The sequence below is a fragment of the Fundulus heteroclitus genome, chromosome 21, assembly GCF_011125445.2.
Source record: "Fundulus heteroclitus isolate FHET01 chromosome 21, MU-UCD_Fhet_4.1, whole genome shotgun sequence".
NCBI lineage: Eukaryota > Metazoa > Chordata > Actinopteri > Cyprinodontiformes > Fundulidae > Fundulus > Fundulus heteroclitus.
In genome coordinates, this window is record NC_046381.1 from 6439723 (window position 1) to 6570679 (window position 130957).

Here is a 130957-nt window from a genome sequence, read left to right on the forward strand (position 1 = left end):
CATAGAAATATAAAAAAAAAATCCCAGTAATATAAAAGTAGCACCTTAGACCCAGCTTATATAGTTTATCTGTAAGTTGATATTGGGGTGAGTTACACTTTAAATTCATCATTCTGCATCACTTCTCTTTTTTTTTTTTTTCTGGGTTGTTTTAATGTGTTGTGGGAATCACAACATCTAGTGGCAGGATGCTGTTACTACACAGTTTAAAAAGGCAACATTTGCTACAGGAGGCCCAGTTTTAGCCACTTTGTACACTATACAATATATGCCTCTATTTCATGACATGCCACAATATGCCTTTTTTTTTTTTTTTTGGCTCTTGAGGACCGGATATTTTGCCTTGATGGGCCAGATTTGGCCCACGGGCCTAGAGTTTAACATATGCGTCGAGCTAATAACAGCAAACTTAGCTTATTTAGACTGGGAGCTTGGTGCCAGGCTTGTAATACGGTGGGGGAAAACCTGCCTTTAACACGGTCAGAAGTCGGGATTGCAATGTGGCGACGGCCAGGAAAGCTGTTTTTGTTTGTACATCGTTAAACGCTGTAATTTACAAATGCAAAGGCAACTTTTAATTTGTTCGGTTCAGAATTCAAGCCGCTCCATATGGCAAGGATTTTAGATGAAAGTTAGCATGTTTTCATCACAGAGTACTGTTGATGCAAGGAGCTGTTATATCGGATCCGAAATTCAGCCTTAAAACATTTCTCCGATTATTATTTTTTTTTTTTTTCCGTGTGGGAAGTTCCAGTTCCACAGGCCTCCTTAACCAGCTAATATGTAGATGACCTCTAACGGTGGTTCTGGAGACTTGGTGACTCCGGCAGGTTCCTCTTGACCAACTGGATGTACTTAAGGCCTCATCCAGCCTGGTTTGTCACAACTCCTCTTGTTAAACATTTTCACTTTGCTCGGATTGCAGACATGGGTGCTTGGAGGCAAAAGGGTGTTTCTTTTTCCTGACTTGTGAAGATCAATGCGTTTCAGCCTCACCTGAACGTTGCTGTGTTTTCCCCATTTTGATGAATGGAAAGGAGAAACGGGCCTCATCACGTTTCATTTATACCACAGAGAAACAAAGTAATGGATTGCTCATTAAAGTTTTAGGGAGACTCGGTTAAAATACTATTGCAGTTGTTTTTGATGGATTTTTTTTTTTTGTTTGTTTTAACAGTTATTCCTTAACATGATATTTACCCAGCATCCTTTATAAATAAAGGTTACATTTTTTTCAATTAAGTAGCAATCTTATTGCTATTTCAATAAAACAATACATTTTGAGGGTTTTTGCAAAATTTTAGTAGGGCTGCCAATAACTATGATGGGTAATTATTGCTTAAGTTTTCCATGCTTTTGAACTAGTGAGTCTCTTCTTCTTAAGATTTTTTTTTTTTTTTTTCTTTTCTTTTAGTGAACCAAAGTGCTGTGAAACCCGGATGGATTTAATAAACAGTGGCAGAGTTGGCTTTTTAATGGCAGGAAAACAAGGTATGAGCTGAAACATCTGCAGTGATTCAGTCATGTGGATTTCCAGGCTCTGCTTTTATTTTCCTAATCTGTCTCACTTTCAGATTACCCTCTGTCTCTTTACTTCTATATCTCTCCAAACGATGGCCTGAAGAACTATGATTCAAACTCTGATTTTCTAGCATTTAAAGAACTGTCAGAGATCAAACCAGCTGTCCAGGAGGCCCAAGTTACAGTGGGTGCCAGCGCGTTGACCCACAAGCTCCAGACGACGTCTGTAATCCCACAGCCTCCTCGGCTGGATAATCAGGGGTCTGTACTTCGTTGTTTTAGCCTCTCATTCAGCCGGATACTGTGAAAGTCCCAGCTGCTGGTGTTGACAGTAAAACTGTGTCCCGGAGCCAGTTGTCCTGCATTTGTTGCCCTCGCTGAGGTGCCGACTGAGATGCTGCCCGCATGTTTCCTGCTCAGACTGAAGCCACCGATACCTGTGCTCTCCTCGTTTGTTGAGAGACTCGGACACATCACAGGTTAGGGAAATCATCCTTGTTTTGGGTTTTTGTTTGTTTCAAAGACACACACACTGATTCCGCTGTTTCTCTAGATGTGATGGTACCAGACTTTGGCCTCCAGTGGGCACCATTACCCAAGCTTGTGATGAAAGGGTCTGCAAGTGCAAGCAGCCAGTCCCATTCATTAGACAAACGGGAGATCTTTACGGTGGTATGCACATGCTCTCAGCTTTAATATCCTCACTGAAGAGGGTTTTTTTTGGCAATTAAAATTCCTATTGAATCCATGCTGACTGAGAACTGATGCTTGTCTGTCCAGCTCCTGGCTGACGGCGGGGTCCACGCTTATTTTCTCCCTGAATCTGCCTGGAATGTTCCCACCCAGAGGGCAGCTTTGATGGACAGCGTTCCCTTCACCCATCCGGCTCACGTCCCCGCCGTGCTGGAGCTGCTGCGTCACCAGTGTGCCGTTAACACCCTGCTGAGCAGCTGCTCGGATCCGCACAGCACCAGCCCAGGTGGGAGGATGGCCATGTTGTAGATTTATACCCGATATGGGGGGAGTGACGTTGTAAAGAAGGCTTACAGTGCTCTTTTTGTTTCTCTGCTTTATTTTTTTTTATCAATTCCCACCAGCTTCTGTTTGTGACCTGTACTTTGAAGTCCGTCCGGAGTCCTCAACCAGCCTTTCTGTGACCTTCCATCAACCCTGTGCTGACTCGCTGGCTGTTTGTGAGCATTTCAGGAACCATCTGGGGAAAAAAGCCAGCACACTTAGACGTTCAGTTGATTGATTCTTCACTTGTTAGTTTAAAAAAAAAAAAAAAAAAAAAAAAAAAGTATCTAAAGTATCTTTAAGATCAATATAGTTGCAAAAATAGTGTGAAAAATATTTGACTTTTATACCTTATCCCAAATCTTCTGGTTTTTGCAGGGTCCATATTTAATCTGTCCTGTTTAATAATTTCTATCATAAATTCATAGATGCCTGTATTTCTAGTGTAAATGCAAAGGAACAGTTATAGACGACTTTAAATTGATTTATTCAATTAAGCATTTTTCTTTTGCCTTTGTCTGTTATTACTGTACATTTAGTCTAAGGCCGTTTTATATTAGTGAGATATGAATTGTAATTGTTTGAATGAAAATGCTACTAAGATACTACAGGTTTAAAATGACTGACTTCTGACATTTAGAAATGAAAGGTTTACCGGTAGACAGGGTTTATGCATATTTCTCACATTTACAGATAAGTATAGAAAAACAAACTACACTAAGACATTAAACTGCACTAAATGATTTTGCATTGTAGGGTTAAGTAACTAAGTTCAAACTCTGTGACAAAAAAAAATAGCCTTTTTGTCACTTGTGGGGAAAATCTGTTTCTACAATGGTAATGAGCAAGAAGTGGTTGTGTGTGTGTGTTTTAGTAAACTGTTCAGATTTGTCTTAAACATACATAACAAACTGGCCTCACTTGAGTCAACTTACCCACTAGTCGATGGAAAGCTTTTTGCATCTCAAAACAATCCAATCCCACAGATTCCCCGCAAATAAAAGATGCAGTCCAATCTTGATAGCTGAATATATCTGCCAGGCCAATTTTTTTATATTTTTATTTTTTTTTAACTGGAAAAAGTAGTTCTAAGCCCTGGTGTTTTATAAGCTACTATGAGTAAACCACACAGGCAACGTCTTGTACTGTGGCAATTTTAGTCTTTAATCTTGGGTTCTTCTTATATTTACAAGGCTGATAAACATAAAAAATGCCTGTAAACACATTCCTTTCAGCTCTTGGGTTTGGTCAAAATGACTTGGTCATGGTCTCAACTAACAAACCCTTTTTCTTTGAATCTATTGAAATGAGTTCTGGTAAAGGGTGGAATAATGTAGTATTTTGGTATTTGACTGAAATGAAGTTCAAATGTCACAATGGTGACATGTATACACTGTTCTTGGAAGATTTTATTCCATGTATGTATGTGTATGTACAGTTAGCATAAATAACTTTAGCTGCAACCTTGATGTGAATTTTCTAGATTGTAAATCCTCCAACGCCTGCCAGCATTTCCAGGCCTAGCATGCTCGGTGGTAGATGGTGGTTGGGATTTTGATTGCATAGAACAAAGCAGCTTTGTGGTCTCCAGTTAGCCTTCCTGTCGCTGTTGAAGCTTGATCTCACTGCAATGTGTCTGCCGTTGCTTCCATGAGCGTTGTGCTGTTGTTGTGCTAACAATCTGACACAGCTTACAGAAAGGTGTCGGAGTGCAGTTTCAATAAGCACAACGTCAGGATGGAGGTTTTGACTTGGTCTCCAATGTCCCCAGATCTCAATCCAAACTCTGAGACGTAACGCACAGACAAGTCCGATGCTTGGAGGCCGACCTTGAAACTCGCAGGGCTGCTAACAACTATGTGTGGAATCCATGCATCGAAATGCCGGACTTGTTTTGGCCCCAACACACTATTAGATGTAGCGGCCATAATATTATGCCTGAGTGGTGCATCTCCAAAGAAGGTTTATGCAAGACTTGTATCCAATCCAGGAATGACACCAGTATTGAGTCCAAGACCAATGCTGTACTGGGTTTGTTTAATGTACACCAAAAGGTTGGTGGATTGAAAACTTTTTCAGACCAACATATATTGGTGCTGATGTGAAATTGGAGTTTTTTTTGCTTTGTTTTTTAAGATGACAAAAGTGCAGTTTAGTGGCAGCGTAGCCTAGCAGTCGGCTACAAACTTCTGTTTGTCCATACCAAGGTTGTTAAAGTAGTTCACTGCGAGTGAAACACGCGCTACATCTATGCCCTATAAGGGAACGTTATGACACCAATGGAAGTTGGGTTCAAATATGGACTCGTGCCTGCTTTTCTGTCAACAGTGCTAGTCGACGTGTCCAATCCCCGCTGCATCACCTGCAAATTGTTTGGAGCAGGGATGCCCGATCCAACACTGGACAAATATATCTCCACGGTAATGACGAGGTTAGTTTTGCACACCTTTTTTTTTTTGTAGAAAATAATCAATGTGCTCATTTGAAACATTGTTTTTAGTTTGATTTTGTTTTAACCCCCCCCCTTATCTCAGTTGTATGTCCATTCCTGCGACCATGAAGGCTTTGTACAGCAGGCTCGAGGAAATCACCGCCGCTCCGCTTTCCGCCAGCCACACCGCCGCCACAGAAGCTGAAAATGACCACTTAAGTCCTGTGATGGACGCCGATGGCCAGTTGCCTGCAGCCTCCCAAAGCGAAGCCACGCCAGAGCACAGCCATGTTCCTGGTTCAGCTTGCAGTGCCGTATCTGTGGCTCCATCTGAGCTTAGCCCCGAAATAAACGCCAGCGTGCTCCACAGCCCCTACCCAGGCGATCCTGTGGGCGTAATGGCAAACTGTCAGAGCTGATCCGAACACAAAAAAAAAAAAAAAAAGGTTTTAGCAGCTCTTTGCGTCACAGGTTATTGGACTTTTATTAAGAAACTGAGCACTGGGTAATAATTTGAGGTGCCGATGGTTGAATCTGTCTCACTGTGCATTCCAGTTTGGCAGAGATGGCTGCCTGTAAAGGTTTTTGAGGTCTGGGATTTGACCTCAAAAGGACACGAGCCCAGTTGCTGCCATGTGAGCCAATAAGACACGGTTTAAGAGTTTAGAATGGCTTGTACGAGCAAATGGATGTGACACTTTTAGCTTTTGGGGGGAAAAAAAATAAAATTGCAGAATAAAGAAACTGGTTTGGTTTAAGCACTTTTGAGGAAATAAAACTGGAAGAAATCACTTGAAGACAATCTTTCTTTCTATGGACTCCTGCAAGGACAAATGCAAAAATAGGATAAATGTCACTAGTCTGTGCATTAGAAGCAGGAATATTTAGAGTACTGCATGCAAAGCAGTATTTGCAATCTGTGTTTTTAAATTCTTTTTTTTTTTATGTATTCAGAATATTTGATCCAACTGTCAGCAACAGACAACTGTCTTTACGCGGTGCCTTTACTTCTGCATATCCAATGACCCGTATGACTGCTATTCATAGGAGCTTCCCAACATGTGGGGTTAGAATCGCTCTCTTCTTTCAGAGGAACTGTGTCCTTGAAATATTTGAGAGATTATGTGTGCTTTATTCTGAACGGCTGAGGGGGAAGAGAGAGAGAGAGAAAAAAAAAAAGTTCATGAAAGGAGCACATGGTGAATATGGTTTTAAAAGACTTTGTTCAGGTTCTGGCCAGACGTTTAGACTCATCGTGGACACAAATCTCCTGTTTGAGGATTTAATGGGTTTTATTTGAACAGTCCTGGTAGGCTTACGGAACAATTTACATGTTTTCAAACAAGAATTTAGGGCTATGATTTGACTTCTATTTCAAACTAGAAGTAAATTAAACATACAGGCCTGAATGCTTTTCCCCTTCACTTAGGTTTGGTCAAATTTTCCTTAGCAAGTGGAGGAAAAAGGGCACACACAATAAACATCTACCATAATTCAGTCTGGCTATTTGACTGCTCTTCAAGAAGGAAATGGAAGAATTCATTCAATTGGGCTGGTTTACCAGCATGGACCTCCGTTTTTATTTTATTTCTTCTTTACATGGCTCATCGCTTTTGATCATCGTTGAGTTTGATGCCCTTCCAGAAGCCTGTTATGTTAGTTCTGATGCATATTTGGGATTCTTGTTCAGGTGGTACATGAACTTTTCACACATGTGAAAGTTTTAACCATCGTGCTTGGGAGGTGCTCCTTCGTTATTCCAACCACTTTATGGAACACTAGCAGCAAAACGACACATGGTTTGTCCATGAAGGCTGCAAATTTCAGTCAAGCGATAATTTATTGACTTTGAAGACGGAGCTTCTTACTTGTTTCACAGCCTCTGAGTCTGGGTTTATATTTAAAATCTGCCTTTCTGTGAAGACTGGCTCTAGTTGTTCTTGAATAACCCACCAGCTTCTTTTCATCTGAGGTTGACCGTTTGGATCAGATGGTTGAAACTTGGATAAAAAAACCTTTTTATATTTCTTTACAGTGGACTGAAATGGAAGCCACCCCTTTTCCAACCCAACATTAGATGTCTATCTAATATCAAGCCCGGCGGTGGCAGCATGGTGATCTGTTTTGCTGCCAGTGTCACTCTTTATAGTGAAAGTCACACGTGTCCATGCATGGATCAAGGATGAACCAAGTTAGGGCTGCACACATGGATGACCCAAATGCCAAAGAGTTTTGTGGTTAGCTGAGAATTTGCTTTGTTTTTTTATTTGTTTTTACCCTGCATTAGGAGAAATGTGACTTCACCATGACAGAAAAATGAGAAAAATCAAGGAGTACCTCCAAAATGTCTTAACTTCACTTCAAATGAACTAGAATGGGAAAGATTGATCAGGCTGATGGGTCTCCTTTTACAATTCTTAAATTCTTATGAGGTCTTAATGCTAACAAGCACAAAAGTAACATTGCATTTATTCTTTTTAGATGAATAATAAACGTTTTTTTATGAAAATATGTTTTAAATATCTACTTTTAGGGCACAGCAGCGCTGACCGGTCACAATATTTAGTATTTTCAGGTAGTGCTAATTAAATGTGGTCGAGAATCATAAAATAAACACTGAAAAAACTCTTGAATCCAAATTGGACGTTTTGACAGTAAACTTAACACTGATAGCCTGTTCTTATGGCGTTCATGTTGCACACAACAGAGGTGGGCAAGTTTAGCTTTAACTGGACATGGAAACAAGCTGAAAACTTAGACTTTTACAACTTTATTGTCATTTTGTATGTACAGAGTGCATACAGAACGAAATTTTGTTGGATACAGCTTATGACAGTGTAATGAGATTGCAGTTGGAATAACATAACATTGCAATAAAAAGTGCAGCAGTGATCAGAATGTAACAATGCAGGGAAAAAAAACAGTGTGCAGAAGAATGTTCCACCATGTTTATGGTGCAAAAATAATGGTGCAAATGGCATTATGAAAAAGTTTGGTGCAGTGCAAAATAACATGGTGCAAAAGTACAGTAAATGTTCGGCTGTGTACTATTTGAGTGGGTTATAAAAGTTCGGCAACACCGAAATGTTTAGATTTTATGTTTTTCCTTTATCCTCGTGACGTCCCTTCAGCCATGACGCCCTGGGCAGAGAGCCTGTCCCTCCTATCAACAACTTTAACTAACTAATCCGGTGTGTGTGTGTATATATATATATATATATATATATATATATATATATATATATATATATATATATACACACACACACAAAATATACAACTCTGATCATTTTAGTATTTCAGTCCCATTTTTGGAAAAAATAAATAAATAAAATCCACCCTCCTTTCTTGGTCTGCGGTCTCTTTAAATCCAGAAACCCTCAGACGGGATCTGCGCGTCCTCACAAAGCCTGTCTGGACTCTCCACTCATCCTGATAAACAGCTGCTTACCATTTCAGGGGGAACTTCTCAGAAAGAAGGGGAAAAAAACGAGGTTTTCTTTGGACCTCCTCTTGAAACGGGACTTTTGTCTGTGGACGGTCGGATTTGGAGTCCTGCAACGCTGCAAAACGCACCAAATCTGGACTCTTGACTTTTTTTTTTTTTTTTTTTTTTTGCGTAATGCTCAGCCGTCCTCGGTTCAACATCTGGATTAACTATTGGAAGTCGGGTCTGACGGCGCTGTGCTCTTCACCAAACTTCAGCATTAAAGCAGAACTGCCTCCTTCTTCCTCTTCTTCTTTGTGTTTTACTGTGGAGTTCAGCCTGACAACCCGAGTGCCTGCGCGTAGATTATGTATTCTTTAAAATGGGTGCGAACAATGGAAAACAGTATGGAAGCGAGGGTAAGTGGAGCAGTAACTTTCTGAGCACGCTTTACGCTGTTGGCATGAAAATCCCGTTATGTGCGCGTTTGTCTCGCAGGGAAACTAAAAATAGGAAAACCAGGCAGGGTTAGGGTTGAGCTGGAGCTTTTTTTTTTCTTTCTCTGCAAACGTTTTTATTTTATGTTTGTTTGTTTGTCTTTCAAAGGACTTTTTCAACCTCTCATTACATGCAACATGTTTAAAGTTTTCCCTAAAAAAAAAAAAAAAAAAAAAAAAAACTCCACAAAGTGACATCATCTGGTCACATCTCCTTTATTTTTAAACCTAAAACGTGTTGAAATATAAATGCAAGCCCCCTATTATCCCATATTAAACACTCCTAACCTAATCTTATCGTCATCTGGCCCCAGCTAAGATGGCTTTGCTCCTTCATAAAGTGAAAACTTAAAGATCAGCTCTTTCTGGACGCCGGCTGGGAAATCTTGAGTTCAAATTCAGTGTCACCTCGCACATAATTACCTGCCTTGGCCGGGAAACAAACTCATCTGTCAACTCAGCTGCTGGAATTTACGGCCCTTAGAAGAAGCCATTTCTGGCCGGCCAAGTGAAGGTAGAGATGAGGACATGAGCGTTTTGGTTTAGTGGGCATTTTCTTATCTTGACAAGAGCCAGTTTCTTAGATTCCACCCCCCCCCCCCCCCACAATCTCAGGACTTGGAAGCCATTTTGTGCATAATACTCAGGCCATATGGACCCTCTGTGTTCATGTGTCAGGAAATAAATGTGACCAGGTGCTAAAATTAATCTAAAGCTGAATTAAATCTAACTTGCAGGTATTGGTGAAAAACTCAAAGGCAAACCACAGAGGTGATTCAGGGCCATCTTGTGCAGCAATAACTTGAAATTTAGTTTTATTATGTCCTTATCGGCCATGGTTATGGAGGATATTTGGTGCACTTTTCTTTACACTTCTTCAATGTTTGCATGATGCAACTTTGACCAAGCTGTATCTGTCAGAGGGCTATATTTTATTTGAAAAAAATGTATTTTAAGGAGCTCAGGGGCATTTGGGTGGCTGGAAAACAAGCCTGAACCATCACCCTTCCACCCCCGTGTTTCACAGTTGGGATGAATATTCCATATTGCTATATTACCCGTCAAGATAGGTGTCTTCTTTAACCTTTCCAACAAAAAGAGAAACGTGTTCATCTTTTTCCTATTTCTGCTTTCACAAACCTTTCCCAGTAACCGTGCTAAGCCCGAATCACCACCCATCCTCCACTGTGTTTTTGCTGCGCTTGGTTTTTGTGGCCAAACATCCCTACGTCTTAAGACACGTTGCTCCAGAACTGCTGAAGCGTCGCCGGCTGGAGACCGTTCTGCCGTATTCATTTTAGAGAGAATAGACCTTCTGCGCCAGGCTGAAGGCCATGTTACTACAAAAGAAGACCTAATCATGAACTTTTCCACCTCTATGTTGGACAGTGGGTGTTAGTTTGTGCTGTGATTAGTTTTCTCCAACCATGACATGTTGCATTATGGTTAAATATCTCTAGTCAGTGCTGAGGTTTCCAACTTGCCGTAGTGTTGGGACCCTCCTGTGAATCAAGTCCATTTGGTTACCAGCACCTACCTGCTGCTTTCCCCCTAAAGTCCTCTGAAGGTCTGAAGGTGCCATGGGTGGAGTTAGGACTTTTCTGTGACTTTTTTCAGCCCATTTATTTAATAGATTGTGACATTATTGGATCTTAAGTTTGTTTAGTAGTTTTGACGTCAGAGGATACCTGCAGCTGATTATTTCAGTAACGGTGATGTGCGGTCCTTCAGAAAACAGAGCTCTCATCGGAAATGTAAACAAAATGAGCCGTTTTTCCTCAGGGTTATGCAGTTAAATCATCCATTGTCTATATCCGATTATCCGTGCATGGTTGAGGGGGAGAGGTGGATGGGGGGACTAGTGCATATTTCCAGCAGTTGTTGCCCATCACAAAGCAACAACTGCTTTGGAGAGACCAATTAACCTATCAGTCATGTTTTTGGACGATGGGGGGAAGCCGGAGTACCCGGAGAGAACCCATGCATGCACAGGGAGAACATGCAGAAAGACTCCAGGCTGGGATTTGAACTCGGGATCTTCTTGCTGAATCCACAATTTAAATCAGCTTTCGAGAGAGAAACAATAATGCATGAATTCTCTGTTGTCAAAGATTCATTAAACTTTCTGCAGTCTGCAGAAATGCAGCATAAGCTGCACTAAACTTTGTTTTTAACACGTTCATATAATCTGTTAAACCTCCTACCGCCGGGCGTTTACATCTCTACCATGAGGTTTTAGTAATCCTGGAATATCAGCGGCGTTGGACGGCCTGTATCATCTTTGCTCCTATAAATAATGTTTGGACAACATTTTGGGCGTAGCATATTAAAGTTGCAGTCCGGCTCGGCCAAATGCATTATTTCTGGCCCCAGAGCGGAGATGTTTGTATAAATAACATTCCGATGAGCTCTTATCCAAAGTCAATAAGTGCAGAGAAAAGGCTAAACCCCGTGTTTTGAAGAAAATGAAACATGTGTTCCTGCTCTATGGTGGAATTTCTGCTGTTAAGCTGCACCAGCAGCTGCTCTAATTGAGTTGGAGTTGCTCTTTCAGCTCCGGAGAAGCAACTCTGCTGGGAAATCAGATTAAAAACAAACCTTTGCATGCATTAAACAGCAAGCAAACAGATTTGCAAACTGAAACTAAGCTGTTTGTTTAACTAAAAAGAAGAATTTATTCTTATATTTGCTCTTGAATAAAGATATAAGCACCGTTTATCATTAGGAAAAGTGTGAGTTTTAATACTGAATAGTAGACCCTTTCAGTTATTAGAGATGTACCAATCAGGCCTTTCTGGGACATTATATGTTATTTATTTTTAGATCTGATCTGCCAATTCCAATTGTTTTAGGACTATAACAAATGCCTCTACTTTATGAGAGCGTTTAGCTTTGAATCAAACAACACATAATTAGGGGATTACAAAACCCTCCTCCTTTATCCACCAAAGCATATCGTCCTAATCTTTATCTGCTTTTCATTAAACTCAAAAGTGCATCAAAGTACTTGCTGTTAACGCGTTAACGCAACAAAAATGGCGGGGGTTCTTGGTTTGATATGCTTAATGAAGTTTAAGTCCATTTTTTTACTATCTGATGTGCCAGTGACCAATCAAAGTGCAGCTCCAGCAGTTTAGATGGAGATCCAGATGTGGTGTTGTGGTACGAGCCAACCTACTAAGAAAGATGGAGCAAGTTGAAAAGATATTTCTCCAGACTCTTTCAGATTTAGTGTTAAATCCACCTCATCCTTACTGAAGAGCAGGGGTGGTATGATCAATTCAGCTCAAGAAATGAGGCATTACACGGTGCACAAGAAAAACAAATGTTTTGGATGTTTTTATTATTTGTCATTTGGGATAATTCAGTCCAGATTTAATCTCCGTAAGTACCGCTCTAAGGTGTTTCTTAAAAAAAAGTAGGTCTAAATTTGTCTTTTTTTATGTTTACAGAAATGTATGTTTTGCAAATCCCAAACTGTGCTTTAATACATCTTTAGAAATAGCCAAGCTATGATTGATGTGTCAGATATTATTACATTTTTAACTACAAGTGGGAAAATGCCGTCCAAATTGAAGAAGCAGTGAAATAACCTTGGCTAAATTCAGCAAAGTGTCTGCAGACTAACAATAGTAAAGCATCCGTTATTTGTCTTTTCATAAAAAGAATAATGGTTCAACATTCGACCTTGTGCTAAGAGGATGCTTTAAAGAATATGTAATCAGTGCAAAATATTCACTTCAGGTTTGACCAAGATTTTGAACTTTAAATGAGACGTTTCAAAAATAACTAACTAACTACTCTTGGGACGGTTCACCGTTGTTCCATGTCTTCTCAAATCGTATATGATGGTTCTCATTGTGGTTCCAAGGAGTCCCAAAGCCTAAGAAATGGCTTTCTAAACCTTTCCAGACTGACTATAACTTTCTTATTTCTTAACAAGGGACAGCAAGTACATTTCTATATAAAGCCCAGTTGGTTTTGATTGCTTTTTCCCTTAATACATGACATTCATGTTTATTTCCCCAGGTTATATTTGTCTGATGTAATAATCTGTTTGATAATCTGAAGCTTTTCAGCGTAATAAAAAGCGAAACCAGTACCTTTTCACAACACTGTGTGCTGATGCTGTTGTGTCAGCCTGTCCATGCATGCATGCGTGGTAATGCTGTTACATGGATATGTCTCCCCAATATGTCTGATTTTTTTGTTTTAACATTTTAGCACGAGCGGTGAACAGAAAAGCTGACAACACATTTTTGACATAAAAGCTCACAAATACAATCAATATACAAATGCTGGGGGGTTTAGAAGTAAATGGCATTGTTTTTTTTAAAGGGGACACATTCTTTTTAATGCCTTCCTTATCACAATGAAATCATTCTGTTGTGGTCTAATATGTGGAAGTGGTGGCCTAGTGGATAGGGATCTGGGCGTTTGGGTCGTGGAGAGGGCACAAAGGTTGCTGGTTTGAAACTCTGTCAACCTGGAGCCATGAGCAAAATCCTTGACCACAGATTGCTCCGTTAAATTCAAATTTTATGCACTCCTAGAGATTCAAGTACACAACAAAATGTATTTCAGGGCAAAATAAGTTGGGGGGGGGGGGGGGGCTGCATGAAATGTCCCCTTTAAGACATGGTTAGGTCCAGAGAAAGCAATACATCATCCATTGTTCTTAATTGGTATTAAATCAATAGAGGGGATCATCTAGGGATGCCCTGATACCAGTTTTTTCCAGACCGAGTACTTCTGTTTAGATATTTGCCAATTCCAAGTACCGGCACTGGGTGCTTAATAAATTGGGACATATAGATCACAAATAACTTATATAATAATATAATTTACCACTGAAAACGACTGATCATCAAAGGCGATGACTTGGGTAAAAGCTTCAGGTACGTTTCTGGAGTACTTGTTGCAATCTTGGTTGCGCTCCAGCAGACTGTTTGAGTTCTGTGTCACGTGTGGTCTTGAAATGCTTGATCTCATTTTTTTGTGCTGAAGGGCGCCATTTTTGCCCCTCTTCACAGCACAAAGCATTAGATTGGTATCGGTTCAGAGTATCGGGTTGCTATTACAAGAATGAGTACGAGTACTTGACACTGGTAATGGGGTATCGGGCCGCTACTATCTGCTGCTAAAGTAAAAAAAAAAAATCGTAATCTATCGAGGAGCCGCAATAAAAGTTATTTTAGCAAAACCTTTTGATACAAATACAATCGTGTGTGGAAAAGATGATTCTGCCGCTTTGAATTATCCCCCAGTTGTCCTTAATGTTCAAACTGTGAGACATCGTTTTGAAACGCCATCCCTGATAAATATGTTCGCTCATATTGTTTGAAATAAATCTTACATGTTCAGTGTCATTAAATCTGCATGTTTGATCACTGATTTTAATATACAGGCTCTAAAAAGTACATATACCCCAGATAATTTATGATTAAATGTCCCTTTGTGAGTTGCCGTCAACCACGTTTAGCATAATTGACTGGATATTTTAACCAGTGTTCTTGGCAGCATTAGTTGTCTGTTTGTAATTTTCTTAGCATGTGCCCAGCTTTTAAGCAAAGTCCAGTCCCTCACCATGATACTGCCGCCGACGTGCTTTACAGTTGGTGCTGTAAAGTGTTTAAAAGCCTCGCCACGACTCCTCTGAACTCTCTTCCTCTCGCCGTGGCCAAATGGCTCAACCTCTGCCTCGTCTGACCGTGAAACGTTTCCGCTCCGGGATTTTACAGCTTTGATTAATTTGCGTGATTTATTGTGGCGTAGCTGTCGCTTTAAAGTCCGAAAGGGCGGCGCTTCTGATTTACAAGAGCAGAATTCTGCAGGGCATCGGTCCACATCTGTTTTCAAGTCTGCCTCCACAATTAATTACACACCGGTTACAAGTATGCAGCAAACCATCCAGCAGCATACATGCAACAGCTTGTTTTCATTTTTTTATTTTTTATTTTTTTTACCCAAAAAGCGACAAAAACAAACCAAAAAAAGAAACAAAACGAAATGAAATCTTCCCAAAACTCTGCCTGAAGTGTTTTTGGTTTGTTTTCAGACCTAGGTGCTTGCATGTTCTTATGGATATCTGTGGCCTTCCTCCAAATGTCATTCATGCTGTATTAGTCTGAAGATGCTTTTTACACTCTTCTGCAGCTTTCATAGTTACCTCTTGTTTTAGGAAGAGTTGATTTTATGGAAGTGGCGGTTCTTCACGCGTCTCCGGCTGGCTGGAAGCTGGAAGTCCACAACGGCACGCTTTAACATCCCGACAAACGGATGAACCGCTCTCCAAAGCAGCCCACGGTCATCCTGTCTTTCCTCCGCGGCAGAGGCCCGCTTTCAAAGCAATATCTCGGGGAAATTTACTACTGCCATAGTCAATATAAAGAAATTTAACCCCTCCATCTAATAAAGGAAGCGTAGCTCATAAAGAAAGACGTAGGAATTCGTGTAAACTCAGCGAAACGGCTTTGATGTGGCCGTTTTGAGAAGAGGCCGTGACCTGGGGAGAATGCTGCGGAAGAGCTGCCGTCATTTTTTAAATGCTTTTGTCTTCCTCTGGAGCCTTTCCTCAGTCGTCCTGTGTGGAAATGATGACTGGGGAGAGGTTTCATTGGACCTAATTCCTCCTCCGAATGTAAAAAAAGAGAAAACCCGGATACTTAGTCAAACAGAGCAGCCCGGACTTTGTGAATGTGCCAAGACGAGATATTTATCCCCAGCTGAGGAACACGAACATCATAAAGCAGAGACTGATGGGCTTTTTGTTTCCTTGCACTTCATACGTCCTAGCCAGACTAGGTTTGTCATGAAAGTTAAGTTATCACTGACGGACTTGAAAGGTGGGGTTTCTTAAGGGAGAGAAGTATTTTCTGGGGCTGCCGGGGTGTAATTTTCTGCGGATTAGCGATGCATAAATCTGGAAAAAAAGTCCATTTGTCACGTCGGCTGTCCAGGTAAAGCACTTTCATTTGTCATTTGCGCAGGTAAAGGGAGCTCAAGCATCTCCTCGGACATAAGCTCGAGCACAGATCACACACCAACTAAAGCTCTGAAGAATGTGGCTACCACTGAAGGTAAGGCATCTGGTGCTCATTAACCAAACTGCCCTCCCTTTTTTTTTTTTTTTTCCTCCTCTTCGTCTCTCCTCCTCCTGCGCTGCCTTTTTTGGGACAGAAACCCGGTGCGTTCCCTGGTTTCAGCTCCCATCAGAACCGAGAAAATATTTTTGAAGATGGGGGGAACAAACACACGCAGTCCCGGCTTCTCATAGCGAAAGAATGCTTATCTAAACTGGGGTTGGTGTCAGGCTCGGAGTTCGGCCCAGTGGGGAGGGAAGTGCACGCATGCAGGAGAGTTTTTTTTTTTTTATTGTGGAGATGGAGACAGTCTAGAGAGTAAATATGAGGTAGAGGAGTTTTTACTTCACTCGTTTAGCTCTCCGGCTCCCCCTTGTCTGCACATTATCTTGTTTTTGTTTACCCCGACGACCTGCCGGCCCACAGGTTTTCTGTGGAGAACTTTTTGTCAAGCATCCACCAGTTCTTCTGTCTTTACTGAAGAATATATGTAAAAAAAAAAATTGGTCGTAATGTTCACTGGAAAGGTTCAAAAACACTGATTCAGTCTGTGAATCAGTTAGAAAAAAGTTTGTCAAAAGGCATTTGTTATTACATAGTAACAGCACATTTACATTGTGTTGGAAAAGTATTAAACCCCCATAAACATTAGGATATTTCGTCATGTTACAAACCGCAGACTTGACACTTTTCTTTTAAAATGCTTTACAAAAAATAAAAAAAGAAGCATCCAACCACAGCATGATACTGCCAACACCATGTTTCACAAGTGGTCGGATGCGTTGAGGGTGATGTGCAGTTTCATGCCCGATATTAATGGAGGAATTTCACTTAATGAAATCTTTGAGCGTATGTTTTTGAATCTGAGGGCAAGATCCTTCATTTTTTCCATCAAGATGTGAAATGTTTTGCTCTCTCAAAATTGCTCTCGCTCTCAAAATGTATCGCTTGCTGACAATTAGGCCAAAATTTGGTTCTGCTGTCAGATTTGATGCCCCTTGCACACAATAGCTGCTGCTCCGGCTCTCGTGTTTCCTCTTTTTGAAGGTAGGCACTGATGCCAAAGTCCCACTGTCAATGGGCAAAGTTATCACTCCCTTTGAAGTGAGTAAAGAAATTCTCCGGCCAGAAACATCCCTGCTGAAAGTGCTGATTTTTATCTCTGCACGGGAAGAACAAGCGTGAGGGGCTCGATTCAAACAAAAGCAGTGGCATGCATTTGAAAAATGGGCTTTAAATCCGAGCATTGAAACATACTTTTGAGGGGAAGCAGAGCATAGTTGTAATCAAGCTATGAGAGAGAGAGAGAGAGAGAGAGAGAGAGAGAGAGAGAGAGAGAGAGAGAGAGAGAGAGAGAGAGAGAGAGAGAGAGAGAGAGAGAAAAAAATAAGGAACCCTGCATTTAAACTGAATGCAGGAGCAATGCATGCTCTTCTTTTGTGGAAGCTAAATTCTTTTACACATTTTATTTAGCAGCAGCATTTTATTTAAGGCACTGAATACAAATGCTGGCGACACTTCTGTTTTTTTTTTTTTTTTTTTTTGCTTGTATCACAAGCGCATCTGCATGTCGCAGTATAAGACAAAAACATGGCTGGTTCCTTCACGGCGCTCGCATACTGTTGCCGCTCTGCTACATCAAACGCTGAGGAAGGATTGCCGTGAAATGCTCTTTGTTTTTCAGCTTTCATTCAATTTGTATCAGTGAATTTTCTCACTCAGCAATAAGGTGGCTAAGACGAGAACGCTTAACATTCTCCAGACTCTGCAGTTGAATTCGGTAGAAGATGATAATGTATCCATCTTTAACCCCCAAAAATTAAAGATGTCTTGGTAATGAACCGCACAGATAGTTTGCTAAAACGTCTCAAATAGTTCAAGTGTCCAGGTGTCTGTTTCTCTGGTGAGCAATTCCTTTTTGTAATAATAATAATAATAATAATGATAATGATAATAAATGATAATAAACCTGGAGACTGACAGTAAGTTTTACGAAGCGGCGGCGATTTTGACCTGCGTTAGATTTAATTTGGTATCAGGGTGGGCGCACTCTCACTGTTAGTGTTATCCCGTTGTCACGAGCGGAGCAGATGGACCCGGTATTCAGGCCAGACAAGCAGATGAGCTTTAGAGGAGTTTATTAAAAGGCAGTCTGGTAAGACATGGACATACAGGCTTAGTGGTCAGAGTACAATCCAAGGTCGGTACACCAGTAGAGCAGAATAAACAAGCAGGGATCCAAAAACAGAAACTGGTCAGGTAATACAAGCAGGCAGTCAGAACAGGGAAGGAAAAATCAGGTACAGGGTTCAGGCTGGCTCAGAAATCCGGAGGCTAATTGGGTCAGGTCAACAGGCAAACCAACAGAACAGGGAATGCTGGACTAGACTCACCAAAAGGTTAAAAAGACAATGATCTGGCAGAGTGCAGGAGACAGAGGCAGGTATAAATAGGGGAGTGAGCAGGTGAATTGAGTTGAAACTAATTACAGGGAAACAGGTGGAACTAATCAGAGGCAGGGAAGTGACTGACAGAGAACCGCACTGATAGGTTGGTGACTGCTGACAGGGGAGTGACAAACTGATTGGGTGAAAACAGGGAGGTGAGCTGGCAGGTGAACAGAACTAACCTTAAAGCTTGCAGAACCCTGACTGATAATATAAAACAAAGAACAAAAGCAAACCACAACAAGAATCGGTAACACTTTATTTGAAGGAGTGTACATAAGACTGACATTACACTGTCATAAACATGACATAACACCTATTATGAACATAAATTACTCTTTATGAATGTTTAGGACAGTTGTCATTAATTATCATTCGGTAAATTATGCCACTATTAAAGCAAAGTTGACATTGTTTAAAATGTCTTTGTTATGACAAGCCCTTAACTTAACAAAACCCCAAGTCAAGACCTTAACTTAACCAAATCCAAAATCATGCCCTTAATTGAACCTAATCCCAAACCAAACCAAACCCTAAATTTATCCTAATCCCAAATCAAGCCCTAAATTTAACCTTGTCTCTTAAACTTAAACTGTTATGACAACTTGACATTAACAGAGACAAGGTTAAGTTTAGGGCTTGATTTGGGATTAGGATAAATTTAGGGTTTGGTTTGGTTTGGGATTAGGTTCAATTAAGGGCATGATTTTGGATTTGGTTAAGTTAAGGTCTTGACTTGGGGTTTTGTTAAGGGCTTGTCATAACAAAGACATTTTAAACAATGTCAACTTTGCTTTAATAGTGTCATAATTTACCGAATGACAATTAATGACAACCGTCCTAAACATTCATAAAGAGTAATTTATGTTCATAATAGGTGTTATGTCATGTTTATGACAGTGTAATGTCAGTCTTATGTACACCCCTTCAAATAAAGTGTAACCCAAAACTCAAACTATTCCATAAACCAAAACTAAGACACAACCTAAACCTAAGACAGAATCGGTAAAATAGAAAGAAGTACAAAAATAAACCAATAACCAAACTCCAATCATGACACCCGTGTGCTCATAGCTGTTTGGCTGTCGCTGATAATTTGGTTTTTAATAAACCTGGTAATATCCCGGGTTTGTGAGACGCTCAAAAGTGAGAGCATAGTCGATAATTATTGACTGGACCATTCTGACACGCGAAGATGATTTGATTTAAACTAGGGCTGGGTGATAAATCGATTTAATCGATTAATTCGAATTTACAATTCTTTAACATTTCATTTTTGGAAAATCTGGATTTTATTTTGCCAATACACTCATTGGGTTTCCATGAACAGCATGTAATGCTGTATATATGTTTAGGCAAATATATTGTCAAAATATTGTTAAGTGGAAATTTTTTTTTTTACCATAATACGAGGTACTTCATTTACTTATTTACTTTTTTTTAACTTAGTTTGAAGTTCACAAGTGCAGTGAAGCCTGTTCTTAGCTCAATGTGTAATACCACTAGCAGCAAATGTTTTGTTATATTTTCATTGTTTTTTAATGACACGGCTGCCATCTTGTTTTACAAGCATGTTTCACAGCTTGTTTTTAGTTGCACCTTTCAATCCAGGTCAACTCCCTGACGAAATGCTTGACATAAAAAGCAAGGTTTTAAAATAATTTCTTTAATTTCCTTTTATGAAACAAAAGGGAGGAAACAATCGATTAATCGCATTTGGTATGATAAAATCGGAGATTTATTTTTGAATCCATATCGCCCAGCCCTAATTTAAACAATCCCATTTGAATCCCACCTGTGTGTTTAGGGACTTTGTTCTGGGAAGTTCTGTTGCCGCAGGTTTAGCTCCATCCAAATATTCCAGTCAACTGTGACCAGCCGGCCTGTTCCTGCTGAAGCGTCCACGCTGCATGACGCTGCCTCCACCATCTCCATCACAGTGGTGTTGGAGTAACGGCAGCAGAAATTCCCCGCTGCGGCACAATAAAGGCATTATTATTTGTAGAATTGTAGAAAATTTGGAACATTTATCATTTTTTGTAGTCTATCACACTAAAGTTTGCGTTTCCAACTTAAAAAAAGGCGAAAAGGTTCATTTTTTCCATTTGGGGAGAGTGAATTTCTCAGTCACTGATCAGTTTTGATTGAAAGCCTCATCAAACTGTCTTGTTGTTTCTGATGCTGTCCCTTCCAGCTGAGCGGTGACTCATCGCCTGCTTTGCTCACTCAGGCACATAAAGAGCGCGCTAACCCGGCTGCTGTCTCTGCGTTGTCATCGCCGACCTTAAATCTGCTCTGGCACGGCGAGCGTAATATTCCTGTGGTTTGGCGCTGCCCACACAAAAACAAATGGCAGCCAGAGCCCGTGTTTATGGCCGTCGCTCGGCTGGAAGATTCAAGGTGCTTCTCAGGAGGGGGGGGGGGGGGCAAAAAGATGGAGGGTCGAAGAGAAAGAAAATGTCCGGCCGACTCACAACACATCGCCTCTTCTTTTAGTTTCACTCTAGACGTGAGAAGCTAATTCAGCAGTTTGCCCTTTTACATTTAGAGTGAGAAGAAGCAGATTATTGCTGCAGGTTTTAACTTTGCTGGAAGCGCTGACTCATTCGGATCTGTCCACCTATAAAGGAGCTTCTGGAAATAAACCCGGGGAGTTGTATAATTGCTCCAAATATGTCTACTGCGAGCACAACCTGCGCCGATACGAAGCGGGCGAGGAACAGACCATAGACGACCGCCGCGTCCAAACCATAATTCCCAACTCTGTTTTGACTGAAATTGATATTTTTTTTCTCTCCACGCTAAGTGGGAGTAATTACATGGTCTACAACCGCCACGGCCACATTCAAATCCCCCCTCCTTAGAAAGACGCGCGCCCACGGAGCGTGCGCGTGCACAAGCGCACACAGGCCGGCGCAGAACCGCGTTCAGATACGCGCTTGCAGTGGCGGATCAAACAGCCCTGGCCCACACAGTCCTGTGGTCCACTAAACTAATCAGGAAGCAGTCTGGGCTTTTTCCCCCCCACCACACACTGGGAGTATTCATGCCATCCCAGAGCTGCACTACGGCCCGCTGCCGCGCTGATTCAGTTCGCTTTTATATCTCGGAGCAAACGTCACAATAACAGCGAGAGATTTTCTGCTGCCCATGCGTTTAACTCAACTGGAACCACACATATCACTTGTTAGAAAACAACGGGCAGTTCTAAAACGTTCTGCGAAAGCAAACGTATCAGTAATCCAAAAAAGAGTTGTGACTGTTTTAGTTTTTAGTTTTTTCTCTTACCCCAACTTGTGCTGCTTTAAAGCCACAAGTTGTTGTATCTTGGCCATTAATCACTGGCTGGTTTCCCAGTCATTTTAAATAACAGGGCTGGACGATATAGAAAAACAGCATATCGATAAAATAGAAATCATATTCATCGATATCGATAATTATCAACAGATTCAAAACATTGATTGTAAGTGCAGCCCTGGCCATTTTATGCTGTTGCTTAGCAACCTATTTTGAATTACAGAACACGCAAACACTGAGTTCAAACTAAACTCTTTATTCAACCAACTTTTAACCAAAACTGCTAGTAGTTAAAATAGAAAAAAATAGAACACCTGCTCTCTGAACTCTTTGAAGGAGGCAAACCTTGGTTCCTGGGTCTGTGTTCTGATTGGTTGGGAGGATGTTGTGACTGTAATATTAACCCTACGTGATAGGCTAGAATGCAGAGGAAGGAAAACTGTTATTCTATTGAACTTTTTATTGACCCTTTTTTCTATCATCGATATACGTATATATCGATCGATATATATTGTTATTGAATTATCGTTCAGCCCTAGTAAATAACACAATTTCAAAGTTATGAACATGTTTACATCATACTGTTTCAGCTGTTTAAAACCTATTTTATGGCAAAACTGAGAGAGGTCAGAATCGTCTCTGTTAGTATAATGCAGCAAATAGCCCTCCCTTCAGCCATCTGTTGCTGCACGCCGCCAGTCAGCAAGGCAAGGCAAGGCAAGGCAAATTTGTTAGTATAGCACATTTCAGTACAGAGACAATGAAAAGTGCTTTACGTGATTAAAATATAGGAAAATAAAACAGAATTAAAGCAAGTAGGAATAAAATGTAGAAACAAAATAGAACATGGGAGAATAGAAACTAAAGGCAAATATTAAAACAGTTGGACTACAAAGTTGAATTAATGATGTTTCAGTAGAACAGTTTAACTAGAACAGTCGAAGGCAATCCTAAACAAATATGTTTTTAATCTTGATTTAAAAGAACTCAGGCTTTCCGCACTTTTACAGTTTTCTGGACGTTTGTTCCAGATAAGTGGAGCATAGGAACTAAATACTTCTTCTCCTGTGTTTAAGTATGTTACATTTTATGATGCTCAAAGAAAAGTGCCACTTTCATTAAAGATAACACCGTTTTCTGTGTTTGTCTACACCGGATTCACTGGAGCTGCATTGAAATGTGATAGTAGAAGCATCAACAAGTCATATCAAAACAGACATGCTAACGGTAGCCCAGCGCTTGAAGCCGTAGCTGTATGTGTCATTTCAGATACATCTTTAGAAACACATAATATAGCTGTGTGTGTTTTTGGTGAGGGCTATCAGAACATGCTGACCTTGCTTAGTCCATAGCAACGTTTAAATGGACTTAAGTAATCGGAAGAAAGGGCGCTCTGAATAGAAAAGGGCCACTTTCATTAAAGATAACACCGTTTTCTGTGTTTGTCTACACCGGATTCACTGGAACTGCATTGAAATGTGGTAGTAGAAGCATCAACAAGTCATATCAAAACAGACAACATACATGCTAACGTTAGCCCAGCGCTTGAAGCCGTAGCTGTATGTGTCATTTCAGATACATCTTTAGAAACACATGATATAGCTGTGTGTGTTTTTGGTGAGGGCTGACCTTGCTTAGTCCATAGCTACGTTTAAATGGACTTAGGTAATTGGAACAAAGGGCCGCTCTGAATAGAAAAGTGTCATGTAAACACAGCAAACGGAATATTGTGATTGGATTAAACTCAGTAGGAGAGAAATTGTATTCTGATTGAGACGGGTGGTCATCGGTAAGCAACGCTGGCTGTGCTCCCGATGCAACCTTTCTATTAGAAACATGAAAAGAGCTCAAAGTCATTATTTATTCAGTAACGTTTCAACCGTAATTACAACCTGGTGCAAGTCCATCCTGGGCGCTCGGAAGACAAACAATTTTGTCTATTTTGCTTTTTTTTTTTTTGCTCAGCAGAGATGGAAATACTTCTTCTTCTTCTTTGTTTTGTTTTTAAGGGAAATTTGATAACTGCGTATGTCAGAGTAGTTCTATTCTGAATAAAGCCAGGTGCAGATAAACGCACCATAGGATCAGATTAATTAACTGTGTGCCCAAAAATAAATGATACAATCCGATTTCTTTTGTTTTCTTAATCTGAATACATTTCAATCCGATCGTGAAATTTCGTGCATGTAAACATAGCTACTGTTGGAGCAGTATTTCTTCCCGAAAAAGCTCTGGTTGAGCTAAAAAAAAAAAAAAAAAAAAAAAAAAGGGATAATGCAAAGCCTGGAAAGAGGGATATAATCAGACATGTAACATACTCCATCTAATACTGATCAAATGTAGTGTGATATTTTTGCTACTGAGATGTCACGAATATCTTAAATGACTAATCAGGGTTGGGGGAAAAATACCAAATTAGGACATCCTTATCAATAATGTGTCTAGACCAGAGGAATCAGTAGATTAGTTTATTTATGGCATATTATTTAGGATATACTTTTCTTATGTTTTAATGTAAGCTTTTGATTTATCACCACAAAACCATGCTAATTTAGCTTTGGGTTATCAACTGACAAAATGGTATACCAGTTCATGTCTACTTTCCAACAAGCTGTCATTTTGGACTCAAAAGTTAATTCCTTGGATCGGCTTTGCAGCTCTCGTAGAGACGTATCCGTTCTCTACCAGATCTTCACTGACGTTTTAAGTATTTTATGATTTTTGTGTGGTGAGGGCAAGCTGAAAGCGGGACTTGTGGTGTTCTGTTTTTTAAAGTTTTATCTAATTACCAAGTGAAATACCAGTCTGGTATTAACACCGTGAAGCCACAAGAAATCCTAGAAGTTCAAATTCAGTTTCTACCATCTTTAATATATCAGTTATTTTCCTTGCCGTTAAAAGATAGCATTTGTAGCCAGTTTGTCAAGGATTCAAACCAGAGAGGCTGTCAAAGAGAGCATCACTTTTCTTCTTTTTTTTGTTCAAAATAAAATATTCCTTAACTACAATTTGAAAGATTTGAAGAAAGATTTCCTGAAGACGCAACAAAAACCACAGTGCTGAAGTATCCGCCTGCACTGAAATCAGCCGGCTAATGAAAACCAGGGCCCTGCCTGCCGTCTTTCACCAATCCTGCACTCATTCCCAGAAATTCAACATGAGGAAGTTGCACTCACTCTCCTGCTGAAAACAAACTGAGCCAGGCGGTGAGCTGCGCATTTCTGCTTTCAGTTATCGTTTAGGCAAGTTTGCGGTGGCCTGACCCAGTTTAGTTTCTCATTAGCTGCAGACCCAGCGAGCAGAGTCCCGCACAGTAAATCCTTCCTTTTGGATAAAACTGAGTATCTCTCAGCAGGGGTTACGCTCAGACCTCGTCTGGGCCTCCGGGATTTGTCCAACTTAGGGTACCTGAGGAATGTGGCCCGGACAGAGCGGGAGCCCCACAGGATGTTGTGTGCTGGGACATTTGTGGGCGGTTTTGTGTCAGCTGGAGCTTTTGTCCGGGTTTTAAACGCTGATGTAGCACAGACCTGGTCGGGGTGTTGGGCACGTCGGGGCAGCAGGGCTTTGAGGTCAGTTCCTTGAACCGTTTATAGTGACACCAGGAAGGTGGGAAGTGGAGGGAACAATGAACATGCCGGCTTCCTCTCTGGGAACCAAGGACCAAAGAAACAGAGATAACAGCGACAAGGGAAAGCCACTATACATCCCCAATGGGTCTACTCAGTGAACATGCACAGACTTATGTGATAAAATCCCCATAGGGTCAAAAGATATATATATATATATATATATATATATATATATATATATATATATATATATATATATATATATATATATACACTTTTGACCCTATGGTCAAATATAAATATATATATATATATATATATATATATATATATATATATATATATATATATATATATATATATATATATATATGGTCAAATATATATATATATATATATATATATATATATATATATATATATATATATATATATATATATATATATATATATACTTTTGACCGTATGGGGATTTTATCTAATTCCCACAAGGTCAAAATTTAAATTGTTAGTTAAAATTGTTATTTTTTTATTTTATTTTTTTTAATGGGCCTGATGTTTTAAACATTGTCCATTCATGTTCAGTATCCTTGAGGTCAGGTGTCCAGAACTTTAATTTTAACCAGGCTTATGCATTCAAAAACCAGTTCGGATTTGGTTCAGGATCCCAAGCTTCAGCTTTCTAGCTGCTAATTTGTAATTAAGTTCAAAGTCTTCTTTCTTTGTCAGTCCATTGCCTTTATGCATTGCAGAAGCATCGCTGACAGCGAAAGCATGATGATGCCACCACCGTGCTTGACACTGGCTAAAATTTATATCCAGGACAAATCTGACAAATTTATTGGGCATTTTCTCTAGTTTTTCCCACAGATTCAAAAATATTTGGTTAAATGTTGCTGAGCAAGTTGGAACTCAAATTTTTGGTAGAGAAGGCTTTACAAAACTCCAGTGTGAGTCTGACTTTTTAATTCCAAAACCAGTTTTGGACTATGATTTAAGAATATTGGAACACCCTTTTTTTTTTAAGTTCAAATGATACATTTGTTTTGAATGGTAGGTAACAGTCCAGGACATAGTAAGACTTACTATATTAAATATTACTATTATTACTGACTTGAGGCTGGGACAAACTTGAACCCCGTAAAACACCACTGACCAAAGTGAATTTAACATTGCCACTGTTTGTAAAGGTGCTGACCAGAAAAGAAAGACCCTTCTCCAAAATCAAGCACCAATGACGACTTACATCAAGCACCAACCATTTTCACCCCTGAAAATTCAAAAATTACATTCAAATGCTTAGAATTGAAAACGCGTTACATTTGTCAATGCGTCTTGATCTGCCACACAAAAACAAAACTGATGCCACTTTAATCCGGCGCCACGGATAGAAACTCATTTGTATCATATGAGTCTAACTCAAATGTGAGAGTCCAATGTTTACAACATCTTTATGTATTATCATAAAGCCTGTTGGTCATGTTCAGTGTCCTGCTTGTCACTTCAGTGTTCTGGCACGTTTTTGAGGCTGGAAGCAGCAGGAAGTCAACAAACTCAATCACCTCGTTGTCAATAAACTCCAACCATGAACTCAGCTTCTATGCCGGTTCTGTTCTGCTTTGGGCTCTAGGGGGTTTTCTCCCAGCAATTAACAAGTAGCCAGACCATTGCAAGCTGCTCAATAAAGTCCTAATTGAGAAAACTCCTCCAAAACACTCACCATTCATTGACAATAAAGCGGCCGTCCCGGGTTCGAGTCCCAACCCGTGGACCTTTGCCAGCATGTCTTCCCCCTCTCTTTCAACCTCATTTCCTGTCAGCCTACTGACAACTAAAGGCCAGCAGTGGCAAAATAATAAATAAATAAAAAAAAGGACTCAGATGTTACACAGATTTACTCAGATCTACCTTTGTTGCCCTTATTCTACGTGACACCAAATTTAACCGAGAGTGGACGCAGGGCCGGCCCAAGACTCCATGGGGCCCTAAGCAAAATTTTATTTTGGGGCCCACTATTTCGGTCGTTATATAAGGCCAACCCCGAGAAGCAATTCAATCAAAGGTAAAGCTAGACAAATACAAACATGTTAGTATGATTTAATTTACTGTTAAAAAGTAAACTTCTCTTGTTTTTAACTAGCTAATTTGCCATTAACGGCTTGGCTACACAAATCTCTTGTATTAACATTAGCCTACAACGCAAGCCAAGATTCAAACATACCTTTATGTCAACATTTTTTCTCCTCTTCCTCTTTTTTATTTTTCCTTCAGACCTCTGTTGAAATTGTGTTTTTGCACTATATCTTTAATTTTTACACGGACAAAATAAAAAAAATACTTTTTTTGATTGCTCTTGGGGGCCCCCTAGTGGCCTTGGGGCCCTGACCCAGTGCTTAGTTCGCTTATGCGGCTCTGAGTGGGTTTGAGTTATAGGAGCTACAAATAAATCTTTTCTCTTATTTCCACAAATGGCAAAAAGACTTAAATTTCGCTAAATGTTCTGAAACTCTTGAAAGCCACTGAAAACATTGTTGCATAAGCAATAATTTCTACTCTGATAGGGGCACCAACTTCCTGCAGGAACCATACGTGTGGGTCAGAGGTTTATGTACGCCTTTGCCGGTTATGTTCATGTTGTGGTTTTAAAGCATCGCCCCACCCTTCTGTGTGACAACAGCAGAATTAAATGCACTGTAAAAACGGAACTAAAAGTAACTACAATTTTCTTGAAATGAGTGCATTTATCCTTGATTAGAGCAGGTAAATAAGATGATCTGCCAACGGAATAAGATTTATGCACTTAAAATAGGAACAACCCATCTCCATCATCTTATTTCAAGTGCAGTATATCTAATTATCTTATTATAGGGGTCAAAATACTCATTCTATTGGCAGATAATCTTATTTACCTGCTCAAATGAAGGACAAATGCACTAATTTCAAGAAATTATTACTTATTTTTAGTTCTGTTCTTGCAGTGTGAAATGTAATGTAATGCTCTTCTGGCTTTTTGGTTCCGGTGTGCAACCCAAAGATTTTCAGTGGCCCCCGTGTGGTGCCGCCCTAGTTTCCTCTAATTATGAAGGAACACTGTGAATAAAAACAAAAAACATCTACAAATCATCCAAACTGGCATTAATAGAGTTTCTCATGATCAGTGAGGGGTTTCTGGTCTGTTAAAAATAACATAAAAATCCCATAAATATTATAAGTGACAGGCTCATGCTTCAGTGTGAAGTGTGTGTGAAAATAAAGCCTCCTCATACCCCCACGGTGATGTGCTAAAGGTCAGAAATGCAGTCTAAACATCCCTGCTATGAAAACTCCCATCTTACCACATGTTGCATTTCTCCGACCTTCCAGGAGCAGCAGATCCGTCACACTTTATCCAGAAACTGCCCTGGCGAACCGACGCACTGTTTACCGGTGTTTGCGCAGCCAGATATATAGTGTTTCACTGTTGACTTTTGCTGCGCCAACACTGAAATACTCCTTTTCGGAGACATGTTTACACGCGTGTCATCGGCACCGGGACATTTTTCCTGTATTTTTTTTCTTTTTTTTTTGTTTTACTCTGCAGAGAAGATTTGAGTTGTTTTCTTTAACCGGAGTTGGCCTGCTGCTCCACCAGATCTCTGTTATGTTTGCATCCAAACAGAGAGGCTTGTTTAAATGTGGATGCCTCTGCTTTTTTATGGGGGGGGGGGGGTGTTTGAACTTCTCACCTCATTGGACAAATACTAACATGGGTTACTTTGAATTTATTTTATATATATATATATATATATATATATATATATATATATATATATATATATATATATATATATATATATATATACTTTTGACCCTATGGGGATTTTATCTAATCCCCACAAGGTAAAAATTTAAATTGTTAATTGAAATTGTAATTTTTTTAATGGGCCTGATGTTTTAATATATATATATATATATATATATATATATATATATATATATATATATATATATATATACTTAGAAATGGTTAATTTATTTGCCCCTTCAGGGAATTTCTCTTGACAAGACGCCGACGTTGCCCACAAGGTCAAAATTGAAATTGTTAATTGAAATTGTAATTTTTTTAATGGGCCTGATGTTTTAATATATATATATATATATATATATATATATATATATATATATATATATATATATATATATATATATATATACTTAGAAATGGTTAATTTATTTGCCCCTTCAGGGAATTTCTCTTGACAAGACGCCGACGTTGCCTCGTAAACGTAAAGGTTTCGCCTTTGGGGACTTGTTCCATGCAGAGAACGTAGAGAAAAACATTCGCAGCAGCTCTCCTCACGTTTTCTCCATCGTCCTCACTCCTTCTTTCTTTCGTGTGCAGAGACAGGAAATCGAAGCAAAAAAAAAAAAGAAGAAGCTCAGAACAAGAGCGAGGGGTGGGGGTGAAGAAAAGAAAAACAATTGCAAGCAGATTTCCAAAAAAACTAAAAAAAAAAAAGAAAGTGGGAAGGAGAGGGACACCGGCACAGAGAGCAGATCTTTCTGTCTCATAACTCTTCGCTGATTACTGCTCAGTCTTCCCATCGTCTCTTTTGGACAGGGAGGGAGTGCTGGCCCGTGTGTTTCCATTTTATTTTATTTTCTGACGTTGCTCGAGGTCTCTACCGGAGCACGCCTGACAGGCTTTGGCAGAGACACCACCTGGCGTTGCTTCCTGTAAGATTCTGGCGCGGGTCGCTGTGTTTTTGATGTAATCCACCTGGGTCTCTGGGACTTTTAAGTGGCAGGGTGACCACAGTTATGGACCAGCTGAACCAACACATCAGACTCTCCTCGGCTCATTTTTTTTTTTTTTTTTGCGGTGCGTGTCATTACGTAAGCTTGGAAGTGTCAGCCGTGGTCGCAGTGGCAACGGCACAAAAATGAGAAAGAGTTTTTACGATTCCAAAGGGAGTGTTGGATGGTTTTGTGTTTCGCATAGTGACAAGTTAAGGAATAAACACGGACACATGAATATTGTTACAATACCAGATTGGTCTTTCAATAGAAAGGACACAGTTTGATACACAACTCAAATGCTTGGGTTGTCATACATGGTGCATAATGCTCTAATCCAGAAGAGGACACAGACAGTTTTAAAGCTTTTTGTTAAATTATGCTATATAAAGCAACCCACACCAAACTAATGCAAGCATGGCTAATTATAAGGACACGTTTGGGACAAAAGACCCAGCTGTGTTCTGTAACAAATTGTTCTTTATTTCGCTAGAAACCCTGTAATATGCTTCATACTTTGTACTCTTGTTCGAATTTTTGACCTCACACTTTTTCTTGCCTGCCCGCAAATTTTCTTTGCTCACTTTCTTTGAGAAAAACAACCTAAAAACTACCTGATGACAGCTTGAGCAAATAAGGCTTTTTGACGGTCAGAAATTTTAGTCACGTCTGTTGGTAGAAGTACGGCAACAGAGCGAGGCCACGAAGTTAAGGTCTGTTCTTAATCCTGTTAGTTGTTACTTCTCTCATTATTTATATATACAAGAAACCATGGTAACTCCAAACTCTATTAGATATAGTGGTGCATTCTCCTGGTACGGGTGTAGAAATACATCGATCCACATTTATATGTCTATTAAATGTTGAACGATCCAATCACATCAATGCAAAGTGAAATTATGGATCCATATTGTCATTTTTTGAGATAAACCTTTATTTTGTAAATCACAAGGGATGAGACTAAATATAACAAGTAGTCATATATACAGTATATATATATATATATATATATATATATATATATATATATATATATATATATATATATATATATATACATATACACACACACACACAAAAGCAGAAGAGCAAAGAGCAAACCTGTTTAATCTAAAGTTAGCTGTAAAGAAACATCAAGAGTAGCAGATCAGAGTAAACACAGTTGCAATTGTATGTATTATATATTATATTATATGTATTAAAAAAAATGCTGTTTTTGATTTAAATGCCTGTTTAGAAATAAAATGGTCCAATAATTTTTGTGTGTGTGTGTGTGTGTGTGTGTGTGGTGGTGGGGGGGGGGGGGGGGGGGGGTTAGTGAGTTAATATTAATGTAATCTATAGTGTCAGACGGGCAGATGATATTGCATCATATCGATCGGAAATCGTAACAGACTTTGCGATATTGGCGAATGTCGTATCGTCTTCCACACAAATCAATCTGACATGGTGTTGTGAAATAGCTGGTGATTCACACCCCTATTTGCTCAGAGCCCTCTCCCTTCTCATGCCCGTTTACATACCGTAAAAAAAAATAATTCACCAGTACATCTGTTTAGAAGTGAAAAGTGTGTATGTGATACATTGTAGGCAGTGCCATTGAATAGCTATTAATGTATTTTTAGAACCCGGTACAGACCCAGTAGGTTGTATTATTATCTAAGATGTATATCCCAAGAACTAATAGAGGTTGTGTTTTCTTTTTGCTAGGATTCAAGTTTCATCACTATGTGTGCGCTTATTTATTGAGACGTGTGCCATTCTTCTCAAATATCTTTTTAAGAACTCTAAAGTTTCAGCTACAGATGTCATGTTTGTGCCAGATTTTGTGAAGAGCTGACTATAGCTTGTCAAATAGGACTGGACTGCCTACAGGTGTACAGGCAAAACAGCTCACAAGTATAGGGTACGGTTGCATAAAGGGCCAGTATAAGATGAGAAAGCACTCAGAGAAACACAAATCTGTTGTAAAGGAGTTCCAGGATTAGATACAGAGCTAAAACGAGGACCACAATAACCCTCGTTTAAAGTGAATCCTCTTTGTCAGAAGTTTAGAACCACAAAAGTTCGGCCTTTCCCCCCTCCCCCATTTTCTGTTGCTTTAAAACCACGTAAGATCACAGCATTTGTTCCTCATCATCACCAAATCAAACATTCGGGCCCCCACACCCCCCTTTTTTTTTTCCATTCCTGCTTGGTGAGGAGTTTCTTCTGGGTGCCATATGTAGCCACATTTCCATCCTTCATCATTCAACACCACTTTCACTCTTCGCTCCAAACCTCGTCACGCAACTCGGGCCGACATGAATGAACTGCACAGAGAGCCACGTCGCGATCCTTCGCTCCCATTAACTTCGTCAAGCCTCATGTTTGGCATCCCATTTGAACAAACTTTCAGGAGGGACATGATTTCTCCAAAAACCAGCTCATTTCTTTTTTTTTTCTCTTTTTTTTTTTGGTATGATGCAAAATGACTTGCTTCTTCCATATGTGTCCTGGAAACGTGTGGTGGACAGGCAGGATTTATGAAGAAGGGGCGAAAGCAGAGTATGGAGACTTTTAAAGAACTCAAGTAGTTGGAAACAAGTTGTACTGTGGAAACAAAAAAAAAAAATGCGGTTTCTGCAAATCTGCTTGGGCGCAGCATGTTGAGACTGTGAGAATAGCCGCTGCCTCGAAGTAAAATAGCAATAGGGGGGGGCTTTGCAGTGAGAAAGAGTCTTATTTCCTGTCCAAGTGTGCACATTGTGAAGGAACCGGCGAGTCCTATTGTTTTCCAGGTCGGGCCGGTGACGTCAGCTCTTCCTGCGGCGCTGATAGCCGAGCCGCCACACCGTACACTAATATCTGCTTCCATGTATTCAATAAAACCCGAGACCGACCCAGATGTTTTTCGTCCCCGCTGTTTTCTCTCAGATGTTTGGTTTTAAACAAAACTGCAGCACGGGACCGTCCAGCGCCGATGAACCGATTGTGCGTTCGGCTTTGTTACGCTCCAACGCCTGTTGCTTTCTGCTCTCTGACCCTTTGTGGTTTCTCGCTTTGGCCTCGATCTCGAGCATCCCTGATTCCTTCGCATTCCTAGCCTCGGAGGACCTCAGGAGGGCCTTGCAGAGCCCGGAGCATGTCACGGGGGCTAACGGCACTGAGGTAATAGATAGGTCCCTTCTGCCAGATGCAACAGTAATGATCCCTGTAGCTCCAGACGGGGTCTTAGCAGAGCCTTGAAGCGCTGAAAGATCCTGAGTACAATCCCCCCCGGCTTTGGTTTATGACCAACGTCTGCACTGACCCTGCCTGTGCACTTGTCTCCGTCTCTGCTAAAGTCTGCAGGCTCCTCCGCCAATTCATCTCCCCTCTTGCCCATTCTCTCCCTAAAAAGGCCTTAGCCCCATGCCTCATAGCTGCTTTTTATGCTCCTTTTTTTAAAAATATTTAGTTTTTTTTTATCATTAAAACCGCATCGCTCAGAACATCTGAGGCCTCTTGGCTCTTTAGCGATTCCACTGATTGATTTACATTAAGCGTCGAGTAGGAAAGCACCATCCAGATGCGGCCCAGGAGCAGGGCTAAGTCGACGTTAATGAGATCCTGCTGCGGCACTGCCGTGCGTCGGCACAGATCGAGCATTAGCGGCGAATGACTTCAGTCAAGTATGCCTTGCTGTGGCTGTGTATGCATTCAGAGCGCATGAGATTTTCTTTCACTTCACCAGAGCTCCGTTGTTCTGCATCCAGGGTAAAGACCAGATGTTCCACTGTTCTCCTCTGATTTCCGAGACCAAGCTGAGTCGTCCACCAGCTGCACTTGCAAAAAAAGAAGAAAAAAAAAAATGAAAAGAGTTCAACAGCTGCATGGTATTTGTTTGGATAATGATACGCAGATATAAAACATGACACTCGTGGTTAACTCGTTCAGAGACTGTTTTGCAGCAACTGGAAGTTTGAAGAAAGTTTATCCTTTGATGCTGAAGAATTTGGAGCGAATGCTTAATTTGCTGGATTTACGTCTTTTATTCTTGATCATTTTTCCGTTTCTCGAGATGAGAAATCGGAAAATGTTTTTTTTTTTAGGATTTTGCAACCTTAACAACACATGTTTTTTGTGTAGATTTTGATTAAGAAAATATAATCTTACATTGTCTTGTAAAAATACTCATGAATCTTAATCCTTTCTACATTTGGTCATCTTAATTCCACAACTTCAATGTGTTTTATAAGGATTTATTTAATAAACAAAGGCTAAGTAACGCTCAACTATGACCATGAAGCAGGAGGAACATTATTTTTTTCAAGTTTTTTTCAAAGTTTGTAGCTGTGGCTGTAGGTTTATGACTGGAAGGCTGTCAGTTTAAACCAGCAGCAGCTAATGGCTTGGTAATAAAAGGAAGTTTGAGGTGGATTTATTGGTGAACTGGAGGTCATATGTTCACCAACACCCTTACACTAAAAAGTAATTAGCTGCCTTTTATCCTCAGGCTGCCCTGAGTCCTTCACAGGAAGAAACTGTGAAATGAACAATAATTACACAAATCTAACACTAAAACAGTTCATGGTACCCAATAAATAAGTACAGATAATGCAACTAAACGAATCCAAAGTCAATCAAAAGATGAAATAGCATCAAACGTAACGCTTTAAAGCACTGCCCTCCCAATGACTTTGGTTTTCTCTGAGAGCGTGTTGCCCCGCCCAGCTGAGAGACAAACCAGGGGGAAGTGAAGACTTGCTCCTCTTAAAGACATTTAAAAAAAATAATATAACCTCAAGAGTAACTGGGAGACCTAACAGTCATGTTTTTGGACCTGGAGAGAACCCAGGTGTGCACAGGAAGAACATGCAAACTCAATGCAAAGAGACCCCAGGTCAAGGCAACAGTGCCACCTTGCAGCCCCCCTCAATATCAATACTTGAGAAAATATTTTAGATGTGGAAACATTTCTAATACAGTGGGAGCCAAGCAAACACAATGGCATGGATGATTTTAGAAGTGGTGCTGACAACCTTTTTTTTTTTTTTACCACTGCTAGAAGTCAACCCTCATGTTTAAATGTCAGGTTTAAACATGAAATATGCAACTTTTCCACTTTCCACCCTCAATGTATAATGCCACATATACTGTGTTGTACAAGTCAGCTGCAAAATAAATAAATCCATTAGAGGGAAAAACATCGAAGACAAGAAAACTGAGCTGAACAGGTTGAATAAGTGTATGCATCATTAAACTAATAATTTGTTGAGCCACATTTTCATTTAATTTCAGCGTTCAATCACTCTCTGGTCTTCCTGTGTGGTCTGTTACTTTTTTATTTGTTATCGTTGTATTTGTGTTTCCATTGCGCCAGCGAGTGAGACGTAAAAGGGATTTGTAAATTATAAACTGACATTTTATAAATTATAAAATGGAACCTTTTCATTATAAACGAAAGGTACCAGCAACCAGAACAGCATTAAGAGTCCCAGACCTGGAGCATCCAAGCAACAGGGAAGCCAACTTTACTCATCTGATGTATCTCAGAGTGGGTTGGTTGTATTAGCGTCCCTGGAAATCTACAAAAAGCTGAAACCCTCCTTTTATCGGCCGCACATGTGATCACACCAACTGGATGTCACTCTTTAGTCAGCTGCAGAGGTTTGGCCCGCGCAAATCCGCCGCATTACTTCACCTTGGACCAGAACAACAAAGCCATGCCTCATTTATCAAAAGCTAATGACCCGATGTCGGTTTGATCCGATGTTTTTCTTTAATCTATTTTTAATATTGTTGATTGAAATTAGACCTGCTTCTAATTTCTGTTAACCTTAAAAACTATCAGAATTCCCCCCCCCAATTTCGACAGTGTTTCTTTTTCCGCAGCCTGTGCCTCTTGGTCATGACTTCACAAACGTGGTGCAATAATAATAATAATAATAATAATGAAAAAAAAAACCTATTCGCATTTTGAAATGACATACAAAAGCCACCATGTCATAAATGTCAGGTTATAACTGAACAGCTGTGAGAAATTCACAATGGAGGAATGTTTTATCATGACCCAAAGCTATCAATCTCTTCTGAATGAAGCTCAAACAATTATTTGTTGTTATAAATGTGGATTCGCCAAAAAAAGCTAAAGTGCCTCAGGAAAATTGAACAGACCACCCATAAGAGAGGGGATGCATTACACTGAAACTAGTTTAAGCTTTGCTGCAAATTTCCAATTTCCAGTCCTTGTTTTCACCTGAATTTGGATGCAAGTCAGGGTGCAACAGCACGGGAATGGTTTTCTTTTTAGCACAGCCTTGAATCAGGCGACATGCTCCCGAGTCTGGGGATGTCATCAGAGCAGAGAGCCAGGAGGCCGACTCAGACTCCGGTCTGGAATAGAGATCTGCAGGACGGCTGGGAGGGCGGAGCCGCCGCCCAGCTGTCAGACCCGGCTCACGGATCACCGTGACGGGCATAATGGGGCACATTTCTCATATATGCCATACAGTCAGTGTGTAAACAGCTGACTGCTGGTCCAAATTCATACATTTATCTGAACAGTATCGCTGTAATACAGCAGATAAGATGAGCGCCTGGTCACTTAGGGGCTCTTTGCTTATTTGCCTTTTTGTTACAGTTAGATGTCTCAGATCGAGAAAACCAGAGTGAATGCATAAAGCTGTTTTTAAATGATGATTTCATCCCAGTTTTATTCATTTTCACGTAAAAGGATAGTCAGACACAATGTGGATCTTGGATGAATGTGGGAGTGTTAAATTACCTTTTCACAGCTTATTGCATTACCACCATAAGCTTCAATATATTCTAATGGGAATTTGTAGTGCAAAAGATAAGGATGATTTTGCCCATTTTTTTAGTAGTGGTCACAACAGTTTAAATTCAGTCAGCTTGGACGGTGAGCATCTCTGAGCATCAGTTTTCAACTCTTGCCACAGATTCTAAACTATATAGATGTGCACTTTGTGTCATTTAAAGACACATAAATGCTTTAATCTAAACCCTTTAATTGTAGTTCTACGTGTGTGTTTGAGGTCATGTCCCACTGGAAGGTGAACCTCTGGCTCTTCAACCCTTTTTCCGCCTCTAACATGTTTTCTTCAAGGACTGCTCTGTATTTAGCTCCGTCTATCGACTTCTCTGTTTCTGGTGTCACATTAACACTTACAGAGTTGAATATAACTCTGGTTCTGATCAAATTTGCTCCCACTCCAAATTAGTGTAAAACGTACTCTAATCTTACTCATATTAGTGTCAAAATCAACAATGAAATTAGTTCAATTATTTAACACTGTTTTGTTCAACAACTGGCTGCTCTAAGAGCTAAAACAGAGGGTGTTGATTGGAGTTTGCGTCCCATCCGTAGTTATCTGATTGGGTCTACTCTTTTTCCGTTGACCTTGTTAGTCCCGTCTTTGAAATCAGCGGCTTTCCAGACTGATATGCCGTGTTAATGGCTTAAGTCAGTCTGGCTAGCCAGGCTAGTGCATCTAGTGGTAGCATCATGCTAGTAAGATGTAATCTTCAAGTCCATAGCTGTATCCAGATGCAAAGAGCATTGAGCGTGTTGGGGCATCGTGTTATTGGAGTGGCATCGTTATAATGGCCTTCTTACTAAGGAACATTTTCCACATTTCTAGCAATTTTGTCATCTAATAGGTTGTGGACAGGTTTGGAGCATGATTGCACTCCATAGCTATATGGAGGAAGCATTAATTGACTGAAAATGTATGTTTGGACCCCACAAGTGAGTTCCTTTTCTTTATTTTTTTCTTGGATCAGAAAGCTTTTATGACATTGGTTTGGACGTCGCTTGTTTTTATCTTCCACCTCCTACAATGAAACACATTTTCCCAACACTGACGTAACATATTCTTATTTCTTCAAAGTTGCCATTAGAATCTTTTTCTGTCGTTACTCCGCAAATCCTTTCTGAAGATGGGTTTCTAGAGAAAAATAATAATTCCAGCGTACGCTCGTCATCTCATCCTGTGATTATCTCATGCAACAAGAAGATTAATCACCTCACTCTTGCTGCCAAAACGCCTGGAAACTGAAGGTTGGACATCTGTAAGTGACATCACGTTTATGACCTGTTGAAATGATGGCTGTTAGTGATGAATATCAAGATGCACGAGAGGAGTTTGGTCAGTGCTCCAGCTTAGTAGAAACAAATCTAGGGGGTCAGGTTGGACGCTTAGCCCCGACAAAGGCTTCTGTCGTCTCATGGCACAGTGATGGGATCCTTCCTGCTGCGTCTATGGGCAACCGGTGCATATCTTCCAGGCTGGGAAGACCTCATCCTTTACACAGGGCTGACCACACATCGGCAGCTCCAGCAGCGGAGGTTTGAAGCCGCTCGGTTTGTCTGATGAAGAGACCCTGGGAGCGCTCCAGCAAACGCCTAGCAGATAAATGTGACATGTGTTTCCCTTCAGACATCCCAAAACATGATAATGCAATCCACGGAAACTCTACGTCATTAAAGATAACCGCTACTGGTGTGATTTGCTTGTTTAACCTCGTTTCCCACCAGCAATGTGAAAGTGGGTTGTTTCCAACGCAGAAAGTGTGAAGACTTAATTTCATCATCTTAAAACAGGGGAGCTTCCTCTTGGCTGTCCTTTAAAGGGACACCATGTATTTTTAGTTTATTTTAAAGGTATAGAAATGTTATCAATTGTCACAATTGATGATGTGATGTTAATGAATGAATAATTGACTTTATTGTCAATGTACCAAACAGTATAATGAAATTAGGGGTACCTCTGCTATAATGTCCAGTAGATCAGTAAAAGCGAGTAAAAGGACTACATCACATGCTGTACTGTATACAAAAGTTACTGTAAAAGGAGTACCAGGCATACACCGATTGATCAGTAATCATGTAAAATGGGATCCGAAAACAAATAATAGAAAAAAATAAAATCAAGTGATTTTTATGTATGGCCTTCCTTGTCATACCGACCACTTAAAATACTTTACACTAGAAAGTAAAATCTGTTTATTAGCTTTACATCACATGCGATGGGGACATGTTAATGTTTGTTAAGGAGCCTTGCTGCAGTGAGAAAGAAAGTGTAATTGAACCATGGCGTTTTTGATTTAATAGATCTGAAACGCCTCCAAGAAGGTAGCAGTTCAAACAGATGGTGAGCGGGGCTAAGATGTTGTTGGTTCTGGACAGAGTACGGCTGTTAGCAATGTCTGTAACGGAGGAGGGAAAACAGCTAGTGATGCTTTCAGCAGTCTTTGGGATTCTCTGGGGAGCTGTTTTGTCAGCAGCAGAACATCAAGTGTCCCAGAAACTTGTGTAATATGTTAAAATAATCTCAATAGTGGTTCTTTAAAAGGACCCCAGCAGCTCATCACCACTCAGGATGCTTCTTCTAAGGATCCTCAGGCAGTGTCGGCGATGCTGGGCCTTTGTGATCACTGTATAACTTTTTATACCAGGTGATATTGTTACTGGGGTGAATTCCCAAGAGTTTAAATAACCTAACTCTCTCCACATACTGTCCATTGATGTAAAGGTGTGGAAGGTTTGTGCTGTCTTTTCTAACATCTATTAAAATGCATTTTGGTTTTTCTGGTGTTCAGTAAGAGACACCCAGTCAGATTCATCTCCTTTGAGAAATGGGTCCCATTCATCTGCAAGCTTAGTAATATGATTTCCTGTACATGCTGGAAAACAGTTGTGAGAGTATAATGAGTAAAGGAGGGGCTCAGCACACAGCCCTGTGGGACGCCAGTGTTGAGACCGCTGAGGGGGGAGAAGTGGGAGCGGATCCTGACAGATTGAGGTTAATCTATCAGAAAGTTCTTTAGCCATCTGCAGATGGTTGAGGGTAGTCCCAGCAGTTGTTTGGTTAGGAGGTCAGGGAGGGCAGTATTGAAAGGGGATCTGAAATCCGCAAACAACATCCTGACATGAATATTTCTACATTCCAGATGGTTTAGAGCTATGTGAAGAGTGATTGAGATAGCATCTTATATAGCTCAGTTGCATCTGAATGCAATTTGGTTCAGGTCAAACAAGGAAGCAAGGCTTAATTTGATGTGTTTTAGCACTAGTTTTCCTGTCACTTCATGTCCAGTGGGGCGAGGATCATTGGTCTGGAGCCAGCTATAGTGTTTTTGGATGATCTTTTGGGATCAGGAATTATGACTGTTGATTTGAGACAAAAAGAGTCTGTGGACAGGAAATAGATTAAAGATGATGGTAAAGATTACGTAGAGTTCATGAGTCCCTGAGTACCTTTCTATGTACTCCATTGGGGGGCTGTAGCCTTCCTAGGGTTCACTGCCCTGAGCACCTTTATGTTGTTGGAGTGTGATCACTGGTGTATTAATTCAATTCAGTTCAATTTTATTTACATAGCACCAATTCACAACACATTCCATCTCAAGGCACTTTACAAAGTCAATTAAATTCAACCAAAGACAGATTGGTTCAAAACTTTTCTCCCTGAGGAAACCCAGTGGATTGCATTGAGTCAATGTATTGCAGCATCCGTTCCTCATTAAAGAGTGTGCACTTAGGAATAGTGACATGTTATTTTTCTTAAAGCAGGCATAAACATTGGTAAGCTCCTCAGCCACTGACATACTCTGTTGTGATCGCTGAGGTAAACCTGTTTCCTGTATGGTTGTTGAGATGATGTAATTCCTGTCACACCTGCCTTGGGTCATTGTCTTCACAATGGATCTTAGTTTTTTGGTTGACAGACCTGGCATTTGAGGGGAAAAAGGCTTGGAATTGGTGGGTTTGTCCTGGTTCCGCCTCAGCTTGATATTTAGGCCTGCCCTGCAGCCCGGCTGGTGCCTGCGTCCATCGAACCAGTCAGAGTGTGACCCGCAAGGACCCGGCTGCTCTGAAAATATCATGTGGAATGTTGTGGGTCTGGAGAAAGGCATTGCTGATTTTTCTATTTAGAGCTAATCTTATATTTATTAAGTCCATGCGGTTGTGTGCCAACGCTGCCTGATACTGACGAGTCAGCAGAAATGACCACAAAAACACACAGAACCATACTCACAAATATATACGCGTTTAGGAGAGCCACCCGCCACTGTGCTGTGGCACACCACCATTTTTTATTCATGTGTTATTTGTGGCCTGGATGAGTTTGGATTTGTTAAGAGAAAAGTCCTGATGGTGTAGCTATTGGAAAGGTCTCCGCAAACACAAGCTGTGGCCATAATGCAAAGATTATTTAATATTTGTTATCCAGGGCCTCAAGAAATAACTTAATTAAAACCTAGTTGACATCATGAAGCAGGCTAAAAGATTCCCCTAAAAAAGCAACATGTCAAACCTGGAGCTAGAGGAAATCCAAGAACAGATAAGAAAGCAACATAACTGACATCTTTCTGCCTGTAAAGGATCCCAAAGCTATTTCTTAGGCTTTTATGACTCCAGTGAACCACAATGACCGTGATTATCCAAAAAAAGAAAAAAAACAAAACAGTGTTGGACCTTATCAGGAGTGGTTGGCCTACCAAAATGACACATCAGTGAGTCATCCAGGAGGTCACATAGGAACCCAAAAATAACATCTAAACCCACTGCACGCCTCACTTGCCTCACTTAAGGTCAGGGGTCAGGATTTAACAAGAGGAAGGCCGCTCGGCAAAAATGGCAAAGACAACAGCTGACCTGTCTCACATTTGCTCCATGGTCCCAAAAGAACTCCGGAAACAATTTCTGCAGACTAATGAGACAAAAGTGTATCTTTCTGGAAAGATATTGGTCCTTTTACATCTTACATACAACTAAAACAGCGTTTCAGAAAAAGAAAAAAAATCAAAAGTCAAAACATTGTGGTGGCAGTGTGATGGTCTGGTCTCTCTTGCTTGAATAATTCAGTTTTTGCTTTTACGGAAGTAAAGCTCATACTGTGTGAAGGATTTTTGTCTTCTGTCATATTTTTTTCATTACAGGTAATTTGAGGGCATATGTAATCAAGTGGAGTCATCATTTTTTTGTTCAGTTTTCACAAATGAAACAAACTGTTAAATTATCTAGATCTTTAGGGAATTATAAGAGGGTGACGGACACAGGCAAGTAAAAAAAAACAGAAACTGGACTCCTCCATCTCTAGATTTCTTTGGAAAGATAAACCCCCTCGTATTAGGTTAAAAATGCGCCAGAAGACTAAAGATGAGGACTAGATCTGCCAAAACCTTACCACTGCTTCTTAGTAAATAGACTACAATACAATTTGAAGGAACTGTGATTATCTCATTTAATAGACTAAATGTACAACATGGTATTGACGAAAGATAAATTCTTGGAATATCAACAAATCTATAATAAAAAATGAATTTAGGCTCATTAAAAGGTGGTTTATAAATGCCATCAAATGTATTGGAGTTCCTTGATCTAAAACCCCCTAAATTGTCTAAATTATACAGGACACTGTCTAAACTAGATGATTCAATATTTCTTTCTATTGTTAAATGGGAGCTGGATTTATCAGTCAGCTTTGATCAAAACCCCTGGTCTCAGATATGTTAAAATAACTAGAAACACAAATTTGCAACTAATACAATACAAAATCCTTCACAGAGTACACTATACCGGTCAAAGATAATTCAGGATGGGTTTTGCACAATCTAATATCTGTTCACAGGGCACAGGCAATAATCCTGCCAATTATATTCATGCACTGTGGTTATGTACGCCTGTTCAGAGGCTCTGGGGCCAGATATGTGAAGACTTGTCAACGTGTCTGAAATGTAATATTTCACCTTCCCCCTCAGTTTGCTTGCTGGGTAAATTGGATGATAGTACTTTAGGAAAAAAAAAAAAAAACAGTCTGCATGGCTTTTACTGCCCTGTGCGTCGCCAAGAAAACTATCCTCATGGATTAGAAGAGTAAAAATATTCTGATTATTAATCAGTATAGAGATCTTTTGTTGGATCATATTAGCCTTGAGACAGCATCTGCATCCAGTTCAGATCGATCTCTCTTGGCTCCTTTGAGTGGCTCCATCATTTAGTGGGGGTGGAGGTCCATTGTACGTATTTATCCTGTTAGGCTGATGTGTGGGGGGTGATGGGGGGGGGGGTGTCCCTGGGTCTTGGGTGTCTGGTAGGTCTGGCACTGGGGCCTACGGGAAGCTCCAGGGTGGTCGGTTGACTCCCGGTGCTTGTCTCTGGCCTCGGACCCCGCTGATTGCTCCCTCTTTTTCCTCTCCTCCATCTTTGACTTTGTCATTTTTTTCTCTTCCTTTTCTTTCTCTTTTACCTTCTCGTTTCTGTGTACTTGAAATAATCCCAAAATAATATCTAATAAAGGCCTTTGCATACATATCAAGCAGAGCACTATAGCGAAAGCAGTAACGTCCCAATTGTGAAAGTAAATCTGTTCGGGTCTCGTTGGCATGAAGACAGCAATTCTTAACGCTACATTGCCAGATAGGACGTGTGAAAAAACAACAGAAACAAAAACAGCAGTATCGTTTCATTTCAGTCATCTTTTTAAATATTTTAAATAATCTAAGGGGGTTTCTTAGCGATAAGTCGACAGTCTTCTGTTTTCTACCTGAGCGATGTCCGTTTAAATTGTTTTCTGTCAGATAAAAATGAGACATGAAGATATATTTTTGTGTGGTTTCCAGGCAGCGTTTTTTTTGGCATTAAGGTTAACGTGTATTTTCTTGTACTCCTGTAGGGACATTAATTGGTAAAAGACATGGCTAGCACTAATCAGAGACTTTCACTGCAGCTGTAAAGGACAATGGAGGAGATGAGATTGTCGAGGTTTATCATTTAGGCTTCCAAGGCCCAAATCATTTTTACCACTTCTTCTCCGCTAAAAGTCATTCTGCAGTAAATAAAACTGAGACTTTCCTTGGAACCAAAGTCCAGAGCCTTCACCGGTACTTAGATAAAATATTTGGAACTATTCGCCAATTGTGGATGCTTTTCTCGAGGTCGACAAATTTTGACCTTTAATTCCTAAACCATGAGTCCACAAAACATGAGTCCCAAGTGATTGACTGCAAGATTTGGCTCCATCCATAACCAGGGCGAGCGGAGGCATTTGCGTCCTGCAATAAGCGGAAGGATAATTGTCCAGTTTGAATCCTGCAGATTGCTACTCTGGGTCCTTGAGCAAGACCCTTAGCCCCCAAATACTCCCCAGGCAATGCACACTAGCAGCTCACCGCTCCCTAAAAAGAAACAGGGTAAAGGCCGAGGGCACATTTAACTGGAATGCACAAAGTTGCAATGACAAGTATATGTTTTTTTTTTTATTTTTATAACTCTAATTTCATGGTTCTGCCTTCTGGCAGTTGCATTTGGTTACTGAAAGTCTTGAAGCCTTTTATTAATCATTTATGAAAGTAAACACACAGTAAAGCACAAACAGGTTTGGTTGCAGCGACTATTCCTCTTGCCTGTGGGTTCTTCGCACCTCGTCTCTACAGAGATAAACTCTGACCATTTGGGTTGGTCAGATGTTTTTCATTTGGCTCTGAAAAATGGGTTGTAAATTGAACTTTTGTAACTCAAATGTTTTGTCGCCTCTTGCACCATTAAGACGTTTGAAACCAGACTACCTCTGTTTTTTTTCAACTTTTGAACACATTTACTCGATGCTTAGATGGAAGATTGTGTCTTTCAATGTGATTCATATAAATCTTTTTCTGGTAGATGCTTTGTACGTGTTCATTTGTTTAAATACAGCATGAGACATGGTCTGCTTTTGATAAAATTGACTTTATGCATTACTCCAGGTGGATTTTACATGTTACTAAATCCACTAGAATTGCAAGATAAAGTAATTTGGCATGTAAATGGTCCAGATTTAATAAACTATCCTGATATCTTTATTGGTCGATGTTGTATATTATCATCATCACGTGGTTATCGATGCTTTCTTGTTCCTCATGTCTAATGTATGTACATTAAAATAGCTCATACGGCTAAGCTTACACTGACTGGTCAGTCTTTGGAAAACCAGTTTATCTGAAAGAAAAAAAAAAGTATAATGTCTAAAGCTTTTTTGCAAAAAGATTTGAATCCTGGTGTCCCACGTTTAGGAGTATTCCATGTCTCCATCAGTTAGTCCAGAGTTTAAAGATTGGTAAAGCAACACTGGGCCTGTTAGAGGCTCCAACAGACTCTGGTGAAGATTAACCTTCCAGCAGGATATCAACTCCAGACATGAAGCCTAAGCGTACTCCAGTGTTCAGAGGGCCCGGTCAAAAATCCTAATAAGAAACAAGGGCAAGACCTGAAAATCTCAAGATGTGTACATCTGGTAGAGACACGGCCTAAAGACTGCAGCTGTGACAGCAGAGTAATAAGGTTATACAAAATATTGATGGGTTGACTGAATGTCATTGCACATTTTTTGTTTCTATGAACGTCCCTTTTCCCCCTTCATAGCTATTCACTAGTTTAGTACCACATAAAATCTACTATATATCTATATTTCTTTTCACTTTCAACAGGAGTAGAAAATATGTAGCATGTGTGAAGGTAATTTGGGCTTTCCGAAACACCAGAATAAATCTGATTCCAAATACCCCCCCCCCATCACCACCACCACCCTAATGACCAAAACTCTGAACCCTAAATTGCCAATCGGTATTTTGTATCAATGGACGAAAACAGTAGGTTGTGAAGGTGATTGTCATGGAAAGGCCTTTTGAGCCTTCAATGTTCTTCTCTAAGTGATGTCTATATATTCTCTGCCTTTTTTTTTTTCTTGTCAGGTTTGGAGAGCAGCACCAGAACACTAAGCACCCCAAGCCCAGGTCTGATCTTGCCGTCCAAGTCCTCCTCCCTCTCCTCACCCGCCCTTTCAAGCAATGGCCACGAAACGAACTCCTCGTCCTCCTCCTCTGCCCACACTGAAACGGTGGCCGTGATTCACCCGCAGCCCGGCGTCCACACTCGCTCCAGGCAGTCCAAAACCCACCACTACGCCCCCATCAACCTGCTCCCCGACCACACCCTCCTGCAGATCTTCTCCCACCTCCCGACCAACCAGCTCTGCCGATGTGCGCGCGTGTGCCGCCGCTGGTACAACCTGGCGTGGGACCCCCGGCTGTGGAGCACCATCCGGCTCACGGGGGAGCTGCTGCACGCCGACCGCGCCATCCGGGTCCTGACCCACAGGCTGTGCCAGGACACGCCCAACGTGTGCCTGACTTTGGAGACGGTGGTGGTCAATGGCTGCAAGAGGCTCACCGACCGCGGGCTGCACATTCTGGCCCAGTGTTGCCCGGAGTTGCGACGCCTGGAGGTTGCCGGATGTTATAACATCTCGAACGATGCTGTGTTTGAGGTGGTGTCCCGCTGCCCCAGCCTGGAACACCTGGACCTCTCAGGTGAGAAGAACACCAGGGGACATAGAAATCATGGGGGTTTGGTCATTTTGCCCCTTTACCGCTACTACCATAAAGTTTCATTCTTGGTTGTTTCATACCTAACTTTTTTGTTTATTGAACATATGTAAAATTGTGCCAGTTCTGGGACTGTTTCCCTCTCACTTTGTAAAAGTGATCTCTAATCATTAAGGGAAATGTGGAATTATGTGACACAGATATAAATCTTTTGGCAGGAGGGCACATGTAGTCATTTAAGTTTGATCAGCATGTCAAGAGAAAAATCAGAAGACCCCTGTATGTCTCAAGGTTAGAATTTAGTGCAACTAAAGATTACACTGCAAAAAGGGAACTGAAAGGAAGTAAAATCTTCTTGAAATTAGCGTATTTGTCCTTGATTTGATCAAGTAAACAAGATTATCTGCCAATGGAATAAGATATTTGCTCTTAAAATAGGAACAACTCATCTCCATCATCTTATTGAAAGGTCAGTATATCTAATTATCTTATTATAGGGGTTAAAAGTACTAATTCGATTGGCAAATAATCTCATATACCTGCTCAAATCAAAAACAAATGCAGTCATTTCAAGACAGTTTTACTCATTTTAGTGCCGTTTTTGCAGTGTAAAAGAGAAATAAAGCACAGGTAATCAATCTAGTAATATAATCTAGACTTCTTATTGCTAACTTCAAACTAAGACCTTCCCTCAAAAATGCGATTGTTTTTCAGTTTCTCTTTTAATACACCCACACAACAACATTTTAACTGTCGCAGTAGTAGAAAGGTAAGTAAATTCCCAGCCACGCCACTAGTGGGCAGTGTGTTCTTTGAAACTCAACAACCTGCTCATTGGCACAAACACTCCCTGCTTAAAAAGTTACCGCCGCTAAATAAACCGTCAGAATGGCGGGGACTCAAAGGTGTCTGTGGCCAGACAATGAGGTTCAACTTTTGCCTGAGGTGACTCTGAACTGGCCGGCATGTGCTATGATGGTTCTGGATCCGAATCCAGAACCATCATCAATAGCGCAGGGACTGAACTCCTTAATTTGGTCAGAGTTGAGCTGTCCCAACCAATCGTTGAACCAGCTGGATCTCTGCACATGTATCACCCTGAGCAGCATGGCTGGTGGGGAAACTTTGGCACAAACAGCAGCTTGAATCGGCTGCAAGGCCCCTCTGAGGCAGACAGGCTGTCAGTTCTGGCGCTGGTCGTTGGACTACACCATCGGGGAGTGGTTCCAGTCCTTGGACCGCACTGAGAAAGGATTATGAAAACGACGAAGGGGACACCCCCCTCATAAGGGGCGGTAGAGGGGTTGAGGAGAACTGAACCAGAAGATGCCGGCAGCAGCATATGAAATGTAGAATGAAGCAGATGTTCGCAGCTTAAATAGGCTGCCCAAATTGTCAGGGTTTGGTTTATATACTCCACAGAATCAAAGAAAGATCAGAAGGGAAGCACCGAAGCTACAGTTCATCGTTAATTAGCTTGCGGGTGGAGCCTGATTTATTGATTAGGTGAAGATTTCGGGACTTCCAAATTAAACTCTAATCATAAACCTGAATAAGATTGTAATAGGGGTTTGTTCCTACATGAATAAACAAACCAACGGTGTCAACATTCAGGTTTAATGAAAACACTCACTCACTGAAGATTGTCTTGACCAACAATCCGGCAAAGCTCTTCGAAGCGATCTGAACGAAGGAGAGCTCATGTAGCTGAAAAGTTTGAACGGCCACGACCTCTCATCCGTCAACTGGCCCAAAATTAATGAAAATGTTGTGCAGGGCCAAGTCTGCAGAGCGTCATAACCAAGTGTTGTTATATAGTAGATTTTAGCCCCTTTATTAGCAGGTGTCTCCATAATTACATAACATAAATTAACGGATGTGCAATAGTTAAGTGCGAGGGTATGAACTGCTTTGTTCCTTGGCACAAAAGGGAAGCAAGAAGGGCCAAAATGGCAACACATGGGCACAGAATTTATGCAGGATTGGTTAAGGGAGAGAACTGACCCGGATCTCATTCGGGTTAAATTAAGAAGCGAATGCTACCCCGTGTTGTACACATGTGTGTGTGAGTGTGTGGATTTCTCTCCGGTCGCTGCTCCTCGGTTATTTCTTGTAAAGCTGGTGAAACCATTAGAAGTACAGGAGCAGCTCTGCCAACCTGCCGTTCCCCAGGGGGAGAAGAAAGGCGTTCTTTGACTGAAAGCAGAGGCTACTTCAACGTGAGTAAGAGGAGCGAGGAGTCTGCTGCTTTCATTAAGGAAGTGACGCGAATAGCATTGACTTGCAGCGGACTCTGGTGGCAGAGGAGTGTTTGTGCCACTAGTAGGGGACAACGCAAGCAAGCACTAAGAAACTGGGTGACGCTGGTTTGAAGAAACAAAATCATTTAAATGGCAAAGACTCAAACTAGGGATGTATTCCCCTACTGACTGTGCAGTTGTTTTAAATATGAAAGCCCTCTGTTGAAATACAACCAAAAACACCAAATTCTCTGGCGCCCTCATGGGGCGAAACCCTCAGACAGTAATTTTGGTTGCTGTGATGATTCCATCTTTATCCTCAGCAGCCTTTATGAGATTCCCTCCTGGCTCAGTTTGAGTGCAGGAGGTCCGTAACAAAACCCACAGACCCCCGTTCTGTCCTAAAATAACTTCCAAACATCAGTCTAATTTATTCTGCGGTGGATCAAGTGGCTATCTGCAAAGATCAAGGTCTTTTTCAACTCCCCCGCTCGTGCTTTCGGGAATGAACCGAGCTAGAAAAGTCTTTGGAACAAAATCGGCATCAGAGTTTGGGTTCACTCCACTGCGTCACCACTGAGGGTGTGTGCTCGGGAAAAGCTGCAGCTGAAAGCCTGTGAAAATTAAACCCAAGTCACATACAGTAATGGGCAAAAGCAAGCACAGGCAAAGAGCTTTTGATTTGTTAGAAAAAGAAATGGCATTTATTTACTTCATCAGCTAAACAAGTTCGCCCTAGTTTATGGGATCTAAAAGATTTTTTTTTTTACATTACAACACCAATAAAACACACATTTATTAAAGAAAAATTAATTAAACCATGATATTTCCTCATTGCGCGCACAGACTAACACAGACATTACATTTTGAGTCCTCTCCTACGTTCATCGTGCTTTTAGCTGTGACCATCAGCTGTATTTAAAGTGCAGTACCGATGTTGGCCACTAAGCTGCCTCCAAAACATCAATGGCTCGACCAAACTCACTCAGTAAGCATTGTCCTCACATCAAATGCTGATTTAATGGCTGCAAGGTAATTTTAATGACCAGTGTTCAGTAGCGTGTCATGTTTTATTTAGAGGCGGCAACACATCCAGTCTTTACAGTGTGACAGCCACAAACCATAATGCTTCCACCATCGCGCTTTGTAGTTAAGTAGAACTCGGATGTTGGAATGCCTCCTCAATCATCTATTACACAACAGTGGCGATGTTTTGTTTTCTTTACTGTTTTGAGCAATAAAATATTGTAGCTGTAAGGAATGACGCTGGTGAACCCGACACTCAGCCGGACACAGAGTTACGTTTTAAAAAGGTTTATTGTGAGGATGAGTAGAGGCAGCTGAGGCAGGCAGTCAGAACCAGACTGAACAGATGAAAAATGGCAGCAGGTGCAGGCGACTGAGCTGATTGGATAGTGGCTGATTCAAGTCCAGAAAAATACAAAATAAACAAAGAAAAAACCCAAATCATGACAGTAGCAACCTGTTCAGTAACATGTGCTGTACGGTACAAGCTGTTGGTGGTCCAAAGAAACATTTTAGTGATGCTTGGGTCACTATTTTTCTTATGTGCAGCAGACATATTAGATTTTTTTTTTCATAGATGCATTTTTTTTTTTTTTTACATCATGTGACATATAGGTTTTTCTTTCCCCTGAAATTGCTGTCGAGCTAAATTCATATAAGCAAGTTAGTCCATTGGGAGATTATCATGATCTGATTCTAAATTTTAGGTAGATAGCTGAATATATGTTTTGTGATTTATTAAAATAAACTGAAAGTGATTGGTTTTTTTTAGTTTAGTTTTTTGGTTTTGAACCAATTTAATTTTTTTTTTTTGCATTTACTTAAAACAAATATTACCCAGTTTTATTTAAGGTGGGGGCCAAAAAATGGCTATAATCAACATATAATTGCTTTTTATAAATCTTTGATTATTCCGGTGCTTATTTTTTTGTGGATTAATTTATTTATTTTAAATAGATCTATCATTATGTATTTATTTTCTGATTCTGCAATTCTGTTTACCTCTTTTTTGTTTAATTTAATTTATTTTATGTATATCCTTGTCACAGGGATTTATGAAATTACCAAATAACCTGGTGGGGAAAATAGATCCTTGCGGAACTCCCTTTGACATTTAAAGTGGTGGGAATGTATAATTCTTTTTAATGAGACAAGATCAATTAAATTTTATTTATATAGTGCCAAATCATTAAACATGTTATCTCAAGGCACTTTACAAAGTCAGATTCAATCAGATTATAGAGATTGGTAAAAAAAAAAAAAAAAAGAATGTCCAGGCATGTTTTGTGTTAAAACCTCTCTTGACTTAGAGTAAAAATTTCCACTGCCAGTCTAATTCATCTAAACATTTTTTTTTTCTGACCAGGTTGCTCTAAGGTGACCTGCATCAGCCTCACCCAGGAGGCCTCGCTCCAGCTGTCCCCCCTGCACGGCCAGCAGATCTCCATCCACTTCCTGGACATGACTGACTGCTTTTCGCTCGAGGACGAGGGCCTGCGAACGATCGCCTCCCACTGCCCTCGCCTCACTCACCTGTACCTGCGCCGCTGCAGCAGACTCACAGACGAGGCCCTGCGCCACTTGTCCCTCCACTGCCCCTCCATAAGGGAGCTGAGCCTCAGCGACTGCCGCCTGGTGGGGGACTTTGGCCTGCGGGAGGTGGCGCGCCTGGAGGGCTGCCTGCGCTACCTGAGCGTGGCCCACTGCACCCGAATCACGGACGTGGGCGTCCGCTACGTGGCCCGCTACTGCCCCAGGCTGCGCTACCTGAACGCGAGGGGCTGCGAGGGGCTGACGGATCACGGTCTGGGCCACCTGGCCAGGAGTTGCCCCAAACTGAAGTCTCTGGACGTGGGCAAGTGCCCGCTGGTGTCGGACAGCGGGCTGGAGCAGCTGGCCATGTACTGCCAAGGCCTGAGGCGGGTGAGCCTCCGAGCGTGCGAGAGCGTGACGGGCAGGGGACTCAAAGCGCTGGCGGCAAACTGCTGCGAGCTGCAGCTGCTCAACGTGCAGGACTGCGAGGTGTCACCCGAAGCCCTGCGCTTCGTCCGGCGCCACTGCCGCCGCTGCATCATCGAGCACACAAACCCGGCTTTCTACTGACACCCGACAGTCGCTGATCCGGCAGGCGTGCGTCTTTTTTTTTAAAACCCCGCTCAGTGGCGGCAGATCTTTGAAAATTCTTCAGCAGAATGTATTTAACATATTTATCTGTAAAAAGGCGGAAATATACAGTATTTCACTTAGGTGACATCTTCCCCAATATAATTAGCATTGTAACGACACTGAGCACTGAGTAAAGTCGCGTTAGCTTTTTAAGCCTATTCATGTGTATTTTACTTTAAATTCAACATCAGTTGTAGGCCATATCATGCAATCTCTATTTATAGACACATTTCATCGAAGGAGATCACAGAGAATGTAGCAAACGAGCAGGAACAAGTAACCAAAGTGTTGATGTCTATGTGTTCTGTGCAGATGCACTTTACGCAGTTGCGCTGACAATCATTTCAGCTGAGCTCAGACTCAAAATTGACATTTTTTTGCGTTTGTCAAAGTTCAAGTTTCTCTTGCATGAGAGAGAAAGATGTTCTCCGTTATGAGACGAATGTCGGAAACGAACAGGGACGCTTTGCTGCTAGAACTGTGCCAATAAATTTCTTCCAAAATGCCACATGTTTAAGAGTCATAACTGAGAATATGCATGAGTTGCATTTTAAGGGTTCTGGCCTTCTTTTCCGGTACCGTTGCGACTTTAACGCGAAAAAACATCACAATTTAGTTTTTAACCTAAAACAGTGACCAAACGATGATAAAAAATAAAACCCTGGAATTTGAAGAAGGATTCACACCCTTCCAACATACTGCTATAAAAAAGGGTTTTTAAAATGTTTTACCAATAAAAACTGAGAAAACTCCTCACAGCATGCATTTGTTTAAGGTGGTTTTCAGTGTTATGGTTTCAACACGTTTTATTTTGGGGTATCGGAGTAAAGGCCAGGCAAGTGCACACTTTTCGTATTTTTATATGAGCTTATTTGATATAAGTTCTTATAAAGGTATTTATAAGTTCGTTAGTTATCCATTTAACTTCAACAAAAACATCAACATTATTATTACTCTTATTACTACCAGTAATATTTTGCTTTATTTTTTACACACAAAACACTCACAAAATGTCTTCTTTATTATCTATCATAATTTAGGGGTAATCACATAATACACTCAGTATTCAAATATATTTTACATGAACAGAATGTAAACAGCTGTTGCTGTTTCGATTACTTCTCAAATATTCTGAGGTTCAGATCACAGTATAAATGCTTAAGTCTATTATTTTAGAAGGTCTGAAGGAAGTTGTCTCAACTAATTAGCTAACTTTCAGCTGAAGGTGTTTCATATGGCATGTCTATGTGTGAGAATGGTCTAAAGTTGTTGCTCACAAACACTTTTCTTACAATCTAACTTAGTTTGAGCTATTTTGCAAAAAAAGCCAACATATTTCCTCAAAATGTTTCCCAATAAACCAATTATCATTTTCGTTCTACTTGACAATCATGCTCAATATTGTGCGTAGGGATGGGTATCTTTCACATTTGAACCAATATGGTACCGATACCTGTCATCTGGGGATTGGTACCGGTACTCAATGGTACCTATTTTCTTTTACTTTTTTCTTTTACTTTTGTGTGTTTATTTAGTAATAAATGTTACTTTAATGATAAAATCTGTGAATTGTAAAAAAATAAAAAATAAATAAATGTATAGCATAAAATGCTAATTTTGGAAGAGAAAACGAACCACCTGAAGTTTGTGGTTTAAGGTTTCTCTTCCATGAGAGGATTCTGGTTTCCCGTGTGGACAACATTCTGAGGAATAAACTGATGGTAGTACTGTGACCATAAAAGTTATTCCCAAACGCCACATATTCATAAGTCGTAAGTTGAAAAATCTAAGAGATCCATTTGCTGATTCCTAAAATGGGTTTCCAAGAAGGTTTTGGCTTGCTTAAAAGAATATTTAACTCGAAACAGCAAAGGGATATTTTTAAAAGGTTGGGAGAACCTCTTTCAAAATAATTTAATGTGTTTTATCTGATTTCTGAAGCAATATTCCACCGTACCCTACCAAACCGTCAGTCAACAAAGTAGAAAATTAGGTTTTACTCCGTATATGTGTGCTTTGGTTTTTTTTTAACATTTCTTTTTTTTTTTTTTATTCAAATGTGAAATAAGCAACTATGTTGCCTGAAATAAGTCAGCACCAAAATGTATTATCCCTGATCTACTTGGAAAAACTAATTTTGGATATTTTTGTCAGCTAACCACTATCACTCCCTTGTGCTCACCACTAGAGGTCGCTAGAGGTTTGCCTGTTTTTTTTTTTTAGCATGAAAAGCTTTATCAAAGCTGCTTGGTGAGTTTAAATGAGATTATGGATAATAAACCTGCATCCAGAAACAGAAGGTTTGAGTGTCTGCACTCTGTTGTTCCACTGGAAGGTGGGTAAGTAGCATTTGGTATAATTTTGTTCACATTAAAGTCTAGAATAAAAACAAAACGGCAAAGTTTTGTCAGAATTCTGCTTGCATTGTGCGTTTCCTTTGCATATTTCTACGTTATGTTTGCTGGGTTTCGCAATATTTAATACGGATCAGAATTGTGTTATTTGCTGTTTTTCTTGGAAAGATGTGGCTTCTTTTTTTCCACTTCTTGTCACGAGAATATTGTCAAAAAGTCTTCATGTCAGTAAGAATGCAGAGCCACTTGCACACACCTGCCTTCAAGCACTTCTTTCTGTGTTAGGGTCATGTTTTCATGACATAAAATCCCAATAATACATCAGAGATCATGGCTGTAACACCCCAACATATGGAAAACTTTAAGGGGGCGGGGGGTGGCTATAATGTGAGGCCCTGCATTTGTACAAATTAATAAAAACTATTTTTCCATCCCATTCATGTTGAATGAGAGATGAAACAAGGAACAAAGCTCTCTTCAGTTTGTTAGAGTTCAGAAAGTTTGCAGCTTCAGGTGCAGTGGTGAGACATCACCTGGACGGAAAGTGCTGCATCAAATATTGCAGCTGAAGAGCAATTTATTAACATCTAATCAGGACTTTCTGGAGAGAGGTTCAGTTGCAGTGGAAAGGGCATCAGGATGTTCAAAAGCAAGAATCAGAGAGAGGGAAATCCTACCGCATCATGTGGCCTCCTCTGCAGAGCTTGCATACATATGGCAGCAGTTGTTTTCTACAGCTATGTGGAAAAGCAAGGCAAATGATACATATGAATTTTTTTATGGATAACAATTTGTTGACTGTTGTGTGCATTTGTATTCATCTCTCTTGGTCATTATTTTTAATTTTTTTGTTACTGTTTAGAACCAGAATTGGCTCCTAATAAACTTAATCACAGCTTTCTCCCTGAGCTGTCTGCTGTACTCCTTGGTTCTCATGATGCGGTTTGTTCACTAATGTTCTCAAACAAACCTTTGAGGCCATCACACTGGTTGAATTATACTCAAGTGAGTTTTGTTCACTGATTAGATGTTATTTAGAGGTGTAAGAGAAAAAGGAGTTGAATATAAACATAGCCCCACACCTTTTGGATTTTTATCTAAAAGATGTGTGGGAAAATAATGTCCTGGAGGACATCATGATCCATTTTTCTCACTCTGCTGAGTTCTCCTACTGTTTTCTGGTTTGCATTGTTTGTTGTTATTTCAACTTTTAACTTTTTCTTCTCTCTATCTTTCTTTTCTTCATAGTAGGTACACCTGGTCTGGCGTTCTGTTAGCTGTGACATCATCTGTGGGGTGGAGACAGATTATCCGTCATTGCCATATAACATAGAAAGTACTCCTGGGTCAATTTGTGCTTCTGTGCTTTCTGTATCTCTGCTCTGTCTTCTCTAACCCCCAGTCAGTCGAGGCAGATGACCGTTCACACTGAGCCTGGTTCTGGTTCTGCTGGAGGTTTTCCTTCCCGTTAAAGGGGAGTTTTCCTCTCCACTGTCGCTTCATGCATGCTCAGTATGAGGGATTGCTGCAAAGCCATCAACAATGCAGACAACTGTCCCTGTGGCTCTACGCTCTTTCAGGAGGAGTGAATGCTGCTTGGAGAGACTTGATGCAACCTGCTGGGTTTCCTTAGAGAGGAAACCTTTTGACCAATTTATATGATTTGATTGAATTTGACTTTATAAAGTGCCTTGAGATGACATGTGTTGGAAATAGGCACCATATAAATAAAATAAAATTGAATACAATTATCATTACATGATTTTGAAAACCATGTACCATTATCTTTCTTTGTGACATTGAGATTTTGCACCGATACGAAAATATGAAAATTTGGGCCAATATCGATATTCAATAACATTATTATCCGATGACCGATATTTACCAATGTGTTTGTGTGTACACGTACACACTCACACACACACACACACACACGTTTCTCTGATGATCAATTTTGTAAATGTTTGTACCGACTGAAAACTATGCTAACTGGATGCTTGAATATGGGTTTTAGTCTAGAACTACACACTGCTTGTTGAAAAAAATCTCTGCTTCATTTACAAGCAAACAATCCTGGCTGTGATGCATCACTGTCACATCACTGAAAAAAGTGCATGGCCAACCCCCTCCCCTCTCCCTGTTGAAACACAGACACAAAGAGTAACTAGATGGAAATAAACATCGGTCGTTAATATCTTCCCAGTTTTACTTATTGGACCAATATTAATTAAAAAATGACTAACAGCAGCCGATACCGATGTTAATGCCGATGTATCGTGCGTCCTTAGTTTTTGGTTGTGGTGGAAATTGTGTTTTCAAGGTGCTGCTTGTTGGTATTGAACAGTGTGACATTTATTTTGCTTTGCGTGTTTTTACGAAATCTGATTCAAGAAAAGAGAAAAAAAGAATTGCAAGTGAGAGTTAAAAATGGTGATAATTATTACCAAAGGAGTGTTTTTGTTGCATGCGCACACTAAATGTTATATTAACTTAAACTAAAAGGTAGGAACATTGCATTTCTGACAAGATTCTGCTCCTCGTGATTCGCCTGGGGAATTTTTCTCAGATGACATCAACAGTCAACACGTAAAGGAAAAGGTTTTTATTTTCATCATAAATAAACAACTATAGAAATGCATGTGCCGTTTAATCCATCAAACCTAAATAAATAAATATACTGTATGAAATACAATGTGTACCATCATGCTTTTTTTTTGTCTTTTTACATCTTTCATATGCAAAATGAAAGTGATTAAACATGAATAGTGTATAGAAACGTCAGATGTTACAAGTTGTAGTTCCAGCATAGCTTGAGATTCTCTCCCTTACTACTTACTATTTATTAAAGCAGACCATTATGGTCATGTCTCATTTTTCCTTTTTGCAGACATGTTAACCAAAATATGATCTAAAATATGTGCTTGAAGTCTGCCTCGGTCATAGTGTTTTTGACAGTGCAATAAATTATGTCTTCAGCGAGTTGCAGCGGCTGCAGATTGTCTTTCTGAAGGCCACTCTGTCAGGATGGCCTTCTCCAGATGCAAACTCAAAAAGTTTCAGTCTTTGCTGCTGAAAGTGTAGCGTCTCTGTTGCTGGTTGGGCTGCTGCTCCGGGTCCGGGCGTTTGCCTCGACTCGTGCAGGAACAGCAGTGCACCGGCTGTGCCAACGTCACCTGGAAGAGCGGACGCGTCACTTTAGCATCCGCTGGGCTGAACTTGGAAAATCGCAGGCGGTGAGGAATCGTTTAAAGTACCTGAGATCTAAAGGCGCGCAACTCATCGTGCACCTTTTTATACCGCTTCTCCAGTTCCAGATTTCTGGCTTTCAGCTTCTCCCTGTCCTTTCGCTCTTTCAGAAAGTCCTCCTTGTAGACTTCAGCCTGGAAATGGACGACGAAGGCAAAACATGTGAGACAATCAGACGGCACTGGGTGGACATTATTCAGACTGGACCGCTCACACCAATAGAGTTTAGTCAGTTTAGCTCATGGTGCAGAATCAGGAGGGTAACGACTGGTTTCACAGAAAAGCAGCAAACAACCACTTTGGTTTTTTTTTTTTACAGACATGCAGCTAACTCATCATTATTTCACTATAAAACATTCCTTCTAATAAACAGTTTAACCTGTTCTATTCTGAGTTTCTTTTAAGAAATTGTAGTTTCTTTTGACTCTCTGTCCCTGCCAACAGACTGCATAATATGGTCGTCTTAATTTATAAACACTGTTCATGAATAACTGTCAGTGTTTATGGATGTTTTAATTAGATTTTAGAAGCAACATTGTACATAATCTAAACTGTTTTACACAGATTTCCCAAACACCATCTGGTGACCCTTAAGAGTGGGCAGTGGTTATAAATGAAGATGTAAGCAGTGTTCATAAATCCTGCAGTGAACAGCGGTTGTGTCTTAAGTTAAGTGCTTTACACTGACCTATATTCACCACATGACTGGCAATGTTTAAATAACGAGGGAGATAGTGAGAGAATACAGAGTCATATATCCCAGCGCTAATTATAGTCGTGTTTGTTAGAGATTCCTCAGGAGATCATCAGGTGACCGGAATTGGACACAAGCCGGCTCTTTTCCCCCATGAGTGGATAGCTAAGCGCTACCAGTCAATATCCAATATGGCTGCCATGCATGCGAGTCCTTCTAGGTGTGACGTATTCATCTTTGGGGATAATTTCTGCATCCAGAAATTAACAGCTTCTGAGACAGATTGAAACGGTCATCACAGCAAAACCATCTTAAGAGTTTTTTAAACGTTCGTCACATTTTCTGCCATGTTGTTCGTGTCTATAAAACATAAAGTTGGTGCCCAGAAAGATTTTTTTTTTTTTTAGAGCCATAGTTGGTGCTTTGGCAACGGAAAGTCAAAGACCTGAGCCTAAGCAAGGATTGACAAGGGTTTAGCACTGGATCCAGTTTCTCTTATATGCCCAGGGCCACAGCCTTCTATAACAGCTTATTACTGTCAAGAAGTCCAATAGCATCCAGTCACCCCCCCCCCCCCGTTTCTTTTAATAAATACTATTCTTAACTTCAGTCTCCACCATTAATATTCACGCATTTTCTAAATCTTTAACTCCTTAAATGCCTGTTTGAAACAAAAATAGAACAAGCAGTGGATTTTTTTTTTGCAACTTGCTTTTATTTATTTATTTTTTTTGAACTTGATGATTCCGATTCACGTTTATTTTTGGTGCAGTTATTTCTAAATAAAATGTACCTCGAAGTGTGCCTTGAATACAAAAACAGCCTTTTAACAGATCTCCATAAAAATAATATGTATCAATGGATTTATAACTGTTCTCTAACTTTCTCTCACCTCCACACATCGCAGGTATTAATAGATTGTATCAATATTTAACGTCTTAAATGTCCATTCTGGCTATTTCCTCCTTCTTTTGAAAGAAGAAACTGCCCTCACACCCTAAAATACACAACCCGGCCACAATGCATGCAGTCTGCATCAACACGGCACGGCTGAGAACTAAAACCAACATGATTTCAATTGTATGACTCCCACATTGCCGTGTTGGACAAGACAAATAGACAATATTAATTTATTTGAGCAAAGCTCACCTGATGTTTCCAGATGTCTTGTAGTGTTTCGCTGCTCGTCTCCAGAGGCTGTGTCTGAAGAGTCTCCTCTAAGGCCTGATGGAAACACATCGAAGCTGATGTTACAACCATGGAGACGTGCCACGGCGCTGAAGCGATGTGTGTGTGTAGAAAGTGGAAATCTAACCTTGTTGAGCCGCGTGATCTCCTCCTGCTGATGCTGCCACTTCCGGGTCAGAGAGCGGTTCTGGGCTCGCAGCTCTTCGGTTTCCTCCTCTGCCGTTCGTAACTTGGTTCTAACTGTGTCTTTTTCAGGCTGGATGACAACATTGAGAGAGCTCAGAAACGCAACATTAAAACAGAAATGGTGAAAGCTGGTCTGGTGCACTTACCTGGGTGTCTTCATGGACCTTTTCCGTTTTACAAACTGTGACAGGCCTCTCTTCTTCATCGCTTCTCTCCTCTTCAGAGAGACCATCTTGCCTTAATATTTTCAAAAACTGGACCTGTGCATTAAGAAAAGAACATAAAGCTGAAATCACCTGAAAGGAATTATATATATATAAAAAAAATGTGAAAAGTGTTTCAACCCCTTGAACCTCAAGTTTTGTCAAGTTACACCCACACATTGCCATGATAGTTATTTTATAGCAGAAGCACAAAGTATTTGGGAAGCTGAAGGAAAATTAAACGCAGTTTTCAACATTGTTTGTTTTTTATCAATAAAATTCTGAAAGGTGGGGTGAGCGATTGCATTCGGGAGAGAGAGAAGGGTGTGGAGAGGTTAAATTCAAAAAGTAGCCAAGAGGCTAGTGGTAACTCTGGAGGAGCTGCAGATATCTCATCTGGGCTAATCGGCCAACAGGACAACTATCTGTCATGTACAGATCAATTCTTTATGGAGGTCAAAGAAAGCGATGAAAAGTCCCATTTGCACAAAATTTGGCCCTCGTGGCACAAAACTATCATTGCACTCAACACACCAATCACAAAGTGAGACATGGCAGTGGCGCTATCAAGCTGTGGTAATTCACCATCATGGAAAGGGAAACTAGCCAGAGTTTCGAGCACAACAACCGTAAACATATAGCTAGATACACAGCTGAATGGATTAGATCAAAGCCTATTCATGGTCAAGGCAAAGTCTACACCAAAGTCCAGATCAAAACCTCTAGTCAGATTTGAGAACTGATGGTCTAGATCTCTCTCTGTTCAACCCAATTGAGTTTCAGCTATTCTGCCAAGAAGAATGAGGGAAAAAGTTCAGTCTCTAGACCTAAAATGGTGGTACCGACAAACCTGCAGCGACTGCAGCGATAGATGCCGCTACAAACCACACCAGTCAGGTTTTCATGTGAAAATCTTGTTGAAAACCGCACAATTTCCTATAAAATATATAGAAAGCTATATAGCCACATTATATGCTTAAAAAAGACCAAAAACCCATTGATCATAATAAGATAACCCATTGATCATAATAAGATACGGTTATATACACCAAGCCTCCATCCTATCAATGTTTTGATGGTCCTTTTTGTTGATAAACATATCCCCAGCGCTGGGAGCGATTAGCAGATATAAACAAATGTGGCGCCATCTAGCGACAGTATTGCAGAACTAGCATAATGCTTAATTAACAAATCAAAACTAAATAATGCCGGACAGAGCCTGACGCTATCAAATGCTTCACAATAAAGCGACAGCTTGGCATGATCGAAGACCAACCATATTAATTAAATAAAACGATCTAACAGCAACTTTAAGAGCCTCATATCAGAACATTGACTAACGTCAGTCAACTCTGCGGTCACATCCAAGCCTCAGCAGATTTAGCGTCCGCTTCAGTGAACACAAGTCTTTTCCCTCTTGGAATATATATATATATATTTTGCGTTTTTTCCTCTAGATCTTGAACCATTCTGCATTGTTTTGCATGGAGATGCTAATAGCCGTTAGCCGCTTCCTCGTTTTAACCCTGCAGTGCATGCGCAGAACGTACTTCCGTTGAAATCGTGAATAAACATGAAAGGCTTTATATGCTAACAAATTGAGCAAAACCAAAGCATAAAACACCAAATTAAAAACTAATACGCCAGCAGGGTGTGATCATTTTTCATAAAAACTTTGTATGCAACCAGAGTGAGCTACTGACGTATATAAAAAAAAAAAAAGTCAACGTGGCTATGCACCAAATTAAGCTTGTGATTGTGATATGACAGAACCTGAAATTATTCAAGGGGTGTAAACATTTTGTAGTCTCTCTATGAGAAAAAACGTTCTTACCTTCTTCTTGTAATACTGCACCATTGTTCTGTACTCTTTTGCCCACTTATTATTAATAGCAAGAAGCTGAGTAAAAACAAAAGAAGAAGAAAACACCGTAAGCACAGAAACGTCATGCAGGAGTCGATCAGTCTCCGTTCTGAAATGTGCAAACCTCTTTATTCTGCTGTTCCAAGATGAGAATGTGTTCCTTCATTGCGTCATAACCGCTGACTGGCTCTTCTGACTGAATGGCACGGATTGGAGAAAATGAGGAAGCATTAATATGCAGCATCCAAGAGTGGCTCCACAGGCATTATTGCAATATAAACCGCAGCACCGCTGACTTCCTTTTACGCAGTTTTGAAAGTTTTGCTGTACTGTTGCAGTAAATGTAAAAAGGGAGCATCATGAGACTCAAAAACTTTTGCCAACCTGTGTGTCTTTCCGCATACCGTGGCCCTCAGCCGCCGTCCAAAGCTTCTCCCCCGTAGAGCCGAGAGGCAAACAGACATCATACCTAAAATCAAGCAGGATTTTTTTTTTAAATAAAATTATACCTATTGTCATATTCACCAAACAGCAGCAGAGTGGGATGTAAAGGGTCTCACCTGTTTATATTTGGCAACGTTGGATACAGTCTGTGGCTTTGTTTGTGTTCTGCGGCCTGCAACGTTTTCACAGTGAGACTGTCTCTTGTATATTGGTGCGCAGACTGTAAGAATACACAACAAGGCAAACCAGACCGATGAAATACCACATACAGAAATAGTGAGCAAGAGTCATAGCACCCTAATGTTTGCTTTTAGTTTCTATTTTCCCATATTTTATTTTGTTTCTACATTTATTCCAACTTGCTTTTATTCAGTTTTGTTTTCCTATATTTTAATCATGTAAAGCACTTTGCATTGTCTTTCTAATGAAATGTGCTATACAAATAAATGTGCCTTACTCTGCCTTAGTTATTATCCTGTTGTCCCTACCAGTGTCTTAATTTCCCCCCCTGACTTGCACTACCAGTCAAATGTTTGGACTCACCCTCTCATTCAATGGTTTGTCTTTATTTTTAATACTACCTCTGGGAATTTCTTTAACACAGCTGGAAAACCATTTCAGGTGACTGACCTCATGAAGCGCATCGCAAGAGGCCAAAAAATGACGAAAGCGGTAATCAAAACAAATGGAAAAAGCTAATTATGAAAAATGTTTGAAGTTATTTCACAAATTTGTGTTTGATACATATTTCTATATACTTCTGAGTCATTATTTTAATGTCTTCACTATATATCGGCAATGTAGAAAGCCATACAATAAAGAAAAGCCATGGAATCACAAAGGCAAGTCCAAACTTTTGACTGGTAGTGTAGATGAAGAAAATGTGCCGATAATGCAAGAGATGTACGTCTGTGTTTGGTTTTAGCAACATCCAGTGAATTACACATCAGTATTACAGGAGATAATCTGCTGTAAGACTGAAGCATGCATGCAGGGGTTGCTGCTGATGCAAAAAGAAAAGGTTGCGTGAACATGATTCAGAGTAAGACCTGGTTTAAACCCACAGACAATTATCTCACCTTCACACGCTTACTTCGTCACGGCGGTTTAGCTATTTCCATTTCGACATTAGTTTGAGTCCTTATGTTTAAGAATTCAGTCTTTTTTTAAAAGTAAAAGGGTGTCAATCAACAGGCTTTCAAAGGCTATGTTGAAAAATTGTATTTAATTTACTGTTTTTTTTATCATTCCGGTATTTAAAATTGACTATATACTGTTGATGTACTTTTGAAATAACAGCTGGACATGATAAAATTTAATAAAAAAATTAAATAAACGCAACTATCATAAATATAAATACTATTTACATTATTTTTTTATTATATTTAGGCTAATATTAAAAAAGTCCTAAAATGAACACAAATAAGAAAAATTATTGTTTTACATTTTACATACACACCCACACACATATAATAATCTAAATCTGATCCCAAAAATATCAAAAGTAAAGACCATTAAACTCACCATGCTGTAATCCTAAAGTGTCTTCAATCCGCGCAGGTGTCTGTTTTAGCGCCTGCTCGACTGCGAGTCGCCTCTGCTGTTTAAATTTAACCTTGCAGCCCTGTGACGTATTAAAACCGGCGCCGTCCAATCAGCAGCCGGGGTTCCCTCACGGGCGTCGGTGGCGGAGTTTGAGAAGGAAAGGAAAGTACAAGCTGCGCGTGCGGTAATTTGCCAACTGTTTACAGTATGAATCGATGACTAAGACAAAAAAAAAAAAAAAAAAAAAAAAAAAAAAAACCTGCAATCACACTGCAAGAAATATCTTAAATCTGAGAGGCGTTTATGTTAATGCAGAGGCAGCTGTTCAGAAGGCGTTTTTTTTTGTTGTTGTCCTTTGATATGTCACGTTACGAGCTTACATAAGCTCTTAGCGTAAAAGCTACGCTACGGCAGCTTTCTTTCCGCAATCCATTTTTGTTTTTATTCAATAGATAAAGTCACAACTCAAAAGCAAAAAAAAATCAATAAAAAATAAAATGAAATAAATAAATAAAATAAATAATAACAAAAGCCTACAAAAGTCTTATATTTAGTTGTCTGATTCTGGAAACACAGCAAAGGTGAAACAAAAACGCTCTCGTGGCCAATACGCAAACAAGTGTGACTACACATTCCCCACAGTGGAACACGGTGGTGGCAGCATCATGCCGTCAGAACGCTTTTCTGAAGAAGTGACAGGGAGGCTGATCGTGGTTGACGGGAAGCAGCTAAAAGCAGAACGCTCTTGTAAGCGAACCTCTGACGCGCCGCAGAAGACTTGAAACTGAGGTTTACCTTTGTGCATAACCCTGAACATACAGCCAGAGCCACAACGGGATGCTTTAGATAAAGGCATGTCCATGTGTTAGGACGGCCTAGTCAAAGTCTAGGCCTAAATCCATTTGAGCACCTGGCTGAGCCGGACCTATTGTTCAAAGTGTCATCTATAACAGCAGCAAGCAGCCATGTCCAGTGTTTTGGATTGTACTGTACGTGTTAAATGCTTAGAAGCTGTGGAGGGGTTGATTTGTTACTTGAAAATAGTGAAGCTAATATTCAAAACAACCACGACAAAGCCCAAAAAAGGCGAGTGCAAGAGAATTGTTGTTTGTTTTTGTTCTTTCTGCACGTCGCGTCTATAGCACGAAAGCGTGGACATTTTTTGCAGCCGGCCCGGCTTCCTGTAGTCACAGCTTGTGTATCAACTGGAGTCAGCGCCGCGTCTTTCTGACTTCCTGGGCGGTTTGACTGCAGCTGCTCAGCCGCCACAAAGCGTTTCGGAGCCACTAATACTGAAATGAAACCGCTCAAACAAAACGTAAAGCAGCCCATCGGCTAGTTATGGGAAAGTCACACGTCGCTCGGGCTTATCTCATTACATAATCTTAACTCATAGCCTGTTCTTAAAGTTGCTGAGTCAGAGCCGCCTTGTTTCAGGGAAGGAGAAGAGGGGAAAATACGCTGCCGCTCCTCCTCCAGTAAGCTCGGCAGCTGGGGACTGGACCCATAGGTGCTCTTTACCGTTTCTTATACAAACACGTTGAACCGGGGGATCCGGGGCCTTTTCGTGGCCCCGGGTACAGAAAGGCAACCCCTTTCATCTTTTGTAGGGGGGTAAAAGATCAGAGTTTTCTGTTTTTGTTTTTGTTTTTCTCACCGAAACAAGCTCAGACAAGCTTTTATTTCCCGCCGCAGGACGCCGCGTCGAGATTGACACAGGAATGCGTTTAATACCGCGTTGGGGGGGGGGGGGTGTGAAGTGGGAACTTTCATTTCTTGTTAGAATTTTTAGGTAGACATTAGAAAGGCTGATGTTGCTGGATATCCCGCTGAACTTGGAGACCTTCCAAAGTCTCGGGTTAGCTGGATGCGAGGCATTTTGGAAAAAAGTTTTCATGTACAGTAAACGTCTGTCAGATCAAAAACTCCTGAAAACAAAAATAGAACGGTTCATTTTCCCAACTGTCCCGACAAAGAATGAAACCTCATACTGGACTCTGTGCCTCCTCACTCTTTGTCCAGTCTCTGGGAACTTGATTTTGATGAAATGCAAACTTTGCTGTTATCAGAAAAATGGACTTTGGACAAAGTAGCAACACCAGTTATTTTTCTCCTTAGCCCAGCTAAGACGCTTGTAGACCATGTGTTTGGCTCCTCTGTGCGTAGCTGCTTTTGGTGACCTGACTCCGACCTCAGTCCACTCCTTAAGAATGGATTATGCTTGACAATCTTTCAGAACTGCGGTTATCCGTGTTGCTGGTGCAACGTTTTCTACCATACTTTTTCCTTCCACTCAACTTTCTATGAATATGCTTGGATTCAGCTCTCTGAATGACCTTCTTGCTTGCTTTAGCAATGACTTTTCTTCTGGACATCTGTCTAGTCAGCAGTTTTCCCCGTGATTGTGTCGCCTACTGGCCCAGACAGGGAGACAATTCAAAGGCTCAGGAAAGCTTTGTAGGTGTTTTGAGTTAATTAGCCGATCAGAGAGTGTGACACCATTAGTTTCCAGTGTTCAACTTTTTCACAGTATGTTGATTTTCTAGGACACTGTCTCTTTAGTTTTCATTATCTGTAAGCCATAACTATCAAAACGACAAGAAATAAAGGCTTGAACCCTTTAAATTTGTGTTTAATTAACTTTTATAATGAATTAGTTTCTCTTTCTTAAAGGAGAGATTAAAATATTGAACTTTTTTTTTGTACCAGATGTACCTGTACTGTCATATCAGCAGAATGAGGAAATCAAATAAATAGTGCCTTTCTGACAGCCAAGCTAGCCTAGAAAGGTATTAATAGTGCTAATGGTCTGGACAATGATCCAAAGCAGATCATGGAGACCACCTTTTGATTGGTCAAGACAAACAAAAGGAATGTCGGGGATTGAGATGCAGTGGGGTATCCTTAAATAAGATGTCCATGCTAAAATAAACCCTCTCCAATGTGGTTAATTCAAAGACGAATGGCCCAAACTTGATCCACAGTGATGTAGAAGACTGGCTTCTATTAATTGCGATAATCAGAGGAAATGTTTGCTGCTAAAGGTGGGAGTTATCAGGTTTATGGGCTCACTTTCTGCAACAGGGACAGGTTTGTTTGAATAGTGTTGTCCCCTAATAGATAAAATAACAACTTGAAAACTGCATTTTTTTTAGTGTTCAGTCAACTCGTCTTTGACTAATAATAATAATAATAAAAAAAAACAGTTTGATGATCTGAAATGTGGGCTGTGGCGCACAACAGTGGCGCAGTGGGTAGCGCTGGTGCCTTTCAGCAAGAAGGTTCTGGGTTCAAATCCAACCCTGGGTCTTTCTGCATGGAGTTTGCCTGTTCTCCCTGTGCATGCGTGGGTTCTCTCTGGGCACTCCGGCTTCCTCTCGCAGACTGTTAGGTTAATTGGCCTCTCTAAATTGTCCTTAGGTGTGAGTGTGTGCGTGAATGGTTGTTTGTCCTGTTTGTCTCTGCGACAGATTTGCAACCTGTTCAGAGTGTACCCTGCCTCTCGCTCAGTTATCACTGGAGATAGGCACCAGCAACCCCATGAGGGATTAAGCGGGTTAGAAAATGGATGGATCTGAAATCTTCCCTGGCTTTCTCCCACGGTCCAAAACCATGTCCGTCAGGTTAGTTAGTCTCCTCAGTTTGCCCCGATGTATGAGTGCATGGTTGTTCGCCCTGTGATGGACAGGAGAGCGGACCAGGGTGCACTCCACCTCCTGCGCCATAAAGGCTGAAGACGGGTTCACTGCAGAGTGGTCAGGCAGGACGGCTGAGACTTGATCAGAGTCCAGAGGACAGGCGGGGGTCACACAGAGAAGAACAGAGATAGGAAGACAAAAACCAGGGGCGAGGCTCGTAGGTCGTGATGATAAATCCAGGTTGAGGTCCAGAATTCAGGAGCCTGATAGAAATCCAGGAAACATGAACAAAGTCTAGACATGGTAATCAGACTGGACTTCTACTAACGGTGCTGGTGTGTACCACGAGTTAATCGCAGCGAGGCGTAGCAGACAGACCATGATAGCTTTTGGAACATAGAAATAACTATCATCATCATCCTGGGTGGCCTAAAACAGGAAGTGTTTAGTTTGATTTGGAGTCAGGCAGTGAATAAAATGGTTCTCTGTGTTTCCATAATATATATAGGCATCTGGTTTCAACTATAGACTGAAACGTCAATAGTACAACTTCTACTACTACAGTAGAACTACTACTAGTACAGATAACTATCGTTATAGCGGTGAACATGTGTCCTACTGTGTTGCGTAAGCGTAATGCATGCCCTTTTGACTCCTCACATGCAGTTTCCCTTCTAAGCTTGAAACCGCGAGGCATTGCTGATTCTCCACAAGCTCTTATCGGCTGATATTCCCACGGATTCATTCACAGAGATCTAGCAGGAAACATTAAAAAGTTCTGGTTGCGCCACAAAATCTTCCTCTGTGTCCTAAGATCGTTCATACTGACACACAAATGTGACGACACATCCTCATTTAAAAATAAAACATACTTGCATAAGCAAACGCTACCGGTTACTGGTGTACTTCCAACAACTCTAAAAATTACATTTATAGGTTTTTTTTGGAAATTACATTCTAGAAATTTCCCCAAAACTAGCTGGCAAAAGCGGTTGACCAAGTTTGCGATCAGTAGTTAAGTCATGATTCAAGTTTCAAAATATCCGTCCGGGAGTCTGGACTTTATGTTCTTTGTGGCTTTAATAAGGTGGAACCTTTTTAAATACCATCAATGTGTTAAAATATTTTTAGCAGCATGGGAGAAAAAAATTGCTTTTCTGCTTGAATTACACCTCAAACCTAAAATTAGTCATATCACTGATGTCAAATTATTTTTATTCACCCAAACACGTTTACTTCTGATGGGAATGAGACGTGCATCTCTCAACAGATATTAAATAATGTAAAATGTGTATGAATTTTGAAAATCAAAAGAATCTTATTTAATTACACTCTATTAAAAAATGACACGATGAAAAGCGTTACTACGCTTCTGAATAATCAATGGAAAAACATTGATTATTACATTGTTGTGATAATTAACTTACTTTTTGCATATTTCCACAGATATTTTAAGTTATTTACAAAATGGGATGAGTTTAAAGTGTTGGAGATTGGGAGGCCTTTTTGCCAGCACCCTAATCTTTTACTCCCTGTAAAACTAAACTATTAAAAACTGTAAACTATTTAAAAAAAGTTAACACTGGTTCCAGTCAGAAGAAACATAAATCTGTAGGGTGTATGAATAACGAGAGGTTTACCTGTAGATAAAGCTATGTTTTTGTTTAAAACTGATCATAAATACCATGATATCACAGTGTTTTTTTTTTTACCTAACCTTTAAATCAAGATTAAAAACACACTTGTTTAGGATTGCCTTCAACTGTTCTAGTTAACTGAATCACCACTTTTTTGTTCTTTTTTCTATCTACATTTTATTCCTACTTGCTTTTATTCTGTTTTATTTTGCTATATTTTAATCATGTAAAGCACTTTGCATTGTCTTTGTACTGAATTGTGCTATATAAATAAATTTGCCTTGCCTTGCCTAAGATAAAAGTCAAAGTTAAGGCGGAGGGTCATTGTACCAATATCACAGAAAAGAGGTGTAATGTGATTGTAGCCTTGTGTGCATTAATTATCCTGTTTCCCTAACAAAAACAAAAAAAAGGGATCTGCGGCATGCAAAATTGTTTTGTGTGTGACAGTTATAATTTTATCATCTCTCCTATCCTTTTAAAAACATTCAGCTTAAAAATGTGTCAAGAATTTGAATTAAAAGACTAAAGGTGAACCTCATGTCTGCAGGGTAAACTCGTCCCATCTGCTATGGGTTTCTCTTTCATTTTGACGTTCTACACGGGTTTCTGTGAGCGACTTCCTACATGAAGCAGAGTATATTCTTACACTACGTTTAACCGCCTCCCTCAGCCATTATTATTTTCATTCCCCTCCCTTCCCAAGAAAGCTACAAACCGCCCAGATCGGTGATCATTTTGGAAAATCCGCAACATTCAGTAAGAAATCTCAGCTCATGAGTAACAGGTGAAATGCCTCATCCCGGTTCTCAGGTTGAGTCAACATGTGGAGTGCAGTAATAATAATAATAAAAAAAAAAACAATCACTGGAAGTGGCTTTGTTCAGGATTGGGTTTGATTTAACTACGAGAAGCTCTCACGCTCGTTCCGATCTGGCTTGCCCAGATGTCAATTTTCCATTGTTGTCAGCGTTCCTGTGCCTAACAGTGGCCATAAAAGTTTACTAAATCATGCCAGACACAAAGAGGCACCAGATGACTAGATTCCCAGCTAAATATTTATTTCTGTTTGGCCTGTAGACAAAGCATAAGCAGGAAGGAAGATGAGTGATGGCAGTGAGGAGTGGCGTAATCATTTTTTTAAAAAGTCCAGTGACAAGTCAACGAGAACCCATATTCATAAATGTCCAAAAAGTGACCTCATACCTCATACGTTACAGTAAGGCCACATCAGCACTCTCTGCAATTGTCTCAAAAGCAGAACATAAAAATGTATAGAACGGGAACGTCGCTGTATGAGTGGCAGCGGCTGTGACTCAAACTGCCACCGTCTTTACCGACATCCCTTGTACTCGTCACTGGGGCCCCATACCGTGGTTTTTTGACGAAAGGGGCCTTCTCGGCGCGGCGCCATGTGCAGCGACAACCCCGAACGTTTGTTCCCAGCACCGACTCGGGGCCCCTGTTACGGTACGTGTGACACAACAGCAAGTCACCAGAAAGGAAAGAGGAGGTTCAACCCATGTCGTTCAGCCTCCTGCTTCCTGCCGCAGCACTCCCACTCTCAGGGACTCATACACGTTTCTCTACACGCTGGTTATAATCCCGTCTGCTGCACAACAGGTGCTCCCTTTTGTTTACTCATGAAACAGATTTGAGACCTTTTGTGGACAACGCCTACAGAGTTATAAGCCCGTAAGTGGGAGCAGAGATTTTGTTAGAAGACTTTCTATCCTCTCCGGTGGTTTAGCAGGTTCACACATCTTCGTACGCTAAGTCTGTAAGCTTTTGGTGTCACGTTGCAGTTTCACAAGAACCTGAAAAGGAAGCAAACACAGTCTGGATGTCAGAGTGCTTATAAATAATCAATAGGCTACCTTTATTGTTACAAGGGATAACTTATCAGGGCTGGCTTAACTATTTACAGCTGTGTAACTTGGAGAAGCTACTACTGGCGGCAAGAAACTATGATTACATTTCTGTTTGTTATATTTAAGGATTTACTTTTCTTTCTCTCAATTACATGTTTTCATATAGATATGTTATGTTAGACATTTTATACGGTGTCTTGAAAAAGCTATGAAGAAAACTATTTATTTATTGGTTTTACATTTTTTTCATGTTACTACCGCAAACGTAGTACAATCTTTAAGGAAAATAAAGCATAGTTTTAATATGTATAAAAAAAAATAGCAAAATGCAAAGATACTTTTGGATTTTTATTCAGTCCCTCTGAGTTTGGGAGAACCTCCTTTTTGCTGCAATTAAACCTGCAAGTCCAGCAGGTTTAATTGCAGCATTATTCTTCTCAAGATCGAGATCGGGTTAGAGTTTGGTCTTCACTTTCATTGGGTAACTACAACAGAAAATACATAATAAAATCATTAAAAAAAATCATATTTGATTTAACCATCCCACTGTAGTTCAGAAAGTATAGTCATGGCTGTTGTGCTGGAAGTTGAACCTCAACCCCCAGTCTCGAGTATTTTGCGGTCCTAACAGGTCCCTAATCATCCATAACAGGTTTTCTGCCAGGATCGTCCCGTATTTAGCTCCATCCATCTTCCTATCAACACTGACAACCTTCCCTGTCCCTGCTGAAGACATTGTGGGATTTGTATCTTCAAGATAGTTTTCTGTCACACAGGGTTTCACATGGACAAGTTTAAGCGTCCCTTATGTTGAGCAGCAATAGGTTTTGTTTGACTGTGAATGATTATAAGTGCCAAGGTCAATTATTAACAAGGTTAGTAGTTTTGATAGAAAATTACCAAGTACTTGCCTGCTGAGGAGTGGTCTTTTAGAACAGCAGATAAAAGGGTGAATTTGTACACTGTTGATCCCAGATAGCGAGCCCTGCACGCATATACAGAATAAACACAAACAACTTCTCTCCGAATATACAGGAATTTATTACCAAAATACTTTAACTCCCACTTAAAATATTTAAATCAACAAATTCTTCAACTGGGTTTGTAGCAATCAGCTAAAGTAAAAAGTAAAAACTGTACAGAATAAGGAAAACTGATAAACTACAGGAAAAAAACAAAAGAATAAAAAGAACAATGAATCGACGCAGGGATATCACAGTTCAAGGTGATTATTAATGTTTAAGAACGAACAATGTTTTGTTTCGAGGAATGAGGTCAAATTACCTGTTGTATGTATTCAAACAATCAGCTCAAAATGCAAAGCAGAAGGGAAAATAAAACAATTTCAACAAAATTATATTTTAAAGAAATTAAACAACATTTCGGACAATTTATTCTTAGTTGTGTTAATGTTGTTAACTAGGAATCCCAGTGACGTGATTGCACTATCAAGATGGCGGCTTAAATCGGATAAAGACTCACAATCTGTGAGGACGATAGGGACGAATGGTTTATCTTATAAACCATTCGTCATCTGCCTCGGTCGAGGCAGATGACCGTTCATACTGAGCCCGGTTCTGCCGGAGGTTTTTCCTTCCCGTTAATGGGTGGTTTTTCTTCCCACTGTCGCTTCATGCTTGCTCAGTATGAGGGATTGCAGCAAAGCCATGTACAATGCAGATGACTCTTCCTGTGGCTCTACGGTTCCCCAGGAGTGAATGCTGCTTGTCGGGACTTTGATGCAATCAACTGGTTTCCTTATATAGGACATTTTTGACCAATCTGTATAATCTGACCCAATCTGTATAATATGATTGAACTTGACTTTGTAAAGTGCCTTGAGATGACATGTTTCATGATTTGGCGCTATATAAATAAAATTGAATTGAATTGAATTTAATTATAAACACAGCAGAACTAATGGTGGCTATCATCTTAGCATTACCAGAACTTTAGTTTTAGCATTAGCATTAGTAGCTGGGGTAATGGAGAAGCTATTTAGGACCTTTGCAAATACTATGTGGATACATTTTATACAGTTTAGCAATAGAGAAAACACAGATAAAACAAGCTGACGTTGCCAGATAATGAATGCTCAAACCACTCGCTGTTCTGGTCCGACACAATTTGAGTATCAAAACAAAGCAAAAAACAATAAAAAAAACTATAAGTTGTTTTACGCTAAATACATTTTTACTACGCAGACACAACCTCTGACATGAACGGGATGAACAGGTGGACATCTGATAGTGTCCATCCTTGGAATCAAGGCAAGGCCAAATGTCTCTTCAGATTGGCACAGGCAGCAGGCATGTAGGGATGTCATTTGTGAATTGCGCAGTCAAAATGAACAGCAATATTTTGGGTTTTAATAGAAAAAAGCTTTATTTTCCAGTCACATATTCACCCCGCTAAATATATAGTAAACTAAATAAAATATTTAGTCAGCAAGCTAAATGTTTAGATTTCAAACTGAATATTTAATTTACAAACTAAATATTTGTTTTCCAAACCAAACATTTAATTTATTTTAATTCCATTAAAAAATTCAGTGATATTGACTTTAATTGAAATATTTAATTTGTCAGATAAATATTTAGCTCCCAACTAAATATTTAGTGTGCTAACTAAATATAGTTAGTTTAGTTAACACGCTAAAAATTTAGATCAGGCCTAACTGTTTAGCTAATATGCAAATTCACTTGCCAATAAGTGGAAATGGACTACCAAAACAAAAGCTGGATCTTACAAATCTCTAAATAAATCCCTGCTGCTGGCGAGACTGAATTGCTTCTCTTGTCCCTCATGTAACTTGTTTTACTATCAACGTATGGCTGATTGGCAAGTGAATTTGCATATTTGCTAAAAATTTAGTTAGCAAGCTAAATATTTAGTTCAGAGCTAAATATTAAACTTGCTAATTAAATATTCAGTTTGGAACTGGCATTTATGAATGTAGTAATGACATGGTGAAAATGTGACTTAGAAAAAAGACTTTTCACTATGTAACTTTACAAATGGCACCCATGGAGGCATGTGGAGCTGCCGTTTGTAATACCTTCTCTCAGGTTAGTGGAAGAAAAACTATGTTGGTGACATTATTTTTTTATGCAACCTGTAGAGCTGCAGGCAAAGGAGAAAAAACACCACTGCGTGCCAGAGTATTGTAGCTCAATGTAGTCAAAGGGATTTTGACTATATAACACCTCCTTCCTGATAGTTGTCATGAAAATGGTCAATGCTGTGCATTCTGGGATTCAAGTTTTACCAGTCTCTTTTTGACTCTATTTGTTGTTCAGTCCTGGTCTTTTCCCATGGCTTAGCCTCAGACCTACATGGGTTGTGGCAAACTGCTCAAGGGACTTCTTATGGTTTTCTTTCAACAATTCAACCATCTTACTACTCTTCCATGAACTCCCTCATGACTTCCTGAGCGAACTTGCCAAATTTCAAACTAATTGATCCAAATCTCTTGGAGGAATTTGATTAAATACAGAGGCTACAAATGGCCAAAACTGAGTGAAAACAGGAAGAAATCAGGCCAAGATGGCTGACTTCCTGTTTGTTGTAGAGCATGGATGTTTTTGCTTTTGGTAGGTCTTGGGAAGTTCTACAAGTGTACCAAATGCTATACCCGTACAATAAAAGAAGGTAAATGATGAGGGTGTTTTCAAAATTTCATGGGTGCTCTATTGCAACTTTTGCAAAACATTTGAAATACTTAATTTTCATGTTAGGCCTTTAGTGTGTTTTTGCTGCTCTGGTCTACATACAGTATTACATGTTGTTATGATGTAAAGCCTTTTGTTAGCAAATAAATGAAACTAAAATTGACATTTTATTTTCACAGAGTATATGTGTTTTAACTCCAACAGGCTTCAGTGGTTGTTCCCATTTCTATGCATTTCCGTATCCTGGATCTGTGGTAGAGGACAAAATACACGGAAATTAGAATAGTCTTTGAAAGCATTTGTTTGTTTAAATCAGTATAATATCATAAAAAACAATTACTTTACTATGTTTTTAAGTCTTGCTTACTCAGTAACAGAACGGCAGGACAAAGTAACTTTCGGATCCAGAACGTTTCGTAACACCTGCAGAGACTCATGGCTACAATCTACTCTGAACACAAGAAAAACAAAGTTAGGACAAATAAAAAAGCTACATCAAGTATGTAAATAATCGGAGCAAACCTGTAACCCTACAATAGTTAAACTACACATAAAATAATTTGTTTTTGAAGAGGCTCAGAGCAATTTTGTATTATCCAAGTGATAATTTTGGGTTTGTTTATTTGGGTCAGTTTATGGAAACAAAATACAAAAGTAAATTTTACATGGAGGCATATAATTAGCACATACAAACCACGAGTCAAATTAGCAAGTACAAAGTATAGGGTAAAGACACAGACCAAGTATGTAAAACAATTAGGTATAGGAGAATCCTTACTTATTGTTCTTGGTAACAAGAATAACAGTCAGGCTCTGCACTATGGGATACATAAGCCTCCTAACTTCAATGGCTCCGAAGTAACTAGTAGAAAAAAATAAATAAACAATATGGAATTAATGTAAAACATGTCCTCTGAAAAGGTGTATGTCTTCTCAGCTGCTTTATTCTGAATAAATTAATTGTTCAGATAAATAGGTAAGTACAGAAGTCAATGGATTAATTTAAATATATGCATTTGTAAATTATGTAAATGTAATATTCTGAGTTCTGTTATGGTTTATGTTAGTTTTAGTTTTTCCTTCTCTCTCCTGTCTTTTATTATCTGGCTGTTTTGAGTTCTGTCTTGTCTGATTTCTTGTTTAGATTAGTGTTTACTGTTATAGTTTATTCTGTTATGTCTTCAGAAGTTTCTTAGTTTTGGTTTGGTTTTTTTTATCTGTTCTTGTTTTGAGCCTCAGCACTGATGTCTGGTCTAATTACTTACTCTGCACACCTGCCTAACTCCACCCCTGCTGCAATCACCTCTCACCGGTTTCACCTGATTCCACCTCTATATAAACTGCTGAGACCAGACATCAGTGCCAGGTTGTCCTGTTGAGTATGGGTGAGTCTCCTGCAATTCTGTATGTTAGTTTGCGTATTGGATTTTTTGACCCCTTTTCCTCCAGAAACCTGAGCCAGTCTGTCCGGTCTGTTCCTGCCTTGTCTGCCCTGCTCGTTAGTTTATTTTTTGTGTCATCTTTTTGTTCTACAATCTGTTTGGATTTTTCCCCGTTTTTTGAGTTGCTAATTAAAGAGCTTTTTTTAAGAAACCTCTGCTGGTCTGGCTGAATTCTGGGTCCTTTTCCTCTAATCATTACAGTAAAGACGCCTTGTGTCACTGCAAACTGTACCTACCTGGTGGGATCAAATGGTTTGCTTCTCTCTCCATTCAGCATAACACTGGCAGGGCCACAGGTATAATTTGCAAACTGCATACACAGAGTGAAAGGTGAAGACTATATATATATATATATATATATATATATATATATATATATATATATATATATATATATATATATATATATATATATATATATATATATATATATAAACAGTATTGTAGAGTCCCTTTGGCAGAAAAAAGCTGCTCTTCCCACTGCTGTCTGGTCCCATTTATATAAACTATATAATTATAGTTGGCTTAGTCGGAAACATAGCATTAAGATACCAATTTTCAAATATTTATTCCCTAATTGTGTACAGTTGCATTTTTTCCATCCTTAAGCTTTCTATGAAGCTTCAAGGGGCTCAAACAAAAACAGATGAGAACCCAGAAGGAATAATCCGATTTGGGAGTATCATGTGATCAGGCAGACCAGAGGTTTTGAGTTGGAAGGCGGTTTAAGCCTTGCAGGGGCACCAGAGCACATTGGTGGTGGCATATTCATGCTCCAGGCAGTACCCTGAGCATCCAACAGTCAAAACAGCAGTTGTTTACATTATAGTTAATCTTAAACCTCAACATACCCTGGTAATATGCTGGCACATAGTGACATGACAAAAAAACATTATGAACAATTTCTATATCGTTTGCAACATAACTGGAAGACAAATAAATCTGTTAGAAAAAAAGATGGAAATACCTAGGTTACACATAGCTTAAACCAAAAAAACTAAACTACAAAGACTTAAACTGATAAATTTGATTCAGCTGATGCTGAACCTGAATCAATGGAGTGTGTCAGAATCCTGCATCCCTTCTTCAGGTGAGCCCAGAGATTTTCTTTCTCATTTATTTCTAAAGCCTTAAACTTTAATTATCGTCTCCTGAAAGATTTTTTTTGTTGATAGTGATGCTGACAAATTTCTTTCCATCAGCTGTAGCAGACTCCTTGTTAAGGGTTCTGCCTGGTATTTGTAACAGCTCATTATTTCTCGTGAAGAGAAGTAACCCTAAATCACGATGCTGCCAGCGCACTTTTCCTCTGTGTTTATGGTGTTTTTTTTCTTGATGCTCATTGTTGGTTTTATATCAGGAATTGTGAAATTAAAAGTGGATATTGGTTTAATCGGCTTAAACACAATCCTCCACACGGTTTTAGAACATTTAACCAAGTCTGGATCTATATTCTTCGGGAGAAAAGGCTTCAAGCTCAATTGACAAATCAGACAAGTCAAAGTTCTTTCTTTGTGACAGTTGAGTATTTCTACATTTTCTGGTCTGTAGTTATTTACAGCATTGACGTCTTGCAGCAAGAAGGTCCTGGGCTCAAATCCTGACATGGGACCTTTCTGCATGGAGTTTTCATGTTCTCCCTGTGCCTGCATGGGTTCTCTCCGGGTTTTCCAGCTTTCTCCCACAGTTCAGAAACATGACGGAGGACAATTGGTCTCTCCAAATTGTCCTATGGTGAGTGCATGCATGCTTGCTTGTCCTGTCTGTCTCTGGGTTACCCTGTGATGGACTGGCAACCTCTCCAGGCTACACCCTTCCTCTCGCCTAAAGACCAAGGAGAAAGGAACCAGACCCCCCTCGGCCTTGCAATGATAAACGGGTGTAGATAGTTAATTGGAGACACTCACCTCTTCAGAGGCTATGGCCCAGAATGAAGACACAGTGTTGATTCTGCACTCTTCACACATGTAGATGAAGGTGTCTGGGATAAAACCAGAACACAGTGTCACACGCGAGCTCTAGTGCCGTGGTTCCAGTTTAATGTGGATGACAGTACTCGTTCTTGCCATTGCTGCCCTTCTTCCCACACCACGTCAGGTCATTCATTATGTGCCCTAACAGGGTGTCCTCCAGGGTGACGAAATGATCCTTCCTCTTAGTGAAGTCATGCACTAGACCTTTTGTGCCGCTCCAGAACATCGTCTGAACCCGGAACGACATGAAAAACTTTAATAGGCTTAGGTCAAGCCCGGACATTATGGGCACAGTTTTATAACCAGTGCTGTTTACTTTGCCACATGGATGTGTGAAGGGGTTCTCCGTTAAGAGCTGATGATAGGCTTCCCCTGGAAAGTTACACGAGTCCTTCCCCACATAGGCTTTCTCAAAAGTACTTAATACATGTTCGCATCTAAAAACGGAACCAAAAAAATTAACAATGGCTTAAATGGGAGCACACTTAACCTCAACACAACTTGGTTTTGCATGTACTTAAGAAGAAAAAACTTAAAGAGAGTTTTACCTTTCGCTCGTCTCTGGGAAAGATTCACATTTCTGCCTGAATGTTGCCCTGAACTGAGCGGTGCGAGGAGAAAGAAGAGCTGCCAGCGGAACCACAATTACAATAGCTGCTAAAAGGAAACCGGCAGCTATGGCCACATTTGTTTTAAACCCCATTTCAAAAAGCTCCACTCACCAATCAAGGCTTTTCAGGACGAATGGCTTTAGTTCTGCAGAGTGAGAACTAAAAAGAAAAAAAAAAAACTGTCACATCACTCTGGAGAACAATCAGAGGCACATTGCCAGTGGTCAAAGGTTGTTAATATTAACTCTGTCTACACTATCAGTTGTGAGAAACAAAGGGATAGATGGATGCACCGCTGACTGTGGGTAAATTCTCATGATTCTGTTTATAAGAAGAGCAGGTAGAGATAAGTTTTAGCAAAGGAGTCAAAAAGTACTTTTTTTTAAAAAATTCCATAAATATCATTGCTGTTAAAAGACCATGGGTGGGTTACACACATTCACTGCAGATTAAAGTTTAACAAGCCTCAAGGTAAGAGTTAAAGCAGTGTTTGAGAGCAAAATGAATGGTCTTCTATGCTGGGATGCAGTCCTGCCAAAGGAATTTAAGGACAAATGTGCATGTTTGATGACCTTAATGTCCCAGTCTGTTACAGTGGATCTCAAAACATGTAGACCAAGTCTTTGTGATGTTATAGAAGACTGTTTCCACCTTTAATGTAACTCAAATCCTGGACAAATCCTGAAAACAAACAACTCTGTTAAGTACCGTAACCTGTTTGCATACTGTAGGTATTCACTTCATTATGTTAAAACATCTTTTTTCACAGTCTCCAGGGGCCTCATTGATAAAGCTTGTGTGCGCTCAAAATAGTGCCTGAAACGTGCGTACGTCACTTTCTACACAAAAGTTGGAATCTATAAAAGTAAAACTTGATGAGAAACTGTGTTGTTTCACTACGCTCATTTTGGAGACATGGGAAATTGGCGACGCAGATTGCAGAGTAGTGAGTTGCAGCCAAACTGCATGATGATTCCTCTCAGACGTTCAACTTCACTCCATATCACTTTAATCACAGATCGACTTTATCATGAGCATTCAAAACCGCAGTGCTAATCATCGAGGGGGAAACCTCTCATTCCTCCGTGGTCTCCCTCCCTCCTCTGAATGTTGATCCAGACACATAGCCTCAGAGGAATTTCAGCACAGAGTACAGCCGTTATCCGACATCTAAAACGGCAATCAGGTTTATTGTTCAATGAGTTCTTTTAATGTGGGCTTTTACCTCCGATTTACAAATTTAATAAAGACCTCTCTCTGAAATTTTTCCAAAGCTTTTTTCCCGGATGCCATTTCACCATGATTAAAAAAACAACAACAACAACAACAACAAAAAAAACGGCTGACCAAATCTTAAATTCACATTAACATTTATGAGGTGCTTTGTGTTGACCATTTATGGTTGAATCTAGGCGTGTAGAGGGAACAGCCTGAGGCAGAACCAGGTATACATTCAAGTACGGCTGTGATCTATAAAGGAAAATGATGCGCTGGTGTGTGTGCACATGGTTTTTTTAAAATCCAATTTATTATTATTATTTTTGGCTGTACGTACCCTTTTAATATAATTCTCACTCAATGTTTTATAAATGAGACCCCAGGGGTTTGTGTTTTGATCTTCTTCTGCGATTCTCACTGGTTCTGTTAGTTTAGTCAAGATTGTGGTTTAATTGTTCTTGTTTGTTTTTTCCTTTGGTGTTATACTTGTTCTTATTTAATTCTATGTATACTTTGTTGTATGTCCTGTTTCCCTTTTGTTCATTGCTCTCTGCTCCTCAGTTCGTCTTCATTGTTCCCAGCTGTTCCTCGTCTCCTTTCTTCCGGACTTTTCTCCACACCTCCATCTGTATTTAAACTCCCTGGTTTTTTTATGCATTGCTGGTTTATTCCACTTCATCTGGCTTCTTGTTTCCTGCTTCTCCTGCCCACCCCATGACCAATCTTCTCTTTCTGTGATTCATGGATGATCTCCTCATTTAGGAAACGTTTGCAACTTATCTTTTGTCTTTAAAAAACATGTTTTGTCTCTATCACACTCCTTTACCTCAATCATGAGTTTCTGAAGATTCTGGCAGGTTTTGCTTGTGTTCTGCATTTGCATTGTTTTACTTGTAAAATGGACAATGCATATTAATGAGCACACTGGAAATATGTGAGATTGTAGCCAGAGCTAATTTCTATCTCCAGTCCCTCAGCAGGGTAAAGCCAGCCACAAGCAAAACAAGAGAGGAATACTGAGATCTAAAAATCTTATTCATTCAGCTCTATAAAAATTAGTCCATAGCTTTTAAAGTGGAAGAAGGGTAAAACATATCAAATGATCCACAAAATAGCCACATGGTGATGTCATTGCATATTATTACAGTCAGGTTTTACTTGATCATTGGACATTGATCTAATAAATAAAAGTTCACAACATGTGAGACCAATCTCATGTATTCGCCATGTGTCTGGAGTAACACGGTATTGCTGGCAGACACAATGCATTTTCTTCCAAAGAAAACATCCAGTCATGGCTATATCGCCCAAAGCCTTGTGTGAAATGTGACAACTGAACTTACTGAGGTACTCCATTAGGAGAGGATCCCTGTATGGTACCTTGGGCTGTGCTGAAACATTTTGCCATAACTGGCATTCATTTTTGGAATGTCTTACTCAGTTTAAATTGATTCAAAGGCACAGCAGGACTCCTAATAGGCCACCTTTGCCTTTATTGACTGGCGGTGCCGATATCAGGTCTGTAAATGTGACTAATTACTTGTATAAAAATGATGTGATGTGCTTATTTATTTTCTTTTGTTTCCTTTTTCATCTGTAGGTCGTTACACCTACACATAGTTGCTTTGTCATGTATGTTCAGCTGTATGCACTTAATCAAATTTCATTCAAATATAAACACATAAAATGCCTTGTGGAAAATGTGTATTGGTTATATAGACCCTAGCTAGAAAATAATCTTGTATACATATATAAACACTGAGAATCATAATAAACACCCTAACCCTTGAGAAACAATGACCCACAGTGAAATATGGTAGTGGCAGTATCATACTGTGGTGTCACATTTTTCATATAGGACTGTGGATTTTGTCAAGGTGTAAGCATTACAATCCATTCCAATTTGCAGTTAGTTTTGATATAAACTATGCAGGTGTCTGCTGGAAAGCTATAGTTGAAGAGAGGTTCTATTTTTCTGCATCACTGAGTGCAAGCATACACCCAAAACAAGAGGAGGAGGACTTCATGAAATGAATAACAAAGTTTTGGAACAGCTGACCCAGAATACAGAACAAATTCTGTCAGAATAGTCCATGGACTCACCTGAAGAGGACTGAGGACATTAAGTGTCCTCATTTGTGGAGGACAACAGAAAGACACACGGAACAAACAACCATGACAACAATTTAGAGGACAATCACCTGAATCACACAGTGGTGAAGAGTGAACCAAAATAAATAGCTTTAAAGAAGCTTGCTGACCACTGCCTAAACACTCTGAGTGACTGGTAGACTGTCTGAGGGAACAGCAGTCTGGGACTGTAGAGAAAAAGCAATGATGGAGATGGAGGAGGGAATTCAGGTGACTAGAAGAAAGCAATGGGTGATGAGGTGGTGAGCTGGAGCCCGAATCAAGGGAAACGAGGACCTCTGGTGGCAGTGCAAAGAAACCACAAAAGGGACAGAAGGCAAATGATACATACCTATAATTCCTACAAAACACACACACACACACACACACACACACACACACACACGTCTGGAAATCATTATGTGAAGCTTCCATTAACTTTCATTCATTTTCTATTGCTTTCTATGCCCTAAACCCTCACCCTAAGCCTAAGGTGACAGGTACATACATAACCTAAATTTAACCTAAGCTCAGGTCACACCATTGCCCTAAACCTAAGCATTGTGAGGACTTCGCAAAATGTCCTCACAATGCCAATTGTCCATGCAACATTGGTCTACTGCCAGGTTTTGGTCCTCATAATGAAAGCTACACATGCACACACAACCACCCATGTATTTATTAACCACACATTCACCAGGACACCCCCCTCCACACACACACACACACACACACACACACACACACACACACACACACACACACACACACACACACACACACACACACACACACACATTTTAAATACTTTCTGAGGACTGTCTTGACTTGCAGACTTCTGTTCATTTTCAACCTTTTCTATGATCTAACCCTAAATGAACCACTACCACAACATAACTAATCCCAATTGACACCACAGTCCTACCCCTAGCCCAAAGAAAAGTGAAGACTAGAATAAAAAAATGTCCTCACTTTACTAGTAAAATTAGCAAAAAATGTACTCGCCCAGCTACACGCACACAAACATTTTTAAATACAAAGTTAGGACCATTCTTTGACTTCCATAGACTTCCACTCATTTCCAACCCTTTCTATGGCCCAGACCCAAACTTTACCAGTATATACATACTTAACCCTAACCCTAACATAAACCTAATTGACACCTTAGCCCTAAACCTCCTCCCAACACCCCCCCACCCCCAAAGAAAAGGTCCTCTCTTTACATTAATGTTCTTACTTTACTAGTAAAATGTGTAAAAAATGTTCTCATTTGGCTGCAAGTACAATACACCCCTACCAGGTTATTGTACTTTTTTTCTGAACATTTTTAAAGTTTCACATCTACTACAAAATATGAAATAACTTTTAATGTACAGCTTAATATATTGATTGTTTTCAAACATTTGGCTAACTGTATGCACTGATTCTTTTGTTACACATGTGCATCAATTGAACACATATAGCAAAAACTTTATCTAACATAATCCGTGTTGAACTGACCCATAAATACCAAAGGTTTTTAGGCTTGGTTTAAAACACAACGAAACAACAGATAATAAACTGTTTGATGAGGGGGATTATTTCACTGTCACCAGCAGAGAGAGCAGGGTTTCTCTGGGGCAGAGGCGCACCACTCAATCTTAGACCTGTAACAGACAAATCAGCAGGAAATGAGAAGACTTGAAGACGTTTAATCGGTTCGTTTCAATCATTTTACTCACTGAGACACTTCAGAGCACCTATAACCGATCCCTTTGTTCAGCTTCATCTTCAGTTTTTCTAAAGATTCATTTGTGCAGTTTGTCCTGCGAGAACATAACATCCAAAGATTAGTTGTTTTTTTTGTAATTTGTTTTGTTTCTAATCTGTGTATCAGGATACTCAACAGGTCAACAATGTTAAATCAGACAGCTACATCAGATATAAAGAGAAAATCTTACACAGAGTTCTCCTGGGTGACCAGAACAACATTCAATTGTTTCACTTTGGGAGACGTAAAAGTCTTCAACACATCACTGCCAAACATACTGAGGGAATAAAAAAGAAAGAGGATACATTTTTAGGCTTGCACAGCATTTATAGCAGAAAACAGCAGCTACCATTAGTAGCCAATAGCACATTTGATTGTTAATGGTAATAAAAAAAGAGACAGACTTGGGGGAAAGGAGCATACTGGACTTGTAAGCGTTCAAATATTCGACACGTTTAGGTTTGAGCTTAAACTCTCCTTTCTGCAAATTTAAATCCCAACTTTGTTATTCTTGGGTATTACTGTTTCTCTTTAGTTGTTCTTCAAAATGTTGAAAGATAAGAGAAAAAGTCATTAAGGTTAAAGTTATCTTTATAAATCGAGGGTTGGTCATAAGAAAGTTATGACTGACGCGGTATATACGTTCAGAGCAAAGCCTATTATGACTTTAAACAGCTGGAACTGTGACAAACGAGGAATAATCTGCCTTTAAACGCCGTTCTCCAGCCCCCACCCACCCCCAACCCCATGCCCAAACCACTCCTGACCCCTTATCCCGGTGCTGACCAAACCTTTTGACACAGATCAACTGTTTACAAAACAGATATGAAGACCGCTGGTTGATAAATAACAAGCATTTGTTTGTTAAACCTCGAAGCAACTTATTTTAAGAGAATTTTGTCTATGAAAGTGTTACCCTAAAAGATTAAAAAAGGGGTCCTTCGCATCAACCTCATGTGCTTGGAGGCCAGATCTGTCCCCTTCCAGTTTTCTTGAGGCCTACTCAAAATCATTTGGAGGGCCACAAACGGCCCCTGTGTGCACTTTGGACACCGCCGCCTTAACCCTAACTGTCTTCAATTTTTTTGTGTTCATTATCTTGTGCACAGTTGTGAACTGGGAGATAATTTGAGCAGGTTTTCCAAAGTGTATTTACTGACCAGAAGAAATGCGATTAACGAATAAGAAAAACCACGGGGCTGTAGACTGGTGCTGGGTCTTCTAGGAGTGTTCAGCTTGTATCTATATACTACTGCAATGAATAGATAAATAATAAGAAAATAGATAAAGAGCTAGGCTTATTTTGTTGTTAATGCAGATTGTGTATAGGGTTGTGCAGGAAGCTGTTAAGGAGTATTTCCCAACACTGAACAGACGAAGACTGATTGCTGCTGTATGGATAAAGGGGGGATTAAAGAGGGCTTTGCGAGTTTGTGAATAATCAGTTCTAACATCAGCAACGGCTGGTGGGAGAAAAAAAAAACTGGCTCAGTGTCCTTACTTTGATTGAACCGAATCCCTGATTGAACATTAAAAAAACATCTACATTTGTTCTAATAATTAGTTTAACTGCTCACTCTGATCAAAGGAACTATCCCTGGTCCTGCACTGATTCGAACCATGAGTGAGGAGAACAGTTCAGTGTGAACTGTAAGCTCCGCCCCCAACACTGTTCCCCGTGAGAAAGCCTCCTTCCTCACAGTTGTCCCCAATTTGCTGCTTGTTCCGACTAATAAAAAAAAAGCCGGGACTTGTTTGATCACGCAATCAATTCACTAAATGTTGTTACATCTTTTAACTCACAATACATTGTATGAAAAGTGTTTTTCTTAACCAGGGAAAAACAAATTCCTGTATAGCTACTGTAATTGAGCTTTGAAAAAGGAAAACAAGGTCAGGAACCACAGTCTGGAACACAATATGACTTTACCGACCCCTGAAGACATGTTTGAATTGCCTTTAATGAGGAAATCTTTGGTTGTATAACAAAACATCCAATTCCTCTATTGAAACTTTCAGACCCACCTTGCTTCATTAAACGGAGTCGGGAGGGAACCGTTTAGCATCACAGTGACGTTCCCACAAGCAGTCCCTCCAAACTGGACAGAAAATGTACTTTAGCTTTACACACACATTTTAAATACTTTCTGAGGACTGTACCTTGACTTGCAGACTTCTGTTCATTTTCAAGCTTTTCTATGATCTAACCCTAAATCAACCACTACCACAACATAACTAATCCCAATTGACACCGCAGTCCTACCCCTAGCCCAAAGAAAAGTGAAGACTAGAGTGAAAAAATGTCCTCACTTTACTAGTAAAATTAGCAAAAATTGTTCTCGCCCAGCTACACACACACAAACATTTTTAAATACAAAGATAGGACCATCCTTTGACTTCCATAGACTTCCACTCATTTCCAACCCTTTCTATGGCCCAGACCCAAACTTTACCAGTATATACATACTTAACCCTAACCCTAACATAAACCTAATTGACACCTTAGCCCTAAACCTCCACCCAACACCCCCCCTCAAAGAAAAGGTCCTCTCTTTACATTAATGTTCTTACTTTACTAGTAAAATGTGTAAAAAATGTTCTCACTTGGCTGCAAGTACAATACAATCTGTGTGAAAATAAAGAATCCTTCTCTTAAAGTGAAACATTTAGTTTTTTCTGTTTTAACAAAAATAAACTTGGATGTATTAAATGGATCGCAAGGGCCAGCTTTTGTCCAAGTTTGTAACAGTTTTCCACAAGTACAAGAATTTGCAGAGCTTAGGCTAGTGAGTTAAACAGGCAAAGAAAATAGAAATAACTTGAATAATTGCATTATTAGCATTAAATGCATTTATAATCAGATTTGTGGTGAGATAGCTCTAAGTGTAACAGTCTCATTCCACAGTTGCTGAGAAATTGTATATCCGCCTGTTTGCGTTGAATTAATGAGAAATGCCAGCGTTGCACCACAAGGTTTAGAAGGTTGGATATCTCCACATTAAACAAAGATTATACGTTTAAAGTAAGTCACAAACCTCACTTTGAATCTATTATTGGCAAGCTAACTCCCATATTTACATACGTGTGTGTGATATTTTTTTTGAAAAACGGATAAATTGGTGTGATTGACTCACCGCAACCGAGACTCTTTTCCAAAAAGAGCGAACAGGGTTTTTCTGACATTGTTCTGGGCAATCGGTGGTGAAAGTTTCTATAACAATAACAATGTTGTCAGAACCGACATAAGAAGAGACATGAAATTACAGAATATAATGTCAAAACAGTCCACAGTGAAGAGAAGTAGTAAAAACAATTCAATGTAGAAAAAGATTTTGTGATGCACATTTAGAACAAAACATGAATTTAGGTAAATAAGTTTGGTAAGAAGCATAATAACTTAAGTGATAACTGAAGGGATGTTTCAGTTTCCTAAGAAAACAACATAAAGAGAAGTTCAGGGGCAGAATTCTTGAGGTATGTTAACACCGAACGTGAACCAGGCGAATTTTTCACCTTTTTTGTCTGATGTTGGATGCTTGACATTAAACCTCTCTCGCAAGGAATTTGAGCGGCCGACGCGTGTTGCTATTGGATTATTATCCTAAAGTCACTATGACCTGACGGCAGTGGTTCAAACATGTGAATACTGGAGACACGAGAACTGCACATCAGCTCCACTGTCCGCTGATTGCCAAGCCCAATGCTCGTGTATTTACTGTGCAGGATAACGAATGTCTGGGATACGACTGTGTTTGTTTTGTCTCACGGCAAGGCTGCTGTCAGGTATTAGTAAGAGGCGAGGGCCGGACAGAAACAGGGCAGAAAACGAGGCTGCAGCCGGACCGTTGGGTGCGATTAGGGCTGGACGAGATAGAAATAAAGCATATCGATTAAGTACAAATCACATTGATCGATAGCGATAATTATCAACAAATTCAAAACATATATTTTAAGTGCAGCCCTGGCCATTTTATGCTGTTGCTTAGCGATTTATTTTTAGATACGGAAAACAAACAGTGAATTCAAACTCAACCCTTTATTCAACCACCTTTTTACCAATACTGCAGGTTTTTAAAAAAAGAACACCTGCTCTCTGAACTCTTTGAAGGGGGTGGAGCTTGGTTCCTGGGTCTGCGTTGTGATTGGTTGGGAGGATGTATTGACTGTAATATTAACCTATATGATAGGCAAGAATGCAAAAGGAAGGGAAACTGTTATTCTATTAAACTTTTTATTGACCTTTTTTCCTGTCATCGATATACAATTATATATTGTTATTCACCGTTTCCTTATTCAATGAGTCTGGGAGGTCAGTTATTGTTTGATTTTCCTACAACAGTGTTCAACTCCCCGTGGCGGATCTCGATTTTACCGAGCGTGTCACGGTGCTGTATGTAATGTGGTAAGCCGAACAGCGCCATCAGCATCCCTGGGTCCACCACATCCTTCAGAGACGCGCCCGGTTTGGCGAGTACCACCACACGTCTAGGAACGGATCACCTTTGGGACATCAACTACAGGCACTCTATCCCCACTGCAGAGCTCCTGTCCATCTGTCTTCCGTCAGTAAATCAATCAGAGCTCAATAGAAATGTATCACCCATTTTGAATGAAATTATTATATGTTAAGGCGACAGGACCGCAAGAGCAAGGAATTCGATCTATAGGCAGTGACTTGCCGGTTCAAAACTCTTCTCTGTCCATCTAAGTGTCCTTTGGCCAGACACTTTACCTGCCTTGCCTGCTGTTGGTGGCGCCGATTGTACGGCAGCTTTGCTTCTGTCAGTCTGTCCCAGGACAGCTGTGGCTACAATCTAGCTCCACATGGTCAGTATGGTTGAATGACTGATTGTAGGGTAAAACGCTTTGGGGTCTTCTGACTTTATAAAGCGCTATACAAGTGCAGGCCATGTACCATTTTCAGGGTAAGGTGTTCTTTCGTTCTGAATGACAACAAATATTTGATGTTGGTCTAACGTATGAATTCCCTGTAAAATGCATTACGGTTTGTACATGTAGTTAGACAAAATGTAAAAGAGCTTTGGAATACTTCTGTAAGCCACTGTGTCTGCTGCTATGTGCATGCAAAGTTTCAACAAAGACATGTCAGTCCAAATCTTTTAACTCAAGCATTCGGTATTTATCGTGTTTTTCATTTTCCATATGAAATGAAAACAAGGACATATTTTAGGCATCAAAGTCACGGAAACATGTCGCAACTGACATGAAACAATCTGATAACATGTAAGAACTTGTTCAACAGGTTCCTGTGAAAGTCGTTCAACCACTCACAGAAGGTTGAAAATGTACCCGAGTCGCTCCACAAGAAAATTACAGACATAACTGACTCTAGAATAATATATCTGTTACTGTTAAATGTAATAACTGTTGTGATGAAAGGGAAATGACATTAGTTTTCTGAAACCAAAGAAACAGAAGCAAACTGTGGCTGTGAGCCAAACCTCAGGAGTCTTACCATTGCTGCCCTTCTTTCCACACCAGACTAGGCCATCCAGGACCGATCCCAACAGGAAATCCTCCGCAGTCTTAAAACAGTCCTTTTTCTCAGTGAAGTCGTGCACCACAGCCTTTGTTTCGCTCCAGAACACTGTCTATCCACAAACACAAACATCATTACACTGTATTACAGTGGCATAACTCTGATTAAACTGAAGATACGGGATTTCATCAGTTTTACTGTGTTGCAGGTGGAGTTGAAGGGAACTGCAGCAATGACGCCATCGTAGGCCTCTGGGGGAACTTCACAAGGGTCTCGGTTAACGTAGGCTTGTTGAAACACATCCCATATGCTTTGACAGTTGTCCCTGGAAAGTTAAGGTAAGAGTTTAGCTTTTAAATACCATGAAAACATTTTTCTATTTTGCTTATTGTTTATCAAACATTATAGACCAAGTGAGAATTTTACAACTGAGAATGATCTTGCTACTCAACCACAAACATGGAAAACTGTTTACATGTTTCATCCTTTGGTTTTTACGGATAAACACAGACAATACCTACAGTAGATATATTCCCTGTTGTTAGGCTGTAAATAAAGGTTTAAAGAACATTAAACATTTGGAGAGTGAATAAAAAGGCAGCAATGTTTTGTATAGTCTAAAAATCACAGTTGACATGTTTTCTCCATTACCAGTTACAGAGGCGGACCTACCCATTGGCGGACTTAGCAGTTTTGGGGCCCCAGGGAAACTTTTGTGAAGGGGCCCTCCTCCAAGTCTGCCTCAGTGTGAAAGGTGTTGTAGGGCTTTATGCTGAAATATTGTGAACCAGACAGTAGCACAGTCCTCCAGCCCCTACAGCTGACGAATGAGAGACGGGAGCCTACAGCGTTCAGGAATAGATATGCATATACGTCCTAATCTAATGTTCAGTTCCTAATAACATATCTATTTTAATAGGGCTGAGAGGTTTGGTTTAAATTAATTTTTTCTAAATCATGAACCTGGTCTTTTTAACATGATATTTCCAGCTGCTGCACATGCTCAATGATTGACAGCTCCCTCCAGGCGAATACATGCATATCTATTATTGAATGTTGTAGGCTTCCGTCTCTGATGAGAGGGACTAGAGGTAAGTGCTGCTCTACTGTCAAGTTGACGGTATGGCAGCATGAAGCCCTACTGAACCCTTCACACTTTGGCAAACTTGAATGAGGGCCCCTTCATAAAAGTTTGTCTAGGACCCCAGAATTGCTAAGTCCGCCCCTGCCCAGCTCCCATACATGTGGAACATCTGTAAAGGAACCATGCGACTAGGTGCATGCATGCACCCAGGAAAACAATGAGGCGCCCCTGTAAAGGTCATAGCACCCCTAAAACACACACACACTATACATATATGACATTTTCTTTTTCATCTAAGGTAATATTTTTCAACACATGTGGTTGTTGTGATATTTCTTTTCCCCAACTTCATATTGTGTGCGTAGATATATATATATATATATATATATATATATATATATATATATATATATATATATATATATATATATATATCCATCCATCCATCCATTCATTTTCCAAACCGCTTCTCCCTCATGGGGTCGCGGGGGTTGCTGGTGCCTATCTCCAGCGTTCACTGGGCGAGAGGCGGGGTACACCCTGGACAGGTCATATATATATATATATATATATATATATATATATATATATATATATATATATATATATATATATATATATATATATAGATATAGATATATATAGATATATATATAGATAGATAGATAGATAGATAGATAGATAGACACACATGCAAGTAAAAAAGATGTCTATATATAAGGTAAACAGAAAAAGAATAAAAATAGGGATCATGCAGCAGGAATTGAACTTGGTGTGTGAATGTTCACTTCCCGACTGAAAGCAGTGCTGTGGGTGGGCCGGTATGCACCGGTATGCAGGACCTGCACTTTTTCCAGCTTTCCAGCAGTCACCCCTCTGAAACTCTTTACAGCTTGTAGTCCCTTTTGTTGATAAAAAGAAACAGAAAACGCCCGATCTAAAGCTGGTAGGTGGCTCCTGTTGAACGTTTTGAATGAATAGTTGCAACTTCTTTTGTTTCCTCCCCAGGAATTAGGTCGTTCCTGCGCGTAATCTGCTGAAACGAGCAATTTCAACTTAAAAAAAAAAAAAAAAAAAAAAAAAAAAAAAAAAAAAAAAAAAAAAAAAAAAAACATAGCTCACCCTGAAGGCTTCCCGAGCCCCCTGAACATCCGACACCTCGCTATGAACATGCGCTCAAACTCATCTTCGTTCCGAGTCAGAGTCACTCCCAGGATGATGGCGATGATGAGCAGGAGAAGCACGGCTAAGATCGCAGCCATGGTTAAGCCGCGTCTCCTGCGCCTCTTCTCCAAGCTGCGGACCTCCCCTCTCTCCATGGCCTTGGTGTTCAGATCCCTCCAGGAGCGTCAACCTTCAGCAGCGGCTCACTTCCCCGGGGGGAATGGTTGTTCCCAGCACTTTGTGTACCTGGTGTTGCGGTCTGAGGACGTGATGTGATAGGTGCGCCGCGCGCGAGGACAACTCAAGAGACAGGTAGACGGTGACGTCACGTGAACTTTTGGGACGGAGTTATTGCAAAAGCCGCGGTCATTCGCAGTATTCAGATTGGCTGAAGAGACATGACCCTAAATATTGCTGATGATGTTGTGTTCCGTTTGTCAGTTGTTGTCCCGTAATATTATTATTATTATTATTTTTTACATATTGCTGCAAAGTTAGAAACTGGGGCAAACATTTGGGCGGTGTCTACCTCTTCTTTGAGCCGATACAGGCGGGCTCAGCTCAGGTTGCTCTCTGCCTGCTCGCTCCTCCTAAACACCGTGGTTGGCTTAGGGACCAACTTTAAAGTTCCCAGCCAAACAAACCCCAAACAAAAATTTACAACTTTTATGTGTTGAGACGCAGTCACACAAATCTACTGTCAAATCATAATATTAGACTAGACAGATGAGGCACACGCGTTTTTTAGATCCAGTTTTAATGCATTTCCTTGCTTGTAAATCAAATTTTACTCATGACCACAAATGGTAAATGGGCTAAACTTGTATAACACTTTCCCAGTCATACTGACCACTCAAAGCATTTTGCACTATAGCCACATTCACCAAATCACACTAAACTGTTAAACTGTTTTACTGAAACATCATTAGTTCAGCTTTGTAGTCCAACTGTTTTTAATATTTTCTTTTAGTTTCTATTTTCCCATGTTTTATTTAGTTTCTACATTTTATTCCTATTTGTTTTTATTCTGTTTTATTTTCCTATATTTTAATTATGTAAAACACTTTGCACTGTCTTTGTACTGAAATGTGCTATACAGATAATTTGCCTTGCCTTGCCTTACTTTATATTATTATTATTATTATTATTATTATTATTATTATTATTATTATTATTAACCTGTCCAGGGTGTACCCCGCGTCTCGCCCATTGACAGCTGGAGATAGCCACCAGCACCCCTCGCAACCCCACAAGGGATAGATGTATTAGAAAATGTATGTATGTATTATTACTATTATTATTATTATTATTATTATTATTTTGTGAAGTTAAAACCCACTGCAACTTATATAAAGCATATTAGTGCAAAGGTATTCTTTGAGCAGTGCACACTGTTCTGCTGGCCAGAGAGCGCAGCTCAGTACCAAGTGCCCAGCAGACACTTGGTACTGTGTTATACCTCCTTAAAGGTGATCCTTCTTCTTAGAGTTTTGGGAGGATCATCTTATCTATTGGTGGTACCACGTGGTTGTCCTGGATGCTGTGCAGTTTGGTCCAGGTTTGTACCTTTTATTACCCGTAGATTCTTGTTTTAGTATCTAGTTAGTTTACTGTTTTATTCCTATTTTCCTGCCTGCCTGTCCTCATTTTAGTTAGTTTGGTTATTATTGTATGTACAGTCATTTATCGTGTATCCCGGTTAGATTCTGTCTCCTCCTCTATTTAGTCAGCCCACTCAGTATCACCCATTGTCAGGTCCTCTCCTGTGCCACCCAATTTCTGGTCACCATCTTGTTGTGTTCCGAGTTTCTGTTTTCCCCGCCAGCCTGTAAGCCTTTGTTTTCCTAATCTAATAAATTACCTTTCAGTACAGCATGTGACTCTTATGTTCTTGCTTGCACTTGGTTTCACAAATGAAAGCACAACACCTGGTGCACTAATTTTCACCTGATTTGAATACATTTTATATTTAGGTATTTTTGATTAAGATTCACAATTTTTCTTCAATAGCTTTCAGGTTATGTGACCGGTTGACTAATACAATGCGGAACACTAGGTGGTTCAAACCTACCTCTTCTTTAATGCCAACTGAAATTAATTTAAAATGAGAAAATTATTTAAGGAAAAAGAGAGCACATGACAAAACATGTTCCCACTGTTGCTTAAAATGTTGCCCATTTTAGAAAAGGCCAGAGTCTGGAGAATAAAAATCTTTGGCAAAAAGCTGGGCAAGGCAATGCAAGTTTATTTAAAAAGCGCTTTTCAGTAATAATACAATTCAAAGTGCTTGGGGTAGTGATGCTGTTTTTGTCATGATCTTGTAGAGTGAAGACCCACACACAGACCGTAAATAGAAGTGAAGTGCCTAATTGTACAAAACTGAACTAGCCAGGAAAACCCAACTGAAGCATGAATGGGCAGGTAAACAACTAGAGGTAGAAAACAGGCGTAACCAAATAAGATCATGAAACCAAACTGTTTAAATACTGGGAGGGGACAGAGAGAGAAGGCACAGAGATCAGACGGCTGTTTCACAGAACCAAGATAGAGGATTAAGCCGGGATTTTCCAGATATCCTTGCTGAATTCCTCGTCTAAATTTCACAAAAGCAGTAGAGCTTGATGATTTATTCTGTGCAGCTACCCTGCTCCAGACCAAGTTAGCAGCAAGGTTTAGTTAATCCTGGTACCTTTTCTGTTCAGTCAGTGGTCACACTGATCAGAAAATAAATGAGTTTTTTCAGTGATTCTTTTTCTTCTCTTTGTGTTTTGATATTTTCTTACCAGCCTGCATTAAAATACCACTGATGCGTATAGGCATTCAGTCAAGTACTATTATTATTATAAATATAAATGATGATGGTAGGCTATACCATTATTAACTTCATTATCATCCATGTGGGCATTGATACTGTTCAATTGTGTTTTTGAAGACTGTGGTTCTAAGTTTGACAAAACGTCTTTTAACAGACTATTGCAGGTGCTGAGGAGATCAGATAAATGGCTGATTAAGAAACAAAAGTGTTTTGCACGTAGTCCTGTGACTCTAGAGGGTACCGTTTGTCTGCTCTTCCACTGCTCAGGGGTATTGTGGAAAAAAAAATCTTCTAAATCCGCTTTGGTTTTATTTATTTCTACTAAGGCCCTCTCCTTCTTCTCTTCGAGAGCAGAGCTCAGGTCGTCTCAGGGTGACACTGGCGCAAAAGTTTGTCCTATAACTGGCAGGTTGCCGGGTCAATCCCCCGCTCGGACAACAGTCTTTGTGTCGTTGGGCAAAACACTTCACCTGTATTGCCTGCTGGTGGTGGTCAGAGGGCCCTGTGGCGCTTTATCAGATTTGATAAGAATAAATAACCTTTTATTGTTACCATGGTGAAATTACTTTTAAGGCAGACACCGGCATAGAATGTACACAAATAATGACACACAGACACAACAGACTTAGTATTTGTAGTTTTTTTTTCTTAAAACATTAGAGCAAGTTCATGTCAGAGTCCAAGTGCGCTGATATCAGTCCTTTTGCAAATGATAGCCATGCTACATGGATCAGTCCCTCCTGCATGAATCTCAAGTACTGAGGTAATTTTTTTGTGAAGTGACCTTGAGGCTTCATTTACAGAAATGTGCAATTTGATATTCCAGAGAATAGCAGTGTGCAATTAAGCGATAACAGTATTGTGATTGTAACATATGATGGACCATAGTCTTTCACTAGCAATAGCCCTCACAGCTCTTGGAAAGAAGCTGTTTCTGAGTTTATTAGATCTGGATTTGATGCTCCTAAAGCATTTACTTGATGGGTAAGGGGCAAACGGTGCATTGCAGATACATGATTGGACCCAAATTCAATGTCAATATTAATCTGAGGTACAGGGTGGAGAGGCCAGGAGAGAATAAGACTAACCCAGGGAAGTAAATGAAGTAATGACTGAGATCTATAATAGGAGATGTGAAGCCTGTCATTCAGATTCTACTTCTCATTTCCTTGGAAACCAACCAGTCTTATGCATGCAATTTCTCCTCACATCTCAATGCATGTTGAAATTGCGTTCAAAGTTGGATTTGTGATAACAGGATTTATCCAACAAACCAGCTTCAGTCTCACCACAGGCCTTAAACTACCCACTCTCTATAGAGGGCCAAGTTTTTCACCCAAACACGTAAACAAGTGATCCAATGTTTAAGGTATATTCATAAAACTTGTGTCAAAAAGTTTATCACTAAAATGAATGACAAATGTAGACCAAGACAACGTTGAGAAACAGGCTTTAAAGTAGCAGTCAGAGTTGGATATGGTTTGATTAATTTTTTTCTTGCTTTTTAGGTTGACTTTGATGACTACGAAGCCGCAGTCATTTGTGCAAGTGAACAAAAAACCACTGGAAGCTTCTTGTTTGTTATTTTTGCTGCAAAGAAACAATAAGATATCTTTCCATTTTATGTTTTTTTTTTCTTTGAGCAGACCACGTTGACATGAAGTTTGAACAGAATTGTTTTCTCTTATTTTAGTTTAATCTGATTGTGACGTATGACTAAGAGTGCCATCAAATGTTTGAAAAATAAGAAAGAGAGAACTAGTTTACACTTGCTGTCAACTTCATGTGACTTCCTTGTTTAGGTCTAGGTAAGTAAGGGGAGGAATGCCATCAAGTGTTTGATAATAGAAATTGCATGCTGCAGTCAAAATACAGGACAAAGAAGCAGCATCCAAAATGTTCTAATTATAGCTTACAGATTTTGGACAGTCTTTAATGGGCCTACGGGCTTCTGAAAAATAATAATAATAAAAAAAACGCCAGTCAGTCACATGTATATGCAAAATAAATGAGGTATACAATATAAACAGATATTAATTTTCAAGGTTAACATATGTATGAGAGAGAATAAGAAATTATTTTAAAGTTGCACAATGGGGAAATTCGGGTTACATACATAAACAACACAGCCCATCTAATGTCAACTTTATTTCACAGCTTTTTAAATTTATGATTGTAACCCTGCGTACATACAGTGATGCCTAAAGGCAATTTAGAGAGGACAATCACCTGAACCACAAAGCGGTTAACAGTCAATTCAATTATATTTATATAGCACCAATTCACTGCCCATGCTAACTCAAGGCCCTTTACAAGATCAGTTCAATCAAATAGAGACACATCTACATGAAGAGTAAACCAAAAATAAAGACCCAAAGCTAGCTTTAGAGAGGCTTGCTGAACACTGTCTAAAACACTCTGAATGACTGGTGTCTGGGACTGTAAAAAAAAAAAAAAAAAAAAAATCAATGAAGGACTGATGGCGATAGATAATAGAAGAATTCAGGTGACCAGAACACAGCATGATGTGACAAGCTAGAACCCAAACCAAGGGAAACGAGGACCTCTGGAGGCAGTGTGAGGAAACCAAAGAAGGGACAGAAAGCAAAATGTATGTACTGTAAATCCTACAAACCGAAAACAAACACAAACATCCAAGGGTATAGGCAATGAACCCAGGTTATTGTACTCAAATTTGTTATAAAATGACCAGATTCACTTTACTTATATTTAATCTTTTACCTTACAACTTGGTATATTGATTTCATTGAAAAATATAGCCAAGTGGATGCACTGATCCCTCTGTCACACAAACATCACCAAAACGCATCTAGCAGAACCTTTATCTAAAACTACAGGGCATGTTATAAAAAGAATAAAAAAAAAAAAAAGATTCCCCAGTCACACCTTTTAATATTAAAAAGACATGATCCGTGTTGAACTGAACCGTAAACACTAAAGGAAACATGCTCAATTGTTTGATGAGGGGCATTCTTTCACTGTGACCAGCAGGCACCACGAGGTTTGTCTGGGTCGGAGGCACACTTCTCGAGGTGAGACCTGTAACAAAAAAAATCGGCAGGGCATAAAAAAACTCCACAAGATGTTTAATCAGTTTTCAGTAATCATATTTTACTCACTGAGTCACTGCCGAGCACCTATAACCGATCCCTTTGTCCCGCAGCTCCTTCTCCAATTTTTGTAAAGATTCATTTGAGCAGTCTGTCCTGAAAGAATATTGTTATGGTTTAGTTTTGGTCTGGCCTTTTTCCCTGTTATTTTTCAGTTCCTCTTCCTCTCACTCAGCTCACCCTCCACTCCCTCAGCAATCAGTCACACCTGTTAGGCACTAATCAGTCAGAACTCACTCCCCCTGCCAGCCTCCCTCAGTCTTCCCCGCCAGTTCGGCATCATTCTCCATGTTTGTCAACCTACTTTGCTCCCTGTTCAGTTGCTGGATTTCCTGCCACCTCTGTGTCTCAAGTGAAGCCTCTGCTAGCTGCTGGATTTCCTGCCACCTCTCTGCTTCAAGTAAGGCCTCTGCTAACTATCGGATTTCCTGCCACCCATGTGCTCCAGGTTTGCTCTCTGCTCTGTCGCTGGATAGCCTGCTCCAGCACCTCTGGTCTGACAGCAGCCTCGCATCTCCAAGAACTCTCTCTGGTCCGTCAGCTCCTGCTCCCATCTGCACCTCCTGCTTCCTGCGGTCCTCCTGGCCCTGCACTCAGTATTCATCCACTCCAGCCCGATAACTGATTCTGGTTTCCTTCTGCCAAACCATATTACTTTAATAAACCTGCATAGGAACTAGCTCTTTGTGTGTTTGTGTGTGTGTGTGTGTGTGCTTGTGTTTGGGTCCACATCAACAAAACGTGACGACTATAACATCCAAAGATTAGTTTTTTTATTTAAATCTGTGTATCAGGATACTCACCAGGTCAATAATGTTAAATCAGACAACCATATTAGATATAAAGAGAAAATCTTACTCTGAGTTCTCCTGGGTGACCAGAACAACAGTCAAGTGTGTCACCCTGGGAAACTCAAATCTCTTCAACTCAACACTGGCAAATATACTGAGGGCAAAAATAAGAGGAGACATTATTTGGCTTACACAGCATTTATAGCACAAAACATCTGCACTTAGTAGCCAACCACATATTTGATTATTAATGGTAATAAAAAGAGAGTCAGACTTGGAAAAACAGCATAGCGGGGCAGTGAAACACCGTCTCACCAGACTTGCAAAATGGTGCAAAAAAACTCGGTTTAATATTTTGTTTTCACTTTGAATTTTATTTTCTGCGCAGCATATTTGCTGTGCGCGCTGAACCCAGATGCCATGCGCAATTGCGCACGCGTGCGGGCTTTTGACCATTCACAACTTTTTTAAAGTTGATATCTTTATGTTACCCTAGGGGTATTACAGAAGTCCTTTCTTATAGTTATTTGTCAAAATGCTAAAAGATAATAGAACAAGTGATTCAATTAAGAGTTGTGTTATCTTTGTAAAATGAGGGTTGGCTACAAGAAAATCTTACATGGGTGTTGAGAGTCTGCAGCTATATTCTAGTGCAAAAAAAAAAAAAAAAGAAGACCTAGGTTTATTTTTTTCATCATAGACTGTGTGCAGGCTTTTACAGGAAATTGTTTTGGGGGAAGCCCCAACTTTGTGGACTGTTGCAGATCAAAGACTATGTGCTGCTGCATGGGTGAAAACAGAATGAAAAAGGGCTTTATGAGGTTGAATAGTCAGTTCTAACATCACCAACAGCTGGTGGAAAGGAACAGGTTTGGTGTCCTTACTTTGGTTGAATTGTATTCCTAAGTGAACACATTTAAACAAAATCTAATTTACTTGTTTGGTTTCAGCTGCTCACTGATTAATTGCACCAAGCTTTGATAAAAGATAATTCAGTGAAGGTGCGTTGAACCTCAATCTGGGACACAATACGACTTTACCGATGCCTGCTGACATGTTAGATGTACCTTCACTGAGAAAATCTTTGGTTGTACAACTAAATATCCAAGAATAGACAATCCCTCTATTGAGACGTTCAGACCCACCTTCGTTCATCAAACGGTGTTGGGAGCGAACCGTTTAGCATCACGGTGACGTCCCCGCAAGCAGAATCTGCAAACTGCGCACAAAATGTACTTTAGATGTACACAACAAACAGTCTTCATAGTATTTTAGTAGCAACATTTTTAAAATAACACCACTGTCTCTCTTTGCTTCTTCTTGTAGATATTTCAATTTAAAAGGTAAGTAAGAAAAGGATGAAAAGGGATACGTTAACATTGTTTTTTTTCTCTCTTTCTCTCTTTTAGGAACCTTGAGGTTGAAAGCAAAATATTAACCAGGTCTAGTTCATTACGTTATGTTCACTATAACAAGATGTCAAAAAACTACTGTTTAGCTGTCATAATGTTATTTAAAAGATCATGACATGGCAAAATGGAAGATTTATTTCTAAATGAAACTAAACAGGTAAGTATAAAAAACAAACCAATGGAGGCCCTCAGTCATGTAACATCTTTAAATAAAGAAGAAAAAAACATTTAAACATATACTTATAGAACTTGGGCAAGTGACCTAAAATGGCAAAGACATAGAAATAAATGAATATGATAAATGATTTTATGATTAGTATTAAAAGGGTTGTTGGGGGTAAACAACCCAGCCCAGAACAATCTGATTTATAGAGTGAAGGCTCTCAATGTGACAACCCCAATTCCAATAAAGTTGTGTAAAATGCAAAAAAAAAAAAAAAAAACAATGATTTGCAAATCCTTTTCAACTTATATTCAATTGAAAAGACTACAAAGACAAGATATTTAATGTTCAAACTGATAAACTCCAACACTCCAAAGAATCTGAGCAATGGCACATACCTGGCGCTGCACAGTGGCAGCCCACATCCCGAGAGGATGGGTTAAATGCAGAGAACAAATTTCAATGGAATGTATGTTACAATGACAATATAGATTTTTTTCTCACTTAGTTGTTCACAAAGTGGTGACCTTTAATCTATATTGCTTGAGAAGGGTTGTACCTTTCAAAGATGCTCCTTTTATACCCAATCCTGACACTCACCTGTTTCCAATTACCCTGTTCACCTGTGGGATGTTCCAAACAGGTGTTTTTTGAGCATCCCTCAACCTTCCCAGTCTTTAGCTGCACCCTGTCCCACTTTTTTTAACTTGTTGCAGCCATCAAATTAATTTAATGTAAACTTGAGCTAATTTAATAAAACAATTACTTGTAATTATACCCCATGCTTGTTTTCAGTTTGTCTGAGGTAGATTACTGCTGTGTCTTCGCAGCCAAACCAAAGCAGAGCCCCTCTGAATGGGTGGGCTGCTTCTCACCCAGGAGAGAGCTGTGCAATATAGCTCCTTGGAGACCCAAACAAAGCCACATTGATGAAGGCCTTTTTCTGTTCTCCTCTTCGTCGTTAACAGGAGAGAACTGCAATGCCACGTTGAGTGAATGTGTTGTGCCCACCAACGATAAGCGCTGCAGCTGTCATAGTTTTTTGAGTACAAAAAAAATGATATTTTTCACTCACCGCAGTTGAGAGTCTGCTCCAAAATGAGCGAACAGGGCTCTTCTCACACTCTGTCCATCCAGGGCAACCAGTGGTGAAAATTTCTAGAACAATAGCAACAATTTAGTCAGGTTCGGACATAAGAACAGACATGAAACTACAGAATTTAGCGCCAAAACACTACACAATAAAGAGAAGTAGTACAAAAAAAATGAAATGTAGAAAGACATTTGTTTTGGCTCCTAAAGTTCTACAATAGACTGTCCATATTTAAATAAGAGCGTATTTTATGCATGAAACTTATGAAACCTGTTTAATCAGTCTGATAACAAGTAAGCACTTGTCGATTGGTCCCCTAGAAATTCATTCAACCACTCACTTAAAAACGTAAATGACAAGAAAATTACAGACATAATTGACTCGAAATTGATCTGATTTTATCTGATGCTGCCAGATAAAATCAGAATCAGAATCAGAAATTCTTTAATAATCCCAGAGGGAAATTACAGTTCCAGTACAACCGTCCATCACATACATCACAAACATTTCAGGGGAACAATTTGACTGAGGCCTTGCTGCCAAGGACCCCGCCTGATGCGGTTTCCATAGGGCGCTGCCTTTAACTCTGTGGAGAATAGGTGGTGTAGTGATCCCTGGAGAAGTGGATATACTTACAGTTTTTGCCCTTTTTTTAACGCAGCCCAGAAAAATGCCCTGTTTTAGAAACAGTCATGTGAAAAACTGCTCTATTTTTATTAAATTATTACAATTGAAAAATAATATTAATGTTATGTTCATAGTGTTTTTTTTTCCTAATCCACCTCTTATATATTTCAAGCCTTATGTAATTTTGTCTGTGTTGTGTGCACTTGCTTGTTGCTTTAATTCTATAAATTTCCCTGTCGTTGAATAAATGAAGGATTAGCTAATGTTATGTTATCTTATGTAACACTTTTTTATAGTATAAATGTACTGGGTTCCTTTAAGGTCAATTACACTTTCTATCGGGGCAATAAGAGAAGTTTCGTCACCTCTCTCCTTTTCTGTCGCTCAACGTTTTCTTGCTCATGGCTTTTCATGTGCTTATATAAATTTGTTGTATTTCCTCTGCATTTAACCGGTTTATTACAAAACATACAGCTTGCTTTCATTTGTGGTATTAAAATAGAGCCAAATGGCGCTTCTTCATGCTCCAGCGGTTCATGTTTTTCTGCTCCAGTGCTCTCTCTCTCTCTAAATCTGAGCAGAGTGGGCAGCCTGGCCTGCCCACTCAGAGAGCTGAGTGGGCAGGCCAGGCTGAGCCTACGCGATGATTGGGTTGCGCTGCTGAGGGATGTGACATTACGAGAGGGGAGGGGGAGCAGCAAAGTGCTGTGACACAGACGGGTAAACTGGTGAATCTATTCAGAAGTGGGTGTACGCAATGCTGACTGAAAAATAGGTGGGTATATGCCGTATACCCACGTATACCCTGGACTAAACCCCTGGAGCCACATTTGGGGGGAGCAGTTCTGGGCCCTCTCGTCATAACATCAAGGGGTGCTTTTGATAAGGGGAAGCCTAATTCAAATACACTATTTGTTATGAGAACAAGCTGCACCAACGTCAGCTTTAATGTCCTTCGTCGCTGGCTCCACATCACAAATCCATTATTCCAAATTTGATGGGCTTTTTTCCGTGTTTCACATCCACTTTTATCTCTTCTATCCTCTGAGTTCAACCACCGAAGCCAGTCTGCCTTCCATCACATCTAGCTTACAGCTTTGCTCGTCCAACTTCAGTTCTGCTCGTTCACATCCTTAGTGATCGCATCATATGCGGCCGGCAGCCTGATCATGGCCATATTTGCCACTGACATTCTCTGAAGTTGCTGATACATCAGAAATCCTCCGAATCCAAATAGAACAAATCTAAGTATCATGAATCCAAACATGTATACGTCTTCCACGTCCTCGACTAACAAAATCGAAAAACACACCATTTTCCACCTGTTCCAAGAATCTAGGGTGTATCCCACGAAATATGTCCCATCAGGACAGGACGGGTTCCCTTTTCTCTGCCTTCCCGTTGAAAAAAATTGATCAATAGCATTGAGAGACCAGCTGAGCAGATCCATAGTTTCCAGAGTTCGGGTAATATGAAGAGAGAGCACAAAAACACAGCAGAAACAGTGTCAGCAGGAGGGGGAGGGGTGGGGGGGCAGAGCAGGAGCAGGAGGAAAAAGCGACCTTCTCCGAAGAGAGAGAGAACAGAAACAACTGTTGTGGAAAAAGCGGAGCGACATTAGAGTCACGAAAGCAGAGAAATAACAACAAACAAAACTGTGGCTCTTTCGTCTAAATCTTAGTTCCACATCAAACTTCAGGAGTCTTACCATCGCTGCCCTTCTTTCCACACCAGACTTGCTTATCCAGGACCGATTACAGCAGGACATCTTCCACAGTCTTAAAATAGCTGTTTTTCCTAGTGAAGTGATGGACCACATCCTTTGTCTTGCTCCAGAACATCAACTATTCACAAACACAAACATCATTACACTGACTTACTGTGGCCAAGCTCTTATCAAGCTGAATTAGGATACATAGTTTCATTAGTTTTACTGTGTTGCAGGCAGATTCCATAGGAGCTGCAGCAATGACGGGATCATAAGCCTCTGTGGGAACTTCACAATGATCTTTGTTAACGTAGGCCTGTTGAAATGCGTCCCATATGGTGTGACAGTTGGCCCTGGAAGGTAAAGTTCAGAGTTTAGCTTTTAAGTATCACACAGACACGTTTTGAAAATTGAGTTGCTCACCAAACTTTCAGATGTATATGTGGAAAATAATGTAATCCACATATTTTTTCTAACATAGAAAATAACAATAAAATACATTGAGGGTTGTAATGTAACAAAATGATACTGTGTGAACACATGGGTGACGCCTCTGTTTAAATACACCGAGTTAAAACCCCAGAGAGTGAATTAATTATGCAACACTTCTAACAGAAAGTCTGAGCTTTCTCCCCACAAATATTTAGTTGGACAACTTGTATCCAAAAATTCAGATATTACAGAGGATAATTAATAGGAATAATATCATCTTTATTGTTATTGAAACATACATTACAACGAAATTTGTTCTCTGCTTTTAACCCATCACTCTTGGGGAGCAGTGGGCTGCCATGTGCGGCGCCCGGGGAGCAATCAGGGGTTAAGGGTCTTGCTAAGGGACCAGTGTGCAGGCACTGGGGATCGAACCGGGTACTTGCATTCTTCTCTGAGTGCAAACGCGCTGCACTAACCACTAGGCCAACACTCCCCCCAATTATGTTTTGAGGTCTGCATAGGAACATCAATCAAGGAGCAGTAATCTGATCAAACCCCTAGACTACATCAGCATACATCAGCCGATCCAATGTAATCTGATGGTTTTCTTAAAGAGCCACGACTGCACTAATTACTTTTTATGATCTACTGTAATCGGTTGCATTGAATTATAACTGGATGAAGCTGTGCTGAATGCAGCTGGGTTTTGTTATGGAAATATATAATCAGTTTTTGTATTAATCATGTATTTTTGTTAAAGCAGTAAGAGTTACATAAGTTTGAATTACTATTGTTAAATCTTGTGGCCTGGAGTCTACATCGTATGGAGTCTCTAAGGTCACTAACAGGCTATAAATACACTCAACCTACTTGTGGGATACTAGGGCAAGTAAAAGTCACATGATGTTTTATGGTTGGTAGGCTTCACAAAGGTTTATGGTTTAAAAGCTTTACAATGTTATGGGATGTTTATCTTGGTAAACTCATAGAAACATGGGGCAAATGTATCACGAGGCCAACTCCTTATTTGACACTGTGTGTTTGCAGCAACCCCCCCGACATCATTCATTCACTCATTCAGTAAATGAATGGGGTGCATCTATTAGCAGATGCACCCCATTCATTAGTAGCGGCTTTTCAGACACGCTCATGCTGCCGATGCAGGAAGGGAAAACTCCATGTTTTACTATATGGGGGCTTTAGGATAGAGTTGTAAGTGCGTGTCTCCCCTTGGAATTGTAATTAAATGTTTGTATTGTTGTTGGACTTGAACTAAACCCACTCCTTCATCCTTCTCCAGTGTTCTTTCCTTCATCCAATGTGCCCTACCTCCCTTCCTTCAGTCTTTTATTCATTCTATGGTCCTTCATTCCTTGCCTCTTTCCTTTCTTCTCTCCTTACTTCTTTTCGGTTTTTCGTATTTACACAGGAAATTTGTCTGAGTAAAAATTGCTGAAGTTTAAGAAATGGATACCATTCTTTTCCTCTCAAAACAATTTTCTTCAATTCCAGTAAATTGTAATCGGACAAATATCCTGTGTATTGCCTTCGGATGATGTGCCATAAACTGATAGCAAACATTGGTATTTATTATCTTAAATGAACACAAAGCACTGAGAAGTCTGGAAACTTAAAACTAAAAAATTAGTTTTTTTTTTTTTTTGAATAATAAGCATGTAGGTACCCTGTTAAATGAACAGAAGTCTTGTTTGTAAAGGACTTACACAATTATTCAGTTATTCTTTTTATTTTATTTTCTGTTGTATTGGATGAATTGGTTGTTTTAAAAATCCTGGGAATATTATTTGTGGGTTTTCAGAGAAGGTTTATAACTTCTTGCGTTGTATTATCAGTTATAATAGGAGAGTGGTGGCCTAGTGGTTAGAGCAGTGCACTTGCGTTTTGAGAAGGTTGCAAGTACCCAGTTCAATCCCCACAGTCCCTGAGCAAGATCCTTAACCCCAGATTACTCCCCGGGCGCCGCACAGTAGCAGCCCACTATTAGTTTTCTTTTCCGATTTATTATATTCATTACAACTAAGAACATTTTCCGTTTTCTTTCTCTAAATGCACCGACTGACAGCATTTACTTTGAGATACATTTTTGAGTTCAGCAAACAGCATATTATTTTAGGGACATGTGTTTTGATACAGAAAAAAAAGGAAACATTTATCCAGCATTTTTCTGTTGGATTTAAAACAAAATCCCCTGTCAAACAACCCGCAGCACAGTTACTGTTTATGTTTTTTTTGTGTTACTGATCTTCAGGTATGGAATCAGAATGATGGGTAAATCAGAATCAAACAGGAAAAGTCTGATCAGTGTATCAATGCATCAATTCAGCAAGGCGTGGATCGGCTCAACCCTACTTTGATGTATGCAAAGAAAAGAAAGTAAACCAAAGCACAGCTTGATGACATTTTCATTACATGCTGCAGTCCTTTTTTTACACTGTTGATCACAGTTACAGCTCAGACAGGATATCCTGAATTGCTTTGAGTTTCCGTTGCAGCAGGTTTTTCAGTGTTTCCGGCCTTTATCACGAATGAGAGATGCAAGATGTCTCTACCATGCATCCACGGATACTTCTCATGCCTTAAATAACATTTCCAGTCATGTCTCCACTACGGAACCTGTCAAAGTGTCTTTGCTCAGGTCTGAAGTCGCTTCCGGGTGTACCTGCAGAACAGCGCATCTGAACTCCAAGCACATGCTCAGAAACACCACTCACCCTTTAAACTTCTGACATCTCTCCATGAACGTGTGCTCAAAGTCATCATCTTCCCAACTCAGAATCGCTGCCAGGATGGCTAAGATAACGGCTATAACAACTTTGAGTCCCGTGTGCTTCTTTTCCATGCTGCTCTCCATGTCTTCAACCCTCTATAGCGACAACTTTCTGGAGGGACAGAACTTCACTTCTCTTTCGGTTTGTTGTCGCAGTCTGGGTGTCTATCGTCACGTCTATGCTGAGAAGTGATGGTGATATGAAACTGAAAAAAAACACTATTTTTTTTGCAGAACAGACAAATATGAATATAGGTGTTCCTTGTTATTTTACTAACCAATAATATGTTTTGCATTTTTCCACATGAATGAGCCATAATTGTAAAAGAGGCGACATTTTCTATCAAAACTGTCACATGTGGGACTAAAAAGAGATGGAGGGATTTAATTTTTTTAAACAGTCCCATTTACAGATTCCCTTTGTTATTGCTGATTTGTTACACGACATGTTTCAGATCCCAAACAGGACTCATCATATCTGATCAAGAGGGTTCTGTAAAATATTTTTGGACTAATAAGTTCAAAAACTAGGTCAAAGGTTACTGGTCGAAGTATTTGGGGTGAATGACATTCAGCATAGTGGTGAGAGGACCTTTAATTTTTTGTTAAGATAGTAATTTTTACTACTATTATTTGACGCATAAAAAAAATAAAAAAAATCATGTTTATCGAGAATAATGCTTGAAGCTTAAAAATGATGCCAATACGAAGGGAAAAGTGTAAGCTACAACTAGAATAGAATTTTTTTTCTTTGCTATTCTACGAATGTAGCGGTTAGTTTAGCTATTACCAAAATTAAATAAATAGATAAATAATCTAGTTGGTCTAAGGAGACAAGCCACACTGTTGTATTGTTAGATTTTTAAATTTGCCTTTGTATGTAATGGATAAAATGGACAAGAAAACTGGGTCTGACAATGATAGTGACTGAAGAATGCAGTTGTATAAATCAATGTTGCATGTTGCATTTGTTGAAATTGGATTTTCTGTAACTGCTGTGATATTCCTGGCTAATTAATGTTTTAAACATGACAATTATTTTGTGTTCACCTGGTTTGTTAAAACACAAATATGCTGAAAATGAATTTTCCATATTATCCAGTGGTTAACTATTTTTAATTGAGGTTAAAAGCTTTCAGCCTGACAATGGGGTCTTTTGCAATGGGATATTTTAAAGCAATTTTCTTTACAAGTTTTTCTTGAGTTTTTCTTGAAAATGAAAATGTTCTTAGTTCCACATATATGTTGCATTGGTAAAGTAAACCAATGTTAAACATTTAAAAGTTAAGCCAAAGATTGATTGATTGCAGATGTTGCAAATTCAGACTTGAACAAAAATCTTGAGTCAAATCAATGTATGTGAACATCTTAAGTTGGAAAGAGCAAACAGGTGTATGAAAGGGAAAGGCTACCCATTCCAGAGAACCGGTTTATCTGTGATGAACCATTAATCTGCCTTTATTCTCAAATCACTCCTCTGAAGAGTACAACGGTGAATATGTTCACAAGTATAATTGTGGTTTCAAGATAAATATTTGATTAAAGAGGGAACAAGGTAAACAGTTCACATGTTCTTTGTTCGACGGTAGCACTATGTTTGCATGGGTGTGGTAAAGATCAAGAGATTACTTTCAAAAAGACCAAGTGCAAAGAGCAAAGATAACTGGCATTGAAATATAATTATTCAAATAAATGACTTCAGCTCAGTCTGTTAAGCCATTCTGAAATCAAGCAAATAAAATAGGCCATCTGACTGTGATTGCCCCTTTAATTAAGCATCTCATAAATGTGCATCAAAAGCTTTGCATGCTCTGTTATTGGAAGGATGGCACAAAAAAGGTTAACCATTAATAATGTACAAATATTTTATATTTGGTAAGTAACTGATCATGAAATAAAGGTGTAATATTGAAGTTAACAAACTTGTTACCATCTGCGGATGGGTCAGTATGCTCCTCTAAATTCAAAAGCGTCTCCTGAACATATTCGTAAGCAGCCTTATATATAGTTAGGGAGTTGGTTAAATTTTTATTTGGGATTTTAGCAACACAGATATGTTCTCGCAGGCTGTCTGCAAACTAACAAATGAGTGAAGCGAATCCAGTGAGAGCACATCTGTGTGTAATCTTCTGAAGCAAAGGTTTTAGTATGTTGCAGACAAAAGAAATAGATAGTGAAACAATTTTGGTGAACTGGACTTACGTTATGCGAGTACCCGCTTTCACAAGAAGTAAACTAAATGGGTTCTGCATGTTGGCCATGCTGAACAAACATTGAAATCAAAGTCTGTGTCAAACAGATTTTATTTAGGTCATATTTTCAAACAAAATTTGAAATATGACCCCAAAAGAATTTGGGGTAATATTCTAAATCGTGTCAAGATACTTCAAATCGGTAGTGTGGTTGAGCTCGTCCTTATTCCATGTTATTCACAAATTAATAAATAATTTGGACATTAAAAATACTAAGAAAAATAGAAAACATAAAAGCTCTAAAAACTTATGATTTGATTGATTGTTTTCTTTTAAGATATCTTTGCATTTCATGTATTTTTCTTTTAGCAGACAACACTGACATGAGTTTGAACACAATTGTTTTCTCTTATTTTACTTCAGTCTGATTGTGACGTAAGACTAACAGTGCCATCAAATATTTGAAAAATAGGAGAGAGAGCGAGTTTACACTTGCTGTCAACATCGATATGACTTCCTTGTTTAGGTCTAGGTAAGTAATGTGAGGAATGCCATCAAGTGTTTGATAATAGAAATTGCATGCTGCAGTCAAAATACAGGACAAAGAAGATGCATCCAAAATGTTCTAATTATAGCTGTTTTCTGAGCGTTTCATGAAGTCAACAGTAAGAATTCTATTGTTGGTTGGAAAAGGGCTTCCACTCCTGTGCTGATTTGCACTGTCTGGGCCTACGGGCTTCTGAAAAATAATTACAAAAAAACTTAAGTCAGTCACATGACTGACTTAAGTTTTATAAATGAGGTATACAATATAAACAATCAGATATTAATTTTCAAGGTTAACATGTGTATGAAATAGAGTAAGACATTTTTTTAAAGTCACACAATGGGGAAATTCAGGCATGACAGCAGCAAAAACACAGAGTTACACACATCAAGCACAGCCCATCTAATGTCAATTTCACAGCTTTTTAAAAGTATGTCAGTAAAAAACAACAACAAAAAACATAATGAAAGCCACTTTTGTTTAATTGATGACTCAATTGATGACTAAATCATCTTTTATGAGCTGACTGTGTGATATGTTTGATCGCAATTATTTTTTAACAGATGTGCGATTAATTTGCGATTTTTTTTTATTGAAAGCCCCAGTCTTTTTTTTACATTTTAGGTGTTTTTGTGGCTTAGTGAATTTTTTCTTGCTTCACTTTACATATATTTTGTTTTAGTTACTGTTTACCTTCTGTTCGTTATTTTACTTTCCTCAGCTCATCTTTATTGGCTCCAGCTGTTCCTCATTTCGTCACCTGTGTATTGCCTGACCTTTATCCACACCTCCCTCTGTATTTAAACTACCTGGTTTCTTTATGCATTGCTGGTTTCTTCCACAGACTTGTGGCTCCTGCCACTCCATTTGGTTTCTTGTTTTCTGTTTCTCTTGTCCCCTCTCCATGCCCAGCATTCTGTTCCCATGATTCCTGGCTGATCTCCTTGATCAGTTTCTTATTTTATTATAATTCATTTTTGTCTCTCACCACACTCGCTTGGGTTCTCCTTTACTTCAGTCAGGACAGTTTCTGGAAATTGTGGCATTTTCTGGATGTGTTCGACATTTGTACGTACTTATTTGTTAAATGGAAGCTGTAGATTAATTAGCACAATGGAACTATGGAAGATTTTAGCCAGGGCTAATTTATATTCCCAGACCCTCAGCAGGACACGCCAGCCACACAAAATGAGAGAGGAATACTGAATCTAAAAAAAAAAAAACATAATTTGAGGCTTTAAAAAATGTTGACGTTCCATAGATGTCATGATAAAGAAAAAATGCTGAAATGCATCACATAATCCACTATATATCCACATGGTGATGTCATTGCATATTATTACAATCAGGTTTTACTTAATCATTGGACATTGATCTAATAAATAAAAGTTCACAACATGCCAGAGCAATCTCTTGTATTTGCCAAGTGTCTGGAGTAAGGGTATGGTTGACAGACACAATGTATAGTCTTCCAAATAAAACATCCAGTCATGGCTATGAGATACTGAGATACAACACAAGGAGAGGATACTGTATGATACCTTGGGCTGTGCTGAAACATTTTTCCATAACTGGCAGCCATTTTTGGAGCGTCTTACTCAGTACAAAACAGACTCAAAGGCACAGTTGGAGTCTTAGATGACTGGAAGTGCCAATTAGAAGTATATCATGTAATTGAGCAATGTGGTGATTAACAACTTGCTGCTATGATGCTATGATTTATTTTGTTTTGTTGTCTTTTTGTTCTGTAGGTTGTTACACATATACTAGTTTTCTTCATGTATTTTGAGGTGCATGTATGTTACTTTTTTCAGATGGGGCTGGGGATTTTGTCAAGGTGAATGCAGTCAGTTCCAATTTGCAGTTGTTTTGACACAAACCCTTCAGGTGTCTGCTGCAAAGCTATAGCTGAAGAGAGGTTTTATTTTTCTGCATCACTGAGTGCAAGCAAACACCCACGTCCAGAGAAGGATGACTTTGTGAGAGGATTATTAAAGAGTTCAAACAGCTAAACCAGAATCTAGAACAAATTCTGTCAGAATATCTGTGGATTCACCTAAAGAGGACTGAGGACATTAAGTGTCCTCATTTGTGCAGGACAACAAAAAGACACACTGGACAAACAACTATGCGTACATACACTGGTGCCTAAAGGCAATTTAGAGAGTACAATCACTTGAACAACAAAGGGGTTAACATTCAATTCAATTTTATTTATATAGCACCAATTCACTGCACATGTTAACTCTAGGCACTTTACAAGGTCAGTTCAATCAAATCATACAGACAAATTTACATGAAAACTAAACCAAAATAAAGACCCAAAGCTAGCTTTAGAGATTCTTACAGACCACTGTCTAAAACACTCTGAATCACTGGTTGTCTGGGACTATAGAGAAATCAATAAAGGACTGATGGCGATAGATAATAGAAGAATTCAGGTGACCAGAACACAGCATGATGTGACAAGCTAGAACCCAAACCAAGGGAAACGAGGACCTCTGGAAACCAAAGAAGGGACAGAAAGCAAAATATACGTACTGTAAATCCTACAAACCGAAAACAAACACAAACATCCAAGGGTATAGACAATGAACCCAGGTTATTGTACTCAAATTTGTTATAAAATGACCAGATTCACTTAACTTATATTTAAACTTTTACCTTACAACTTGGTATATCAATTTTATTGAAAATTATAGCCAAGTAGATGCACTGATTCTTATGTGACACAAACATCACCGAAACACACATAGCAAAACCTTTCTTTAGAACTACAGGGCATGTTATAAAATTTAATGAAAAAAAAAAGATCCCCCAGTCACACCTTTTTAACATTAACAAGACATGATTCGTGTTGAACTGAACTGAAAGGATTTTAGGTTTGGTTTAAAACACGAAGAAACAGGGGCCTTCTTTTACTGTGACCAGCAGGCACCACAGGGTTTGTCTGGGTCGGAGGCGCACTTCTCGAGGTGAGACCTGAAACAGAAAAATCAGCAGGGCATGAAAACACTTCAAGATGCTTAATCAGTTTTCATTAATCATATTTTACTCACTGAGTCACTGCCGAGCACCTATAACCGATCCCTTTGTCCCGCAGCTCCTTCTCCAATTTTTTTAAAGAATCATTTGAGCAGTCTGTGCTGAAGGAGTATAACATCCAAAGATTTGTTTTTTTTTTATCTGTGTATCAGGATACTCAACAGGTCAATAATGTTAAATCAGACAGCCATATTAGATATAAAGAAAAAAGCTTACTCTGAGTTCTCCTGGATGACCAGAACAGCAGTCAAGTGTTTCACTCTTGGAAACTCAAATCTCTTCAGCTCAACAGTGGCAAACACACTGAGGGCAAAAATAAGAGGAGACATTATTAGGCTCGCATTGCATTTAAAGCAGAAAACAACTGAAACAGCCATACATTGGATTGTTAATGTAAATAAAATTAAAGAGACATACTTATACTTGACTTGTAAGCGTTTTTTTAGCAAATATTCAACAGGTTTAGGCCAGAGTTTGTTGATTTCAGTCTATAAAGAATTACCAAACTTTTCAAAGTTGAAAGCTTCATGCTGCTCTAAGGTATTACAGCGTCTTACTTATTTAGACCAAAATCATCCAAATGAAAGCATTTGGGAGCCAAAAAAAATATGTTTTAGTGATAATTCAAACATAAACGTGTCTTCTTTTTTTATATTATCTGCTTAGTAATAAACTACAAATTGAGTTTAGTTTAGATTTGTTTATATGGCACCAATTCACAACATGTCATCGCAACCCACTTTACAAAGTCAATTCTATCAAATCATACAGATTTGTAAAAAAGTTATCTAAGTAAACCCAGTAGATTAGGTCAAGTCATTGAGTTGTAGCATTCACTCCTCCTGAAAGAGAGCGTAGCCACTATGGACACTCACTTGCATTGTGTTGCTGACCTTGCAGCAATCCCTCTTACATGTAGCAACACATTATCTTATTATAAGACCGTCCGTCCGTCCGTCCGTTGTCTTCCGCTTATCCGGGGTCGGGTCGCGGGGGTAGCAGCTTCAGTAGGGAGGCCCAGACGTCCCTCTCCCCAGCCACTTGGGCCAGCTCCTCAGGAGGAACCCCAAGGCGTTCCCAGGCCAGCCGGGAGACATAGTCCCTCCAGCGTGTCCTGGGTCTCTCCTCTGGGTCTCCTCCCGGTGGGACGTGCCTGGAACACCTCTCCAGGGAGGCGTCCAGGAGGCATCCTGACCAGATGCCCGAGCCACCTCAACTGGCTCCTCTCGACGTGGAGGAGCAGCGGCTCTACTCTGAGTCCTCCCCGGATGACTGAGCTCCTCACCCTATCTCTAAGGGAGAGCCCAGACACACTACGGAGAAAACTCATTTCAGCTGCTTGTATCCGGGATCTCGTTCTTTCGGTCACGACCCAAAGCTCGTGACCATAGATGAGGGTAGGAACGTAGATCGACCGGTAAATCGAGAGCTTCGCCTTTTGGCTCAGCTCTCTCTTCACCACAACGGATCGGTACAGCGCCCACTTCACAGCAGACGCTGCACCAATCCGCCTGTCGATCTCCCGCTCCATCTTCCCCTCATTCGTGAACAAGACCCCAAGATACTTGAACTCCTCCACTAGGGGCAGGACATCCTCCCCAACCCGGAGAAGGCACTCTACCCTTTTCCGGTTCAAGACCATGGTCTCGGATTTGGAGGCACTGATTTTCATCCCGGCCGCTTCGCACTCAGCTGCGAACCGCTCCAGTGAGAGCTGTAGATCACGCCCTGATGAAGCCAATAGGACCACGTCATCCGCGAATAGCAGAGACGCAATCCTAAGGCCACCAAAGCGGATCCCCTCAACACCTTGGCTGCGCCTAGAAATTCTGTCCATAAAAGTTATGAACAGAATCGGTGACAAAGGGCAGCCTTGGCGGAGTCCAACTCTCACCGGAAACGAGTCCGACTTACTGCCGGCAATGCGGACCAGACTCTGACACCGGTCGTACAGAGACCTGACAGCCCTTATTAAAGGGTCCGGTACTCCATACTCCCGGAGTACCCCCCACAGGATCCCCCGGGGGACACGGTCGAATGCCTTCTCCAGATCCACAAAACACATGTAGACTGGTTGGGCAAACTCCCATGCCCCCTCAAGAATCCTGCTGAGGGTATAGAGCTGGTCCAGTGTTCCACGGCCAGGACGAAAACCACACTGCTCTTCCTGAATCCGAGATTCGACTATCCGACGGACCCTCCTTTCCAGAACCCCTGAATAGACCTTACCAGGGAGGCTTAAGAGTGTGATTCCTCTGTAGTTGAAACACACCCTCCGGTCCCCCTTTTTAAATAGGGGGGCCACCACCCCAGTCTGCCAATCCAGGGGAACTGCCCCCGATGTCCACGCAATGTTGCAGAGCCGCGTTAACCAACACAGCCCCACAACATCCAGAGCCTTAAGGTACTCAGGGCGAATCTCATCCACCCCCGGAGCCTTGCCACCGAGGAGCTTTTTAACAACCTCGGCAACCTCAGCACCAGAGATGGGAGAACCCGACCCAGAGTCCTCAGGCTCTGCTTCCTCAATGGAAGACATCTTGGTGGGATTAAGGAGGTCTTCAAAGTATTCCGCCCACCGACGCACGACGTCCCGAGTCGAGGTCAGCAGCACACCACCCCCACTGTAAACAGTGTTGGTACTGCACTGCTTCCCCCTCCTGAGACGCCGGATGGTGGACCAGAATCGCTTCGAAGCCGTACGGAAGTCTTTCTCCATGGCCTCTCCGAACTCTTCCCACGCCCGAGTTTTTGCCTCGGCGACCAGCCGAGCCGCCTGCCGCTTCGACTTATTATAAGACATACATACAATTTCTTAATTGGTTTCTTTTTTGGCTAGATTTTTTTAGGCTCTGTTTACACGACAACGATCCTTTGAAAACGGGACTCTTGTTACTGCAAATGTAGGGGGTCCATCACCCATGTTTCTCTTGATAAATGCTCATCCATGTCAGCGAAGTGGCTTTTCACCTCTACGCAGAGCAGGTTCATGTACCAGCTCACTGCCTCAGCATCAGTGGAAACTGCTGTAGCTTTTCTTTCAACCTTTTTTCAACCCTATGGTCCAGTTTGATCACAAAGCCGTCCACAGCATCCTTGCGCTGCAGGACATTTGAATCAGGTCGCTGCATCTTCCTGTTTGTCTCATTGTAAAGCAGGAATATTTCAGCCGGATAAGCTGCTTTGAACCAAAACTCTTCATTCAGCTGTTCGTACAGTGATCGGTTGTAGTCTTGCAGGAACAATTTTTTTTTTCTTCCTTGCAGTTCCAGGAAACACAGACGTGCTTGTCCACGTGACAGCCACTGCACCTCTGTGTGCAGCTGCAGTGTCTGAGGTGCTTCGTCCTCGCACAGTTGGGCAAAAAATGATCTAATGTGATAAAATTTAACCTTTGTGAGAATGGTAGTAAGTTTGGTACTAAGGTCTTCTGAAAGTTTTTTAATCCTGCCAAAGCTTGACGATGTGGGAAAATCCTTACTTTGACATTTCTCAGACACGTTTTCTATATACAAGTTCTTACTGACAGGGTGAGACTTCAGCATCTCAAAAACACACGGCACAGCCACTTAACGGTATTATCATTGACTGTATGCAGCCAGCAGCACAGAAACACACCATGATCCTTTACTGCTGGCTGCATACCAACCACATGTCACCAACAGCACGTGTAGTACTGTTGGTGACCTGTGTTTTTTAAGAGTTTTAATTCTTGGAATGAACTTGTTTTGGGCAATTATTTATTTTTATAAATACAAGCAGTACAATTGCATTTTCACCATTTTACTAATTCTAAGCAAACAAGGTTTTCTGCCCCCATTGTGCCCCAAACCCCCTTTAGGTTGGGAATCAATGGCCTAAAAGATTTTTTTTTAAAAGGGGGCCTTTGCATCAACTTCCTGTGGTTGGAGGCCAGATCTGCTGTCTTCCAGAACTCTTGAGGCCCATTCAAAATGATTTGGAAGGCCACGAACGTCACTTGTGTGCACTTTTGACACCCCTCACTTTAACCTAAACTACATTAAGCCTTCAAATTATATGCGTTCAGTATCTTAAACACACTTGTGAACTTGAAGAGAACTTGAACAGGTTTCACGCAGTGCATTTGTATAATGGATAAGAAAAGTTTTTTAAAATGGACGTCGGACTGGTGCTGGATATTCTAGGAGGGTTGAGACTCTGTAGCTATAAATTACTACAAAAAAAGAAACTACATAAAGAGCAATGTTTTTTTGTGCAGGGTTGTAGAGGAAGTTGTTTTGGAGAACACCGTGAATTATTGCAGACAAAGACTGTGTGCTGCTGCATGGGGAAAAGGCAATCAAAAAGGTTGTGAATAATCAGTTCTAACATCATCAACGGCTAGTGGAAAAGAACAGGCTTATTCTGATTGAACTGTATTCCTGAGTAAACAACATTTTTTAAATGTAAATTACTTAAATTAACTCGTTTGAACTGTTAACTCTGATTAATTGCTCCAAGCTTTGAAAAAGGAATACAAGGTTTGGTAAACCACATTCTGGGACACAATATGACTTTACCGATGCCTGCTGACATGTTTGAAGTGCCTTTAATGAGAAAATCTTTGGTTGTACAACGGCACATCCAAAATGAGACAATCTCTCTATTGAGACTTTCAGACCCACCTTGTTTCCCTAAACGGTGATGAGTACGAGCCATTTAGCATCACGGTGACGTTCCCACAAGCAGCATCTCCAAACTGCGGACAAAATGTAATTTAGATTTACTCAACAAACCCTCTTCAAAGCCTTTTAGTAGCACCATTTTTAAAATAACACCACTGTCTCTCTTTGCTTCTTCTTGTAGATGCTGTCACTTGGGAATAGTTAGCAATGGATCCAAAGAGATACTTGTTCATGATATTCTTTATTGTTCTCTCTCTCTTTTGAGGAACCCTGTGGGTGAAGGCAAAATACCAACAAGGTCTGTTTCATAACATCATTTTCCCTATAGTGGTATGTCCAAAACAAGTACTGTTGTTGTCATAATTTTGCCATTATTAAATAGATCATGACATTGCACAATAGGCAATTTATTTCTAAATAAAACAAAAAGGGGTAACTTTTTATAAACACCTTATACTTAAAACTGTCCACATATTTAAGGTATTCTGCATTTTTGAATCCTGCACATTTTCTTCTAAAACTATGTTCTCACTCTCAGATTTAAATCAGATCAGTTTATTTATATAGCGCCACAGTGCAATGTCATCTCAGGGCACTTTACAGAGTAAATTCAATCAAATCATACAGATCTACGGAAACCCAACAGATTGTGTGGAGTCATTAACAGGAAGCTACCTCCAGCACAACCAGGCTCAGTGTGAACGGCCATCTGCCCCAACCGACTGGGGGTTTGACAAGACACAAAAAGAGCACAACAGCGAAATACTAACTCCCGAAGTGGCTTCATCTAGAAGAGAGACGCAGCCAAATTACTATTCTTGACTCACCGCAGCCGAGGATCTTCTCCAAAAGAAGTCAACAGGGTATTTGTCACACGCTGTCCCATTTGGACAACCAGTGTTGTAAGTTTCTATAACAATAGCAAGGAAGCAATAGTAAGAACAGACATGAATCTGCAGAATTTATGTCAAAACAATCAACAATGTGGAGAAGTAGTAAAAAATAAAATAAAATACAAATTAAATGCAGTTAATCATTTTTAGGTTCCCAAAGTACTCCAGTTGGTTGTCCTTAAAATTATATATTTTTATCAAGATCTTTAGATCATGATTTAAAAAAAAATCATATAAATTTTATTTCAAAACTTTGAGAACTTTTCAGGACCGAAGTGATACAAATTTAAGAGAGATGACGAATTAAAGCAAATAACTTTGGTAAGAAACGGGTTTAAAAGGTTAAGTGAGAAGTGTCACGAGATAGCACCATTCTGCATTTTTATTTTTGGCTGGTCACCTGCTGTATAATTGCTGTCGCCTGCTGTGCAAACGGCCAGCGATGAGTTAGTGAGAGCAAGCAGAAGAGGCGACATTTTGGTGGCAATCGTGTTCAAACCTTAATTACTTTCATCTCCACTGTAGTGAAGACCCAACACACAGGACCCTGTTAAATCACTTGTTCTCCAAAAATTTTGATCAAATATTAAATTGGAGGGGTTTTGATATTTTCAAAGCAGGCCGTGACCGACAAGGATGAGGATTTTTCTGGATTTGACTGAAATCTTGCTTTTATGACTATTTTACAAAAGACAAATACAACTGGGTTCAACCTACAGACAATGAAACAGCCTGGAGAATATAATCATTTTAAGGCTGCATCTCATGGCTGATCCAGATAAATGGCTGTTGTGCCAAGCGACAATGACAGAAGTTGAACATTGTTCAACTTTATTGTCCAGGTCCATGTCCATCTAAAATAATAAAATTCCACTTATTTCTCATCCAAAGTCTGTACATTTAATGAGACAAAGTGTGAATACTTCAGTAAGACATTACATCTGCTGCAATAAAAGAGTATATAAAGTTTCAACAAAGGCATGTCAGTCCTAACTTTCAACTCAAGCGGTCAGGATTTACCACTTTTAATCATTTCACACATGAAAGTTAAAATGAGGGAATATTTTAGGCATAAAACCTATGGAAACATGTCATAACTTATAAAACAATCTGATAACGTGGAAGAACTTGCTCAACAGTTCCTCTGAAAGTCATTGTAGTACTCACAAAGGTTGCAAACGAAACTGACTCACTTCACAAGAAAATTACAAACATAACCGACTCTAGAATAATATATCTGTCACAGCTAGATTTAATCAGTGTTGTCAAAAAAGGGGAGTGACATTAGTTTTTTTGAAACCAGAGAAATAGCAGCAGACAAAACGCCTTCCTCTAAAATATATGAAACTTCAGTTCTTCAGTCTTACCATTGCTGCCCTTCTTTCCACACCATTTTTGGTCATTCAGGACAGATCCCAACATGAAATCCTCCATAGTCTTAAAACAGTGGTTTTTCTTAGTGAAGTTGTGGGCCACGTAGTTTGCTCCGCTCCAAAACATCAACTGTCCACAAACACAAACATCTTTACACTGTGTTGCAGTGGCATAACTCGGATCAAACGGAAGATACGTGATTTGATCCGTCTTACTGTGTTGCAGGGAGCTTTCAAGGGAACTAACAAAAAGAGGGGATCGTAGGCCTTTGGGAGAACTTCACAAGGATCTCGGTTAACAAAGGCTTGTTGAAACACATCCCATATGGTTTGACAGTTATACCTGGAAAGTTAAGGTCAGAGTTTATCTTTTAAATACCATGGAAACATATTTTTCAACATAGTTATTGTTTATCCAAAATCATAAGACCAAGTGAGACAACCCTAAAAATCACAGAATTGCTACTCGGCCACAAACACGAGGAATGAAAGCTGCAAGTCAATAAGTTGATGCAATCTGCTGGGTTTCCTTAGATAGAAAACTTTTTGATCAGTCTGTGTGTATAATTTGATGTAATTGACTTAATAAAGTGCTTTGACCTGCACTGTGAACTGACGCTATATAAGTAAAACTGAATTGAAACAATCAAAAGCAGGGCTTTGGGTGGGCCGTTGTGCACCGTACACATCAGGGCTTGTAAATTTGCCACTCAGCGTACTGGGAGGTCTTCTGGCTCTCCCCAGCAGGTTTTACCTCCCTCTTACCTCAGCTTGTAGCCTATTTGTTGATAAAAATAATACATATTGTTATTATCATTTTTAAAATATCCGTTTCAAAGAAACCCATTGTTTTGGCACACAATGTTCGCTGTGCATTGACGTGGATGAGAGGTTAAAGGCGGAGGAAAACGATTGTGGCTTTGGTCTTGACCTGGATCCAAGAAGGGCTCACAGAGAACACGAACTGGAGCAGTGTTGAATGATAACAGCAGCACTCTGAACAGTCCTTCGTTATATGAGAAACGAAGGACTTCGCAAGCAAGCATTTACGCATCCAAGGGGGAACCTGATGCTGCACAAACGCCCGATACTGTTGATTTTACCACAGAAAGAGAAATCAGGAATGATCTCTAAAAAGATGACCAGTGGACAGACTCTTGGTCCAAGGCTCAAGTGCAGGATGCTGCTGATGAGAGGACTTGTGAAGCACCGAACCAATCAGACATAGAATGAATCCATGACTAGCTGGAGCTTTTTTTTAAGTAAGTTGAAATTTTATTTCTAATGTAGGTCATCACTGTTAGTTAATTTTTTTATATTAAGACTACTGTTTTAAGAGTAATGATTAATACTTAATATTTTTAGGGTTAGGGTTTTATTGCAATTTCTGTACAATAAAACTATAAATCGATATATCTATATAAAAACACTAATAATGTGTCTGCCCCATGGTTGTAAGGCATTAATGGCACTTATTTTTTTCCACCTAAAGCACTGATTGACAGCCACCATTTGCCGCAAATATCGGTATTAGTGTTTTGGGTCATGTCTCAGCTTTGCACAACAAAAGATTACAATATTTATCATCTATTCTTTGTGAACTAGCTAAAGAAAACCATCCTGAGCATGATGCTTCCAACACGATGTATTAATGTGGGGATTATGTGTTCGGGATAATTAAGTGCAGTGTCTATTTTTCTCAAAACATAGATTTCTGAACGTTGGTCAATAGTCTCAGTTTGGTCTCACCTGACCAGAACACATCCATGTTTGCTGAGTGGGTCCCCTGTCTGGCTTGGGTTCCTGCAAACTGGACTCATTATGGCTTTCTTTAAACAATGTTCATCTTGTCACTCTTCTTGAAAGGTGGTTGCGTAGAACCTGCTTAACGAATGTCCTGTCAATGCTCACCCACACAGAGTTGTCACAGGAGCTCTTGTCATTCTTTGCCAACTCATTTTCTCCTTAGTTAGCCTCTCAGGTTAACCATCTCTTTGAGGGTTTGCAGTTGCAGTCATACTGTTATTTTTGAAAAGTGGATTTAAATATGCAGCATCTTCAACAAAAAGTTTAAGCTTTCTCCCTGCAAGTATTTAGTTCGACAAATTTTATTCTAAAATTCAGATATTACAGAGCGCAATTATGTTTTTGGGGTCAGCATAAAAAATATAAACCAAGGAGCAGTAATCTAACCACACACCCAGATTACATCAACATGAAGATCCAATGCAATCTGGTGGTTCCCTTAAGAAGCCACCAGTTTACTAATGACGCTTTATGATCCACTGAACCCGGCTGCATCACAGTTGATCTTTAGGTTGGGAATCAGAATGTCTGAAAACACAAGTCCCATCCAAAACTGGTCAGCGCTTGGGTCAAATGTTTTGGAATATTATTCTCAACTTATTTTTCCAGGTCTCTGAGTTTGTTTCTGGGTGTACCTGTTGAACTGAGCATCTTAAAGTTAAAAATAAAAAAAACACTTACCCACTGAACTTCTGACATCTTTGAATGAACGTTTGTTTAAACTCATCTTTATTCCAAATCAGAGTCACCCCTAAGATGATGGAGATGATAAGCACGGGCACAGCTGTAATTGAGCTGCGTCTCTTTTCCGATCCACGAACCTTCCCGCTCGCCATGGTTTCTCCACTTCAGCGGAAGTTCACTTGACTGATGGTTTGTTGTCACTGATATGTGACTGACGGTCTAGGTATCTAATTTATAGGCACGGCGCGCACGTGTACTACAGAGACGTTAGTTGGACAAGACTTGACTTGAACTCTTACTACTGAATTGATGTTATACTGAAAAAAACGTTATATTTCACAATATTCCGAACGACAATCGATCATGACCATACAGCTTAAATCTTGCTGACTTTTGTATTCAGATTGTCCGTTGTTCCCATACTAACTGATAATTTACTTACGTTTTTCCATATGAGATGTTCTAATGCTCTTCTGATCTGTGTGAAGTCGTGAAAGGGCTGTTGTGCCATTACATATTTTTTAGGTAATATTTTTTGTAATAACTCTCGGTCTGTCAGGTATTATCTGGTGAATATTAGCCCTAACAGCTGATATCAGGACAATAGGTAAAATAATTATTTGAGCACTGCCGTTCTTCTAAGTAACAACTTCTCTTCAAGTTCAATAATTTATTAAGAAATGCACATCCAGGGAACACTATTATAGAATGCGCTTTACCTGAATCAACACTATATTTCAATAAACAAATCCTCTTTACTAGGCTGGTTAAACTTAACTAAACTACTAAGCAAAATGAAGATTAAAGAAACTAAGGAACTATGTACACACAAAAGATCAAAAGCAATAGTTGAAAACTATCATCATATATATGATTCAGTGAATCTTGGGTTCACTGAGAACCAAAGTTAATCTTAAAGAATATGGAATGAGGTTAAATTAGCTTAATTTAGAACATTGATGTGTTCAACCCATTCACAATGCAACTACAGGTTAGAAACATTACTTGAAGAATTAACATTTTAAAGAATGATTTGCTAAATAAGAATCTATAACCTTTAGGACAGTTGATTTTTAACAATGAAATTCTTTCTCATGGAAATAATTCAGACTCAAAGAGGTAACTTAAGAAGCTAGAGGGCGCTGTAATGGACGATCAACCAGAAATGATGTGAGGCGGAGCACATCCTGGCCCTGTTTACATTAGCTTGATGAGTTAATCTTAAATTAGACAAACACCATTAAGTCGACATTAATATTCCCTGTTAATGCTGTACTATCATCCGTAAAACTATCGGACACCGGCAGAGTGAAAAGAAAACAAGCATTTGGTTTAAACAAGCCGTAGTTATGTTAACTAGGGTTAGCAATAAATTATCCGGGAAGCTCATTTGAGGTTAATTTAAAATGTTTTTTTAAGCTATATTTTGTTATGTGCGGACTGGAAACCTTAAACATTAATGTCCCATCGGTGTACAAAACCCTTAAGGAAATAAAGCTTGTCATGAACGTAAAACACACCCAAAATAAATTAGCATAGCATTGTTTCAAAGGTCACTAATGGGTAGCTTAGCCAAAACACAGTAAAACATTTTAAATGTAAATGATTTAGCTTGTCCTGCCTAACTCTGGCAAACCTCTGCCTCTGTGTCCATTTGGTTGACTTTGGGGCGTTCGAATGCAAGAAATTGCTTCAAGGTGGAGCTAGCTCAGACAGGTACGGCAAGCAAGTGATCCTCACTCCTTTATGTGGGTTCTCTGGCCGTAGGAAGCTCACCGCTATGGAGGCTGTAGTGTATTTAGGCACAGTTCAGCCGCGGAAAACTGCTTCATGCACTTTTGGCTCAGCTGTCCTGCAGAAGCTGAGAAAAACCACAAAAATCACAAAAGCTGGTTTCTGTAGGGGCTGGTTCCTTACTCCGGTGTCTGATTCAGCAGAAGACAGACTGCAGCTACTTAGCTCTGTTTCCAGTTTGAGCACATGTTTTTGGTTCACCGAACACCATTCGGACCCCCGTGGTTCTGTCTCCCCAGTATAGACGTTCTCTTCTCGCGGGCCCATGGAAAAGACAAAGATAAGCCCAGAGGCTTCATAGCGGTGGCACCCTGCTGAGGTGGTAGTCCCTGGGGAGGGAGTCTGCATCGTCTCACGTTTCTTGTGGCTTCAGCTTTAGAGCCTTACTGTTTTTTTTCCTATTGTCAGATCTAAAAACAGGGGCGATTTTTTTTTTTTTAATCAAAACTGTTGTAGCCTATGTGGGGGAAAAAACAGGAACAGCTTAATGGAATTTAAGCACCAAGAGTGGAAAATAAATACCTCATACAGATTCCCTCAGTTTTTGCTTAGGCTACATATTGTTTCAAATTCCGAATGTTTTTTTGTCAGACATTGCAAAAAAAACCATTCACACTATTCAGATGATGATTTCAATTGGGGAATAAACAGCGCTCTGCGGTAAAAGTTGGTTTTAGGTTGGTTATTCGTGCTTTGCAGATTTGGCGGCGTCTGCCTCGTGTTTGAGCTGACACAGGCAGGCTCTTTTTACGCTGCTGCACACTTTTTTCCCCTGGAACTTTATGGATGGCCTAAGCCATGACAGTGTGTAGGAGGAGCATGCAGACACTCGAAAAACCAAAATTAAGAACTTTATGTTTTGAGACCCAGTGACACAAAACTAATGGTTCACAGGGTTCAGTCCTTGGGCCAGTTCTCTTTTACCTGACTCCGCCAGATAGATTTGCTTCGCATATCCATCTGGAAACCTTCCGTTGAAGTAATTTTGGGAAGGGGCGAAAATACTGGTTAGCTGATTGGCCTATGTTGGTGATAGACGTGCCAAATGAACCAATCAGATTCGTCGTCACTCTGTTACGAGCGACGACTAAAACACAACCACAAGCCAAGCTACTCTTGCTGCTGCAGGTAAAGGCTCGTTAGCTCAGCAGAGAAATACTCTGTAAGTCCGATAAAACTTGCTCGATAGCCACGCTAACGCTAGTTTCATCGGCTGAAGCCGCCATGTTCTTTAGACTGAACTGTCGCGCTTCTCGTTGCGTCACACCTCAACCCGCCTCAAAGCCAACGCTGATTGGACGTTCGTTTGGTGAACGGCTCCAAATTTTCTTTAACGGAGAGTAGCCAGACTGATCTGCGAGTGAAACCTTGAAAGCTCGCGAGATCAGGATGGTCTCACGAGGCTAAGTTCTCTTTACTGTATATATATGCTTCTGATTGGTAAAATTATCAGACGACGTGGGGTTAATTTCCACTGTTATATAGCTGAATGTCATCAGCATTTATCCATTAATTCTGACAAATCCAATCAATTACATGTCTTGATGACATCAAAACCTGGATGACTTAAAATGTTTTGCTTTTGCAATCTGTTAAGACAGGAGTTAAAAGAAACGTAATCACTTAATCTGGATGGCCTTAAATTAGTCTTTGGTAATAAAGTAAAAAAAGAAACTTGGTCTTATTTTTTACCAGGACATGCCACTTCAATCCCTTATCAAATCAGTTCCCAGAGTTTCCTTTTTTCATCTCCAAAACATTACGAAAAGTATAAATATTGTATTCAGGAATGTCACTGAAAAACTAGTTCATGCTCTTATTACTTAGAGGCTGGTGTAATTCTTTACTATCAGGAAGTCCACAGAATGCAGTTCAAAGTCTTCAGCGGATCTAAAAATTCTACATCAATAGTTCTGATGAAAATTAAAACCATTCTCTTATTTTAGCTTCACTTAGCTAAATCTAGAATCTAGAATAGTCTTTAAAATTCTCCTTCTGACATATAAATATCACCTGCAATTATCAAGCTCCGTCATACATTAGAGATCGGATTTTTTTCATATGTTCCTAACAGAGCACTTCGCTCTCAGACTGCAGGTCTACTGTTGGTTCCTAGAGTCTATAAACGTAGAATGGGAGATCTTTTAGTTATCAGCCCCCTTTCCAGTGGAACCAACTACCAGTTTTGGTCCATGAGACAGACACGCAGTCTACTTTTAAGACTAGGCTTAAGATTTTCCTTTTTGATAAATCTTATAGTTAAAGCGGCTTAGGTTAGCCTAGGCTCTCTGTACGTATGCTGCTATAGGTTTAGGCTGCTGGAGGATGTCAGGGTCTATTTTTCTCACTCTACTGAGTTCTCCTACTGTTCTCCAATTTTTCATTATTTGTTGTTATTTTAACTTTATGTCTTGTCTTTTATTCTCTTTATAGTAGGTACATCTGGTCTGGTGTTCTGTTAGCTGTGACACCATCCAGGGGGGCAGATCATCTGCTATTACCCTTTCTAACGTAGAGAGGATTCTTGGATTAACGTGTGCTTCTGTGCTCTTTTGTGTCTCTGCTCTGTCTTCTCTAACCCCCAGTCAGTTGTAGCAGATGGCCGCTCACACTGAGCCTGTTTCTGCTGGAGGTTGATTCCTGTGAAAGCTAGGGTTGGGATTTCTCTGGAAGTTTCCCCAAGTCCCTTGCGCAAGACTGTCTTAACTTGCTCTTCCACTCTTCAAGGGATATGTGTGAAAAAAATCTCCCAAATCCTCTCTGGTCTTATTGCTCTCTGTTGAGGCCTTCCTCTTCTTCTTCTCATAAACTTGTTCACGGTTTGCTTTTTGAGAAGTTTCAACCATGTTCAAAGTATACGTTGAAAGCAGCGGAGCTACAATGAACGGCTAACACCGAAGCTAACAGCTAAGCTAACCGGATACATCACGCATTGGCCGTGTGACACACGCATTTCACTGACTTCACACACTTACATGGAGCACATGGCATTTCTCATAAAAATAGCAAAGCCCGTCTGAGCTGCTGATGATCTGTTCACAACTGTCCATCGAGATTCCTGTCTAAACCCGCCTTCTATGGAGCTGTTTCAGCTTCTTTCACAGCTCGTGGCCATCAGTAATTATTCCTGCTGCAGTTCATGTTAACAGAGGAGCAGGACGAGTGATCAGAGTTATTATGCTATAACATCTGGAGCTTCAGCTCAGACCCCTTTACAGTCTTTTTTATGCATTTTATCCACTATTTATTCCTCACATGCAGCGCACCAAAAGGAGTAAAATCCCGCCCACCTCACCGCCTCTAACAGGTATCATTAAGTATAAATTATGCGGATACCAGACGTTACCAAAAAAAAAGTGTTTTTTTCTACAGTCACTTAGGAGCCAGTGATCGCAGAGCTTGACAAGCTGTGCCTATACTCATCAATTCTGGGGTTGCAATGCATAAAAAGTGCTATATTTATATTTTAAACAATTAGCGGGCTAAAAGCGAGGCAGAAAGCAATTACTCTGTCCGCTCCGACCACAAACAAAACGCACTCAGAGTACAACTTCAAACTCAGCCTTCGGCTTACGTGATTATGCACTAGAGCGCACTGCGCCATAGAGGAGATTTGTCTGGTCAGCGCGGAAACTGAGATGGGAAATCTGTTGCTGTGAAAGGTGATGACAATGGTTATAAACTGTAACAGGCTAGAGGTGCAGAGTGCTGAAAAGAGGGAAAACATCAGCAGCTGGATTGTGCGTAAAGACGCAGCATGAACCCCTGTGTGATTCAAGCATTGCAGCTGAGAGGAAAATGTCGGACCGTATAGGCTTGATGAAACTCAGCTTTGTCAGGTTTGTTTATCGATGAACTCAGAACACACACACAGGACAAAAGTTTGAGAGGTTTATTGAAAGGTGAATGATTGATGGATGAAGTAACCAGAGGTGCAGGAATACAGGGGCTCAGGGGTGCAGGTGAAGGTAGGAGCTGACAGCTTGGAGAGAGAGTTCAGCGAGCCTCTTAACTGGTAGCAGGAATCCACAGTTCAGTCCCAAGTCACCCAGACCACAACAGCAGGCCCTTCAGGATCATAGAAAAAGGCCAGAACCAGGCAACAAGATTTCCAAAACATGTAACAAACCTTACAGAGGCAGAGGCGACTAGGTTCCAAGAACTAAGGCAGACTAGCATGGAGAGGGTGTAGGTTGATGATGGACCGGCAAAGTAGTGACAGCAGAGTGAGGCTTAAGTAGGGAGGCTGGCAGGTGAAATGAATCTGGCTAATTAGTGGCTGGCAGGTGTGACTAACTGCAGTGGAAGGGAAGGCTGAAGTGAGGGGAAGGAGAAACAAAAAAACAAAAAATAAAGTCAAGCCATAACTAAAACAAGGTGGAAAAACCGAAAACCAATGGCAACAAAAGCCAAATCAAAACTAAACCATGACAAGCTTCATTTACCAATGAGGATATAGACCTACATTGATAAACAAAACCGTAGTTTAATGATAATCTGTAGTGTTTTCATTGCCTGGATGTGAATCTGATAATTCATATTTTGCCTTTTATAATCAACTACAATATTTTCTTGTTAAAGTCAGGGAAAAAAAGATTGTGTTATGGTGTTGAAGATCTTCTGTTTGCAAAGCAACCATATTTCCCCATTTTTATAACTGGCTCCTTAGGGACGAGATAAAGAGAGAAGAGGAAGAGGCCAAGAATGGAGCCTTGAGGCACTCTGCATGAGTGGAACTCTTTAATAAAATAAAATAAAAACAGTAGTTCTCCATTCTTAAAAAGGAGTGTAATAATACGGTCAATTACTATTTTATTCAGTATTATTTGAACAATTGTATTTTTTCTATTTTAACCCACTAACTGAACAATAACATGTTATTACTTCTCTTTCACTTTTTAACAAAAGTAATATGTCAACTTCCATGTTTGGTCGGATAAAAATAGGACTTAGCTGACTGGACCGCTCTTCCAGGGTCCAGTCAGCCCCGCCCCCAAACAACGCGCCGCCCCCCGAAAATTAACATAGTCTCGCTCTTACCTTTTGATAAAAATTGAGTGGTCTGACTATAAGTGCACATGCACAGCCAGCAAACGGAAACTAACAAGGGACGTGCATACATACTGGCATTGCATCAGTGCGTCAGAAGGATTGGCTTGTGGGACAACCAATAGTATTCGGCGATACCCCCGAAACTTTAGGGACAGAGGTGGGTGAGAGCAGGAAAAGAAACTATGACAATTGATTGGTTAGAGTTTTTACAGGCCTGCAGCTCCCACAAAGATTGATTTTTAACCTCCTTTTTCTGAATTTCAGGATGGAAGGACAGTTTTACCCAGTATAACAAAAAGTGTCTCTGAACAGGATTACCAACTATAGTTTTAAAGGGAAGTTTTCCTCTCCACTGTCACTACATGCATGCTTTGTACGAGGGATTGCTGCAAAGTCAACGACAATGCTGACTGTCTACTGTAGCTCCACGATCTTCAAGAGGAGTGAATACTGCTTGTCCAGACTAGGTGCAATTTGATGAGTTTCCTTAGATAGGAACCATTTTGACCAATCTGTATTATGTCATTAAACCTGACTTTGTAAAGTGCCTTGAGATAAAATTTAACTGAACTTAAATTACGGGCTGCACAGTGGCGCAGTGGGTAGCGCTGTTGCCTTGCAGCAAGAAGGTCCTGGGTTCGAGTACACCCCTGGGTCTTTCTGCATGGAGTTTGCATGTTCTCCCTGTGCATGCGTGGGTTCTCTCCGGGTACTCCGGCTTCCTCCCACAGACCAAAAACATGACTGTTAGGTTAATTGGCTTCTCCAAATTGTCCTTAGGTGTAAGTGTGTGTGTGAATGGTTGTTTGTCCTGTTTGTCTCTCTGTGTTGCCCTGCGACAGACTGGCGACCTGTCCAGGGTGAACCCCGCCTCTTGCCCAGTGAACGCTGGAGATAGGCACCAGCACCCCCCGCGACCCCATGAGGGAGAAGCGGTTTGGAAAATGGATGGATGAACTTAAATTAATGTCAAATCATTACAATAGACTGGACAGAAGAGGCACATTCGTTTTTATCTTATTTAAATGCATTATCTATTTTTATTGTAGTTTCTAATATCAATATTCTACGGAAGCGTAATGGTGCCAATTATTTATAATCTTCAATTATTTAATAGCTTTCAAGTGATGTGACAAATTGACACAAAAATATAGTATACTTTTTCAAACCTTGATTGCTCTTTTCTTTTTCAAGAACAAATATTACACGAGGTTGATGATCGAGCTACAACTGAAATGAATGTGTGTAACGAATACTCTGCTGAACACTAGATGGTGTTAGATTACCTTATCTTAAATGCCAATTCAAATTAATTTCTAAAGAAGAAAATTGTGCGTGAAAAAGAGAGCACATGACAAAGCAGCTTTCCATTGTTGCTAGAAAATGTCAGACCTCCAGATTAAAAATCCATGGCAAAAAAATGGGGATGATGGTATTGTTGTGATGATCTTGCAGAGTGAGGACCCAAAAAAATAGAAGTGCATACTTAATTGTAGAAAACTGAACTTACAGTGAGAGTCCCTGGTAGGAAGATGTCACTGAAAAACTAGTTTCAGTTTCAAAATTAATGGGCAGGGAGACAACCGGAGGTAGCAAACAGCAGTAACCAGCGATAAGCCTTTGAAACCAAACTGTTTAAATACTGGGAGGTGAAAAAGAGAGAAGACATGGTGGAGTCAATCAGCTGATAATAATTACACAGTCAGATGAAGACAGTAGGAGAGCTGAGGGACAATGATAGAGGGGAGGAAACAACATACAAACTAAATACACATCAAAGGATAAATAACAGAAGTCAACGTGATCCAAACAGAAAATCAATATGCAAACACCCAATAATGTGACAATTATCCAGTATTTTATTTCTCTGGGTTTTAGTGAGGCAGTTGTAACAAGTATTAGTTGTGCTTGCTGCTTTTAAAACAAATGAAAAGTTTGCTGAATGTCATCTGGTCTGCAGACCGTGCTTAATGCAGGTACTGTTGAATTTCTAATCCGCATTGATTGATATTTTAAATGTGTACAAAAATAAAAATGTTTTATTATTTCATTTTGGATATCTTCCTTATTAGGTAAAGAAATTAGAGAGGATGGGAACCTTGAGGGCTCCCCTTAAACCTTTTGCACACAATAATGTTCAGGTGAAAGGCACTAGAACTGACTTGCGCATAAAATGAAGTCAAGAAGCAGTGCAGGACAAGAACTTCCAGCTGGATGCACAGAACGAAATACCAGTGAAGACAGAGAGAATTCACACAACTACAGAGAGGTCTATTGAACACAGGTCAGAGCAGGAGTTACAAAAGAGGTCCAGAAATAAAGAAAAAGACACAGAAGACGAGGGAAAGAGAGAGGCAACCAGTTGTGTAGTGCAACAAAGAGTCTCACAAAGCAGTGCAGGAACCTCCAGCTTTATATGCAGAAATACTGGGGAGACAGGGAGAATTCAGCACAGGAGTCTGCCACAAATACAAGAAAAGGTAAGAATGGTCTAAAAAGAAATGTAGTGAAGAGAATGTTGAACAGCGCAGAAATGGAGATTATCGACATGAACAAAGTGAATACAGAAAGTGTGAAGCGAGGCCTAGAAAGTTCAACACTACCATGACAAACAGTGCAGAAAATTAAGCCTAAACATGGACTGATACATTACATCATGGCAAAGAATTCATGTTGTTCACTTGCTTTTAAATACCAGCA

The 130957-nt window shown here is 40.0% G+C and overlaps 7 protein-coding genes across 11 annotated transcripts in view; 2 read left to right on the plus strand and 5 right to left on the minus strand.

The window, feature by feature from the left end:
* Positions 1-6126, plus strand: part of zgc:111976 (Med1 domain-containing protein) — a 13319-nt gene extending 7193 nt beyond the window's left edge. For 3 of the 4 annotated variants that reach the window (XM_036125062.1, XM_021311528.2, XM_012854204.3), the window contains 8 exons: positions 1415-1491; positions 1575-1782; positions 1876-2000; positions 2075-2193; positions 2302-2500; positions 2619-2714; positions 4867-4969; positions 5073-6126. In XM_036125062.1, coding sequence (XP_035980955.1) covers positions 1415-1491; positions 1575-1782; positions 1876-2000; positions 2075-2193; positions 2302-2500; positions 2619-2714; positions 4867-4969; positions 5073-5388 — 1243 coding nt within the window. In that variant the 3' untranslated portion in view covers positions 5389-6126. The remainder of the gene's footprint in view (positions 1-1414; positions 1492-1574; positions 1783-1875; positions 2001-2074; positions 2194-2301; positions 2501-2618; positions 2715-4866; positions 4970-5072) is intronic. The other variant, XM_036125063.1, reaches the window with a different exon arrangement.
* Positions 6127-8368: 2242 nt separating this feature from the next.
* Positions 8369-52357, plus strand: si:dkey-192l18.9 (F-box/LRR-repeat protein 7). The gene is made up of 4 exons (XM_012854207.3): positions 8369-8815; positions 15883-15972; positions 45785-46402; positions 51050-52357. Exons 1-4 carry the CDS (start codon positions 8779-8781, stop codon positions 51784-51786), a joined length of 1482 nt encoding a protein of 493 aa, XP_012709661.1. The 5' UTR covers positions 8369-8778; the 3' UTR covers positions 51787-52357.
* Positions 52358-56790: 4433 nt separating this feature from the next.
* LOC105919000 (TNFAIP3-interacting protein 3) lies at positions 56791-63809 on the minus strand. Its single transcript, XM_012854208.3, has 10 exons — positions 63553-63809; positions 62145-62248; positions 61969-62053; positions 61709-61780; positions 61555-61620; positions 59664-59777; positions 59459-59587; positions 59293-59367; positions 57458-57583; positions 56791-57376 (listed from the first exon to the last, which is right to left on the minus strand). Exons 1-10 carry the CDS (start codon positions 63553-63555, stop codon positions 57260-57262), a joined length of 891 nt encoding a protein of 296 aa, XP_012709662.2. The 5' UTR covers positions 63556-63809; the 3' UTR covers positions 56791-57259.
* Positions 63810-73422: 9613 nt separating this feature from the next.
* On the minus strand, positions 73423-79092 carry LOC105918993 (ADP-ribosyl cyclase/cyclic ADP-ribose hydrolase 1). 2 transcript variants are annotated; one of them, XM_036125459.1, is made up of 8 exons: positions 78354-79092; positions 78122-78242; positions 77899-78034; positions 77740-77813; positions 76069-76142; positions 75169-75252; positions 74758-74841; positions 73423-74639 (listed from the first exon to the last, which is right to left on the minus strand). In XM_036125459.1, the coding sequence occupies exons 1-8, from the start codon at positions 78506-78508 to the stop codon at positions 74582-74584; spliced, it is 786 nt and encodes a 261-aa protein (XP_035981352.1). In that variant the 5' UTR covers positions 78509-79092; the 3' UTR covers positions 73423-74581. The 2 variants fall into 2 exon arrangements, with proteins under 2 accessions (XP_035981352.1, XP_035981351.1); XM_036125458.1 differs by having other exon boundaries at positions 77899-78242.
* A 4024-nt stretch (positions 79093-83116) lies between these two features.
* Positions 83117-91531, minus strand: LOC105919002 (ADP-ribosyl cyclase/cyclic ADP-ribose hydrolase 1). Its single transcript, XM_012854210.3, has 8 exons — positions 91221-91531; positions 89213-89339; positions 88991-89126; positions 86649-86725; positions 85540-85613; positions 83705-83791; positions 83486-83569; positions 83117-83410 (listed from the first exon to the last, which is right to left on the minus strand). Exons 1-8 carry the CDS (start codon positions 91415-91417, stop codon positions 83353-83355), a joined length of 840 nt encoding a protein of 279 aa, XP_012709664.3. The 5' UTR covers positions 91418-91531; the 3' UTR covers positions 83117-83352.
* Positions 91532-97201: 5670 nt separating this feature from the next.
* On the minus strand, positions 97202-106377 carry LOC118556954 (ADP-ribosyl cyclase/cyclic ADP-ribose hydrolase 1-like). Its single transcript, XM_036125704.1, is given in 7 exon segments — positions 97202-97304; positions 98067-98153; positions 99145-99218; positions 100650-100732; positions 103003-103138; positions 103229-103355; positions 106170-106377. Coding segments are annotated over 7 exon segments (738 nt in total). The 5' UTR covers positions 106310-106377; the 3' UTR covers positions 97202-97213.
* A 5486-nt stretch (positions 106378-111863) lies between these two features.
* LOC110367071 (ADP-ribosyl cyclase/cyclic ADP-ribose hydrolase 1) lies at positions 111864-121589 on the minus strand. Its single transcript, XM_021311526.2, has 8 exons — positions 121409-121589; positions 119138-119264; positions 118916-119051; positions 117483-117565; positions 116656-116729; positions 112226-112312; positions 112024-112110; positions 111864-111946 (listed from the first exon to the last, which is right to left on the minus strand). The coding sequence occupies exons 1-8, from the start codon at positions 121561-121563 to the stop codon at positions 111883-111885; spliced, it is 813 nt and encodes a 270-aa protein (XP_021167201.2). The 5' UTR covers positions 121564-121589; the 3' UTR covers positions 111864-111882.
* Positions 121590-130957: the final 9368 nt, after the last annotated feature.

What these genes read in the sequence shown, in the direction of transcription:
- si:dkey-192l18.9 (XM_012854207.3), top strand. Translation starts at nt 8,779, where the DNA reads ATGGGTGCGAACAATGGAAAACAGTATGGAAGCGAGG. An exon ending in GAATGTGGCTACCACTGAAG is followed by an intron (nt 15,973 to 45,784) that starts GTAAGGCATCTG and finishes TTTTCTTGTCAG; the next exon opens with GTTTGGAGAGCAGCACCAGA. An exon ending in GGAACACCTGGACCTCTCAG is followed by an intron (nt 46,403 to 51,049) that starts GTGAGAAGAACA and finishes TTTTCTGACCAG; the next exon opens with GTTGCTCTAAGGTGACCTGC.
- LOC105919000 (XM_012854208.3), bottom strand. An exon ending in TGGAACAGCAGAATAAAGAG is followed by an intron (nt 61,621 to 61,708) that starts GTTTGCACATTT and finishes GTTTTTACTCAG; the next exon opens with CTTCTTGCTATTAATAATAA. An exon ending in AAGACATCTGGAAACATCAG is followed by an intron (nt 57,584 to 59,292) that starts GTGAGCTTTGCT and finishes GTCCATTTCCAG; the next exon opens with GCTGAAGTCTACAAGGAGGA.
- LOC105918993 (XM_036125458.1), bottom strand. Translation starts at nt 78,508, where the DNA reads ATGGGGTTTAAAACAAATGTGGCCATAGCTGCCGGTTTCCTTTTAGCA. An exon ending in TGGGAAGAAGGGCAGCAATG is followed by an intron (nt 77,814 to 77,898) that starts GCAAGAACGAGT and finishes GTTTTATCCCAG; the next exon opens with ACACCTTCATCTACATGTGT. An exon ending in GGGCCATAGCCTCTGAAGAG is followed by an intron (nt 76,143 to 77,739) that starts GTGAGTGTCTCC and finishes CTGTGTATGCAG; the next exon opens with TTTGCAAATTATACCTGTGG.
- LOC105919002 (XM_012854210.3), bottom strand. Translation starts at nt 91,417, where the DNA reads ATGGAGAGAGGGGAGGTCCGCAGCTTGGAGAAGAGGCGCAGGAGACGC. An exon ending in TCAACTCCACCTGCAACACA is followed by an intron (nt 89,127 to 89,212) that starts GTAAAACTGATG and finishes GTTTGTGGATAG; the next exon opens with ACAGTGTTCTGGAGCGAAAC. An exon ending in TGGAAAGAAGGGCAGCAATG is followed by an intron (nt 86,726 to 88,990) that starts GTAAGACTCCTG and finishes TTATTGTTATAG; the next exon opens with AAACTTTCACCACCGATTGC.
- LOC110367071 (XM_021311526.2), bottom strand. Translation starts at nt 121,563, where the DNA reads ATGGCGAGCGGGAAGGTTCGTGGATCGGAAAAGAGACGCAGCTCAATT. An exon ending in TCACCGTTTAGGGAAACAAG is followed by an intron (nt 112,313 to 116,655) that starts GTGGGTCTGAAA and finishes TTTTGCCCTCAG; the next exon opens with TGTGTTTGCCACTGTTGAGC. An exon ending in GTCATCCAGGAGAACTCAGA is followed by an intron (nt 112,111 to 112,225) that starts GTAAGCTTTTTT and finishes ATACTCCTTCAG; the next exon opens with CACAGACTGCTCAAATGATT.